At 45.4% G+C, this 144,179-nt stretch overlaps 1 protein-coding gene across 1 annotated transcript; it reads right to left on the reverse strand.

The window, feature by feature from the left end:
• Positions 1–27,314: 27,314 nt before the first annotated feature.
• On the reverse strand, positions 27,315–111,372 carry SLC52A3 (solute carrier family 52 member 3). Its single transcript, XM_086932725.1, has 3 exons — positions 109,565–111,372; positions 46,162–46,285; positions 27,315–30,163 (listed from the first exon to the last, which is right to left on the reverse strand). The coding sequence occupies exons 1-3, from the start codon at positions 110,608–110,610 to the stop codon at positions 29,951–29,953; spliced, it is 1,383 nt and encodes a 460-aa protein (XP_086788851.1). The 5' UTR covers positions 110,611–111,372; the 3' UTR covers positions 27,315–29,950.
• Positions 111,373–144,179: the final 32,807 nt, after the last annotated feature.

The following is a 144,179-nucleotide window of genomic DNA, read 5'->3' on the forward strand; positions in this document are numbered from 1 at the left end:
ATAACCCAGTTAGTGCTGTCAAAGAAATCCGTTTCCTCCTTGATTAATGCCCCCTGTAAGAAAATGGGTTGTTTAAAGCGGGGGAGGTGAAACCCTATTCACACAACAGTCCCAATCCTTGCCAGGGTGAACACAAAATGACACCAAATGAACCTGTGCTAAACCCTTTGGTAGCTTTGCACTGAAGCAGTCAGGTTTAACTCAGAGGAAATGTGTAAAGTATTTATGCAGCACATAAACAGTAATAAAGTAAAAACACAACACAAGAAAAATCCCACTCTAATTTAGACAAATAGTGTAAAAGTGAATAAATAATTTGACATCAAAACGAGAAAAAAAATGATAAGTTGAACCAGAGATGTGCAACTTAAAAGATTTACGATTAAGTATAGCGCCTAAAAGCACAATGTGCCACTCGGGGTTTTCCAGTTGTGCGAGACCCAGTGAAAGTCACAAGTTCAAGCTGACCATGATGGAGTGAGGCCTGGATACAGGGACCAGTTAGTCTCAAAGAAAAAATTAACTTCTCAGATTCCAGTGCGAAGAGTTCAGTTTGCGGTGGAGGAAGCTGCACGGTGCATGTAGAGCATCGCAGATGATTGTCACTGTAACGCGAAGAACAGGCAGGGTGTTGTGATGGTCATTGCTGGAGATTCGCATTGACGGTCACATTGGGCTTACAATGCTGTACCTTGAACTGCAGATCTCACGTTGCTGGACGTCACTGGTGGTCGCTGTAACGCAAATAGTCAGGTTCATCAGAGTTTTGTGTTGGCGGTCGGCATGGGCTTCAGGATCCTGGTGTGAACTGGCTCGTTTGTGGTCACGTAGAACCCACAACTTCAGGATTTTGACTTTTCTTTGAGGAGGAGCTCAACTGATGCCACACAAGGGTCCAGTACCTAAGGGGTACTTCTTGGGGATCTGAAATTCGCTCCAGCAGAGGCCAGCAGGGCTCAGGCAGGTCCAGTTACAGGTCCAAGCTGGCCCACTGCAGCAGGTCAGCTGGGCTGTTGCAGGGAGTCCTCTGGAGTTTGTTGTGCTCCTGTAGCTCCTGAGTGGGAGGAAAAAGAGATGCCCACGTTAGAAGCAGCTCCTAAACTGACATTGAGAGTAACTCTCTTATAGCCAGGTCTCTATTGTACTGATGATTTGTGAGAGGAGGGAAGCCTGGTGATTTCCCTCTATATCTCCTTGTTGTGACTCCTGTAGCTCAGAACAGGTGTTCCGTCAGCTGACTCTTGGAGTCGTTTTAGCCTGGGATGAAGAGTGCAAGTTCAGGTTTCCTTCTCAGCAAGCAGGACAGGCTGCAAGCAGCAGGGCATCCTTCTTCTATAGTATACACAGGTCCAGGAGTGTACTCAAGAGTGGGTCTGAGGTTCCAATATCTATACCTGGTGCCCACTTTAAAGTGAGAGAAGCTTTTAGAGTTTCCTACAGATGTGTCTGGAATTTCCTGCCTCCCTGCCCTGGTCCCAAGTCTGATTTGGGCACTTTAGGCTAGTGTGAAGTCCTTTGCATGTGAGCTGAGACAGTGACTTTGAAGTGCAAAGTGTGTAAGGGGACAGCTCTGCCCCACCCTCATTAAGTCAGAGATGTCCCATCCTACCAACACCCAGACTTTATTTTCTGATACTGTCAGGGAGGAATACACAAAGGCCACTGCCAACTACGCCTAGTCATGTGACCTGAGATAAGGCTGCAGACACGAAATGGTTAGGATAAGAAAATGTTAACTTTCTAAAAGTTGCATTTTCAGAATTGTGACTTAAAATCTGACTTTATCATTAAAAGAAGATTTTAAATCACAACTCCGCAGACACCAAATTAGACTTTCCTACCTGCTCCCAATCAGAATTTAGCATTTATTAAATGTAATAACGTAACCCAATGTTATCCTATGGGAAAAGCAGGCCTCACAGTAGTGATAAACAGATTTGTGAGTTTTGCAGTACCAGAACATGTAAAACTTAAAAGTGCATGTCCAACTTTTAAATTACAATGCACCCTGTCCTATGGACTATTTAGGGCCTACTTTAGGGGTGACTTGTATGTAATAAAAGGGTGGTTCAGGCTTAGCAAAGGGATTAATTTTTTGCCAAGTCAAATTGGCAGTTTAAAACTGCACACACAGGCTTAAATGGCAGACCTGAGACATGTTTTAAAGGGATACTTAAGTGGGTGGCACGATCAGTTCTGCAGGCCCACTAGTAGCATTTAATTTACAAGCCCTGGGTACATGTAATGGCGCTTTAGCAGGGACTAACAAGTAAATTAAATGTGCCAATTGATTGTAAGCCAATTTAACCACAAGCACTCCCTAAAAATCCAGAAAACAGGAGGGTGAAGGCAAAACGTTAGGGCATGACCCTGCAGAAAGGGTCAAATCCAGCACAATTCCCATCTGGCCAAAAGCAAGGGTAGGCTAATGAATACCTTGATGGACTTCCCTGCTTAGGTGATAGAACATAGACAAAGGCCCTGTTATGTCAGTCCTACTCTCTTCTGAACTTAGTTGGCTCCTTCTGTCTACACTCTCCTGAGCTACTGCCCTGACCATTGGGGACCCCTTCTTCTCACTTGTGGACACCATCTGTGCAGCACCTGAACTTAATCTGCTCACAGATACATCCCAGTAGGCAGACAGTACCAGCAAAGTGATGTGGCCCATGCCACCGCTTGGATCAGAGTTCTGTCTCCAACCCAAGAAAAACTCTGCCCATATGGACAGTAATCAACAGAGACAACCAACAGCTGTCAGTGTCAAGAGCCAGGCCCCAGGCCATCCACTGCGAGATGGAAGCTCAAAGTGGAGACCTTGGGCAGGCCCCACTTCCAGCCTTGGGGCTGGCAAGGAGTTTCCTAGGGGCTCCTGAGGATTCTCTGAACTCTGAGGATTCTCAGAGTGGGTGGTAACAGCCCTGGGTGTTAGGCACCCTTCTTCCACCTGCATTCACAGCAGTGCTGGGGTGGTAACCTGAGACTGGCCCTTCAGAGCAGTGTCTGTACCCTGAGGCTGAATATGTGGCAGGGGTGGTCCTTCCTTCCCTAGCCCCTCCATCTGACCTTCCACACCCTTAGCTTGGAAGTAGTACCAAAGAAAACTGAGCTGTCAGGGCTCCCACCGCTTCTACCTCACTAGACACTGATGGTATGTAGCACCCAGAATATGACCATAGGGCATCTGGGGGCTACCCACCCCTATGGAACTCCCACCAGTGGGTAGTCTTTTGGTACAGATCAAGTGCACTCATTTGTGCCTCAACAGAAACAATCAAATCACCAGGGTTGGAAATGGGGCACCCTGGGCCACTGCCCACAAGAGTTGAGACTTGCTGCAAGGAAAAAAAGTTGTTTTTAGCAGCTTTCATCCTTTAGTGAAGCTGTGCAGAGTTCACGCTTTGCAACTTTAAACATGCGTAATATTTGCTGGTAGAGTTTTAACAGTGGTGGCTCCTCCGCTAGGGCGGAGGAGCATCGCCCCACTGCCAGGAAGCAGCAAAAGAAAGGAAACAATAAAATGACAATAACGGAATGCTATTATCATTTATTTTGTCCTCCTGCTGCAGCAGCATGTGGGAGGGGGCAGGGCGGGCTGCAGAGCAGGGGAGGAGTGGAAGAACGCGCCTGTGTGCAATGACTGTTTTGTCGGCCCTCTCAGGCCCCCAATAAATATTCTTGTGCGCTTCCCTATTCTCCATGCAGGCTGCATTACAGCCTGAAGGGAGAACATGCCCACCCCTCCAACCCCTGGCTGAGCACTGTATCAAGGCGCTCAGACCAATCACAACGCTGCATTGCATGTTGTGATTGGCTTCGGGGTAGGAGCCTGGCTGCCTGCTTCCTGTTCCAACCTGGAGTCAGACACAGGTGAGCAGGAGAGAAGACGGCGGCGGCGACAAGGTAAATGTTATTTATTTTTAATTTTTAATGCAGCCCCGCCGTTCCACCCCCCCACCCCCTGTGCACCAACCCTCCACCTGCAAGCCGTGCCCGCCGCCCCTGAGTTTAAACACTGCACAGACCTACCACTCACTCCCTACGTAATGTGAGGTCACAGCGTTCATCACAGCACTTACTCTGAGATGACAGCTCAGTGACTGCTTGCTTTTATCCTCTTTGTGTCCCCAACATGTTATTTTGCTCTGTACCTACACTTGCTCCTTTGCTAGTTTTATTATGCTTCACTGTCCCTCGCGCAACATTTGTTCAATGAATTCAAACTTGTAGCCTGTACTTCCTGCCTGCTAGTCCTCTTCGAGCGTCTGCACTCTTTAGTGGCCCTGCCCTGCTCCTCCTGGAGAAGAGGTGGGAGCAGGGTCGGCTCTAGGGGGGTGCTGACTTTGTGTGGGGGCTCTGTACATTATGGTTTTAAAAGCACCTGCTGCTCTTTGCCTCCAGCAATTTTCAGAAAACAATAAAAATGTCAAAATAACTCCAGTGATTAATGTTCTTCCTGGAGAGAGTGAGAGAGATGGAATTTTGTCTAGTGGAAGTTTTTACTCATGTAAGGTAGTGCAGAGGGTTAATATGCCATAGATAGGTCAGTGGGTTACTACTTTTGTCAGGGAGATCCTTTAATAAAAATACTTTTAAATTAAAATCCTAATGTAGAGCAGTGAGCAAATAACTGTTATCAAAAAGCTGCATGAAAACTGCAAGGTATAGACTGGAGCGCTATGATTTTTCCCGAGTTTTCATTATCCTAATGTTGCAAAATAGGTTTATTAGGGTATAAATCAATTCTTATTATTAAAGAGAACCCCCCGCCATGGTGTAAGGTTTAATATTCTAAGTTTGTGCTTCTCCAGACCATGTGCTCCTAAACTATACTGCCTACTAGTATGGATGACATGTGACTCCTGGGAAACATCCTTTACAACGCAACTTTTACCACGCAGTGCTTTTACATCGCAACTTTTACAACGCAAACCATTACAACGCATTGCGCTGGGGGGCGCTCTAGGATAGGGAATAGATTTAATTTACTATCCAACACCTTCCCTACTATCCACGGGGACTGGAGTTGGAATAGTAAATTAAACTATTCACTATCCAGCACCCCTCAACACTATGTGTTGTAAAGGCATGCGTTGTAAAACTTGCGATGTAAAAGCATGCTTGGTAAAAGCATGCGTTGTGATGTCATACATCCGTGACTCCTACACTTTGTAGTTCTCTGTCTTAAGTAACATTTCCTAAACGCTGATTTGCACATGTATGATTGATTGTCTGTGTAATCTGAGTGATATAAAGTGCTCCGACACTCTACACTGGTTTGAGTGGCGCTATAAAAAGTATTAAATGCATCTGAGAGAGAGTGGTTATGGAGACTTGAGGGGCACTGTGAAAGGATGGTAGTGAAGGAATCTGTGGCAGAGGTGGTCATTGGGGGCACCAATAAACATTGTTGCACTGGGAACCACCAGCACTAAAGCCAGCCCTGTGTGGGAGAACCAACAAATTAGTGGGGAGAGCTGAGCCAGAGTATAGCCAATGGTCTGGCTCGGATCTTACAGCCTGTGCACGAGCCGAGCCCTGAAAATTTTTGCTATGTAAATCATAGACCAAATATCATGTAAACTATGACAAAGTCTCTTCAAAATTCAAAAAAAGTTTTTTTCTTTGGCATGTAGAATCTTTAACATTATTAAGACAAATTATAGCACTGCACTAAGAAGTACGTTATTAAAAAAGATAGTTTTTATACATGAACTATTAGTGAATTGAGGGGCAAGAAAATTGTCATGTACCCTGTGCGTGGCCCAGATTATTATAATACAACATTATTGGCTATTAGATCCAGCACAATAGGGTTTTTAAATAATTGGTATTCTAAACTCACATATTTAAAAGTGCTTTCATATGCAATAATGAAGAAAAAAGAGTTTCGGTAAAATGAAATATTTGCCTAAGATCACATAATTGTAGGCGGGGAAGCAGCGATTTATCCAGGTTTTCTGGTTTCACTTCAGCAAGTACGTATTTGTCTTTCCTTATGTTAAGACTTTGTTATTACCTCTTTGTGCACTTTTTATATACTTCTAACTCCACCTATAGGTACTGGCGCACTTTACATGAACACCAGTTACCTTACACAAAGAGACATTAATTTTAAAAAAAATTTTAGGCTGTGAAAGTAAGTGATTTGCCAGAATCACAGGATGTTGAGCCTGCCAGCATCAAATTTGATTCACCAGCATGCATGCCGAAAGACCTGATTCATGTGGGAGACTATCGATTTTATTTTGGCTGTCTCCCGTCTAAAATGACCTTTCCTTCAATAGAAATCAATGGGGGAAATACATTCTCCCGAATATTTTTTTTAATCTCCCACTTTCCTCTTCTAACATGTTGGCATGTATGCACCAGTTCCACAGAGGGCAGCTCTGGCTATTATGCCACATCCTCTCTCCTCTCTGAGGTCAACCTCTGTTGCGAAAAAATAAGTCTCATTCCTCAACAAGCATTGACAAAAACAACAGGTTTTAGCCATGGAGTATACCAGCATGGCTGCTGTTCAGCATTGCTAAAATTAAGCGTCATAAAGGAGAGTGGCATGGAGTGGAGTGTCATAAAGTAGAATGTTGTGGAGTAGCGTGGCGTGCTACGGAGTAGGTATGGAGTTGAGTCGGTGAGACCAGGGATGCAGTGTGAAGCGGGGCAGTGCTCCATGTTCTCCACGAGCGGTGTCCACAGGTCAAGGTGCAGGCAGTTGAGTAGGTGACGGTGTCGCCGTTGATACCAGGGTAGCGGTGTGAAGTGAGGTAGTGCGTAGTGTGGTGCCAACAGGTCACGTGCAAGCAGCGGCTTGGTGGTGGCGTCGGATGGCGTCGTCGGTGAGACCAGGGTTGTGGTGTGAAGTGCGGCGGTGTCTTCAGGCCACGAAGCTTGCAGCGCATCATTGACAGCGTTGGGTTACCTTTTCCTTCTGTGGCAGCTGAAACCTCCAGTTCAAAAAGCCGGTACCCAGAAGATGTCGAAGTCTTTGATTTCCCTGAGACTTCCAACAGGAGGCAAGCTTTAAATCCAACCTTGGGAGATACATAGTATGCAGAAAGAAAAATCCAGTCCTTTCCCTGCCCAAGTCAGAAGCAGCAACTGCAGACCAACCCAACAAAGCAACTACAGCACAATCCATTCAGGTGCAAGCAACAGCTCCTCCTACTACTCTAAATGCAGCCAGGTCTATTCAGCCTGGCTAGGAGTCATCCAAAAAAACACAGGACACACCTCAACCTCCCCCCGGTGTCTGTCTAGTGTGAATGCACATCCCCAGCTCCCATCACCCCACACCCAGATGGTGAATACACAAATGGCAGAGGCACACAGGATGGCTATGCAAGAAAATGCCCATCTTCTAAAAGGCGAGAATAGGAAACAGGGGGGGACCCTACTCACAAGGAACCAGGGTAATCAAATTAGCAACAGAAACAATGGTTCCTGTGGAATAATCCAACAATCTATACTAGTGTAAGTACACAGAAGTCCAATAAAAAAGGGTTAGAATGATGTCAAAAGGAGAAGAGAACACATACACCTTGGTTTCTATTTGTAACAATCGTTTTCTTTATATTTTGACAAAAATACGCAAATGTATACAGAAAGTAATCAAACAATAGTGCAGAGTGTCCCCAGTGAAATTGGAACCTAAAACATTAGTGACATATTTGTGACATATGTGCTTGGTTTCCAAAGCTTCATAAATTCGGCCATATAAAGTTATATACAGTATGGACCGCATCTATTTACAATGATAAGCGCTGGTTAATGGTTCTCTTTAGTTATCTGTTGACGACGTTTCGACCCTTTGTGCATTGTAGGGTCTCTTCAGGACCTAATAATGTAGGGACTTCTGAAAAAGTGATTGCGCAGCCGAGTGATGGATGTATGCCACATGTAAGTGAGAAGGAAAAAGGAAGGATACTCACATGGGACCCAGCAGGGTACCCATTGTGAGGGTAGGGGTGGGTTGGCAAAACGAAGAGTAGCACAGCACGATGAATCAGTTAATGCTGGATGAAAATGTATGCTGGGCGCATGACAATATGTGCGGTCCTGTTCAATCGAAAATGTTAGTTTAAACACAGGGGGTGCAGACGCTCCGACCTGTTATATCTCAATGCCGCTAGGCATCAGTCTAGAGCTGCGTGTGTCTGTCTACCAGGGACGGATGTGATCCGTCCCTGGTAGACGGACACATGTAGCTCTACCGTTTGTGCGCAGCATCGATACGCGCAGCTGATTTCTACCATCCATAAAGTATAGGAAATCGCACTCCCTAAGACTGATTCACTGAATCCTTGGCGGCATTGAGATATCACAGGTTGGAGCATCCGCAACCCCGCGTTTAAACTAACATTTTCGATTGAACAGGACTGCACGCATTGCAGAGTGGAATAGAGTTCGGTGGCGTAGAGTAGATTGGGGCTTTGCGGGGGTGGCCGACCGGAGGGAGGCTCGCCCCCCCGGGAAATTTGGGGCCCTGGGAGGAAGGGTGGGGGGAAGGATTTAGACGGGGACAGGAAGGGCGTTTGGGCTGGTTGGGCTAGCTGGTGGGATTTGGGCTCTTTTTGGGCTAGGGCCGATAAGAGCGGCCATTTTGGGTCACTGTGCACCATTTCGTGGGACAGTGACCCAGCAGCCGGGGGGCATTTTGATCGTTGTGGTAGTTTTAGTCGTGGGCATTTTAGCAGGTGTCTGGGCTGGTGGCGTCGGGTTTTCCTACGGAAATTGTTGCATGCAGCGTGAGTTTATAGGACTGGTGTGCGCAGGTTCGGGTGGTGGAGAGGAGAAACTTGAGGCGGCAGTGCGGACGGCGGAAGAGACGGTACCTTTTCACATGGTGGCGGAGGCGATGGCAGATCCCCGTGTGCGCGAGGCTCTACGCCTCTTGGGGGAAGCTGGACGAACGGATCTGCTGAGGGGCGATGTGAGGGTAAGGCCACCGCGGCGCGCTGCTGATGGCGCGGCGGTAGCGGCTTGCGAGCCGTCGTGTTCACGGGTGAGGAGGGAGGAGGGGGCGGGGGCGTGGGGAGGAGCGGCGCGCAGAGGAGCGGAGCGCGGTGGTGGCCAGCGGGCGGCTGGGGCGCCGAGGCGGGGTGGGGAGTCAAGAAAGAAGCGTGGCGGCCGGAGGAAGGCGCCGCTTCAGTTTGTAGACGGAGCAGGGGAGCTGGGGGGGGCGGGCGGAGCCGGGGAGGCGAGCAGGAAGCCGGCGGGAGGTGCAGCGAAGGGGAAGGGGCAGAAAGAGGACAAGAGGGTTGGGGGGGGCTTCAGAATAAGAGACGGAGTGCCAGGCTGGTGGGGGGGGTGATGGGGGACACATACAAGGAGAGCAGGAAGGGGGGAGGGGATGCCGCGGGAGCACCTGTAGGCCAGGAGGCGGAGAGGGGAGGGGGGAGGGTGGGGGCGGCCTGGGGCGTGGAGGGGGAGGGGGAAGCAGGGGGCTGGAGGGAGGAGCGGGGGGTTCACCACTGCTGATTGAGGAATCGGAGGAGGGTGAGGGGGCAGGGGGGGAGGTTGAGAGTGGGCAGGACTGGGGGTCATCGTCGGAGGAGGACATGGTGGGGCCGAGTAGGCCGGTATCGCCGCGGGGAGGGAGGGGGGTGCGGAGCGGGGAGGGGGTCTGGCGGGGGTGAGTGGGGGGCGGGGCAGTGGAGAGGAGGTCCCAGGGGGTTTCGGGGTGGAGGGGGTTTGGGGGAGGGGAAGGGGGAGGGGGCGTTTTGGTGAGTGGGGTCATGGGGAGGAGGGGGGATAGGGGGGTAGCGGGGGTGCGGGGCTTGTGGGGGTGCGGGGGTAGGCGCGTGGGGCGGCCCGGGAGTTGCGGGGGCAGGGGGTGGGGAGAGGGGGGTGGGGGGGAGACCGGCGTGGCGGGGAGGTCATTCGGCGGCATGGGGGAGAGGTGCGCCAGGAATGTGGGGGGGTGAAGGGGTGATTTTGCCTCAGCATGCTGGACTTCCCTGCTTTTTTCTTGGCAGGAGCAGTTGGCGAGGGGCTCGGGTGAGCAGCATGCGGCTCCACCCCGACGAGAGGATGGGCCGGCTGTGCCTAGTACAGGCGGTCGCGCTCCAACGAGTGACCATATGCGTGCTGACAGCGGATGGCAGGGACATAGGTCTCCAACGCCCCCCTCCCGATGGGTCGATCCGGCCGCCGGGGGACGGGGATGGAGCAGCAATTTGGCAGGCTACTCTGACTACCAAGCGGAGGATAGGAGAAGGGGGAGTGTGGATTTAGGGACACTGATGACGGAGTGCAGGGACAAGGCAGGTTTGAGTAGGGTGCAGGCAGGAGAGGTTTTGGTGGCGGGAGGTGGAGAGATAGAGTCGGAGGAGGAGGGGGAGCTTCGGGAGGGGGAGAGGGAGGGGGAGGCGAGTAATGTTGTTGGCAGTGTTTACAGGTACGCCCCCGGCAGACGGTACCGCGAGTGACGGCCCCCCCAGCGGACCTGGTTAGGCGGCAGGATCTGGTGAGGACGCCAGCCTTGACGCCAGGTAAGACCGGTGCAAGATTGGGGAGTGGCTTGGGCGGGCCTCATGGAGGCCAGGCGGCTGGGGGGGTGGATGGCGGATGCCAGGTGTCAGTGGGGACGGATGCTGGGGGAGGGGAGGAGGTGAGATTGGTGAAGGGCAGGGACGTGATGGATGCCGGGGTGTGTACGGAGGCAGCGGGTGACGCGGCGTCGGTGAGTACGGAGACGGGTGAGGCGGCAGCGTCCGGCGGGTCGGCGGCATCCAGCGCCGGGGCGAAAGAGAGCTGTGAGGTGCCGGTCAGGAAGCTGCCGTACATGGGGGTGGCGAAGCCACTGGGGGGCGCATTTGTCACTGGCGACTAGGGAGAAGATTTGGAAGGGGGAGTATGTGGAGATTTTGAAGTTACTCCACAGGGAGTTGATGGCCAAAGAGGGGTCGAAGGAGGAGGAGCAGGAGTTAGCTAGGCGGCCTAAGGTGCCGGTTACCATTGAGAATTGGTCGGCGGCTTTCCTGATATATGCCAGTGTGTACTGTGAGAAGTTCCCCGACAGGGCGGTCGCGCTGTTCAAGTACATGGACGTGGTGCGGCGGGCGCAAGTGACGTACGGAGGTAAAGCTTGGTCGCATTACGACGAAGAGTTTCGGGCGCGCATGGCATCGGATCCGGAGGCAAAGTGGGGGGAGTTGGATGCGGACCTGTACCAACAGACGATGAGTGGGGCAAAATTTGGCCGCACCATCTACACGACCAGTGGGTTGCCGCTGGCGCCGCCCCCTTTTCGGCCCGCCCCACCCGTGGAGGGGTGGGGTCGGGGGGAGCCGGGAGCATTCACAGCGTCGGGGCCTGCTGGGACTTTAACAGAGGTTCCTGTCTCCGGCAGGTGTGCCGTTTCCGGCACGAATGCTCCACGTGCGGGAAACGCCAACCGGAGGCGCGCTGCTGGGGGCTTGGGGGAGGCCCCGCACAGGGCCAGTATCCAGCTCCCGTGCCCAGTAGGGGGAGGAGAGGAGGCAGGAGGGGGGGGAGTACCCTGGGAAAAGGCTCGTACACCGGTTAGGCTGGACCGACTGGAACCTCTTTTGGAGGCTTATCCGCGGGCGGACGATGCGGCCGTGCTGCGTCGGGGTTTCAGGGAGGGTTTCTGGTTGGGCTACGAGGGTCCGCGGATCGCTCGATGGGCAGAGAACCTGAAGTCCGTGAACGCGCACAGGGGTATCGTCCGGGAGAAGCTCTTTAAGGAGGTGAAGGAAGGGAAGATGGTGGGGCCTTTTGAGGAGGCGCCATTGCCGGATTTGATCATTTCACCAATTGGAGTGGTCCCGAAAAAGAGCCGGGTCAATTCCGGCTGATTCAGCATCACTCATGGCCGGAGGGCACGTCGGTGAACGACTTTATCTCAGCGGAGTAGGCATCAGTGTCGTACTCGTCCGTGGACGTCACAAGGAGGTTGGTGACGACGGCAGGTCGGGGGGCACTCATGGCGAAATGTGATGTAAAATCGGCGTTTCGGTTGCTGCCGGTACATCCGGCGGATCATCAGTTGCTGGGGATTCAGCTTGACGGGCTCATTTTTGTCGATAGAGCGCTTCCCATGACGTGCTCCGTGTCGTATGCTTTGTTTGAGAGATTCAGCTCCTTCTTGCAGTGGGTTTTTTCCTGGCGCACAGGCTCTGAGGCGATAACGCATTACCTGGACGACTTCTTCCTGGTGGGTCGGCCCAGTTCGACGGACTGCCAGCAGCGACTGGACAGTTTTACGGACCTGATGGGTTACCTGGGGGTTCCTTTGGCGCCAGAGAAGACGCAAGGGCCCAGCACGGTGCTGTCGTTCCTCGGGATAGAGCTCGACTCAGCGGCCATGTAAGCACGCCTACCGTAGGAAAAGCGGGCGGTGATGATGGACTTGGTGAAGGGCATGTTGGCCAGGCGAAAGGTGACGGTGCGAGAGGTGCAGTTGTTGCTGGGGCATTTGAACTTTGCGTGCCGCGTGGTGCGGGCGGGGCGGACTTTTTGTCGGCGGCTGGGGTTGGCCTTGTCCGGGTTGACGCTGCCCCATCATCATGTGCTCCTATCGGCGGGCTCGAGAGAGGATCTGAGCATGTGGCTGGCTTTTTTGGAGCGTTTTAATGGTGTGCCCATGGTGCCCCCGGAAGACTGGGAGTGGGACGTGACGATGTCGTCGGACGCGGCCGGAGTCAGAGGTTTTGGACTCTACTGGGCAGGCAAGTGGTCCGCGGAGCAATGGCCGGAGCAGTGGCAGGCGGGGGGCAGGAGCATTGCGTTCTTGGAGCTGTTCCCGTTGGTAGTGGCTGTGACAGTGTGGGCGCAGGAGTTGGCGCACAAGCGTGTGTTGTTCAAGGTGGACAATATGTCGGTGGTGCAGGAGGTGAACCGGCAGTCCGCGAGGGAGCCCCAAGTGCTGAAGTTGATGCGCGTTTTCGTCTTGAGGTGTTTGAAACGCGATATTTTGTTCCAGGCTCAACATGTACCAGGAGTGGACAATGACATTGCTGATGCTTTGTCTCGTTTACAGTCGCGGAGGTTCCATGGGCTAGCCACGGAGGCAGCAGCGGACAAGACAGAGGTGCCGGAGGAGCTGTGGTTGGTGGAAGAGCGCGGGTCGTTCAGTTGGTGAGGTCGTCCCTGGCAGCGTCCACGTGGAAGAGTTATGAGCAGGCCTGGCTGGAAATTCTGCGTTTTGGAGCGGTAAGGCAGCGGGGCAAGTGGCGTCGGGAGGAGCAGGTGGTGCGATTCATGCTGGGGTTAATGGACAAAGGACTGGCGAGAGTGACGATCGCGGGAAAACTGGTAGGGGTGGCTTTCATGGGCAAGCTTCGGCGGGAGAATTGGGGGGGGCGTCTTCTGGAAGGTTGGGAGAGGGAGAAAGGTGCTCGGGCCCGGAGGAGACGGCCGATTACGGAGGCGATGTTGGAAGGTTTGGTGGGCCGTTTACCGGTCGTGTGCAGGGATCAGGCGGAGACGGTGCTGTTTTCCACATTTCTGTCATGGATGTTTTTTGGAGCCTTTTGGGTGTCGGAGTTGGTGGGTTTGAAAGGACGTCCGGGTTTGACATGGGGGGAGGTGGAGTTGCGCGGCCGGGAGGTTGCGGTGGGGCTTCGACGGTCCAAGACAGATCAGCGTGGGAGGGGTACTTGGGTGTTGTTGGGTCCTAGGGGATCGGAGGCGGTGTGTCCGGCGGAATGGGGGAGAAGGCTGGCGGACAGAGGAGTGCAGGATGGTGCGGAGGTCTTTGGCAGGAGAGGGGTGGGCCAGGTGACAGCTGCGCAGTTGCTGTGGATCCTGCGGCACGCCCTACGGTCTATGGGTGAGGACCCGAAAGAATTCGGAACGCATTCCTTTCGCATCGGGGCGGCGACGGAGGCGGCGCGGAAGGGCTGGGGGAAGGAGGAGATTAAGAAGCTGGGACGCTGGAAATGTCAGGATGTGGGGGTAGTTGTGGAGTAGACTTGAAGTTTGGGCTCGCTGCTTACATATGTATCTTTGCAGGTGCGGTGGCGGGGCCTACAGCGGCAGCGATGAACATATACTTGGTGGGCTATTCTTTTGTAAAGAGAGCGGAGATGGCAGAGTGGGAGAAATACAGGAACCTCAATCTGGAATTGGATGAGCAGTTGTTTAGGTGTCATTGGAGGGGGAAAGGGGGCATGCGTTGGCACGAGTTGGTGCCGGTTTTGAACAATGTTGTGTGGGGGGGGGGGGGGGGGGTCTGTCCGGATGTGGTAGTCATCCACCTGGGTGAAAACAATTTAGTGCAGTGTGAGGGACTGGCACTGGTGAAACAAATGAGGAGGGATTTGCTGGAGATCAAGAGGCAGTGGGCGGGGTGTTATGTCATCTGGTCGGAATCATACCCAGGAGGTGTTGGAGGGGGGCGGAGAGACCAGAGGCTATTGACAGGACTCGGAGGAAGATTAACAGGGAGATGCGGGCCTTTTGTGAGAAGGAAGGAGTGGGTAGAATGGGGCACCCGGAACTGAGGTATGGGGCGGTCTACTTTTTCATGGAGGAATGAGTACATTTGTCGAGATATGGGATGGAGCTCTATATTGTGCAGCTGAAGGAGGCGGTAGACCGGGGGATAGGGGTGCACAGGTATCCAAAGGTGCAGGGGTCCTAGGGGGGGGTCGAAAGCCGTATGGGGCTTTCGAGTGGCGCTTTTTCCTAGTTAAACGGGGTGGGGGTAGTATAGGAGGAAGGAGTTTTACTGGCAGAGGGGGAGGGAGTGTACATATGGCAGGTGTTTAAACAGTTGAGGCAGGCGTTTGGGTAATTGGTACTGATGTTTATGTTGTTGGCGGGGAACTGTTTAGGGGTGGGGGGTTTGGTCAGGTATATGTATAGTTAGTTAGGCCTAGTTTTGTACGGCAAAGGCCAAGAATGTGGTATATTTTCAGGATGCACCTGTTTCCCAATAAAGCGGCCTTTATCACACCTTACATCTGTTTCCGGTCGGTTCTTCCCCTCCCCATCTCCTGATGGGCCCCAATGGGGCTTTGCGGGGGTGGCCGACCGGAGGGAGGCTCGCCCCCCCCGGGGAATTTGGGGCCCCGGGAGGAAGGGTGGGGGGGAAGGATTTAGACGGGGCCAGGAAGGGCTTTTGGGCTGGTTGGGCTAGCTGGTGGGATTTGGGCTCTTTTTGGGCTAGGGCCGATAAGAGCGGCCATTTTGGGTCACTGTGCACCATTTCGTGGGACAGTGACCCAGCAGCCAGGGGGCATTTTGATCGTTGTCCCGCCCGCCCTCCCTTTAGGACAGGTTTGTTGGGGGAGTAGAGGGGAGTATGTCCGGGGTCTTGACCGTTCTGGGTTGGGAAAAAGGGGTTTTGTTGGAAGCAGGTGCTTTCTGGGTTAGATTTGGCTGGATGTGTTGTCGCTAGGAGCAGGTGCTGGAAAGTTATGTAGGATGGCGCTTTTTCCTAGTTAAACGGGGGGTAGGATAGGAGGAAGGAGTTTTACTGGCAGAGGGGGAGGGAGTGTACATATGGCAGGTATTTAAACAGTTGAGGCAGGCGTTTGGGTAATTGGTACTGATGTTTATGTTGTTGGCGGGGAACTGTTTAGGGGGGGGTGGGGGGTTTGGTCAGGTATATGTATAGTTAGTTAGGCCTAGTTTTGTACGGCAAAGGCCAAGGATGTGGTATATTTTCAGGATGCACCTGTTTCCCAATAAAGCGGCCTTTATCACACCTTACATCTGTTTCCGGTCGGTTCTTCCCCTCCCCGTCTCCCGATGGGCCCCAATGTTTCAGAGTACAGTGAAGTGGTGCAGGGTAGAGTGTAGTGGTGCAGGAGAGAATGCAGAGGTGTAGAGTAGAGTGGCATACAGCGCAGTGGCTGAGAGTGCAGCGGCATGGAGTGAAATGGTGCAGAATAGATTAGAGTGGCATAGAGTGCATTGGCATAGAGTTCAGTGGTGCAGAGTAGAGAGTTCTGTAGTGAGCAGTGCAGTACAGCAGAGCGGTGCAGAGTAGAACAGAGTGGAAAAGAGTTCAGAGACGTAGAGTGCAATGGTGTAGAGTAGAAGGTTGTAAAGTAGAGTGTTACAGAGTAAGGTATAGAAGTGTACACTACAGTGGCGTAAAATGTATTGTTTTAAGTTAAATGGTGTAGAGTGCAGTGGCGTAGAGTGCAGTGGTGAAAAGTGGAGTGATGCTGAGTAGATTGCAGTGGCGTAGACTGGAATAGTGCTGAGCGGAATAGATCATCATAGAGTGCACTGGCTTAGAGTAGACTGTTTCAGAGTAGAGTGAAGTGGCATAGAGTGCAGTGGCATAGAGTAGAGTGCCGTAGAGTGCAGTGTTGTAGAGTGCAGTGGTGCAGAGTAGATTAGAGTGGATTGGAGTAGAGTGCAGTGTTGCAGAGTAGATTAGAGTGGCTTAGAGTGGATTGGAGTAGAGTGCAGTGGCGTAGAGCAGAGCAACGCAGTGTAGAGTTGCATACACTGTTTTGTCGTAGAGTGCAATAGAGTGTCATGGAGCAGAGTGGTGCAGAGTAGAGTGTGGTGTTTCAGAGCAGAGTGGACTAAAATTCAGTGGCGGAGAGTGCGCTGTTGCAGAGTAGGATGGCATGGCATAAAGTGGAGTGATGCTGAGTAGATTGCAGTGGCGTAGACTGGAATAGCGCAGAGTGGAATGGAGTAGCGTAGAGTGCACTGGCTTAGATTAAATTGTTTCAGAATAGAGTAAAGTGGGGTAGAGTGCAGTGGCATAGAGTAGAGTGCTGTGTCATAGAGTGCAGTGGTGCAGAGCAGATTAGAGTGGATTGGAGTAGAGTGCAGTGGCGTAGAGTGGAGCGATGTAGTGTAGAGTGCCTTACACTGTAGTGGCGTACACTGTTTTGTCGTAGAGTGTAATTGAGTGGCGTGGAGCAGAGTGGTGCAGTGGTGCATAGCAGAGTGGCATAAAGTTCAGTGGCAGAGTAGAGTGGCATGGCATAGAGTGGAGTGGTGCAGAGCAGAGCGGTGCAGGGTAGATTGCTGTGGCGTAGGGTGGAGTGAATGCAGAGTGGAGTGGCGTAGAGTGGAGTGCCGTACAGTGACAGGGCTTTGGCATAGAGTTACTGAAAGGGAGCACTGGGAAGGATATAGTACATAAGGTATGGGCAGCGGAAGTGACGAAATCGAGCTGGATAACCTAATACAAATAAAGCCAGCAAAAAGAAAGCCTGAACATGTGAGTTACAAACCACAAAGCAATGGGCATATATTGCCTTCCCAGGGAAGCTTTCGAATGTCTTTAAGTTGGCCAATGCTGGTTGACCCCAAATTAAGCACTGCCTCTGTCCCTGCAGCTCACCCACCTTGCCTCTTCCTCCTTCCCCCATCCTTTGTGGGGCTCCCTCCCGAAGCCCCTCCCACCCCGCCTCCTGGCCTGCCTTTGCCTGCTGCTGATGGCTGTGCTGTGTGCGTCAGTCAGGCCTCCTCAGCGTCCTCCTGTTTAATTAAGTTCTCACACGGGCCGAGGGTGGGTGGGAACAATATTTTATCTCTTTCCTCATCGGAAATGCGGAGCCCAGCAGCTGCTCGCGGCCGAGGGGGCTCCCGGGGGGCTGGAAAGGCTGCTTATCGGGCAAGGCCATGTGAGAACCTCCGCATCAGAATACACAACCTCCCTCTCCCCTGACGAGTAACGGGGCAAAGGTGCCAAGGCGGCCGCTTCATGTAATGATAACAAATCACAGGCAGTGACTCTGGGAAAGGCCGCGCGCCCCGGGTCGCAAACACCGTGTGAAGCCAGAGCTTAATCTGTAAACAAATGAGTCGGAGGGACCGGGGATTACCTCGGAGCTCGCCACGGGGGTGTTAGAGTCGATTTTTTTTGCACTCTTATATAGCACGAACTAGACATGGAGGTATTGGAGCGCTTTACCTCAGCACCAGTTACTTCAAACAAGGTCACATTTGATTATTGTAGGCGTGGGGAGATTAAGTGATTTGGCTAGAATCAGAGAATGTTGGGGAACTGTGACTCGAACCTGGTTCCCCAGATCCAAACGCTGCAGCTCTGGCCATAACGCCACATCCTCTCACATCTTACAGATATTGCCTATGATTTGTTCCACCGCTTGTCTCTTTCTTCCTCCATCCTACCTACCCGTCTCTTTATTATACTCTTGCAGGTACTTTTCCATGCCTGCTTTCTCAATTTGTTACATTTTTATAATTTCCTTTAATTTCTATTTTATCTTTTGTGTCTTTGTTTTCTCTAGCTGTGGATCAAAGTCCAGTGATGAAAAATGCACACTGCTATTTAAAACAAGCATTGGCATAGCCAACAGGTCTCTCTTTTGGGACCTTATAAGTATTTAGTTATGCAGCACAATATCCTCGGTGCAACATCAACTGCTGCATGGCTAAACACTTATAAGGTCCCAAAGGCAAGACCTATTGGCTATGCCAATGCTTGTTGAATGATAGGGTCTGTGGAAGACTGGAGCTGTTCTGAAGTACCAGTATTTGTGCAGTTTATAATCAATTAGTTGCCCTGCTGCAATTGCATGATAACAATGTAGTTGTGAGAGTCCTGGGCAGCACAAATCTCACCATCTCCTTACGGTGGAACTAAAATCAGAACTACATACGCTGATGTTACAAACTATGAATACTGGCATGCATTTTAGTGACCACAGCACAGAGACCGCCCTCATCGCCACCACTGACATCAGGATCCTGATGGACAAAGGAGAAACAGCCGCCCTCATCCTCCTGGACCTATCAGCAGCCTTCGACACAGTCTGCCACCGCACCCTATCAGCACGCCTCCATGACGCCGGAATCCAAGAGAAGGTCCTGGCCTGGACCACATCCTTCCTCTCCGGCAGAACCCAGAGCGTCCGCCTGCCACCCTTCCGCTCGAAATCCACCAAGATCATCTGCGGCGTCCCACAGGAATCCTCCCTCAGCCCGACGCTGTTCAATATCTACATTGCACCGCTCTCCCACGTTGCTCGACAACATAACCTCAACATCATCTCCTATGCTGACGACACCCAGCTGATCATATCCCTCACCGAAGACCCCCACACTCCCAAAGCCAACCTCCACAGAGGAATGAAGGACGTAGCCGACTGGATGAAGGACAGCAGACTGAAGCTGAACTCAGACAAGACGGAGGTCCTCATTCTCGGACCCACCCCATCAGCCTGGGACGACTCTTGGTGGCCCACATCGCTAGGCACAGGACCCGTAACCCACAGACCACGCACGCAACCTGGGGGTCATCCTTGGCTCCACCCTCTCCATGACCAGGCAAGTCAACACCGTCTCCGCATCCTGCTTCAACACACTCTGCATGCTCCTTAGGATCTTCAAATGGATCCCTCCCGACACGAGAAAAACCATCACCCAGGCACTCATCACCAGCAGACTCGACTACGGGAACGCCCTCTACTAAGGAACAACAACCAAGCACCTGAGACGACTTCAACAAATCCAGAACGCCTCAGCACGACTGATCCTCGACGTCCCCCGACGCAGCTACATCACACCCCATCTGAGAGGCCTGCACTGGCTCCCCGTCAACAACAGGATCACCTTAAAACTCTTCATCCACGCACACAAAGCCCTACACAACATCGGACCCACATACCTCAAAACCGTCTCAGCTTCCACACCCCCACCCGAAACCTGCGCTCAGCCAACTTCGCCCTCGCCACAGTTCCTCGTATCCGGAAAACCACTGCCGCCGGCAGATCCTTCTCCTACCTCGCCGCCAAGACCTGAATCTCTCTCCCCACCAGCCTACGACAGACTCAGGACCTGCTGGCCTTTAGGAGACTCCTCAAGACCTGGCTCTTCGATGAGTAGCAGCACCCCCTCCCCCCCCCAGCGCCTTAAGACCCTCACGGGTATGTAGCGCGCTTTATAAATATAGTGATTGATTGATTGATTGAACAGATAAACACAGAACTCCTTCTAGAGCTCAGTCCTAGGGGTGAAGTGTTCTGGTACTCACAGTCAGAAAAGGGAAATCTATATATGCCCCCAAACAATATGAAAAACAATCTCTGTAAGGCGTTTGAGTTATTTCAATAGAATACGTTTAATCGAGCAGTGAGTAAGAAAGATTTTCATTCAATAAGCATTTTCTAAACCATTTCATTAAAGGTGGGAGAGGCCAAATGTTTGCAGGATGATCACAAAGAGATGTTTATTATGAGAACATCTTCGAATCCAAATAAATTGCACCTGTTGTTTCGCCAATAAAACAAACTCTAATTTGTGGAGATGTTCTTCATCTAGCCGAGTATTCTATTTTAGAGAATACTGCCATTATGACCAGTGCATATTCAGTTAGGTAAACAGTGGGATTGTTTTGGCGAAAAGGGGTCATGTCTGCCTGTATCAATCCATAGACAGAAAGTGGATGGTAAATCAGTGCCGTGGACCGAAAATGGACAGTAGATTAGTGCACTCGCCGGTACTATCAACAGGTTCCCCCAGCTGGATTTAACGAAGGCGCTTGCAAGAAATTGTCTCTGGCCTGATGTTGATTTGAGGCTGAATGGATTCCTCTAATGAGAAGTAGCATTTTTGTCTTGAAAGTGCAATGTGTATTGGGTGGTAACAAACAGGGGGAGTAGTCATACATTTTATACTAACATAACAGAATTGCAAACAGACTGCCCTGGGACAGAAGCTCTTAAATGTAAAATTGTCCATGGCACAGTCAAGCTAATTATACAACATTAAGAATGTTCCTTTCTTTACTTTTGCAGCAATCACGGCACCGGCGCTTTAACTTTAACCATGTTAAAAGTAAAGCGCGGGTGCCGCGATTATAGCTAAAGTGAAGAAATAGATGTTTTTTCTATTTCTTTACTTTTGCAGCAATAGCACCACCGGCGCTTTACTCATGGATAAAGGTAAAGCGCCTGTGTCGCGATTGCTTCAAAGTAAAGATAGAGAAAAAAACATCTATTTCTTTACTTTTGCTACAATCGCGGCACCAGCGCTTTACCTTTAACCATGTTAAAAGTAAAGCGCGGGTGCACGATTATAGAAAAAGTAAAGAATTAGTTTTTTTTTCTATTTCTTTACTTTTGCAGTAATCGCGGCATCAGCGCTTTACTCATGGTTAAAGGTAAAGCGCTGGTGCCGCAATTGCTGCAAAAGTAAAGGAATATAAATAAACATCTATTTCTTAACTTTTGCTACAATCGCGGCACCGGCGCTTTACCTTTAACCATGTTAAAAGTAAAGCGTGGGTGCCGCGATTATAGCAAAAGTAAAGAAAAACGTCTGTGGTGGGGGGCATTGAAGTGAGGCGCGCGCTTGGCCAAGCGAGAGGAAAGCCATATGGCGCCTTTGCTCCTGCCTGTGTGCGTAACCGCACACTGTATGCCACACAAAGCTGTGGTCGGACTTTTGAAACTCCAATCCTAAATGTCTCACAGAGGAGCGCATGTGCTGGTCCAGGCGAGACCTAAAAATGTGCTGATGCCCTCCACCTGCATCCATCGGTAATAAAGCATCGTGAGTAACTGTGTCAGGAGAGCTATCTCATTCTACACAAAAGACAATTGAGACAGAACTCTTGCCAAAGTAAACACCATCGTTACCATAGTCCCTAGTCTGGCTCTTGTTCAATATTGAGCGCAAAAGTAGTTCATAAACCCAGTGCTTAATTTGAGCCATGGTTTCCGATGCTCCGGCACTTAGTTGGTTTACGGTGCTGGGGACCAGCACTTAATCGTCAACACTGCACTTATGAAAGTCTTCCACGTGGTGGTGGTGCTGCTCATCTAATTTAGAGATGATCAGAACACCTGTTGTTTATGAATACAATGTACAATAAAAATCACTACTAACTGTCTCACCCAGCCCTTCCTTTAACTTTGGGGACCTGGAATGATCTGAATTGTCGCACTTGCAGGTGAGAGAGATGGTTAGCAGTTGCTTTGGCATCAATGACAAGGGCGATGGGTGGTACAAGCTGCAGTGGCCTCCTGGTACGAGCCCTGGCACTTATTATTTTACAAATTAAGCACTGGATAAACCGTACTCTTCTTCATCACGTTATATCACAATGAAAAGGTGGCCAGTAACCCTAATTCAGTCAGTAACAGGAGCAGGTGGAGTCACTGGGTGATCTGTCAGGGAAAGATCAGGAATTACAGGGGAAAGTTGGGGCCAGAATTTCAGATTCTCTTGGTAATCCTGCATTTCTAGGGAAATCCTCAAGGTCCCATTTGCAATCCTGTGTAACTTTGCCTCAGGAGTGGTCTATCCCAAGTATCAGGCCCTCAAAGTACTTTATTGGCTCAATAAGGTGGTCAAGTGTTGCCAAAATAAACATGTACTATATGTGAAATTTTACAGCCTTCCCAGCAGTGGTACTCTCCGTTTCTGCATGCTTACACATGTCTGCTTTGCCGGCAAACTTCTAATACATACCCTATTGCTCTAAGTGTTTGCCATTCCTGTCAAACTTATAAAAGCGACCAACCTGGTCCCTTCTGTACATGCCCAGATACCCAGGCGAAGCATGATCTGCAGGTTTTTATGGACATGCAGGTGGGAGCAGGGCCGGACTGGGAACCCAAAACAGCCCTGGCAATTTTGTTGGACCGCCCCCTGGGGGGGGCAAGTGTGAATCACTTCTGCTTTTGTAACTGGCGGCAAATATTGAGACACTGCTGCAAAACCGGCCCCCAGTAACAAAACCGGCCCCCACCATGGCAAAACCGTCTCCCAGCCTCCCGGGCAAATGCCCGGTGCCTACTTATGCCAGTCGGGCCCTGGGCGGGAGGAAGAGATTGACCAACTGGGACAAGCAAACATAAGGCTTGGTTCTGACTCAAAGATCTTGCATACATTTAAAAAAAAGTTGTCATCTTTGTTAAGATGACAAAGTTTAAAAACAATTGTAGGTAGATAGCTAGGGGATCTGCGTGACAAGGGGAAATACTCACACTGTCACTCAAGGATGGCATGTGTACCAACCCTGCTTGGTTGCCAATCACCAACCATTGCCAGCTGGCAGAAGTCCAGTCTTGAGGGGCAGGATGCTGAGTGGGCGGGGATCGGCAGGTGTTCCACTGTTGACTGGCAGCCATCGCTCCAGTTTCCCGCTGCTACTGAGGGCGAACAGCAACCCTGACCTCCTCCTGCTGAGTAGTCTATTCCCTGCCACCTGAAGTCTCATGCCTTCTAGGTCTGTACCCCCAGATCAAGGAATCGCAGTCCGGCAAAGCTAAACTTAGCCTTGGGTAAAGTCTAGAAGCTAAGCCTCCTTTATGAAGGCATACGTTTCTCCAGCTTCCACTACCAATGACGTGGCGGGCAACGTTTCAACTTCACACATCTTTAAAAAGGACTCCGAGCAATGAAGATTACAAGTAAGTTCTTAAGCATTAACTCTTTGACCATGTTATTCATCCATTTCCTTACACGTGTGGTGTAGCACCACAGACGTAACAATGGCACAGACCCACCCAAAGAAAACAGGAAAAGCAAAACCTTTATCAACAAGTGTAACTCTGTATTTTAAGAGAGGACAGAAATGTTGCGCTTACATGTAGAGGAATATAAGAAACAACTGTAGAGTTTATGAGAAACAAGGTAGCTTGAAAGACCTGGATGCTACTCTAGACAATCTGAGGGTACGCACCTTTTGTTCCTCAACCAAGTGGTCACCATCTCTCGGATTGGTGGAAGTTCAACCTGGGCAAGCATCTTGGCCATGTTGATTTTTCACAGATCTATGCATGCTGTCTAGATGCCACAAAAGTGACAACAAAACCAATAGAAAGAAGTAGCAGTACTGGCTAGATCTAAGTCAATGACGTCTCTAATAAAATCAACTTGGTGAAGTAGGAAGCCTTAGCAGAGGAAAAATGAAGGATCAACTTATGTGGATCAACTTGCATGACACAATCTTTACCTTAGAAGGGAATACAGTAGACTTGATCATTTTCTTCACCCTTTTTAGGTCTACGACAAGTCTCGTCCCTCCGGATACCTTCATAACCGCAAGCAAGATTTCATAAAAGCCACTGGACGTGTTCACTTCTGGGCCCCAGGATATCAGCTTTCTTGGTTAGAAACTGCTGAATCTGCAGCTAAAGGAGCTGCATCTTTTCTCTGTTCTTTCCCCATGTGCTATAATGGAAACCGATTCTGGAAGGAAGCAGGAAAACTCCAAGCAGTACCTTTTCGGTACCACTTCCGGGATGATCTCATCAGCTGGTTGATTTCTGATCCGGGTCACCGCTATCTAGGAGAGGAAGCTACAAAAGATTTCCCTGATGACGGAGCCAATGCCTTAGTGCCAGGACTCCCAGGACCTTGCTGTTTAAAAGGAAGGCGGAACCCCTCGTGCAGAGGAGGACATCAATGATTCGATGACTTTGGCTAGCTCTAAGCAGGAGTACGTTCCTGAATCTCACACTCTCTTCGGATAATGTCATCAAGCTGGCCAAGAAGCTTCTGCATCCTCAAAGGAATTCCTTACCACCTGATTCGCCTGTACTGTGTGTATCCTCCATTCAAGCAGCCACATGTGCCTTCTTGCTATGACTAATGCTTCAGGAGGAAGGAAAGAAGTCCTTTTTCTGCTTCTGCCACACTGGTCCTCAGTACTCTGATATTGCAGGGGTAGGAAGTCATGGGTTGGACGGGACGCGCTACCCAATGCTCTACTTTATTGGAAACTGTTCAATAAAGAGCTATTCTTCTTGTGAGCCAGGATCCACACCACAAATAGCAGCAGGGACATGTCCTCTAAAACCCACAATGTGTGGGTTAGCTGTAAACGGCAGACCTCCCACCATGGCTCCGCCCTGGAGATACGGATGTGCTAAGATTAAACATCCTAAGTGGTATGAGGAATATCGAACAAATTAGGATGTTTCCAACGTCCAATAGGGATCCACCTGTGAGGCAAACAAACAAGAGGGGCTAGCACTAGGGGATGCTCAAGATGAACCCCAAACTTTGGCAAAGCCAATAGTTATAGCTGAAAGTGCTTCCCATGCGGCTAGTCATCCACCCATCTACACATCTTGTCACTCATCATCCAGACACTCAGTCACTCATTTTTGCACCCATCCATCCAAAATATTGGCTCCTTCTTGCATTCACCCACACATTTTATACCCACATCCCCCTATCCACAATAGCACATGCATACACACAAACGTTTCAGTCAATGAAGAGGAATTTTCAGTGATAGCCAAGCCTATTGACTTTGTCAATGCTTTTTTAAAATTCATTGTGGTTCATATATTTTAGCTTTTTGTTTATTCATCAAGCACTGTTGCTGCCAGAAGGCAAAAAAAAAATGCCCATGCATGTATTTGCACAGTTGCTTTGTTGAACCTGTCCTGCATTTGTAATAAAACTAGTCCGACCGCCGCACTGACGGGATCCTTGATCCTGTTGGATCCAGCAGTCTTTCCCCCCGCCAGCCGAGATCCAACCGCCTGCATCCTTATGTGGCGGTCAGATCCAATGGGCTGGATGGCAGTGGGACGGCCACCAACAGCCTCACGGTGGTGGTCCTCTCGCCATCGTAATCAGGCCCTGTGTTTCCAGCCTCAGTGAAAATTGCAAGGCCCACAAAAAAAACACAGACATGTCTTGTGTCCTTCTGGGGTTGTGGCTTTTATAAACCGCTGAACCTTCAAGGGGCACTGCAGTGAGGAATAGACAAATTACCAGCGGATTCAGACCTGAAATTACCATTTCACCCAGTAATTCTCAGGGTTTCATTCGGAACACCTGGAAACTTTACTCCTGGCATTAACCGCATCGCTGCGGCGGTTATTTTTCCGCTGTGCGGCAATTTACAAAAAGCAGCGTTACATGACGAGCTCAGCTCGTCATCCGCACACGACCACCGTGGCTGATGACGAGCTGAGCTCGTCATCAGCAGCGAAGGGGTTAACAACCCCTGGCTCGGGGCGCAGCTACACGAGGGGTGCTTGAGATGTGACACCCTCCCAAATGATTGCATTCTTAGCTTGGTCGTTGAGTTTGGGGACCCTGAATTGGGTCTGCTATGTCAGTGTTAGTTTTTCTCATTGACCTGATTTCACGAACGCGATTTTAACACGTTAATTTTTGGACGAGGAACTTAAATATGTATAGTGACTGGTTTACTAAAAAAGTAGCAAACCTTTACCCAAAGAAGTATTCCTTGAGTAGATGCAAATCTACTACTTTTTCTAGGTCATACATATTGGCAGTAGTGGGCTTGGTCAGCTGTGCCAGTCTTTGGTTGCCAGTATTATTACTGGCAATCAAACACTCAACAGGTGTTGGAATGAGACCTTGCAAATAGTCTAACCACTGGCAATTGCTCAGGGTAGCATTGCAGACCATCGTTTCTCTCCCACTTTCCACTTTAGACCGACGGTCTGATTGAACTCAGACAAGACGGAAGTCCTCATCCTGGGACCATCACCCTCCGCCTGGGACGAGTCCTGGTGGCCCCCAGCCCTGGGCACCGCCCCCAAGCCTACAGACCACGCGCGCAACCTGGGCTTCATCCTGGACTCCTCCCTCTCGATGACCAGACAAGTCAACGCTGTCTCCTCTTCATGCTTTCACACCCTCCGCATGCTCCGCAAGATCTTCCGATGGATCCCGACCGAAACCAGGAAGACAGTCACCCAGGCCCTCGTCACCAGCCAACTGGACTACGGAAACACCCTCTACGCCGGAACCACAGCCAAGCTACAGAAAAGACTCCAACGCATCCAGAACGCCTCCGCCCGACTCCTCCTGGACATCCCCCGACGCAACCACATCTCCTGCCACCTGAGAGACCTGCACTGGCTCCCCGTCAGCAAGAGGATCACGTTCAGGCTCCTCACCCACGCACACAAGTCTCTCCACGACCTGGGCCCCAAGTACCTCAACGACCGCCTGACCTCCTACACTCCCACCCGCCAGCTACGATCGACCAACCACGCCCTCGCCGCCATTCCACGCATCTGAAGAGCCACCGCCGGAGGCAGATCCTTCTCCTACCTGGCGGATAAAGACATGGAACTCCCTCCCCATCCACCTTCGACTGACCCAGGACCACCTCTCCTTCAGGAAGCAACTGAAGACCTGGCTATTCGAGCAGTAGCGAACCCCTTCCCCAAGCACCTTGAGACCCTTCCGGGTGAGTAGCGCGCTATACAAATGTCATGATTGATTGATTGATTGATTGATTTAGGGTTTGTCAGATGGAGTAAATGCAGACAGAATGGCAGCCACCACCCGGCCCCATCGCATCCATCTACATTGGCAGAAACTGCTGTCATGGAGGTTGCTGTCAATGTAGGAAAAGTTTGAAGGGCGACCCTGTCAAACATGAAAGCTGGCTGTCAAACCTTTTCAAAGTTTTTTTTTATTTTTCAAAAACAAACACCTAGGCAGAAGGGACCCCCACAACCTTAGTTAAATTTCAGCAGGTCAAACCTGCCAAAATTGAACAGGGGAAAAGCATTCAATATTTACAGTTTCATGCAGAGTTTGGTACGCTAAACACCCAAATGTGTATGTTAATCCCCACCAACTTGCAAGTAGGTGCTATTTTTCTCACCTGGTACATAACATACCCTGTGATATCGTTATTTATCACATGCGATAAATAACACCAAAACTCAATTCAGGCCTTAAGTGTCAGTCATCCCCCACTTTTGTGTGGCACTTTCCTACCGTAGGGCTGACTGTTAGTTTTCTTAACCTCTTCGATGCTGATGACGAGCTCCGCTCCGCTCAGCTCCGCTCGTCATCAGCCACGGTGGTCGTGTGCGGATGACGAGCTGAGCTCGTCATCTAACGCAGCTTTTCGAAAAAAGCAGCGCAGCGGAAAAATAACCACCGCAGCGATGCGGTTAATGACTGAAAGTGAAGAACACATCATTTACTTTTCTGCGTTGATTAAAGTGAACCTGAGCATCACCAAGTGTATGTACTGAGACTGGGCATTATTGCATACTAGTATGAATAAGATTTCATTGAGACCCTTGCGTGGGGGACTTTAAATAGGGGTGCTACTCTCAGTTTGGAAAACTTTGTTCTTTACAAATGTCCATTAAGTTTTCCAACTTGCCTTAGGCAAAGTTTTGGTCGCTACATCCCTGCTGCTAGATTGCCCAAGGAAGAAGAGTCGGCCATACAGCTGGCTTGCGGTGATTGTGTGTGTGTGCGTGTGTATGTGTGTGTAAGGGTGGTGACTTGCTGCCACTCCAGTGTCCTTAGCCCTGAGCAGCAGTGGATAACATAATTATGCTCTGCAGAAGCCCACTGGTAATACCCTGCTGCCCATCATAAACCACCAACACAAATTCACCCTGGCAAAAGATGTGTGAAACTGGCAGCTCTTTGATTTTAATCACAGTTGAATCAGCCTCACACCAGCATGGTGACAGCACAAGGTCTGTTTAGAATAATTGCTTGCTGTACATTCAGTTCTAGTGGATTTGCTTAGGCACATATATTATCTTTTTTCTACAGAGAAATATTGCTTCTGGGTGCTGTAAGAAAATCTTAAGTGAGTAAATATTTCTTCAGGTACCTGTCAGAACCCAATATAAATCCTATGACTTTTAGCCAATAGTTTTGGCATCTGTCCTTTGAAATGACCCAAGACTGCCATGTTGTTACCAAAAGGTTCATGAGGGAGAATCCTTCTTCGCAACCACACCTCATGGAGATAGTCTGGATCACTGGCTAAACCTGTTCTCTTGGTGAGGTGAGGGCTGGCATGGACATTTTCACCAAGGTTGCTCTCCAGTTCAAGCTCCGTCCTGCAATGGAATTTATGAAATGGCCGCCTTGTACTTGGAAAAGGCCTTCGTACAATAACAACCAGCTGTGCACAAAGGTGCTCGAGCGGAATCAAGTGCCAAAGAGCTTCTCTGTCCAGGCTTCAAGCCCTAGAATAATGTTGCCAGAGGCGACACGGCCTTTACAACGTGGGCTGAGCCACGAGTGCCATATTCCCGCAAGCGGAACCACGCTTGCCGTAACCACGCATATGCCTTAACCTCATGCATGAGTGGTTAAGATAATGCGCGGTCTAGATGCTAGGATCGCAGGCACCGGAAGAAGAAAGATAAGGAGAGGGCGCCGTCTGATAAGTGGGGCTGGGTTTGGGCGGGTGGGAGTTAGTTTTTAAGGGTTGGGGTAGTTTTTAGGGCTCAGGGTTGGGGGGTCATTTTTAGGGCTCAGGGGTGGTTTTCAGGGCTCGGGGTAGTTTTTTGGACTCATGGGGTCAGATAGTGTTTAGGGCTCAGGGGGGTCCGGGTAGGGTTTAGGGTTCAGGGAGGGCTTGGGTAGTTTTTAGGGCTCAGGGGGGTCAGGGTAGTGTTTAGGGCTCAGGGGGGTCGGGTAGTGTTTAGGGCTCAGGGTAGTTTTAAAGTATGATGGGTCGGGTAGTTATTAGATCTCTGGGCGGGGGGCTGGGGTGTGATCTTTACTGCACATCCATTTACCAGCCATGCTTTTATCACGAAATTGCATCGTAAAGGCATGTGTGGTAAAGCGATGCGTTATTCAGATGCATTCGTTATTCGGGCAGCATCGTAGAGGCACGCATGGCTTAGCCATGCGTGCCTCTGTCATGCAACCTCCCAGAGATGTGAGGCTCCGGCTTAACCAGGCTTTGGGCCTCAGACAAAAAAAATGTAAACAACACTTTTGAGTTAGGTATGATTAGTCGCCCGGTGCCCGGCCACACTGGCCAACATGAGGTAGAATGATGTCTTGAAACCCTCGGGTCAAAGACGCTAATAACTGCACAATTATAGGTAGTAGCTGTTTTCACGACTTAAGGACTCATTCATTAGGTGTGCATCTAATGCCACAGAGTACATTCTTTCTTTTGACCATCCCCATTGGCTGCATTTTCAGACTTGAAAATCATCACCTTCTACTAACACATTCACTTTTGGCCCAATTCCATCCATTGCTCAGTCAAGTAGTCGCTTGGACTGCACCCGTCCGGTCCATCCCATGGTCACTCTGGGCAGTTGAGGCTGCAGAGGTCTGCAGACCGGAAGAAGCTGTACACATTAATGAGCGGGAACATGACAAGAGCCCCAATCATGGAGCCCAGCTGCACCACTGCTCCGCACCACACGAGGGCGCTGTGACTGTGACTCCGTAGGATCATGCCAGTCATCACCTTCACATAGCTGAGGAATCCAGTGAAAAGGACCCAGGACAGCACCTGCAACAAGAGAATGACATAGGCCTCAGTCACTGTACATCAGGATGATACCCAAAGGGGACAATCAGTAGCAGACTTAAGGTGTAAGAACCCATGGAAAACATTAATAGTGAGCCCAAGATGTGGGTGAGGTTTAAGGCATGGCAGAGAATTGAGGCAGCCCTTGGGTGGGCGCAGTTTTGGGTGTTCTTTGATGCCACAAGTGTTAGTTTACTTTATTAATGTTCACTTTTTGAGTGCAATTGTGTGTTTACATGTTTGAACCATTTGAGCCTCCATATAAGACACACTTTTTGAAAAACTATATTGTATTGTAGCATTTCTATGGGGGTTTGGTACACCGGAGTCCTTTCCAGGTATTTAGTAAGAAGTTACTCCATTAGTTTTGCATGGTTGCAAGCAGGTTTTGGTTAAAGCATCAACTGTGAGTGGTGGGTTTTGCTCTTGTACATGAAGCACGTGGTACAGCATCGTGCATTGAATAACCTGCAAAGGGAGTGTAATTGTATTTATATAGCGTTTACTACTCCAGACAAGACATTGAAGCGCTTTTTTTGTGAGTAGCATGCTACTCAGGAACCCAAAAAGGATTTGTGGTGAATTTGTATAAGGAAATGTGAAATTAGTTTTAGAAGTGGACATGTGAGTCTGTTAGTTGCATTGAAAAGGATAGTGGAGGGATAGAAGTGGGAAGGGATAGTTTTGCAAGCTGTGAGTAGAGAGAAGAATGACTTGATTCTGAGAGTCACTTGAACCATGATTCTAGGAAAAGTCATATCTTAACTTCTCTTCTCAATTCCAGGTAGTCCTCCAGAATGTCTTGGTGGTTCCTATTCTCTTTGACAGCATTTGTCATAGCCTACAGGTTGGTACAGAGAACGACGTCCCACCAACGCGGGTACCAATCTCATTTGAGTCTAACTTTACACTAGTAGCAATGATGGGCTTTTTCAAGACCTGATAAACATAAAGCTATGACCAGAGGCTAGGATTAGGTTATTAGTCAATCGTACGCAACAGTTGAATAAGTTGTGCAGATGCCAGAAAACTGCCCACAGCTTCTTCCCAGAAGAAAGACCTTAACTGCCCACACGTTCTTCCCAGAAGAACAACCTTTTAAATTCCAGTAGCATAGGAGTGATGCTGACAGGAAACGAAGGCAGGAGAGAAAATGGGTGGCATCAGGAATCTGGGAACTTCATGACGAAGCCGCCTCCTTCGCTTGTTCTGAAGCCTTTATACCCCTATCACCGGTCACACTTTGACTGCACACAAGGTAAGTGAAATCCCTACAATCACTTCTACTGGCGGTTCATATATTGCTTCACATCAAGAAGACACCTTTCCAGTCATAGGCTTTCCTTTACAAGCCAGGGTATTTAGGGATTGTAGTCTTTGCTTGTGTTGTCTGTTTCAATTGAACTAACTGCATTAACCACACCTGTGAAGGTGAAGGAATCACTGTGATTCAATTTGAGGCTCTCTTTAGATCCCCCTGGAAATTTTGCCAGGTGCTGTAGGGATACAATTCAGTGGTCGATTGAAGGAGGTTTATATGTGAACGCGCTGGATAATTTTGAGCAAGTTAATTCGAGACAGAACTACCTCTAACAAAACTGTAGATATGGGAAACACACAGTTTAAATGATTGGGAGTTCCTGTACACCTATTAGTTTTTCATGGAACTGCACTGCAAAGCTTGAAACACCCGGATGATTTTCCTTATGCTCTATTAGATTACAGTTGTAGTTTTTTCCCTGAAGAAGCAGAGCGGGTATTCCGCGACACACGTGTTGGTAACTTCAGTGCTTTTAGGGCATCTCAAGTGAAGAGAATTGGCAATTAGTGCTTTACCATCAGGCAATGCAAAAAGAACAATTGATGGACAGAATTCAGAACAATGTCATACATTAACACCAGTACAGAGATCTGGGCCTAAATCCATCGTTCTTTGCTCACCATGCCATTCCAGTTTGGACCCAGCCATATGCAAATCAGTCTTGACCCTGTGCCCAATGGAAACAGTCCAGCCCAAACTGCCAGGCCAGGTCCTCCCTGGACTGGAATCAAGCATCCTAGGACCGGTTTCAGGCTTTCAGCCCTCATCAGCCAGGATAGTTTGACTCCAGTGGCATGGAGAGCACGGGACTCACATCTGAGCATACCCGTCCCACTCATGGTGACCAATGCAAAAAGAACAATTGATGGACAAAATGCAGAACAATGTCATACATTCACCCCGGTACAGAGATCTGGGCCTAAATCCATCGTTTTTTTGCTCGCCATGCCATTCCAGTTTGGACACAGCCATATGCAAATCAGTCTTGACCCTGCGCCCAATGGGAACAGTCTAGCCCTAACTGCCAGGCCAGGTCCTCCCTGGACTGGAAACAAGCATCCTAGGACCGGTTTCGGGCTTTCAGCCCTCATCTGCCAGGATAGCTGGACTTCGGGATAATAAGACTTGTTTTTTTAAACATATTTGCTGTCAACCACAGGCTTTGAAGCCACATTTTAATTGCAATATTCTTTTACTGTAGTGAACCCCTGTCAAAGGGCTTACTAATAACCAGAAATACATTGAGTATAACATGACTTGCTATCGAGGAAGTTTTTGTGTGTTTTTGCGTGTCCAGAAAAAGGCTTGGATGTGCCTATCTGGATCATGAGAAGCAGTAAAATTCATAAGTCCAGCGGCCACTTAAAATGCTCAAATCATTTCCTATTCTTCCGCCGACCTCTTAACGCTCCGCCATGCTGTGCCCCTATTGCCTCGTGCAGCCAGGGCAGCCCAGGATTGTGGTATTTTGGTCTCCCCGGACTCTTCTGTCCTTGCGACTCCCCCCCTATGCCCCGAGCCCGTACCGTCTCATCACTCTATACCAACGCTAGGGACTTCTCCCCTGACCGTGCTGTATCTCAATACCCGGTCTATGGTGAAACATCAGCTTGAAATTTTTCAGCTACTAGATGAAAGAGCTGTGGATATTCTACTCTTATCCGAAACTTGGCTGACTGATGACTCAGTCCCCGATATTCTTGCTGCCATTCCTACCGGCTATTATATTTTGCAATCTAATCGCCCAGCTGGGCAAGCCGGAGGTGGGGTAGCAGCTATCATCCGTACACAGTACACCTTTACCACCTTGGCTTGTGCTGCGATCCCCAAAACAGAAAGCCTCGTTATTAAATTTATCTCCATTAAGTCTTCTTTCATCTGTGTCCTCGTGTACAGACCCCCTGATTACATGCCTTCCTTTCCCCAACAGTTCGGTGACCTAATTTCCCAACTTATCATCAACAACGCTAAGGTTATCATCATTGGTGATTTTAATTATTGGCCCTCTGACCCTCGGGAAAGTCGCTTATCGGAGAAATTTTCGGACCTCCTTTTAAGCATGAATTGTCGTCAATTTATCAGAACACCCACTCACTGTAAGGGTCACATCCTGGACCAGGTCTGGACGGCAAACCTCGAAATCTTGCCCCCCATAGTGACTCCTTGTTCCTGGTCAGATCATTATTTCATTTCCTTTTCTTTTAACTTATCTACCCCCTGTCGTCGTCCCCCCCACGACCAATGTTTTAGCCCGGAATTGGAAGAAAGCCAATCTGACGGACCTTCACTCCATATTGGCATCTACAGCACCTTTGCCCTCTGGTTCAGTGACTCGTCAGGCCTCTACTCTCGAACAATGGCTGTTGTCTGCATGTAACTCTGTTGCCCCTCTGAAAACCATAAAATCCATGCGCCCTCATGACGCCCAGTGGTGGTTCACAGATCAACTAAAACTAGATAAACTTGCTCTTCGCCAGGCCGAGCGACGATGGCGACGCAACTACAATCCACAACTCAAACTTAAATTTGTGAACCGTTTAAAAGCCTACAAATCTTCCATCCTTTCGGCCAAGACAACTTACTTCTCTCACAAAATTATGGAGTCTGCCTCTAAGGCAAAGGACATATTCTCCATAGTGAATGAGCTCTCTCTTCCAGACCGGGTCACTTCCCCACCCCTACCCACTCAGGCTCTGTTTGATTCATTAAATACTTATTTTTTGGACAAAATTATCACTATTAAAAACAATATCCCCCTGCCCCCATCCTCTTCTCCTCTTCCCTTACCCCCCAATAATCCCCATCATCTGGATGTCTTCCCCCCTATCTCTATCATTGAGTTCCATAGGTTACTGCACAAAGTTAGTTCCAGCTCCCCCAATGACTGTTGCCCTCCCCAGATCCTCAAAGAAATCTTCTTCGCCTGCCCTGACCCTGCTTTGGCACTACTCAACAACTCGCTGTCTACTGGAGTGGTTCAGGACTCCTTTAAACAGGCAGTTGTGATACCAATCCTAAAAAAATCCAACGCTGACCCTACGGTCCTAAGTAATTACAGGCCCATCTCCATTCTCCCCTACCTAGGAAAGAAATTTGGGAGATCTACGTCACGCGCTGTCTAAGTGCCTTTATCGAGAGCTCGTCCTTTTTTAGATCCCCAACAGGCCGGTTTCCGTCCTCTTCATTCTACTGAGGCGGTCATCGTGGCTGTTATGGACACTTTAAGAACAGGTGCCGACAATAACATCTCTCAAGCCCTTGTCCTGTTGGATTTGTCGGCGGCTTTTGACACGGTCGATCATACTATACTGATCGACCGTGTCAACAATGCCGGCTTCCAGGGCGTAGCCCTCGACTGGGTCAGATCTTTCCTGGACAAGCGATCCCAGGCCGTACACTTGTCTACTTTTTCTGCTTCTTATTCTCCCCTCTCCTGCGGAGTCCCTCAGGGCTCCGCCCTATCCCCTTTGCTTTTCAATCTGTATATGCAGCCCCTAATAGTCTCCCTTCGCAAATCCTCTGCCACAATTTTCAACTATGCGGATGATTTGCAGTTAATATTCCCCATTGACACTTCCCTTTCCTCCCGTATCAGTTTTCAAACCACCATGCTAGACATCTCAGAATGGATGTCTCGCAGCCAGCTCAAATTAAACCCCACAAAGACTGAGCTTGTGCTGGTGGGTGGATCCGCCAACCCATGGAATGACAGCTTTAGGCCCCTATCACTTGGGATCCCCCTTGTCCTGTCAACTCTGTGAAGAGCCTTGGTGTAGTCATCTCTGGTGACCTATCTATGAGGCCTCAGATTAGTGCTGTAACATCATCCTGCTTCTTCCACCTGCGTAGGATACGCAAAATCAGTAGATTCCTCACCAGAGATGCACTCATCCTTGTCATCTTGGCTCTTGTAATGTCCAGAATTGACTTTGCTAACACTCTGTACGCAGGAATTCCCGCCTACCACCTTCACAGGCTGCAGCTGGTGCAAAACCAGGCTGCTCGCTTAGTATACCATCAGCCTAAGCATCAGCACGTCTCGCCGCTATTGCGAAGCCTGCATTGGCTCCCGGTGGCCAAACGCTGCACTTTCAAACTTGGCTGTACGATATTCAAAGCCCTTTCCAACCTTGCGCCCGCCTTCATTTCTTCTAGCTTGAAGCGATACACACCCACGAGAGACCTTCGCTCTACCTCCCATAACCTTCTGCTTATCCCTAAAATTAAACGTAAAAAACATGGCGGCCTCTGCTTCTCTTTTTTGGCCCCCAAATTTTGGAACCCCCTTCCGCCCTCTTTCCGTCATTGCCCTACCTACGACTGCTTCCGTAGGACATTGAAGACGTTTCTTTTTCAGTTAGCATTTGAGTAAACCCCTGCCCTTGCCCTCCGCATTTGTTATGAGCGCCATGAAACCGTTCCGGTGAACGTGCGCGGTATAAAATATTTTAACATAACATAACGTGTGAATGAAACGAAGAAAATAAATGAAACAGAACAAACATGTTGAAGTACCTTGATTAATTTTCGTCAAAAATGTGAAAATTGTAGATACAAAAGTGGGCTAACCCCAATTTAAAGCTGTGCACCTGGTTTAAAAGTGATACTTCGCTCTTTCTGCTCATGATGTTTAACTCAGGGTAGATCACGCAACTCAGGGAGCATGCTAAAAAGAGCAAGTTTAAAATGTTTATGGGAAAATGAAGGAATAAATGGAAGAACGAAGGTGTGCACTGCAATCATTGTGATAGCGGTCTTTTCAACAGAACCAGGAGAAGCACTAATAGTGATTACGGAAGCAGCCGGCGAGTTTGGTTCAATCTCAGGCTATAAATTAAATGTCAATAAGACTCAAGTCCTTCTTAATCATAAACCTCTTGCCCCTGTGCAGGGAGTCTGTTCAGTTGCTACTTATTTGGGGGTCAGGATATCAGCACAGGTAGATAGAATATTTTCTTTAAATTCTGAAGCTTTGTTAAAAGAGACAACTTAGGGGCCCATTAGGATGACAAAGTCCGCCTGCCATCCCATCGTATAGAGTGACCGCCTGCCATAAGGGCGGGGGTCCCATGCCTGCAATTAGGATGCGCCTGCCACAGTGAAGGGCGCATCCAGCATTCCTGACATTGTGGCGGGCGGTGCACTCAGCACCGCCTGCCACAATGCCAGGAAGGCATGCTGTGCACTTCCATGCACAACATGGCAGGCACTGCGCGGTGCCTGCCATGTTGTGCATGGAGCTGCTGGGGGGTTCCATAGGTACCCCCATGTGCACCCCCCACCCACCCGGAGTTCCTGGGGGCCCGCAACAGGCCCCCGAAGCAGACTCCGCATGCCTTTCCATGGCGGCAATGCCGCCACGGAAAGGCATTGGAAAATGCCCATTCTAATATGGCTGGCGGTGTCAGACACCGCCACCATACAGAACCCTTTTCTGCCCGGTCGCAAGGCGAACGGGGCGGAAAAGCGGCGGACGGTCTTTCCATCCGCCACGGACCCCCTGCCATAATATGGCGGGGGCATTCCTGCACGGATGGTGGGCGGATCGCCCCCACCAGGTCGGCGGTGGCTACCGCCGGCCTGGCAGAGGTGATCCGCCCGCCATCCTAATGGACCCCTAAGTCTTTAAAAAAATGGCATAAGTTGCCTGTCAGTATTATTGGCAAAATTAACACTATCAAAATTAAGATTTTGCTTAAGTTTCTTTATTTTGTACGCTCTATTCCGTTACGCGTTCCAAACTCATTTTGTAAGCAATTAGATGGAGCACTAGGCAGTTTTATATGGGGATATAAGAAAGCAAGACGAGCGACAGATAGGTCGAAACTCCCTTTCAGTCAAGGGGGTCTAGAGTCCCTGATTTTAAAACATACTTTTGGCCAGACAGTTTTATTCATCTCCGTAGTCTCATCAATCCTGCTAGCACCATTTTCTGTCATGAGTTTATATTGGAGAGGAGAGCAATATGTTTCTGTATAGAATCAACGACCCAAACTATTTTAAAAGGGTAAAATTCAAGACTATACGGGACGGTATACTCATTTGGCGTGCTATCCTGCTTAGTGGTAACATCTCTCCTTATCATGATAAGTTTCCGTTATGGAATAATCCAGGATTGCCGGAGATATTCCATAATGATGTGGGTAAAAAATGGGCTAGATGTGGAGTCACATGTTTAGGGGATCTGTATGGGTATACACCTGTTACAACGCATTCGTTACAACGCACTACCGTTACAACGCGACTTTTACAACGCATACCATTACAACGCATTGCGCTGGGGGGCGCTCTAGGATAGGGAATAAGTATAATTTACTATCCAACACCTTCCCTAGGGTCCACGGGGACTGGAGTTAGAATAGTAAATTATACTTACCACTATCCAGCACCTCAAAGCGCTATGCGTTGTAATGGTATGCGTTGTAATGGTCGCGTTGTAACGGTAGGTAGTTGTAATAGTATGCGGAGTAACATGGTACATCCATCTGTATGACTACAGAGGTTTTGTCTCATTTGATAGACTGCAGATTAAGCATAAATTGCCAGACCATATGCTGTTTAAATACTATCAGATCCGGGATTATTTTTTAAGAGATCTAAACCTGATAAACATAACCGGCTCTGAGATATGGGATTTTATGTATGAGTAGAGTCTAAATCTTTGATTAGTGGGGTGTAAAAATGGCTAAGTAGCTACAGATCAAACGACTGTGAGAGATTAGCCGATCGTTGGGGTAAGGTTTTGGGGATTACGATAGTGGCTATTACTATATCACAAGCTTTCAGTACCATAGACAAGGCTGTGCACTCTACTAATCTGCTTCTGCAGCAACACCGTACGATATGTCTCTTATACTATACTCCAGAAAGAATAGCTAAATGGTCACCTGATAATAATACAATTAGGGATCGGACAAAATGCCTGAGATGTAATTTACATGCGGCTGACATTAAACATATGTTTATAACATGCCCAGAACTGACAACATTCTGGCAGAAGGTTGGGAATGTTCTGCTTCAGAAGTTAGGGATAGAAACACCTCTGTTGATTATTGAAATCATGATGGGAAATTGTTTTGTGAGTTCTAAATACAACAGTCTGCTTGCTATTTTACTAGTTTCTGCAAGATTAACTATAGCTAGGGTGTGGATCTCACCAAAACCCCCATCTGTCATGGATTGGTGGCTGCTAGTAAGGCAAATATATGATATGGAACACGTGCTGGCTAAGACAAGAGGCACTTGTTCTATAGCTAAATGTACTACAAACTGGGGATCTTTGTTTTAGGTGGCATAAGTAGTATGATTTAGTGGTGGTTTAGACTGGCTTGACTATTCTCTCTGGCTTATGTATAAGTTTATTAATTAATCCTCCTTTTTACTCTTGTGTCATTTTTTTGTAATCTGCTTTTTTTAATTAAGTGTGTAATAATTATGTTTTCTGTGATGTCAGTATATACTCAATACTGTATATCTGATTTGCTTTGTGTTTATTACCCTCTAGTTGCCAAATATTTTTTTTTAAAGGTAACCTCAGTGCTTCTAATTGGCTCCATTAGCATTCAACTATATATATTTGTCACATTATTGCTGGATTGGATGTGATGTACCTAATTGTATCGATGGATAGAATGATATTCTCCTTCAGAAAGCAACTAAAAACCTGGCTATTCGATAAGTAATGTACCCACCCTCCCTCAAGCGCCTTGAGACCCTCTGGAATCTGGCTATTCGATAAGTAATGTACCCACCCTCCCTCAAGCGCCTTGAGACCCTCTGGGTGAGTAGTGCACTATACAAATCCCTGAACTTTAACTTGAATGTAACCGAAGCATACTGAATAAAATTGATGGATGAAATACAATTTAACCATACTGATGTTTTGAGTGTTTATATTACGATTTCAACTCCCCACTACCCTCATTGAATTTGGTTTCAGTTCTGTCAGCTGGATAAACTTACATCAGTGGGTGAATGCGCTGGACCATTTCTCCGTTTATACAGTTCCTAATTCTGGGATACAATTTATATTGGAAAAGGTGTGCCACTCTGGTGCCTTTTGACTGCAGGCCCGCTCTGTATTTAAAAAAAAACAGATAAAGTGGGACTTGGCTACGTCTAGAGTATTTGTCTTTCACCTTATGCTATTGGCTGTTTGCATAGGAGGCTATTTTACCTCTCAAAAGTGCACAATATATTCACAGGTAAAAAAAAAATTCTCCTAGATACAAATTGTTATTTGGTTTTTAAATGGAGTGGGTTTAAAAAATATATTTTAGTCAGGACTCAAAGTGAAGACAGAAGTATAGGCTTAGTCAGGGCTTGCTCCCTCGGATGGTGAGGAAGGAGAGGTTCCACTCTAAGACTTTTCCATGGATGCTGGCATTGTGGAGTCTTGTGTAGAGGGTGTGGTGGGAGACTGTGTCGAAAGCGGCAGAGAGGTCCAGGAGCAAGAGGGCTGCGGTTTCTCCTCGGTCGAGGTGATTGCGTATGTCGTCTGTTGAGGTGAGTCGTGCAGTCTCGCTCCTGTGTTTGCTTCTGAAGCCTGATTGGAAGGTGTCCAAGATTTGGTTTATTTCGACGAATTTGGTGTGTTGGGTGCCGATGGCCTTCTCGATGACTTTGGGTGGGGAGTAGGAGCAGAGAGATGGGTCTGTAATTCTTGAGGCTAGTCGGTTCGGCAGAGGGTTTTTACAGCAGGGGGTTAATCTCTGCATTTTTCTAGTCTTCTGGGAAGATGATGGATTCGGAGAGCAGTTGATGGTGTGGCAGAGTTCATGGGCGATGGTGGTGCTGGGTCGGTTGCATATGTGGTGGAGGCATGGGTCTAAGGGGGGCCCAGAGTGGATGGTCTTCATGACCCATAAGGTGTTGTTGGTTATGAGGGTCGTCCAGTTGAGCAGGGTCAGCCGGGATCTGGAGCATGTGGGCGTGGTGGGCGGGTCCAGCATTGCAAATCTGTTGTAGATGCCTGTGATCTTGCGGTGGAAGAAGGTGACAAGATTATCTCTCAGAGGGCTTGGGATGGGGGACGTCAGTGGCATCCGCGGTGGGTTTGGCAAATTCTTTTATCACAGAGAATAGTTCTTTGCTGTTGTGTACGTTAGCTTTGATATGTTCTTGTATGGCAGTTTTCTTTGTGGCTCTGATGAGGTTGTGGTGTGTGGTGAGGACAGTTTTGAAGGCTGCTTAGTCTGCCAGGGTCTTGCTGCTATTCCATCTTCTCTCAAGTCGTCTGTAGGTGTGCCTGGACTCTTGGACGGTGAGAGAGAACCAGCTGGCTTTCTCAGCAGGCTGTTTGCCGGAGGAATTCCTGATGGGAGCCAGTGTGTTAGCGCAGTCGAAGACCCATAGGTGGAGGTTGCGTGCGGATGTGTTGGTGTTCGTTGAGGTCGGCTGTGGTGTCTTGTGGAGGGTGTTGCGTTATCGAGTTGGTCACAAACAAAGAAACATTTTTTAACAATTCAAGGGTGGGAGAAAATTATGCAAGAAATAGTATACGTACATTGCTATAAAGACCAAATTGATAGTCAAAATGTATTTTAATTTAAATATATTTCTTTGTGGCACAGCTACCAGAATTTCATTTAAATTTGCTCAAGGTTTGTCTCTGAAAAGCAAAGTAGCCAACTATGACATAATCAATTTTCAAGGGTAGGGATTGACTCTTCTCTCCAGAGGAGGAAGGTTTGCAGAACACAGAGGGAAAAATAGCTCTGGGCTCTAGCTGATGGCATTTCATAGTCCATAACTCTGCTCTTGTTCCAGACTTTTGAAGCAGAGGTTCCTCTCGGAGTACCAGGCGCCTACACTCTCTGGGGCATCATGGAGTGGGAAAGCCTAGAAGGAAGACGCAAGCATTTGAAGTGGGATGGGATGACCAGGCTGTTAATGGGTGGGGTTGTAATTTAGGCAATAAGTCTACATCTCTGAGTAAGGGCTCTATCACACAGATACTCCTCAGCAAAGTGTGCTGGATCTGTGTGTGTGTGGCCACAGCACTGGAAGCGGAAATCCTTTTTTTTTAGGCCTGAAGCCCTCACCCATCCAGAGGTGGCATGCTTCATCCTCAGGCCTTCCTCACGCTGGCATGAGGAAAAGCTGCCATTGTGCTCTACCACTCTCCTCAGAGACGAGCTCTCAAGAATATGAATAGGAGTAGATGACTTTAGGGCAGGAATTCTAGGGATCACACATGGGGTGGCTCCTCCTTGAAGGCACAGGAGTGTCGCCCCACTAATCGAATTGCTCCAGTTATGGAAAAATAAAATTGGTTATAAAGTTAATTTATTACCATTCTATTTTTCAAAATCCCATCGCGAACTGAGTGTTAGGCGGAGCGGACAGGGTTTTTTGGTTTCGAAAGCAGTGATGTGTAGGGCACTTTAGGTTTAAAGTGCGCATGTCTTTTGGCCAGACGTCTTGAAACGGCCAGCCAGACATGCGCAGTTTAAACCTCTCTAACCCAGCTGTCTAGGACAGCTGGGTTAGAGACCGCGTAGGGCTCCAGTGTCCACGGGAGCGCTGAAGGAGGCAGATCTTTACAATCCTGGCGCTTCTTTCATGCTGCATGAAAGCTGCACCAGGATTGGTTACTGCAGTTTCCTGGTCCCATGTTGGAGCTTGCCTGCCTGCCTGGAGTAGACCCGATCGAGGAGGATGTCGTGCCAGGATTAAATGTAAGTGTAATTCTTTTTAAAATGTATTTATAACTTTTATTTTTTCCCTCCTGCCTCACCACCCTCCTTATATGCTAGCTGCCACTGAGGTTGCCTACTGCGTAGTACACAGAATGCCAGACCAAAAGAGTCCCCTCTTGTGAGGAAGCTCTTGCCTAGCCACAAAATAGATGTGTGTCCTGTATCCTGTATCTTTTTGTACTAGTTCCAGAACTATGGGGCAGATATAAACAACACTGGTCTCAAAATGCTGGTTGCACATTGCAAGCAGTATTTTTGCGACCAGTGTGGAATTTTTAGGTTGGTTCACAAAATTTCAAATCTAGCTGTTGCTTTAGTAATCGGTTTTGAAGAAAACACAAAAAAACAAACATGGAAAATCAGCTAACAACTTATGGCCACATGTACAAAGGTAACTATTTGTGATTACCAAAAAGCAATTATTTACAATCTGCTATTTGGTAATCGCAAACACCAATGTACAAATGTGTCTTTGACATATTTTTTGATTCCCATAGGGTCGCAAATAGACCTACCCCATGAATATTTATGAGGTAGGTCTCGGTTTGCGACCCATTGGGAATCGCTAAAATCACAGGGATGGTGGCCTGCTGGGGTCAGCAGACCACCATGTCTGTGATTTTTTTTTAAATAAAGCAATCTTTTAAAAAATATTGCTTGTGTAGCCCATTTTCCTTAAAGGAAATTTGGATATGATTTTTTTTTAAACTGTTTTTTTTCCCATTTTGTAAGAGCAGGCAGTGGTCCATGGGACTACTGCCTGCTATGGACCACTCCCTGCTCTTAAATTTTTTTTTACAAACATTCACAAAGGGGAATTTGTACATGTGTTACCACCTATGGGGATGGGTGGCAAAATGCAAATGTTTTGCAACCGCATTTCGGTCGCAAACATTTACACATACCTCTGCGATTTGGTATTAGAAAGGGACGCCCTAAACATGCCCCCTCCTATTACCGAATCGCAAACCCAGTTTTTGATTCGGTAATGGGTTACTGAATCGCAAATAGGGTTTTGTACATAAAAAATAGCCTTTTTGCGTTTGCAAATAGGCCGATTCTGAGAAGCCACCCATTAACAAAAAGCCTTTGTACACGAGGCCCAGAGTGCTATAAGGTCAATGTCTTCGCCCAGTCAACTTGACTTCTAAGTTTTCATTTGTGCATAGATTTCTTATGGAGAGGCATGACCCGATGCTGCTGTCTAGTGGCCCATTTTAATAACGGACTATTTTCTTGATACTGAATGTGCTATTATTCGCAGGGAGGTTTTACTCCAAAACGACTCCTCTCAATCCGGGGTATTGAACAAGTTTTATAAGTAACCCATTTGTTTCCAGACAGACCAAGCGATATTTTAATACTGCCCATTTGTTTCCAGAGAGATCAAGTGATATTTAACCCTCACACACACCGACCATCCACATTTTTTCTGCAGCATTTTCCAACATTTTGTATTTGTGCTTATTATATTTTTCTTTATTTTTCTAACTTGGTGTGGACCTCCCAGATACCAAAGGTGGCCCAAGGGTTAACTCTCATGAATCTGTTACTTCGGTGCAGCTGATTGGGTTTTGTGAAAGTTCAGTCAGAGCTTGCACTAAGGGCCTTTCTTCCAGAGCATGACCGACCACTTCCCTACTGCTGAGGACGTGTGGCACATAAGAGCCACGACGAAATCGTAGCTCAGATGACCAGAACCAGCATGTTGCCTGTCAGTTGGTGATTGCTATATTCAGGTGTTTAACTGAGATCAATGCGGTAAAACATTTGCCCTTGCGGTGTTAACATGTGTCACAGTGACAAAAAAGTGAAGCCATATGGCCTCAAAAGGCTAAAATATTGAAAGATAAGTTCATATAGAGAAAGTATAGATTTACTATTCCTAACTCCATATCTGTGTACCATGAAGATCCATATATCGCCAAGGTACATATATGTGGCGTTAGGTATAGAAAATCTATACTTACCTTTCGATATTTTGGATTTTACATTTTGTCCTCAATAATTGTATACCTTGATATTCTAGTTTTGATACTTAGAGGCATACATACCCCTTACATCCTGCACTTCATACTGTAAAGATAGGCAAATGTGCATGGGCAGGTCCTAGTATCAGCTCTGTAGATATGTGGCTAAGACCGGCCTCCGGCCTGACATGAACCTTGTTCAACTGTCCTAAGTCACCCCAGGTACATTTTCTCTATTGATCAGAACGTCTTGGCAATCAAGGAAATAAGCCAGCACCTTAAGATTTAAGGCCACATGTATCAAAAATCAATTTTGCATTCCCTAAATAGCGAATTTTAGGTAATCGCTATTTAAGGAATGCAAATGGTATGTAAGTAAATAGTGATTACCTAATAGCAATTCCTACAGAGTCGCAATCGCAATTAAGTAATCGCTATTAGGGAAAATCACAAATTAGGAAATGCAAAACTAAGGGTGCCCGGGCCCTAAGGCCTCCCTGAAGCACCCCCCAAAAATGTGCACATGTAAGGCTCACACATGCCCACACATGCTACATGGCACTTTAACCCCTTCCACACTCATGACGAGCTGGGCTCGTCATGGTGTAGCCTCCTCGTACACTGATGACGAGCCCAGCTCGTCATAAAACAATGAAAAATAGCAATTCCCAGCACAGGAGGGGAATTGCCTTAGCAGCCATGGAGTTAAAAAAGGAATTTTATGTGCATTTTCAAATATCACACATGGTTACCACCGACTTTGAGTCAATGGTAATAGCATTTCCTAAATGCACAGTTTGCATTTTAGAAACTGCTTGGTAAATGTGCTAAGAGAATCGCAAATTGCAATTCCCTATTTGTAGTCGCAGTTTTAGGTAATTGGAAGAAATTGCAACTACATAAAATGCTCTGCCAAAGCCTTTCATACATCTTGAAAGGCTATTTAGCATTCTCAAACGGCCTACATTTTTTATCGTGCCACAAATAATTATTGGCACATATATTCATTTGGACAGATCCGATCCCTGTTTGATTCTCTTTTACATCAGTGGCTTTATGAAATCCCCTTCTCAATCTACCGCTAAGTCTCTAGGTGCCACAAGAATCTAATCACTCAGGACTTTACTAAGGTCTTAGCTGAATAGCATGGTAGGACCCAGAAAGCAAGAAATGTTTAAGAATTACCTTGCTGCCATTGTCTTCAATTTCAATTCTATTTAAAAGGACACTTTAAAATCCTGGTTTCCTGTCTGGAAAATGTAGTGAAAGGCAAGTTTAGAACATTTGTTGGTTTTCCATATGCTACAATCAGAAAAAAATCAGTCTTTATGAACTTGAAATGAAATACAGGATATTATGTGGTAAAAGCAGCAACTCCTCGTTACTTTCAATTGCGCAAGTTTAACTCTGTATCCTTGCAGCAGAGAGGAATTTATTCTCTATAAAATCACTATAGTGTATATCTCGCTCAAGAATTAATTAGAAGACCACATAACCTTTTGGTCTTTACAATCGAAGTGACACCTTCCTTAGAATTAGTAAAAGCTTTCTTCATTGATACAGCAAGGGATGTTTGAGAGGAAATAATTTATGAGAATATACCTGTGCCACATAACCACGTAAGGTAAAATACATTTTTTAAGAGCGCAGGTTCAGAACTATTGTTTTAACTGAAGACAGCATGCACACCAGGATACATTCCTTCTCTTTATTCATTAATAATTTTCCATTGTGTATTTAAGCAATGTGTATGTCTTCATTACTTTGTTAAATTTTGTAAATGTTCTTGTATTCATAATTCCCTAATTTGTGATCGATGTGTTTCGGTATATACTCTTACCTTGTTTCAGGATGAACATTTAAATTGAATTCTAGAAAAGAAAACAATAACTCATTCATTTGTGTGTGTGGTGAGGTTAGCTGCAGAAGAAGTAGAGAGTGAAGGCAAAGAAGCAGCCCTTGTGGGATTAGTTGGAATTAAATACTTACAATAAGAGCAACACCCCACTGCGAATGCTGCAGAAACGGACAAGGACTCATAACAGCGGTCGCCATGTTATAGGCTCCAAAAGCTGTGCCAGCCAGAGACAGGGCACCCAGCAGTGGGAGAGACCTGCAGAGAATAAAAGACACCAGAGGTGATCTGTAATGTGAGAGAGAGGGAACTGCAAGGAGCAATGAGTAGAAGACAACACCGAATAGATAAGGATCTACAGTAAGCAGATGATGAGAAAAAAGAGACCTTTCATTGTAGAAGAGAACAAGAAGGGGCAACAGAGATCCAGAGCATGAAAGAAATGACCAGTGATCTGATGAGATTATCCAGAGTAAAGAGAAACACTTGTTTACCCTCCTCCAGTCACTTGCACCACAATAATTAAGGACATAATTTAGAGCTGGGCGGCAAAGAGCCATCCATCAAAACTCATCAGATGTTCTGTATGGTCAGCACTTGGGACCCCACCTCATTTATAGGTGGTGGAAGCGTAGCAGTTCCAGTGGCCGTGCAAGCAGGGCCATTTTAACAGCAAAGTAGTGCACTGGGCCCTGTCTACACAACCACTCACAGGAATAAAAATGTTTAATGGAAAACTAGTGTTAAATTCTGCATGGGGCCCCTATGCTCGTGGGGCCCCTGGGCAACTGCCCTGTGTGCTCATGCGTTAAGACGGCACTGGTGGCCGAGTTACAGCAATGGCAAAGCCACAGCAGACGTTGCTGACCAAAAAAATTCCACCCACCACACAGTCTCTGTTTAGGGGAGGCCTTCCAACACTACGTCACACATTTTCTTTACTGTTCTCGGCTGACAGGAATAGCATGGCAGTACTATTCAAGAAAAAAGAAATAATGTTCCTCACGGTCTTGTTCAAAACACTTGGCACGTCAGGGACATTGAAATGCATTATCCAAAAGGAAAGTCACACTTAAGAGGTCTGTCTTTGGGAAACCAAAACAAATAGCTGGTGGTAAGCCACCATTACATGCCGAACCTGCCACTATAATTTGTTTTTCACCTGAAACTGATGCCATCTTCCCAACTCTGGGTTTGGCGAGTAGCATGCTGTGGCTGGGCCGGTGGAGGCAGTATCTCTTTCTGTCCCAGAAATTTGGCAGGCCACTCACCAAATTTTAAGATACTACCATACCTGCTAACTTGAAGAACAATCTCATAGTGTGAGGAGGGGGTGGAGCCCTGAAGGGGGCGGGGGCCACATGCCGAGAAGTACCTAAAAGATACTTTAAACCCCACCCTGCCCCCAAGCTCCCTCCTCCCTAAACCACCCCCCCAAAAAAAACCCGCTTGCTGAGGCTGGTGCCGATGTCCTGAAGTCGGCAGTTCAAAACCTCGCACCTATTTACAGTGGTTTTCAGCTCAGTTTCCAACCATCCTGTGATATCAGCTACCCACCAGGTGACTGTGTGATGGGAGCTGATATTGTGTGCCACACAGTGGCACTGTGTGAGTTGGCAGGTATGCACCACGGTAAGAAGTACATGAAACCTGTGTACAGATTAATGAAGTAGAATTTGTACCTGAAACACATGGATTTTCTTGAGTTCAAAATATTTTATTGACATTTTTTAGATATGATCAACTAAAAAGACTATACAAAAAATATTATCATTTGGTAAAGAAATACCTATATAACAAAGTATTGATCAATCATCAAAAATAAAAAGTACAATAGGTAATTAGATAATATATGTACATGTGGAACAAAAAGGAGGGAATGGAAGGGAAGGCAGGAGGGGATAAATATAACAATTAATCATCATACATATATAGAGCTACTATAGTATACAATAGGACTAAACTTTTTGGATTAAAAATCAGAATTAAAGTAATAAATACAACTTTAAGAGGATAAATATACATCCACTGGTGACCAAAAAGACTGATAAGAAATTGAGTTATGAGTAATCCCATTCATGGATAATTGAGCACCTCTTCTGGTAAAAATAACCCACGGCCACCAAGCATGAACAGATAATATAGATGCATCTTTCCAACAAAAAGTAATGGATTTTAATGCTGCTGAGATTAGGAAATTGAAAAGTTTGCCTTCTAAATCATGTAAATTTAGTGAAATAATAGTGGATTTACATATTACTAATTGATAAGAGACTTCAATGTGGAGGTTGAAAATCTTTTTTATAACGTCCCAGACTTCAGACCAAAATTTAAGAACTAAAGGGCAATCAAAAAGCATATGTTGCAATGTACCTGTATGTAATTTACAATGCCAACAGTCTGCAGAGGGAAGAAGTTTTGCCTTAAATAAACGTGATGGTGTCCATAAACGATTGTATAGGATATAAGAATTGGTTTGGTATATTAAAACAGGCAGCCAACCAGATATACTATTAAGCCAAATATCCTTCCACGTATCAATAGATAAAGAAAGTGGAAGCTCACTATTCCAAAAATGTGAAATCATTTCTAAATTGCTACCTAGAGTAACAGATAATTTTTTATATAGAATAGAAACCCCATGAGAAAAAATAGAGAGTGTTCGAATGTAAATTGGTAAATCAGCTTTAACAGCAGAAGGGATATCATTGGGAAAGGACTCTAAGATTGAATTAAAAAATATTGGTACTTAATTAAGTCAAATTTACATAAACCAAATTTTGCTTGCAACGATTCAAAAGAAATAAAGGTATTATTGAAATAAACATCTTTAAGATAGAAAATACCAGCTTTAATCCATGAAAGCCAGAAACTAATATTTCTATTCAATTTGATAACGCTTCTATACCAAAGAGATACTTCATCAGTATTATTCATGGGAACAAGAAACATTAAATCAAGATCATTAAATAACATTTTAGTGTATTTAATAATAACTGATTTTTGGAAAATGAGGCGTTATTAGACATAGACACCAAAGTAGGTAAAGGAAATGGATATACTATTGACCTCTCAATAAATAACCACGCAGGAGGATTATTTAAAGAAGAGTGATTAAACCATAATGAACTTTGTGTTAAAATAAAAGCTTTATGATAAAGGAAAAAATCTGGGACCCCAAAACCAGCATTACACTTAGGTACTTTTAATTTTTTATAACTAATACGAGGAGATGTGTTGTCCGATAAAAACTTTGACAAAAATGCATCAATATCTTTATAAAACTTTAAAGGAAATTGTGTAGGGATCATGGCGAGAGTATAAAAGATTTTGGGAGCAATACTAATTTTTATGGAATCCATTCTGCCCCACCATGTAAGATGTAATGACGCCCATTTAGACGTTTTGTTTTTAATATAATTTAGAATAAAATCACAGTTTAAATTTATTGTTGATTTGATAGATGAAGAAAATAAGATTCCAAGATATTGTAACTTTTTTTTTGCCAAATAATTTCACGCATGGGAAGCATATCAGGAGTGCAATAGACATTTAAGGGAAAAATTCTGTTTTGTTGGTATTTAAAGTGTAACCGGAAACTTTGGAATAATTCTGTATAATATCCATTAAAGATGGGAATGAAGCTAAAGGATCACTTACAAATAAAAGCACATCATCCGCATAAGCAAGGGTTTTTACAATAACATCCTTAATATTGCTCACTTTAATATTATCACAATTTCTTATAGAAATAAGAAAAGGTTCAATGCCAATGAAAAATAACAGAGGAGAAAGAGGACATCCTTGTCTTGTACCTCTAAAAAGCGAAAATGGATTTGATACTTGGCCATTAATAAATGAACGGGCAGTAGGGGCAAAATATAAAGCTGAAATCGTGCGTATAAAAGTATCTCCAAAATTAAATGATGATAATGTAGAAAATAAAAATTGCCAATGGATTTTATCAAATGCCTTCTCAGCATCTAAAGCTAAAATTCCAGAGGGCAAGGAAAGGGTAGAACTTTGTTCAATAATATGCAATAGAGTTCTTGTATTATTAGCAGAATATCTATTCTTCATAAACCCAGATTGGTCAGGATGTATAATAGAATCTAATATTGGGGCTAGTCTAGAAGCAAATGTTTTAGCATATAACTTGCAATCTTGATTAATTAAAGATATAGGACGATAATTAGACACAAGAGTGGGATCTTTATCTGGTTTCGGGAATACTATAATTAAAGCTTCTGTAAATGATCCAGAGGTAGTACCTGTGGAGCCAAAAAACGTAAATAGTTCGTATAAAAAAGGTAATAGGTGTGACTGAAATTCTTTGTAAAATTCCGCTGGAATCCCATCAGGACCATGAGATTTATTCTTTTTAAGGGATTTTATAGCTGATAGCATTTAATCTTTTGTAATAGGAGCATCTCAAACCAATTTCATCTGTTTATGAAATCTTGGGCAACTTACATGAAATTAAGAAGGAATCAATTAAAGAATCATCCTGAAAATCGGGCTTATTATATAATATAGAATAGAAATTCAAAAATTCATTAACAATGTCATTGTGAGAAAGAGCAATGCTACCATTTGGACTATGAATGGAATTGATTTGAGTTTTATCTTTTTTATACGCAAATATTTAGCTAATAGTTTTTCAGATCTATTGGCATTAAAGCTAAATCTGGCCTTAGCATTCGAAATTTGGACCCCAGCTCTTTTACTAAGGATGGAATTAAATTAATAGCGTAATTTTTGTAACTTAAATTTATATTGAGGATTGCTGGATGTAATAAAAAGTCGCTCAAATGAAGCAATCTGTGTCTATAGGAGTTAAGACTTTGCGTGAAAGGTTTTATTTTCATGGGCCATAATAGATATAGTAACGCCCCTTAATATAAGCTTTGAAAGCATCCCATCTAGTAATCATAGATGTAGAACCTTCAGGGTTGAGTATAAAATATTCTTGAATGGCCGATAACAGTTTAGGCTTATTATATTAATTTAAAATTATACCAGAGTTCATTCTCCATCTACATTGTTTAATAAAATTTGAGTTCACATTCAAAACCAAAGAAATCATAGCATGATCTGATATATCAATGGTACCAATAGTAGGAGTAGTTCTTGAACTGATGAGTTGCCTAGAAACCAAGAAGCAATCAACTCTTGAATGTGAATTGCAAGGATTTGAGAAAAACGTAAAACTTTTTTCCCGTAGGAAAATGTAACCTCCAAATATCAGCTAACCTAGTGGCTTGAATAAATGATTTGAAAGGAAAATAAACTTTGGAATGGTGAAACTCAGTCATAGATAATCTATCCAATAAAGGGTCAGAAATAATATTGAAATCTCCTCCAACAATCAAAGGGGCATTACCGATCTTCAGAACCTCTTTAGTAAGATTAGTCCAAAAAACTGGGTCATCTGCTGTAGGACCATAAACATTTAAAAAAAATAGAAATCTATCATGAACTTTAATTTTACGTATCTACCATCCTTATCAGAAGTTTTACTTAAAATTTGACAACGAAATGTTTTTGAAAATAAAATGGCGACACCATTTTTCTTACCATTCGCAGGAGAAGAGACAATAGCATCTTCCCATTTCTTCTTCATATAATCTAAAATGTTATCATCTATATGAGTCTCTTGTATAAAACAAACATCCGCTTTGCTTTGAGGTAATCAAGAATTTTGGTACGTTTAACTGGATGGCGCAAACCTTTAACATTTAATGAAACTACTTTAATATTGTGTAAATTAGCCATAACAGAGGAAAGGAGAAAAGAAATCAAGAAGAAGAAAGTAAAGGTAGATCAAGAGAATGAGAAAAAGGTAGCTCCAAAGAAGAAAAATGGAAAGGATAAATGTGAAATGTAAAATGCGCACACGCTTTACAAGCATGACCGGAACCGCTGGAGCCCTTTCTAAAGAAAATTCAGAATTGAGTCAGAAAATACATAACTGGTAAAAGTCATGTAGCAGACTCATTGGTATCCATTGAGTGCTGCAACTGCTGATCCAAAAAATGTGTCAAATCTTCTGGATGATGAAAAGATTAGGAGATGTTATCCTTCCAAATGTGCATTGTCGACTGATCAAAGAGACCATATTTGTAGCCTAGACTCCGCAATTGAGATCGAATAGCAGTGAATTCTTTGCGAATGGAAACAGTTTCCTTGGCAAAGTCTTGATGAATTAATATTTTGTTTCCATTTACCATCAATGAAGGTATTTCTCTAACTGCTTTTCTGATTAGAACTAAATGGTGGTGTCGAAGAACTTTAAAAATCATTTGTCGTGGTTTGGTGTGCATAGGGTTTCTGTGAGAGGGAATCCTATCAATCTCAAATTTTTCAGAAAATGTAATTTGTAAAAGACCAGGCAATAACTTCCCCAAATATAATCTGCAGTTATTTCCCTCAACATCCTCAGGAAAATTAAATATGCGTAAATTATATTGTCTGTTCCAATTTTCAAAGTCCAATAATGTTGAACTCATAGGTGACATTTTTGCCACAAGTGGGTAAAAAGTGTCAAGTTTGACCTTATTATCCTGTATTTTAATGGAGTTATCCGAAATTTTCATTGGCAGGCTAGCCATTTCTTTACGCACATTTTTAATTTCAGAAGCAATAGCATCTGTATTGACTCGAAGAGCCTACATTTTCTCCAATATTAAAGATAATGAGGGTTCATACGTCTCCACTACTTTAGATTTAGCAGGAGGAGAAGAAACTTGTTGTCTTCTTTTATTATTAATAGCACTTTTATTTTCCATTTTGAAGTGAAAAGAGACAAGATTATAATTGCAGCAGTAAAGTATTGTAGAAAAAAAAGCAAAAGCTGTGGAAAGAGCCCAAAAAGATGACTGGTGCAGCAGCTAAAATGGGCTGGGGGAGTGGCTAGGCCCAAGCCAGGCCCTTTGCCCTTTACCCTTGACTGAATGCCTGGCTGTACCTGAGAGCTGTGCTGGAAGCAGGAACAAAGGGACGAAAAAAGCCACTTCCACTGCGCAGAAAGCTTAGCAAACGCTCCACAGGTGAGGATATTGGTGTAGAACTGCAACAACCTCCTTGAGCAATATTTTCTGACAGAAAATTGTCGTTAAATGATTACAAATGGGCTGAAAACACGCGGAGACTCTCATGCGGCGGCCATCTTGAATCGGGCGCTCGCGTGTCTAATCAAACACATGGATTTTCAAATAAGCCAGAAGTATTCATTTGGAAAAGGTAGAAGGAAAACTAAGGAATGAAAAACTCACCCCACAAGTTAATCTCAATCACCAGTCAAACCAATAAGCCTTTAAAGATCTCAGAATGAATGGCCTATTAGGACAGTTTTAGGCAAACACATGAGTTTCTAACAAATTAGTATTGTGACTAGGCTCGGCTGAAATTTAAATTACCCCAGGATAATTTGAATAATTTCAGGAATTTCGTGCTATGCTCGTTATGCAAAAGTTCTGAAATTAGACCAGAACGATGCATTGCCTAATAACACTTCTGTTTGTGGTAACATGATTGCATGAGAACAATGCAAACAGCCAGAACACGAGCGGCTATTGTTTGCACCAATTGTGTTTTTCTTGCTACTTTTTCAAGTGTGTAATGTTTCCTTGTATGAAATATTTTTGTCTAAAATAAAGCGCTGACAGATTTGCATTTCACGTAATTACATGTAATTTTCTAGAAATTACACATAATTACACAAAAACAAATTATGCATATTTCACACACCCCTAAGTATGACCCCCATAGTAATACTGCACATGGTACTAGGAGGGCCACTTTTAATCAGAGTCTAAGAAACTGTACCGAGGGGATAGAACCTGCACGCAAAGTGGTAGCCGAGGAAGGTGTAGCAACTTCCATTGACGAGACTGGAGTGAATTTGCAATTATGAGAAGCAGAAGAAAGGATAGCTTGTAGTGGCAGGTGGTTGTGGTCAAGCAGCAGAGATGCATAGAGTGCTGTCAAGCATAGAAAGTAGAATATTTAGGCCAGGTGTGGGAAGGTGACTATGCAGGAAAATATAGGAGCAGGGTTGTTTCTGGCCGAACGGACTTCCGAGGTCTGCAGTGTGAGGAGGGGCTGCTGTGGCAATGGGTTAAAAACCTACATATGGGGCATTGCACCCAATTTTCCGCTGTAGCACCCCCTCTCATCGGGTTGTCACCTGCCAGCACCATCCTGCTTGCAGCATCACGGCCAGAGGTCCTCTTTGTTTTTTCCTTTTTTTGGGATGATGGGAGACTATTTGTTCTGGTTTCCTCAGGGTAAGATGGGATTTGTAGGTTTGCTAAAGAGATGATATTGCTTTAGTGTACAGATGGGTAGTGATGGATACACATTGGGCCCTAATTAGAAAGAAAAATTCACCTCTCCCGTACTATTTCTGATCGCCCCAAATCCAAACCTGAACTTGCATGGGAAAAGGATCTAGCACAGGATTTTTCCTTTCCTATTTGGGAATCCATCTGGTCTAAGATTCACACCGTTTCTCGTTCAGCTAGCACCACTCAGAATCTTTACTTCTTCTATAATAGACTTTTTGTTACCCCAAATGACCTTTTTAAGTTTAAAGCCCTAGATTCTAGCCATTGTTGGTCATGTTCTCATCCTGATGGTACCTTGTTTCATATGTTTTTTCAATGTCCCTTGGTTGTATCCCTCTGGCAACATATATGGTGCAAGTTGAATGAGATTCTAAATTCTAATCATACCTTTGATATTGTTCACATTTTTTAGGTGGTTCCTCCCTTATTTGGAGTGTTTCACGCAATGTTCGTAATTTTATAGATTTGTTTATAGCCATTTCTTTGCAGATTATTACCTCAAACTGGAAAGATACTTCAAAGATCTCTTCTACTGCATGGTGGAATTTATTATGTCATCATCACAGACTTGATCGTGCACATGCTACGTCCACTTGTCTTTCAATTAAAAGAGATTTGTTATGGTTGCCCCTAACCGATTTTCTATCCAGACGTATACCCTGACATGCCTTACCTTTCTTTTATCTTTCTTTCCTTCTTTCTAATTTCCTGCTTTCTATTCTCCTTTTTTTCTACCTTTCTTTCACTCCTTTTTTTTCCTTTTCTTTTTCCTCTCCTTCTCTCCTTTCCCAATCCCATAGAATAATCAAAAAAAGCATTTTTCCTCAGTATATCCATTATATTTCCCCTTTTGGGATTCTTGTTTTTATATTTCGCATTCATATTGTATTATTCCATTCTTCCTTTTTTTCTCTATATTATTGATTGTGTTTCTGTACTGATGTTTTACTTGGCTTATCTGATTCAATAAAGCTTTCTAAACTCAAAAAAAGAAAAGAAAATGTTGTTGTAAACAAATGTTTCCCATCAAATTTACCTTTTTCATGCCTGCCAGGAATTTACAAAGTTTTTCCCAGCATGCATGACCCCAATCACGTATATCAGGAAATCTCTGCCACTATTACAGAGATCTCTTCAGCTGTAAATTTCAGTCAAGTGGTGGGAAAGTGAGTATTCCATGGTGTGATTCGCATTGGTAGTTTCAGAATTCTCACAAACTCATATGGTTGTGGGCATTCCCAAATTCTGGTTCATTCACTTTCCACCCTGAAAGAGTGGAAATGTACTCCCGCACAGGACTTCTGTGAATCCCTTTCCAGGTTGGGAAGGAGAATAGATCAAAAGGGCTTTCTCCAAGAGATGAGTATTACCCTCCCATAGAATAAGATAAATAAAAAAGCATTTGCAATGTAATAGATCTCGCATTTACGAGACTTTGAGCTATTGAAACTGTAAACGTCAATAGCTTAAATTCCCGCAAATGCGAGAACTATTGAATATCAAATATTGTTAGTGTCCAAGTGTCCGACGCCATGCTTGCACTTAATAGAGGCCTTTTCTTTAGACGAGCAATATTTGCAATTTAATAGATCTGGGGCACTTGGAAACAACCCACAAAAAAATATTTGTAAAGCAATAGGTGTCTCATTTGCAAGAGTTTAAGCAGGGGCGGTTCATCCATTAGGGTGCTGGGGCATTGCTCCTACGCCCGCAGCTCCCTCGGCGTAAACTCTCAGTTTACTTAAGTTCAAAGATGCCGAGGGAGAACTGACAATCATGTCAGTCAGCATGACGTTGGGCAGCCAAACGCCTTCAGAGTCTGAATGGGGTGGTTGGTCCTGCATCATGTTCACTGACATGCATTGTCAGACCAGGGGAAGCAGGCAGCAGTACAAGTGCACATGAGTGGGGAAGGTCGGCAAATTTTTCAGCCATGCATAGTCATGCTCACTAGTGTCTGCTCTAGTTGGCGCATGCCCATTAGCAGAGCGAGGGATGAGCAAAGGCTCAAACCTCGGTCTCCTAATGGGCTGGCGGGCGGAGAGTAACCGTGCCCTGAGTCAATCCTGGCGCTGCTCCAGCGCCAGTATTGGCTGTGGAGGGCGGGGTTGCCACTCCAGTGAAGGCACCAAGGGCCCAGAAGATGCTGCATGGACCGGCGGTCAGGTGAGTTTTCTTGAGTGAGGGTGAGTGAGGGTGAGTGAGGGTGAGTGAGTGAGGGTGAGTGAGGGTGAGTGAGGGTGAGTGAGGGTGAGTGAGGGTGAGTGAGAGTGAGGGTGAGGGGTTGAGGGTGAGTGAGGGTGGGTGAGGGTGAATGAGGGTGAGTGAGGGTGAGGGGTTGAGGGTGAGTGAGGGTGAGTGAGGGTGAGGGTGAGTGAGGGTGAGGGGTTGAGGGTGAGTGAGGGTGAGTGAGGGTGAGGGGTTGAGGGTGAGTGAGGGTGAGGGGTTGAGGGTGAGTGAGGGTGAGGGGGAGTGAGGAGTGAGAGTGAGGGTGAGTGAGGGGTTGAGGGTGAGGGGTTGAGGGTGAGTGAGGGTGAGGGGTTGAGGGTGAGTGAGGAGTTGAGGGTGAGTGAGGGTGAGGGTGAGTGAGGGTGAGGGTGGGTGAGGGTGAGGGTGAGTGAGGGTGAGGGTGAGGGTGAGTGAGGGTGAGTGAGTGTGAGGGTGAGTGAGGGTGAGTGAGGGAGTGAGGGTGAGTGAGGGGTTGAGGGTGAGTGAGGGTGAGGGGTTGAGGGTGAGTGAGTGTGAGTGAGGGTGAGGGAGTGAGGGTGAGTGAGGGGTTGAGGGTGAGTGAGGGTGAGGGGTTGAGGGTGAGTGAGGGTGAGGGTGAGTGAGGGTGAGGGTGAGTGAGGGTGAGTGAGGGTGAGGGTGAGTGAGGGTGAGGGTGAGTGAGGGTGAGTGAGGGTGAGGGTGAGTGAGGGTGAGTGAGGGTGAGGGTGAGTGAGGGTGAGGGTGAGTGAGGGTGAGTGAGGGTGAGTGAGGGTGAGGGTGAGTGAGGGTGAGTGAGGGTGAGGGGTTGATGTTGAGGGGTTGAGGGTGAGTGAGGGTGAGTGAGGGGTTGAGGGCGAGTGAGGGTGAGGGTGAGTTAGGGTGAGGGGTTGAGGGTGAGTGAGGGTGAGGGTGAGGGGTTGAGGGTGAGTGAGGATGAGTGAGGGTGAGTGAGGGGTTGAGGGTGAGGGGTTGAGGGTGAGGGGGTGAGGGTGAGTGAGGGTGAGGGTGAGTGAGGGTGAGTGAGGGTGAGTGAGTGAGGGTGAGTGAGGGTGAGTGAGGGTGAGTGAGTGAGGGTGAGTGAGGGTGAGTGAGGGTGAGGGTGAGGGGTTGAGGGTGAGTGAGGGTGAGTGAGGGTGAGTGAGGGTGAGGGAGTGAGGGTGAGTGAGGGGTTGAGGGTGAGTGAGGGTGAGGGGTTGAGGGTGAGTGAGGGTGAGTGAGGGTGAGTGAGGGTGAGTGAGGGTGAGGGTGAGTGAGGGTGAGTGAGGGTGAGGGGTTGATGTTGAGGGGTTGAGGGTGAGTGAGGGTGAGTGAGGGGTTGAGGGTGAGGGTGAGTGAGGGTGAGTGAGGGTGAGTGAGGGTGAGGGTGAGTGAGGGTGAGGGGTTGAGGGTGAGTGAGGGTGAGTGAGGGTGAGGGGTTGAGGGTGAGTGAGGGTGAGGGGTTGAGGGTGAGTGAGGGTGAGGGGGAGTGAGGAGTGAGAGTGAGGGTGAGTGAGGGGTTGAGGGTGAGGGGTTGAGGGTGAGTGAGGGTGAGGGTGAGGGGTTGAGGGTGAGTGAGGAGTTGAGGGTGAGTGAGGCTGAGTGAGGGTGAGGGGTTGAGGGTGAGTGAGGGTGAGTGAGGGTGAGTGAGGGTGAGTGAGGGTGAGTGAGGGTTCAAATCGGTATTTGGGGGTAGCTTTGAAATCAGTAGTCTTCGATCTGAACCGGGTGTGTTGGAATGTAAGGTGTCTGGCAGTGGATTAATGAGTCATGACCTGTATTTAAGACCATCCGCCTCGATATCAGGCGAGACGAGATTTACTCGTACAACCATGGGCTTCTGAGCAGAGCTTCGGGCATAGACACTTTGTTTTTAAAATAAATTAAACACTGCTCTTAGTCCCAAGTCAGACACTCTATCACTGACGCTTTGGGAGCTTACGGGATTATTGCCCCAGCTACCATGTCAGCGAGGGAACGAGAGAAGCACCGGGAAGCCAGCAGCTCCCAGTGCAGGATATGGGCTGCCACGGTATACAAAAAGAGAATGATAGTAGGAGACTCGTAAAGTGCAAAAGGCATATACGCGCACAGACAATTATATAAAATCGGTCCACCAATGGTGCCAAAGTAGGAGATTGCGAGGGCGTTAAAGATAAAAATGCAGCTGCGACGAGGGGTGTTACTTTGAGTAAAGGATCAGGCGGTGCAAAAAAAACATCCGGGCAGGGTAACCGAGTGCTCACAGCCGAGATGCAACGCACTTTGAGGGTCGGGAACAGAGTTTAAATATTTAGCGCTGGGCAGAAGCCAGATAAATAAGAAGATGGACTATAGAGTAGCTCCTCCTCTTAGATTAACTAACAAAATAAACAGAGGACAACAAGAAAAGAAACAAAGGGGGCATGATAAAATGGTGTAGAAAATTACATATGCAATGGTCGAGGCCAATACCCCATAACAAACCGGGGATGAAAACAAAAGGCATGAACAAAAATGCGACACGGCGGGAAGGGGAGGGGGCGGAGCGGTTAAAATAACAAACAAGACGGAGGGAAGAGAGGGGAGGGGGGAGGAGAAATGCGACACGGCGCAGATTGTACGAAAACTTGTATAAAATGGTGGCTTTAAGTTTAGTTGTGCTTGAATGTTACGGTAGGTGTATTGGGCACGCAGCTAACATCAGACACACAATTAAGGGGCATTTTAGCAAGGGAAAGGTGTCTTAGTAAATAACGAATTGCGTTTTTAAAGCATAGAGTAAAAAAATGCCTCTCCGTACTTACGTTGTTGACATGAAATTGCACGTCTCGGCCGGAGCAGGGGGCGGAGCAGGGAGAGCGGGCCATGGAATGTAATTGACACGGCCGGCCGGTCGTGAAACTGAAAGCATGGCCGGCCGGCCGTGAAAGCCTTTGATGCGGCAGGGGAAATGCGAGACGGCGGGAAGGGGAGGGGGCGGAGCGGGTAAACAAAGACGGACGTGCACGCGCTTTTAAGCTCAATGCGCATGCGCATTGAGCTTAAAAGTCACGGGCACTGCAAGGAATCGCCACGATTCCTTGCAGTGTGGATAAAGCGTGGATAAGTCCCAATACTCTCGCTTGCTCGATGCGCATGCGCATCGACAGGCGAGACCTAAAAATATATAATGTGATAATTTCTTTTTCTCTACTGTGTTGTGTTTACAAAGAAAAGCATTTACAGTTTTACAAACAGGCAAAATGAAATATTTGAAAATGTTCTTGAGTTTTTCTGTTTTAATTGCAAGTTTTCTAGCCTCTTTTGACTATCTGGATACACCCCTTTGTGGCTGGACTGGAGGGAATGGGTCTGGAAAAGACACATCAGTTAGACTTCTGGTTCTGTACATTGCTCTCTGTTGTGTTGGCACTGCACATTGTAGTGTGCTGGTTCTACTCATTGCTCTCGGCTGGATCCACACGTTGTGCTCTGCTGGCTCTGTATATTGCTCAATTTTGGCTCTGTAAATTCTCTACATTGGGACTCTGCAGATTTCTCCCATCTGGCTTTGGGCAGAACTCACTGTTGGCTCCGCACATTGCTGATCATTGGTTCTGTACGTTACTACTTTCGCCTTGGTGTATTGCTTTGTTGGCTTTATACATTGCATGGTGCTTGCTGTGTACATTGCTCAATGCTTGTGCTTTGCTTACTGTTAACGCTGTACAAACTTCTGTGTTGGTTCAGTGTCTTTCTGTGTTGGCCCTGCCCATTGCTCATTGTTGACTCTGTACATTGCTGCCCATTAGTTGCTCTTTACAGGTCTCTTTTTTGGCGCGAGGGAATGCATTTCAGCGATTTAGTTTCACTCTTATTTTTCATGTTTACTTAATCTTGCACTCCCCACAAGTTAGCTATTTTATAATGTTGTTTATCTGTATTTGTTTTGTCCATACTTTGAGGCTTGAGCCATGCCAGGTGTTTATAAGGGGCTTTGAGCATGCCATGCAGGCGCTAAGGCTAAAGCCAAACAAAGTGCCTGTCGGTGAGTTGGCCTCTCTGTTAGAGAACACAGAATAATGTTTGTGTATTCCATTTGCAACTGAAATTCTGTGGAAATGAGTGTGAACGGGGTACACTGATGTCAAAATATTTGCAAGGCAAAAGTAAGAGAAATGAAGGTGCTTATATTTGAGGGAGTGCAGTGCATGTTGGGGGCGGTGAAGTCACAGAGATGTGAGTGAGGAAGGGGATTCGGGGAAGAGTGAAAAGAGGATGCTGAAGAGGAAATAGAGGGGGTTGAAGATGTGCAGATGGACAAGATATGCAGAGAAAAAGAAGATACATATCTAACAGGAAGCACACATAATTGAAGGCCAAAACTCCTTCCACAGGCCTCAATGCTATTTAATTCACAGACTCACTATTTCAGAAGTTCAGAATGTAAACATTTACAATGTTAATTATTTATAAGAAATCATTGTTGTTACTCATTTATCTTAAACAACTAACACCCAGAGACATAGCCAATCATACGGACAGGCTTTAGGCGTATGTCATTTGCTGTGCCATTTATCTGGATAAAATTACATCTCAGAGAGAACTCAAAATACCAGTCTGATGACACACTATGGGAATCACAGAAATGTATTTGGCATGTTCCTTTATAGGGAGCACCCACTTTTTTCATCTCACTTAAAGACCTGTCTGCACATATTTCTATATGATGGGTTACAGCCAGCAGCTGTGGGTGCTTCCCAAAGTCTGGTTAGAGCATATTTTTCCAAAGTTAATGCTGCATGCAGTGCAAGACACTGGGCAAGCATACATTTTAAAGGGCTAAAGTAGTCATGTAGAACAATTTACATATTACAGTAACTGTTGGACAAATTAATACAAGAAGATACGGGCAGTTTTTAATGTGTTTAATACTTTAAGACTATACGTTCCCACTGCTTAAAAAGCCTTGCTTTATTGCTGCATTCATTTGCTTTAAAATGCACCATTTGCCAATCTTTTTAAAAATGTCTTTCTCAGGAGAGGGACTCTCCCTAGACCCCAGGTTTGTCCATTGAACTTGTTCACATCACTAACTTCTGTTTTCTATTGGAAAGGGTAGAGCAAAAGCAGGCTCGCTTAGTATCCTAGCCCTCTTCAGATGTCAGACTTGCTTGGCAACCCAGAAATTCTCTGAAATAATGTATGAGTTTTCTTTTATGTAGAAGAACTGAATTTTTAGTCCATTTATCCCAGAAATAAGGCTGAAAATAACACCAAAACAATGGCAATTTATTTTAAAAATATTCTTCATGGGGGAGACCCCCCCGAATCCCCCTTATTGCTGTCGGGCGTGCACGCTGCGCTCGCTGACATACGTTGTTTCATTCGGCATACGCCTCACCAGTTTCAAATTCCACCAGCCGCCACTGAGTTTAAGCTATTGTCTTTTACAATACCAATAGCTCAGACTTTTCTAAATGCGAGACCTATTCCATTTCAAAGAAGCAGCCACCATTGTACCGGGCTGCTTGTAAAGTGAAAGCTCGCATTGCAAGCTGAATGTAAGAAAAGCACGTTGTGCCTACAGAAGGAGAAACTCATTAAAGAAAATAGTGCTTACAGACTAAATAACACAGACGGTGTAACAACCGAAGTAAAAGGGCCAGTCATCAAGAGAGGTTACAAATGAAGATAAGGCGGTACTAAGGAGGGACTAACAAGCCAATTACCGAATCAGAAGCCAGCATTTACAAAGGACAAAGACACAAACCAATTAAAGATATGGGCGGAGAGTTTCAAGTGCATACTCTAATATAGCATGCCTCGCAGAGTAGCACATGCGCTGCCCAGGCACGGCCTAAAAAAGTACTGGTGAAAAGTAAATAAGGGGTTATAAAAAAGAGAGACCAGTGTACTCCAGGATCTTCTAAAATATTCATGCCACGCCAGTTCAATTGATCTTTAAAACTGGACAAGCAGTCCAATGACACCTTCAAATAAATATTAGCAGGTTTAGAGATACTCTTTTGTTCTGCATTATCCAAATGACACTTCTGCTATCCATGGCTCCACGCACACCTAAATTGGAGTAAATATAGTTGCGGTAATAGGCAGTTTGATAAAAATCCAGAGAGCGAGAAGGTGCATCAAAGTGGTTTATTGTGGATGGCTAATAGACTTCACATAGTTGTGTGCCTGATATTAATAAAACAACAACAAAGGTACGGCTTCGCTTAAGCTTTCGTGCAAATTAAAAGTTTAAAAGATAAAGAGGGAAGGCATGCAGTACAAGTAAAAACACTCTCTTGGGGTCTCCGTTGAAATGTATTGGTTTTTATAGCACCTATCGAGAAGAGGCCCATTGAACCCAACAGATGTTAAGAGAAACAAACAAAGCATCTGATTCCATAAGCTCTACAATTGAATCTGTGCAAATCACTCTGCTGTGGCTAGCAATGAGCATGTTTCAGAAGGAGCCTAGCGACATTTACCGCCTCTAATCTGGCTAGCAACAAAATCAAAACTGCCAATCCTAAAGCCTGCCGGGTCTAGGACCAATAGCCAATCACAGGATAGAAGAATCAACTGACCAAGCAATCAAATAATATGGTTTTCACCTCGGGGCACAGCTACTAATCAGAGTCCATTCTTTTGTTTTAACTAGACTTTTCGAACTTAGACCTTTAAAGTCTTGATTTGAGAGGGGTGGGTTTGATTTTCTACAGAAGGGCCGCTAGTTACCAGTGGGATGCAGACACAGCACCTGGACCCCCTGCATTCCTCTTCATGGTTTGCCCTGTGAAGTTGGGAGACCAGTACCTTTGAAACTCTGGGATAATAGAGCTGGGATCCGTACACGTTGGTGACATCGCTCCCTGGACGTTGGAACTTGGAAACAGGAAAACACAAGCATTTGCATTGCAATTGGTTGTTTGCAAAAGCGCCCCGTGCAGCGCTTTCACTTTAATGTCGTTGTGCCCCTTTCCCTAGACGCGGATCATCTAAAGAAAGGGGCGGGCAGCCATTACCCTGAAAGAGTCGCATGGGGCGCTTTTGCAAACAACGGTTAAGAATAGAAGGAAAAACAACATAGGGCCGCATGCGTTGCCACAAATAAGCCAAAGGCCTGGGGTCCAGGTAGGGGTCCTTCATTGAAGGCTCAGGGACCTATAGTACAACCTGCCACTTTCAAGTTCGACAGGGCGTCAGGGCAAGGGGCCAGTGGTAGCACTCCTATAGCTGTCTCTGTCACTACATCCACTCCTGTCCCTTTGGCTGTACTGGAACGATTTACGGGTGACTGTAATAAATATAGTGTGTTTATGAATCAATGTCACTTGCATTCTATGTGCCATCCCACAGCGTTTACGGATGATTCTGCCAAAGTAGCTTTTATTATCTCTTACTTAGTAGGTATGGTAGCTATGTGGGCTGTTCCGCTAGTGGCTAGCGATGATCCTGTGCTGTACAATTATTTTGTTTTTAAGGAGCAAATGCGTTGTCTGTTTGCAAATCATGCATTTATGCAAGCTAGCGATGCTGAATTATTGAAACTGAGACAGGATTTGTTGTCTTATGTCGCCTCATTTAATCGTCTGGTTTCGGAGACACAATTGCCCATTGCAAAAAGAACCTCTTTGTTCTATCAGGGGTTGAGCGAAGAGTTGAAGGACATTGTGTCTCAGGTGGTGGATCCTTCTGAGGATTGTTCGGCTTTAATTCACTCAGTGGTCAAATTGAATCACCGATTGTCTGAAAGACGTGGGGAGTTGAATTGGTTTCAGGCCTCCCGTGTTGTAAGTGTGAGAAGTGAAAATAAAGGGACCGTGGAGCTGAAACAAGGGATTGTGCCTATCGAGATAGGTGGAGTGAGGGGTCCATTGTCGAATGAGGAAAAGGGTAGACAACGAGCACAGAACCTATGTTTGTATTGTGGGAAAGGTGGACATTTTGCTTACGAATGTCCTGTGAAACCATCTAGTTTGCCCATAAGAAAAGCTGTAGCGTGTGTGGGTAGACAGGAAGGAGTAAGTCCCCTGGGAGACGGTGCTTTTAGTGAATCATATGTGATATCTGGTGCTGTACAGAAAGTTCCACGACATTTCACCATTTCTGTCTGTTTGATGTTGTCCAATAGTGGTAGATCAACGTTGTCTGTGTTGCTTGATTCTGGGACCACAGGGAATTTTATGGACATCCAACTCGCTGAGAGATTGAATGTTCCATGTGTGTACAAGGAACAACCGGTACCTGTAAGAGCCATAGACGGGACCGAGTTGTCCTCGGGTTCTATAACTTGTCAAACTGAACCCTTTTGTCTGTTATGTGATAATGGACATTCAGAGACTATAAGTTTTGATCTTATAGATGCTCCTTCATTTGGAATTGTTCTCGGTGTACCCTGACTGCTGTAGCATAACCCTAGGATTGATTGAGTAAGGTGAACAGTGACGTTAGACTCTGCTCACTGTTTACAATGTTGTTATCAGGTTGCCACGGACTGGGTGATGCCATTAACCTGTGCACTGGGTGACTGTGGAGAAAGTGGTGGTATTCCTGCTCCATATGTGGAGTTTGGTGAGATGTTTGATACAGTTTGTGCCAAAACTCTTCCACCTCACCGGTGTTTTGACTGCCGCATAGATTTGTTGCCGGGTGCTACATTGCCCTGTAGTCGCATTTATGCGTTGTCAGAACCAGAGGAACAACATTTGAGGGAGTATTTGGACGAGATGTTGGCGTCTGGCTTTATACTGATTCCTTCTTCGCGTGTGTCTTCGGCAATCTTTTTTATGCCTAAGAAGGAGGGCAGTCTTCGTGCTTGTGTGGACTCGAGAGCACTTAATAAAGTGACGATACAGAATAAATATCCCTCCCGTTAATTCCTGTGTTGCTCGATCAACTGAAACATGCTACTGTTTATAGTAAACTGGATTTGAGGGGCGCATACCATCTCATTCGTGTCCGTGAAGGGGATGAATGGAAGATCGCTTTTCATTCGAAGTTTGGTTTGTTTGAATATTGCCTTATGCCTTTTGGTTTGTGTAACGTCCCAGCTGCTTTTCAGTTTTTTATTAATGAAGTTCTGAGGGAGTATGTGGACGTGAGTGTGATAGTGTATATTGATGACATTTTAATCTTTTCTAAATCCATTGTTGATCATGAGATACATGTGTCACAGGTGCTGCAGAAATTAAGAGAATTCCAATTGTTTGTGAAACTGGAGCAATGTAAATTCCATACTTCTTAGGTGGAGTTTTTGGGGTTTCTTGTTTCTGCTGGTGGTGTTAAGATGGATCCTCGGAAGATAGAGGCCGTTGTTACCTGGCCCTCCCCTACCTGTGCAAAGGACGTACAGGTCCTAATTGGATTTGCTAACTTTTATCTGCAGTTGATTTCACATTTCTCGGATGTTGTAACGCCTATGACTGCTTTGTTGAGAAAGGGGGTGCCGTTTGCTTGGTCTAGTAGTGCACAAGCTGCTTTGGAGTTGCTGGTTGATAAATTCACCTCGGCCCCAGTCCTTATGCATCCAGATCCTGCGTTACCCATTTTTGTGGAGGCTGATGCTTCTTTTTGTGCTGTAGGTGGTGCTCTCTCACAGTGGGATCTAGAAACAGGTTTTATGCACCCTATTGCGTTCTTTTCTAAAACCTTGTTACCATGGGAACGCAATTACACAGTGGTAGAGAGGGAATTGTTGACCATTAAGTTGTCCTTTGAAGAATGGAGACATCATTTATGGGGGGGCTCGCCACCCCATTACGATTTATACAGATCATAAGAACTTGGAGTTCTTTCGCTCAGCCAGAGCATTAACCCCGAGACAAATGCGATGGGTATTATTCTTTAATGAATATGATTTCATCATCACATATAGGCCTGCGGCACAACAATTAAAATCAGATGAGCTGTCTCGTATACATGTGGATCAGATGGGGGATGCGCAGGGCCTTGAATTAAGACCTGTAATACCGGGGGAGAGAATTGATGGAAGACTGTTTGTACCACCCGAACTGAGGGAACAAGTTCTTACTTGGTGCCATTCCTCATCCTTAGTGGGTCATCCCGGAATGAATAAGACCAGAGAGTTTTGTTTACGCTCGTTCTGGTGGAAGACAGTGGGACAAGTGTTTGTAGCTTCTTGTCCTGTTTGTGCCATTAGTAAACTTACACACACACACAGCCTTCTGGGTTGTTGTATCCATTACCTGTCCTGCCAGCTTCGGGGCATACTATAAGTAAGGATTTTGTTACTGATCTTCCTCTTGAATCTGGTTATATAGCCATATTGGTGGTAGTGGATTTGTTTACTAAGGTGGCACACCTTGTACCTTTACCAAAGGTGCCTACAGCTCATGAGTTGGCCATAGTATTTGTGATTCATGTAGTGAAGTTACATGGGTTGCCCTCTGTCATTGTGTCCGATAGAGTTGCCCAGTTTGTATCCCATTTCTGGACCGAATTGTGCTCCTCTTTAAAGATGGAGTTGAGTCTGTCATCCGCTTTCCATCCTCAGACGGATGGTCAGACGGAATGTACTAATCAAACTATGGGGCATCTTCCGTGTTTATTGACCTCCTTCACATGAAGTTGGGTTATGGCACTCCCCTTGGCGGAATTCGCATATAATAACAGTGTGCATACAGCCTTATTTCTTTATTCTATGGGGTTCCATCCTAAAGCCATTCCAATACCACACACAGGATATGTACCTGCATTAGACACCTTAAGTCTCTCCTTGGTCCAGATTTGGGGGAAAGCACAAGAACAGTTACGGGTTACCAAGCTTAGTATGAAGAAGCAAGCTGATCGACACAGAGTTCCTGCTCCCTCTTATGCAGTAGGGGATCAGGTGTGGTTGGCAACAAAGAATTTGCGGTTGGGTGGTTCCCGGAAATTACAGCCTTGGTATGAGGGACCCTTTAGTATTCTTAGTATAGTGAACCCTGTTGCTATGAAATTGGAGTTGCCAGAGGATTATCGTATCCATCCTTTGTTCCACACGTCCCTATTGAAACCTTATACTTGGTCTACTCAGGCATTGCCGCCTCCCCCTCCTGTTTTAGTGGATGGGCAGGAAGAGTTCGAGGTTAATGCTATCCTGGATTCCAGACGTAGGAGAGGGAGGTTGTATTATCTTGTAGATTCGAAGGGATATTCCCCTCATTATCGTACCTGGGAACCAGTGGGTGATCTTCATGCTCCCCGGTTGGTACGTTTGTTTCATATTCGTCATCCTACTAAACCTCGTCCTGTGGGGAGGCCCTGGGGGGAGATACTGTTAGGGATTAGAGGGGTGCCTACCTGTTTTCCATTGCTTCATATCTTTTTCCTCATTTTTTGTGGATGCATGGTTGGGATTGCTGGCGCGCACGCCAAATTGGCGCCATCACTGGGGTATAAGACGGGCCATCAGCTGGAAGTCTTTGCTTGGTTTCGTTTCCCGGTCTCGTTACCCGGATGGACTTCGCCTTTGTTTCCTGTTCCCTGTACGTCGGATCGTCTTGTCACGTTTCCCCTTTGTGGAATTGCTGCTGCTCGCAGGATTGCGGGTTGTTCTAGTTTTGGAACAATGTTCTTTTTTCTTTGCTGGATTTAAATATCGGCCATCCAGTGTTGCGATTGCCTATAGTATTAGGTATCATTGTGTAGCGGGTACACAGCTGGTTGCCTGTCGCTTTCTCCTGGGCTACTCCGTTTACTTCCTGGATATTTTATGATCTATTAAGGCCGTTGTTTTGGACTTGTAACACTTTAGGGTTATTTTTCACAACCTGTTTGGGATATTGTATATGGACCTATTTTTCCTCCTTTTTGGGTTTGTTTTCTTAGTTACGAAGATGGGGGGTTTATGTCTGTTCCAGACTTTTTCCTCTTGTATTTAATCCCTGAGGATAAACACACTGGATATTGGGAGAACCTCATTTTGCTACAAGAAGATACAAGTTTTGGATTCAGCGTAATCCTTTACTGTTGAGCAACTTGTGCTCGTATTACGGGTCTTTTTCTGCGCTAGGCAGTGCCTGATCATGCATGCTCATGAGTGCTAGAAATTGGTGTTACACTGTCTTTTGTTTCCTCACAGGGTACTTGGGCCTTCTACCTACCAGTAGCAAACAGAGGGGATTGTTGTGCCCAAGAGTCGACCCCTTGTGTTCAGCCGCAGTGCGTCCATTGGGGCATAGGGACGTAGCCCCACTAAGCCTGGATGCACCTGACAAGAGCACCATAGTTACACACAAATTGAATTGAATTTTGATTATTGAAAAAACAATAAAGCGCCGCAGCGCAGCGCTTCAATCCGGGTTCCGGGACACACCCGATGGACTAAGTAGTGTGTGGGGGGTTGAACTTGCTGGCTGGGTCTGCTGAGTGACAGTCTGCAGACTGCAGTGTCTGCGCATGAGGAATTTAGGGCTGTAACTAGCCCGAGCATGCACGTTAGAGTGAAGTTCCCCTTAGAGACGCTGAGACGGACCAAAGGGGCCGGGGGTGCTGCTTTAACCGGGCCCCGTGGTTTGAAAGGTGCCAGGGCGAGGAGTCAGTGTGCCCCCCTACCCAATCCTGGCGCAGCATGCAGCGCCAGGATTGGCTGGTCCACGGCGCTGAAGGGCAGGCAATCCATTATTGGATGCCGCGCGTGGGTGGCACTGGCACACTGGCTCAGGCTCAGCCAACTGCATATCAATCATGGCCAATCACTGTGTGACTTCAGCATGTGAAGCCATTCGGGACGCGCGTGCGGCGCGCCGTGACGTTGTTGTTTGTTGCTGACTTGCTGTTGTCCTTAAGTTTCTAGTGGGGCGGGGGCTCTCGGTCTCTCGAGTCGTCACCACCACCACGTGCGTGCAGGAAGCAGTAGCAGACACGTCCGACACTTCAGTCACTCGAGTCAAGATTAGAATCGTCGAGATACAGTCACAGAAGTCACAGAGAACTTGAAGAATCGAATAGTAGGCGCAGTGCTGCTCGACTTTTCTATAAAAAGATGACTGTCTCTGACTGAGTATATGTGTAAAATGAATTTTAAAACATATGCTGCGCTTTTGCTGGCTGCCGCTGTTGTGTTGTAATGTTGTACAGTACAGTGCTTCTGTGCTTAGTGTTACACGCACGCACGCATGCACCCTGCTCTGTGTTCCTGTGAGTGTACTAATAATTATAATTTATAAAACAATATTCGATTGTGGGAGATGATGATCATCATCTATAGCACAAAATGTTCTGTCTCTGTGGCGCCTATGTGAACGCACAGTCAGCTGGGAAGCAGGTTTAATCTACACACCCTCGCAGCCAGGGCAATAAGTCCAGGTGTGGCATGATGCATTGCAAACACTCCATAATTCCATAACCTGGACTGTGTGTTATGTTTACCTCGCGCTCAAGGGAGCCTGCCACCACGGCCCGGGCCGGGGATAAGGCGGGAAGGAGGAAAACCCTCTTCCACAAAGCAGAGGCGCGACCCGACCGCTTTAAAGCTAAAAGTTCTCATATGTTGTTTCTTATTTCCTCCCCAAATTAGGCCTGTTCTGTTCCAGCTAAAGTCAATGGGCAATTACTGTACCAGTAATATAACTCTTGGGTTCGCCTACATTTTGACATATTTGTGAGGAGTGTTGTTTCCTTATTTAACTTGTTCACTAGTGGTGTTCTTAACATAGCGCTGCATTTGTGTGAAAATTCTATCAGAACAGTTACAGGTTTCTACTTTCTTTTCAGACAAGTGGTACAAAATGGCCGCCGGCCGCGGACCTCTCAATGCTTGCTGTAGTATATCGAATTTAGTGCAACATCATTAACTGGACGGGGATTACTCATATTTCATTCTTTTTTACAAATGCAGACTGGTGAACATCAAGGTTGATGGAGATGTTAATATATAGTTTATGTTTAGATTGGTGCATTTAATATATCGTTAGTAATCTTGATGTGGTAGTGACATGATATTGCCCCTTTTTTTACTTCCTGTCTGATTGCAATAAATATATATAATGTGAGTGATTGCCAAAGAATTGTTGTCGAGCTTCCATACTACCCTAATACAAGCGTTCCTTTGCCCCTGGCTGTTATTCGGTCTCTTTCCTTGGACCCGGGAGATGTGACAGGCTTTAACGCTGGTGAGAAGGGACGCAGCCCGAGCTGCTTAAGTTGTAGAGCCAAGACTGATCCCACGTGTAGGCGCCGTCTGTGCCAGCGCTCTCAAATTGGGCCTTATTTCTTGGCACTGGTGCAGCTCTGTGGCCTGGCTTGTTGTGTGCCCGTGCTTCCTTCATTAATCCTTCCTCGCTGCAGGTGTGAATTGAGGCCACCCAGGCTCCCTTTCATAGCGCCTCCCAACCCCCTCAAATTCTGGCTTTAAAGCCGAGTGTGGCAAATCCCAGACGAAAATATAATACAGACGACAACAACACGCACAGCAGAACGAGCTGCATATTAATGATAAAAAAAATGAAGAGGTGGGTGGGGGCAAATCACTACAACTGTCCTGGTAGGATGCTAATTCCGACCCCATCCACACATTCGGGCACCGCAGCTGGCCAAAGCTGGCAGTACAGACAGAATGGGGGCTATCAAAAGGAGGGGGCCACTCCGAACAGTGATGCACCAACTGTGGCTGAGCGTGTGCCAATAGATATGGCACTGACTGTCAGTAAGATTTATGGGAGCTTTATTCGTGCACACTGAGACTGAGAGTGGAAAGGTTGACACAGTTCTGCAGCTTTATTTAATGTCTCCGACAAACCAGTTCCACTCCGAGTGTGTCTGCACAAGAGTGCAAATGCTTGATAATCTCGCGATAGCAGGTGACGTTTATTTAATGGCAATTAATTAGTGTATCATTTAAAGAAGACAAAAATAAAGCTTAATAAATGTTATCTAATTCACAGCTTAATTCCTTCACAGGCTTTGAGAATACTTTGTCACGTGCTGAAATATTTTTCAAAGAAGCAAAGCCCTTTGCATCTCAGACCAAAAGACTGGCTTCTAAAGGCATTTAATAATACTCATCCTTTTTGAAATATATATTTGTGGAGTTTTGTGTAATACTAGCAGACTCACAGGATGTTGAGCGTTCTGCCGAGTGCACATTCTCTTTAGCTCTGTGGTTATACTGAATAAGCAGCTACCTATGTTATGCCATCTATTAATGTAATAACTGCACTTTCAAAATTGCTTTATTAACCTTCCTGCTTTCTCAAATTCGCTTGAAAATGCACGATTTTTCTTCTCTTCTTTCAAAATTTTCTCGGGGGTAACCCCCCCAAACCCCCCTTATAGAGTTCGGGCTCGCTCGCTGCGCTCGCTCGCTACGCTCACACGCTACGGTGCAGTATACAAATCAGTTTTCGCCCCAACACATTCAAATGTCAATTGGCGCTACTGCTTGTGTTTCCCTCTCTTACCCCCACCTTCGCCCTGTGTTCCTGGCAGCTATTTTTTATTGTCTATATACCGGTTGTAGCTGCCAGGACAGGGGTAGCGGACTGGGCATATCTTCGCTCCTGCAGTGTTGGCTGGTATCTGGTGGTAACAGGACAACACATAACAGGGGGTGTCGCCATGGGAGGTTACAAATGAAGACAAGGCGGTACTACCAAGCCTATTAACGAATCAGAAGCTAGGACAAGGACAATGACACAAGTCAATGAAAAATATGGGCAAGGAGTGGGTGGAGCTTCACCTCCATACTCCGAATACAGCATGCCTTGCAGAGCAATGCATGCGCCGCCCAGGCTCAAACGAAAAAGGCACATAAATAAGGGATTCTATTCCTCCTTTGTGGACATCTCTATTATAGAACAATCACTTGACCTTCCCAGAATTATGCATGCTAACCTGTACCTGGCATAACTTTCCTGGCGTAATCCTGGGAATGACGTAGAATTCCAAAAGTAGAAATTGCAGTCAGGAGATTTTCATACGCATGTACTTTTTTTTTTTTTGTGAATGGGGCTTTTAGCCATGTGTGAATATGTGCAGTAGGACCTTTGTGTTCCAAGGCAAACTCCTTACACCGGTAGGTAATCAGTTGTGGTATGTCTGGGAGTGGTCAATAGAGTTTATGAGACAGTGCGTTCAGTTAACGGTTGCATACTGAAGAATGAAGACGTACGTTACAGAGCTTTGTGTGTGGCGTGGTCCTTTACTTGCTCCAGACCTGGGGAGGACGCTACAGGGCCGATGATTGGGATGATCCCAGGATATTCTAAATTTCTCACCAGAAGCAATCAGGTTTAATTTTACAGAATTTTTGTGACTCGTTTTATGCTCCACAAGGTAGACCTCTGGCTACCGCCAAAGTGGGGCTTGGTCTATAGGTTTGTTCCTAAGATCCAAAACAGATCCTGGAGCGCGATTTCAATGACAGACTTTTGTATGCACGGAAAAAATGTTGTACAAATTAAAGTGGTATGCCATGATCCAGAGGCGAGCGGTGATGCTGGTGTTGTATTGTAGTATGCTCCTGTGAGGAAAAGGAGGACTTCACAGCTGGCTCTGAATAAATAAATGTTAAAGCAGAGATTGAAGTTGGGGGGGGGGGGGCGATATTTTAAATCTTTATTAACTTGATCAAAACAGTTCCCATAGTTTTTAGTTGAAAAACAACCTGAGAGAAGGGAGAGGCAGCTTTAGAAGAAACAAGTCGTACCTCCAATTTGCCTGCTACAAGAAAGAAATGTAAATATGTGCAATTGGTTCTTCAGCAAATCATTGACCGTCAGGTAACACATACAAACATCTGAAGTGATCGATTAACTAACCAAGCTGTCCTACGAGGAAAATGTATTTTTCCCAGAAATACATTTAAGTTGCATTTGTTTTTCATTATGGTGTGTGTATTATATTATATATGCATTTACCCTTAAGTGACCGGCGATCAAAAATGTTATAGAATATTTTGTTCTATTTAACCGCATCGCTGCTGCGGTGATTTTTCCCCTACGCGTCTTTTTTCGAAAAGCCGCGTTAGATGACGAGCTCAGCTCGTCATCCGCACACGCCCCCCGTGGCTGATGATGAGCTGAGCTCCTCATCAGCATCGAAGGGGTTAACCATGTCTCTGACCGCCCCCAATACTTGCTGACTCCGCCCCATTGTACAAAGCTTCACAGTTCCCATACCTACCAACTTGTGAATTTCTTTCCCAGAGTGGATAGGGGTGTGGCCACGAAGGGACAGGGCTTAGTGCCAAGCACAGCCTGAGGCACTTCTAAATTCACAACCCCTCCCACGACAAGCGGCACCCCTCACACGACACCCCCACTTCCCTTCCTCCCTCCCACACCAACAATGAAAATAACCTTTCGAGGCTGCTGCCTATGTCCTGGGGAGGTTTCACACTTCATAAGGGACATCGGCTGAGCAAAACCTCCAAACAATTAGCTAGAAACCCACTCTCTGCAAGGGTTTCCTGCTAATTTTCTGTCCACTGTGTGATATTGGTTCCTCAGTGGGAGACCCTATGAAAGGAGCCAATATCATATGATACACGCGGCACCATGTGGGTTAGGGGGTCTACCGTCTACATGCTTTTCTTTACCCACTTAAAAAATCATGTTTTCTTAATGTCACAAGTTTTATGTGTATTTGTTTTGCTCCCTAGGGTAAATAAATAAGAACTGAGATGTTTTATACACTAAACACATTTTTCTTAGGTTGTTTCTATTGAGGTGACACATCATAGCTAGCCAGTTCCTGGGTCCCCTGGAAAGGGGGGACAGGTAGAGGGGAGCAGGAAATTGTCATCCCCAGCATCCCTGATCTGCCATCAGCAGGTCGGTGATTGGGCATATGGAGGTGGCAGTTTAGTACTGGTGCTGCATCTGCAGGGATGACTTTGCAACACAGTGGCGTAGCAAGGGGGGGGGGGCTGTCTGACCCAGGCGGCACAAGTTTTGGGGGTGGCAGCCTCCTCACTTACCTGTAGCCAGGCGGGGTGGCAAACACAGGATTTGTTCACCAGCAAACCACCACCCACCCCCTCCCCCCCCACTTTTACAACTGCAGCAGGGCGGCAAAGGCTGTGACCGCCACTGTTGCAATGGATACTTTCATGGGTGAAAGCAGCCATCTTAGCAGCCATCTTGTAACTATAGAAGAAATATGCCATGTATTTCGGTGGGCGAGTCAAGTGGGGACTGAGCCTTGCTTGGACTAAAGGGCTATGGTTCAGCAGGGTTGGATTGGGATTAAAAATCAGCCCGGGCATGCTAAAAAAAAGTGGCCACATTTGCATATTGCCTTTCCACAAAACACTGCTTCAGCGTATTTTTATCAAAAAAGGAGGAGGTGGAGGTTGGTGGGTGTTGGACTTGGCCCTTAAGGCAGGTTCACCCCTAATCTTTTTGCTTTAGATCTGTGATCTGTGTGGATGATTTTCTGGTCTGTGCGCACTTTTTCTCTGTGTCCCAGAGTAAAGTGCGTGCATGTAGTTAGGCTGGCCTGCTCTCCCATAGGGATGCATGGGGAATGTCTGTGTCCCTAGTAGTTCCTGATGCGTGGGGAGTGCATGCTCGAATTTGGTATGTGCGAGCTCGGGAGAATGAATGCTTTGCAATGGTGCATGTGGCATGTGTGTGTCATGTGTAGAAATGCCATTCTAGGACTTGGCATATTAATGTAAAATATGCCTGCAGTGTGATTGGCTGGAGCTGGCTGGTGAGCCTGGCTCCAGGAAGGCTGGATGGGTCTGCCCGGTGGTGAGTGTGAGATTAGCATGTTGATGGCTTGGGAGGAGTGCACCTGGTCCCTGATGGGCCTGGACTTTCCCCACACAATTCTGGCTCCACCCCCTGTAGTGCGACTGATGTCCCTAGCCCTGCCAGTGCATAGAGAGGGTGGTTGAGGTAAACAGAGTACTTCAAAACCAGCTGCGACTGGTTTTACCCCACCCTGCACCCTGAGACAAAGGGATTTTACTGTATAAGAAGGGGCTGTGTCCCCATACAATTTGTCTTTGGTTCTCTTCCAGGATCCTGCCAGAGGGGGCTGTTGCTGCTGCTGGGGCCAAGAGGACAGCCACTTGGACTGTCTCCCTGCCTGGAGACCCAGTGTGCTGGCTCTGGCCCTGCCTTGCCCCCCTGCCTGCCTCCAGACCCTGCTGGAGCTTTTGCTGTGCCTGGAAGCGCCTTGATTTGATTTATAGCGCTAGGAGCGCTTTACTTGTGGCCCAGCGCTCAACAGCGCTTCGCTTTTCCTTCTAGCGCTGGAGGGCGCTTTTTCTTGACCTTCGGCGCTGGGAGCGCTTTATTTAAAGCCGGTGCCCACCCGGCATTGCCCCGAGATCACCGCCGCAGCCCAGGAGCACTGAAAGCCGTTGCCGGGCCGCTGCCTACCGCGACCCAGAAGTCCCGCCTCCTGACCTCCAGGGCCGCGCTGCCATTGGCGGCCCCAGAGGAAGTCAGGCGGATTATAGCGGGACGGCGCCAGGCCAAAGAAGCAGGAAGCGGCTGGCGCGTCTTCCCGAGGCTCCCGATTGAGAGAAGAGCCCCGGAGTGGCAGAAGAGCCGAGAGACCGCGGCGGAGCCCCGCCCGCGGCCCCAGCAGAGCCGCCGAGGAGCCGTCCCGCCAGCAGAACAGCCGGTGAGTGTACTCGAGAGGAGGGGAGGGGCGCGGGACACATTGTCGGTGTCCGCCCCCCCTCCAGAAGTGCGATCTAGTGCGCGGTACGGCTGTGAAGCCCGAGGGCTTCAGGGGGCACTTCCTTCCTTTGCGAGCCCCGAGAGGCTCGTTGGGCATTTACCTCTGTTCCTGAGTCCCCCGTGAGGGACTCCAACGACCGCCCTGATCATATTTAGAGCCCCGAGGCTCTGGGGGCCTTTTCATTATTTTGAGAGCGCTGAATCTCTAAAAGTGCACATTTGTTTTAAGAGCCCAGAGAGGCTCATTGCCCGCAGTTGTCCACGAGCCCAGAGAGGCTCAGCAGTGCCACAGTGGTGGTTCTTGAGCCCACCTGGCTCCAACGTTTGCCCAGTTCTGATTTACAACTGTCCAGCACTTAGTGGACAGTTGCTATGTTTAGGCTTGTGTTTGTGCCGCCTGCACAGACCCCCTGACATTGAGACTCAGGGCATTCAGCCCCTTTCGAGGCCAGTTGGCCTGAGGGACAAGTTCGAGTGTTGTGCTACATGCACCCTGCGCATTGTAAGTTACTTGCTAATGTGATTCTTGCGCAAAAGTTCTAACCTGCACCTCTGAATGTGTTTTAATGCCTCATGTGCAATTGTTGATGTCCCACTTTATGTTTATCCCCTTTTGCTGACCTGCATAGAGGATTGTTGATGTCCCATTTTATGTTTAGGTTTCCTTCCCTTTGCTAAGAGTGACATGCTTAGGTGATGGTATTCCTTCCTTAGGTCCCGATGATAAGGTCCTAGTTCCCTGCGTGATTTTCCTACAGTGTTTTAGGGTTGCGTAGGAGGTATTTACTCTTAACCGGTGATTACTGGTTGTGTGCTACATGTACTATTTTGGTGCTAATCATTATATGTTTATGTGCTAAGTGTATACCTACAAGTATTATTTCTAACAAGTGCCTACCCCTGACAGTGGTCCATGTGGCCTTGTCCTGTACATAATCCCTTGTAAATTCTGCCCGTGCCTCTGGCACATTGTAAAGTTTGTGTGTTATCTAATGTGTTTTTATTATTATACAAAGGCTATTTTTTATATATCCTGGTGTGGAGTTTCCTTTGTGGTGGGTGTTGTTGCTGGGGTGCGTGCGCAAATACTTAACTCATACCGCCTCCAAGTTTAGCCTTGCTGCTCGCGCCACGTTACCTAGAGGGTGAGCAGGGGTTATCTTGGCGTGTAACTCCCTTGCCCTGACCTTAGGAGTGGTGGTCTCTGGCTGACGGTGGCGTGAGCCCTGGCCAGCCAGGGATCCCGTTTCTAACAGTGGGGTTAAAAAAAATGCACAAATTAGTTTACACTGGTGAAACACACCTGAAAACAAGTAAGGCCACTTTTGCACAGGCCCCCTGACCCCACTCAATATGCATATATTAATGGGCCGGCCCAGCGAGAGAAAGAGAGTGACACCTCTGTGTTGATAAAAAGGAGGTAATGGACGCTCATCTAACTCCAGAAAGGTCACTCAGGCACCAACTGGGCCGCTGGCTCCATCGAACAACACAGAAACTGCCCAAATCAGCTCCCCAGGCTGCTAAAAAAAGCTGCCCACAGCTGGAATTCAAATACCGGCCCCTCGGACATTGCCAGAGTGCCCGAGTTACCAATCCGACGCTGTGGTTCAGCCCTTATTTGCGATGTGACTAACAAACCATTTTCAGAGTCCAGCTCAGCCTCCCTGGCACTGCTATAGCCAAAAAGAGCATTTATGAAATTTGAAAAGATGCTTTTGTGCTTGAACTATATACACTCTAATTATATTTTAAATATATATGACAGTATGCATGCAGTAAGACTGGGCGCAATTTTGTTTGGCATAATTGCCACTTGGAATGGCCAAGATTGAGCTTTTACACCCACATCGCATTATCAAGATTTCATTCAGTTAAAAATCCAATTGCGGGAGTACAGGAACAATGCAAACAAACCAAACATCTGTCAGACTGTTGTTTGCGTCAAAACAGATGCGAGTATATAGTCAGTGCTACAAAAATACTGCAAATTACCAGATCAGCATTTTGCATAATAGCACGTCATTTTGTGTATTTTTTTTACATTTCCTATCGTTTCACGAAGGAAATTCTGCACATTTCACTAAAGCTTAAAATACCGTCCTTAGCCGAGCTGCAGTGTTGCAGGTGTTGCTACTGATATAGTGAATTAGCACCTATATCTGCACTAACTGCCATTAGTAGAAATAGCGCCCTTCAGTTTCTATTGCAGATCAAAGACTGATTTTCTTTTGCGATGGTGTGTGGGCTGTGGGTGAGTATTTCAATTGTAATGAGTTATGAGGTATTTGTGCTGGACGAGGCGCGAGGACTGTACCACATTACTTGCAAATCTCCTCAGTTCGGTGTTCAGGGAAGAAAGTGTTGTTGTAAGTCTTAATAGCTAATTAATTCCGTTTTCAGGATGTGTTGTGGTTTTGTAGTAATCTCAGGAAACTGGATTAAATATTAAACTTGAGTTTTATTGAAGTAATTCTACACAGCTCATCATCTGCAGGTCCCATCTGTCCACCATCCGTTGACTCACAGCATTGAATCATAACATTCCACAAAGGACTGGAAGCAATGACATCATAAATACAGTGACAGCTGTGTGACAGCTGTAGGCAAGTATCTGATTAAAGTTAGAATATAACAGGTTGTATGTCAAAATATCAAATGTAAAAATACCGACCCACTACCGTATCCACTACTCGATATCGACTTTCTCAATATTGTCAAGGCTAGCGCACAAAGCGGAATATAGATATTCTATACTAATTTCACATCTACCTACCTGGATGATATTGTGATAGTCCATGTGCTGCAGGTTGCAGTTCGATATTTAAAAGTCAGTCCTGTGGTGCCACTTTCTTGTGAGCCTATATATACCCAAAAATATGGCTAGTTGGGTTATTTCTAGAGAGCTGTCTAATGTATTTTGGTGGAGGTTTGTGATTTGTTGAGAGCTTGGTGAGCTTGAAAGCAATTTAGGGGTGCCTTGGTTTTTCCATTGAAGTATTATTTATTGACCACAGGGCTCTACACTCAGTCCAATCTTGTCTATATTAAATCATTGATCTTGCTTATTAAAACTTATAAGATTACAGTTATCAACTATGCAGATGATGCTCAACTGATTTGATCACTTAATAACAATCAATGTGACTCAATTTGCAACTTTCAGCTTTCCATAAGGGACATCTCAAATTGGATGAGAGTAAATTCGCTAAAGTTAAATGGAGGGAAAACAGAGCTTCTTTGTTGTTCCTCTGGTATGGTTCTGGTTCCTTTGCCTTCTAATTTCTAGGCTTATTCTACAAGACTCCTTGGGGTGCCTCGGAGAAGGTTAGGAACCTTGGAGTAATTTTGGACGGAGATCTTTTACTCGAAAAGCACGTCAATGGAGTAGTACTGGTCTGCTTTGCTCTTCTTTGGAGCCTTAGAAAACTTTTTCCAATGTTACCTGCACAAGCGAAATCTCGAATTGCCAGGTGTGTTGTGCTTAGTAGGCTGGACAATTGTAATGCTATTTTTTGGGTGCTCCAAATCATCCGATTAAGGAAATGGATAGGGTTCAGGTTGCTACAGTCAAAGTGACGTTAAATAGATCATGGAATTCTTCCGCCTTCAGTGCTCTTAGGGATCTTCACTGGTTATCAATTGAACATAGGAACCTCTTAAAAATAATCACTTTGCATTGTATTCAAAGCCCTACAAAATAAGGGCCCAAAGCCGTTGCAGGCCAGGCTGAAGGAATGGGCTCCAGGAAGGTCGCTAAATTCAGCTACAGCTAATCTTGTTCAAGGACACAGATTAATGGGGGTAAGCTTTTTCTATTAAAGCTGCGCAGATATGGAATAATTTACCACCGCAACTACAATCTCAGACCGATTTGCTTACGTTTAGGGAAGCCCTTAAAACCTGGCTTTTCCCAGAACAATAGTGATCAGTAAGACAGCTGGATGGCCGCTATCGCTCGCATTGAGAAACCTTTCATTCGTGTTGAGGTTGCTGCAGTTCGAGTAGAACATCTAATCGAGCGGCAGAAAGAAGCAGCGCCCTCTTGCACTGCGCATCGTGCCATTCTCCCTGATTTTCCAGTATGGGACAAACACCCACTGCTAAAACTCAGCGCAAACGGCGTTACCTAACGCTCTCTGCTGCTTGCAGAACTCTGTGTAGTGCGGCAGATTTGTTTGGTCACTTCTGCGTACTCCGCCTAGGACTAGTGCATAGATGGAAAATGCCTATTGTCTTGTTTTATTCTGTTTTAAACTTCTTAGGCTGTAGTGTGGTGGCGTATTGGCTGCAAATGCATTGAGATCCACCAAGGATGGTGAGCTGTCTGCAAGATAAGCTGGGGGTGCTAGCAGCTAGCTTTGAAGACAATGCGGGCCGGCGAGCGGAGCCAATGGAGTTCCATCAAAAAAGGAATGCTGCTTCTTCCTTACCCTTAACATTGTCATTAAGGTGAACAGTGCAGACACATTTTCACCACATAAAAGGGCCTATTACGATGGAGGATTTTCCGCATCCTCCGGGCCGGCGGAAGCCACCGCCGGCCCGGAGGATGCGGAAAATCCTCTGCGGACCCACCAAAGACCCACCGCCACATTAGGATGGCTGGTGGGTCCTGGTTTCCGTCCGCAGCTTTTCCGCTGCGGTTGGCTTACAACCGCGGCGGAAAAGCTCTAATATGATGACGGTGTCTCTTAGACACCGTCAGCCAGATTAGGATGGGCTGTGAAACATGCTTTTCCGCGGCGGCTTTTCCACCGTGGAAAAGCATGTGTAACTTCAATGCGGGGGCCCGTTGCGGGCCCCCTGGGTGAAGGGGGTGCACATGGGGGGTACCTATGGTACCCCCTGCATTTGTATGCAGAAATCGGCAGGCACCGCACGGTGCCTGCCGCTTTCTGCATTCAAATGCAATGTATGCATTTTTACCACTGCGGCGGATGCAGCTTATCGCCGCACCCGCCGCAATGGTAAAAATAGAGGATGTGACCGCCAGGGTGGCGGTCACATCCTAATTGCACAGGAGGGAAATCCGCAGGCCATGCGGAGGTTCCCTCCTACTCTATGGTGGCGGACGGACTCAGGTCCGTCCGCCATCATAATCGGCCCCTTAGTTTGCTTGAGTCTCTTTTTGTCCACATCTGTGACTACATCATACTAACTTAGATGGATTCATCCTGTGCTCCTGAAAGAGAAATAAACACAGATGTTAAACTAGAGAGAAGAAGAGATATTGTCCAGAAACGGAGCTGTCGGCTGCATAATCAGCACAAGCATTTGCAATGCAATAGGTCTCGCATTGGCGAGAGTTTAAGGTATTAGCATTGTAAAATGACAATTCATTTTATTTATGTGTTTCTTTTTACAACAGATAAATAAAAAGCATTGTCATTTACAATGCCAATAGGTTAAACCCTCACTAATGTGAAACCTATTGCATTTCTTGATGCTGCAGTGGAAGAGAGGGAGCAAACGGGGAGAAGGAGTCAGCTGCAGTGACTCGTGCTGATTAACAGAAAGGCGCGGCTCGCTGAAGTCTATTTTTTTAATACTGTAATACTGTAAAAATAGACTTCGGCAAGCCGCGATGAAGAAAAGAAATGCGCAGCTTGCCGGAGTCTATTTTTTCAATATTGTGAGATTGTGGTAAGTAGCGCAGCACCCCACAAGGGTCTCAAAGGCCTGGTCAAGAACAAACTCAAGGCAGGCGAAAGCGAGCCAGTTCGTAGGGACCTACTCTAGATGAACCGTCTCATGTTCAGGGAAGTTTTCCTTCTGGGAATTAGGCCATTACGGTCTTCATGAATAAGCTCAGGAAAGGCGGGGAGTTGCCTATCTGCAAAATGTTTATTCAGTAATGCATATTCTATATTTAGTATTGAAAGAGGTTGGTAGAAAGATCAGTTTAATACGTCCTGCCCAGGATTAAGGATTGGGTTGACTAACTCTTCATTAGTCATGGTTGGAAGATGGCCAAGTGTCTTCAGGGATCTGTATCATTTAAGCAATTTAGGTATAAGCAGCTAATTATAGGTGGAGTAAAATTCGATGGGTGGGACATTAAAGTCAGGTGTCTTGCTCCTAGCAAGAGCGTGATTCTCGCTTGACATATTTACTGCATGAAGATGGGCGTGTCAACTGTTCAGAAGTATCTAAGGCACTTGGGGGAAAGCTATGTCCCCAAAACAGCCTTCTATGTTCTCTGTAATATGATCAATGGTGCTAGACTGTAGTTTAGCATAGTAAGATCTGAAAGTTCAATTTATCGCTTCTCGCACATGAACCTCTTCCCTTGCTTGGTCTCTGATGGATAATACGGATGTTTGCGGCCGTGGTGGCCTAGAGAGCCATGGCAGGAACTGCCCTGCTTTATTTCTATATTATTGGGTTTTTTATGCATAGGCTGCATAATCAAGAAATCTAAGCCCTGTACTAATTCAGCGTACTCCTGCAGGCTTGAGCAGGGATTCAGCCTGTTCCTTGTCTAGAAGGGAATCTTCAACCTTTTTCATATGTGACCTAATCATCCTGGGAGCACCTGTGGTGGTGTTGATACATGGGTTTTACCCCACAACTTTAAAAAAACCTCCCACTCCAGTCGGGGTGAGGAAGTAGTATTCTTATTTAAACGCAGCCGTGGCCCATGCCGGTAAGAGCAGTGGGTCCGGGTGGGAGGGGATTTCGACACACAACGACGAGGGAAGATTAATTATTTAATTTTCCCTCATCAGAATCTTTAGAAAATACCCTCACCCGCCCCACGGCTCTTACCTGTACGGGCTGCGGCTGTTTACACGACCCTAGCTGAGTATTACTTACCTCCGCAATTCCCTAGCAGCGGAGACTCCAAGCCATGTTGGCTGTATTTTACCGGATGGTATTGAGTCCTCCTCCCCAGTTTAAGCCCATTTCCAAGGGAATGTCGTCTGATAATGTTTTTCTTATGTATGTTGCAAAGTATATTGATGGTTGTGGATAATCAGAGCACCCTACTCAGTCTAACATAAGATTCAACTTGTGTGAGGGCAATAGAAGGAGTATTCTGGCATCCCTTCATTCCTACACTGAATGGAGACGGCCAGTGCCCACTCACGGAACCATATCTCAAGTGCTGTGGCATTGCGGGTCGCAGGCATACTCATCAAGAGGGGTATGAGTGATCGAGGTCCAAATCTAGCATACTATTAAAATCCCCACCCAGGACCACTGCAAGTCCACCTAGTCAGCTAGCTTCCATGTTTGGTCTGCCAGGAAGGTAGGATGGACGACTTTAGGTGAGTATATGCTATCCAGCACTATGGGATGCCCAGCCTGCCAACCACTGAGCAGGACATACTGCCCACTTGGATTCAGGAATATTTCTTCTAAGAAGAACGGCATTTCTGGTGCTGCGCCTCCGGCAGTGAGTTGTGTCGTTAAACTGTCCCCTCCACTTGGGTTTTAATTTAGTGCCCTCCCCGTCCATCAATTGCGTCACCTGCAGGAACACATTTTATGCACCACGACAGCGTCGTCGAGCCAGTACCTTGTATCTTTTCTGAACCAAACCCAACCCTTGTGTGTTCCATGTTGTTTATAGGTATTTACTCATTATGCAATATAATGTGGTGGGGTTTTGGATGAGGTAACCATAACCAGTCGCCTTGTGTAATAAGCAACATTCCATCTAACATAGCACACCTCAGAGTTGATTGTGATTGGACAATCTTAGGTAGCAAAAAACATTAGAAACTAGAAACGCCCGGTTCAAACTAATCAATGACTATGTCCTACATAGGGCGTGTTTGACTCCAGCAGGCATCAATACATTTTTCAATATGGCTGGGGTGACCTGTCCGAGACGTGGGGAGGTGGGCACGGAGATCATGCGTATGATATGGACCTGCCCCCGGCTAACTGCGTACTGGGAGGAGGTAACAACAGTGGGTGATGACATCATATCAAGGGAGGTCCCCTGTTCTGTAGGTCATTGCTTGCTGCACTGGTTCCCACACACCTCCAAGACTAAGGTCACAAGTAGAATTCAGGACTTTGACTATATATTGGTGAAAAAAGAAATAACCAGGCACTGGAAGGCCCCGGGTGGGTCCCAGGGTCAAAGCATGGCGCAGGGAGCCTGGAAGGTAGGCTGGCTATGTGGGTGGGGGGAAGCTGCGAGAAGCTAGGCAGGTCCTAGGCTCGCTAGACACAGCCTATGCTTGGGAAACAATGCTGGATTGCCTAAAGGACCCAGAATACCCATTACAAATGGCAACACCAGGGGAATACCTACCAATGCCCCTCCTTAAACATCATAGATGTGTGCAACAGCTGCTTTTAGGGTATTACAAGTATTACCGACACCACCATGGTATGAGCACTTTGATTATTCCTGTGACTGGATTGTATTAATGGGATGATATTGCTTTTAAATTCTCAATTGCTGTTTGTGTTACTTCGGGGAGGGTGGGGAGTTTGATTACTGTTTTTTTAGGACAACTGAATAGTTTTGATTCACTGTAAGGCAATGATGATGCGCACGTGGTTGTGTAGTCTGCGGATGTGATAAACCTCAATACAATCTGTTATAAAAAAAAAAAACTTTCAGTTCACCCCCGATTCGGTGGAAAAGGCCACTTTGACCAATAACAATTGGACACAATAACTAGAACTGTTTGCAAACTGATAGTGTGATAAATATAATGTAGACGTAGCGAAGCCTGGGAGCGGCTACATGCCTAATATCAGTTCCGAAGCCTCATCTGATCTATTGGTACATGGGCTGCGTGGGGCTCTTCACTCAGGCCTTCTCTGCTTCTGGAGTTAGCTCTTGTCTGTGGTTCTGGTTATCCATCACTGGCTCAAACTCCACCCCCTGTGCTCTGGTATTGTTCCATCCAGGTGTCATCTGGATCTGTAAACAAATAAGGCCTGGTTTAGATCTTGGCAGATGGGATACTCTGTCACAAACATGATGGATATCCCCTCTGCCGTATTCCAAGTGCCATAGGATATAATGCCCTTGTAAAAAAATTTGTGACATAGTATTCCATCCGCAAAGATCTAAATCAGGCCCAAAGTCTGTTGATCTGCAATTATAATCATCAGGGGGGCCCCTGAGCGATAGCGTTTTTGATAATTCTGCATCTTTGTGGAAGTGGGTTTGAATGGTGCGCCTGGAGGGGATTTTAAGGCCAGGAATGATGTGCTCACTCATTCATAAACATTGGCGACGAGTCTTGTGAGCACATCTTGTTTGCTTCTCTCTCTTTCTCCCTCTAACTTCTTCTCTCTCATCTGTCTCTTTTTCTCCACATTGCACTGCTCTCTTATACCTATGCTTCTCTCCAGGGCACGAGTCCTAAAAAGAGAAGTGGGGGGACGCCGTCACCGGAAGTGACGTCACCACAGCAAATGACGTCACGAAAGGTGTGCTCCGATCTCGTCCCAGAGAGGCCAACGAGTGAAGTCCAGCTGTTTAGCAGGGGGACGGAGTCCTCCCGGTAAAATAAGTGGGGGGACGCCATCCACCCGCGTGGTACCCCGACTCGAGCCCTGCTTCTCTCCTCCCACACCGTGCTTCTGTCTCTCGCCTGTGTGCTTCTGTGGTGTTCTACCTCTCGTGCTTCGCCCCCAGCACTCTATATGCTCATATTCCCCGTCCTCCCCCATGTTCTCCTCTTCTACCACATCCCCACGCAATCTTTTTTTTTTTCCACTTGGCCCATTTGCACTACAAGATCTTTAATTTACCAATCCAAAAGACATCTGCCATCTTGGAACGGTGAATAAAAAAAGCAAATGGCACCTGTCCCATTCAGCTGGCGCATGTCAGTGGAATGATGCGACTGACATTGCACCTTTTTTTTATTGCACAGTACCACAAGAAACTATTTGCAAAGCCAATATATCCGAAAGGTAGGGCCGATTGGCTTTGCAATGCCTGTTTTAATAAATGAAAGAGGTGGAAAACCTTTTAGCCTGCATTATATTAACCAGAGAAACACTCCTCTTTATTCATAAACTTTTAAATCTATAGATTCTGTGTTTACTCTATAAAATCACAAATGGTTGCAATATATGATTTGGGCATTAAATTAGATAAAATAACCTCAAGGTATAGATTACTTAGAACCTGCTTGATTAGCTTCAAGCAAACGTTGGTCAATTCTTTATGTGAACCCTACAGTCTGTGCATTGGTCTACCCCATACCTCAAGAATTTAAAAAGGGTTGCAGCTCCCCTTTCCCCCCTAAATTCACTTTCTATGAAGTCGCCAAATATGCTAATAAGAATTTTGAGATCTTTGTAAATGAATTATATTTTGAGTGGTTTGAAAGTGTTGCAATTATAGTGTGGGGGTGATTTTAGCGACTATGCCACTGGGGGTGAGTTGTCTGTTGTGATGAAGTGCATAACGTGTAGTAATCTTGAGGCTACTAGCATGTGAGCGGCATTATTGTGAGTGGTGGTGGTGTGTAGTGTGCTTGTCAACTTGTAGGAGCGAGGGAGCTGCAACAGTACAACTGCAATGTAATAGTGTTGTGTGGTGCGAATTGTTGCACAGCACACAGGAATGGGTCCCATGGCCTTCTTGTTGGTGGCTGAAGTGTGAGTGGGCCCCTGCCAGTGACAGGTTAGGAGGCCCTGTGACATTTTAGTTCAGTTCTGTTGTATTATGTGAGAAACAAAGTTAGTGGGCCTAGTGCCGGTGGTACCTGCAAGTGGAGTGAGCCTTGGCCAGCTGAAGGGGTGGAAAGCTAATGGCTGTATAGTTTTTCTGTTGTGTTGCTTTATGTGTTCAGGCCTGGCCCCTGGTGGATGAAAGGTGTCTAGGGCTTGTCAAGTTGCAGGGTTTTGGGGTCCTGTAACCGTTCTGTTGTCAGATGTTATTGTGTTTCCAATAAATTGCAAACAATGGTTCTCGAAGGACTCATTTAAAAAACATGCATTCACATTATGTTTGGCAACATAATTGCTGATGTAATTTGTGCAGTGAAAAAAACCATACTGGATACAAGTAGTCCTGGACAGACATGACTAAGCTGCCATGATGAGACTATCTACAGTCACTGACAGTCCTCCCTTCATTTTTTGTGACTTATCAGCCCTTCTATAATGTATAGGATTTGTGTTGAGAACTCAGACCCATTTTGCCCCATTATTCCCATCTGGTTGCAGACACAAGTACTCAGGTGTACTCCGACTACTTTTTTACCTTGCGGGTTATTTTCTTGTTTTGTCTTAATGATAACATATGACTGACTAAGGGCCTTATTACGAGTTTGACAGTCTTGTGGACCACCATATCGGCGGTGGCAGTCCAAGCACGATGAGCTGGGCGGTCATGGGCTGCTGGCAGGGGCATACTCGGTTCTATGATAGTCGGACAGCCAAACTCGTAATAAGGCCCTTAGTGTTGTCAAAACTCGAGCAAGCAGACTGTGTTCTCTGTCTCACTTTGAGAGACTATGCTGTGGACTCATTCCCTTGAAACCAGGATTCCTATTGGGGGAACCGTCCTTTACAATGCAGTTGTATCCAAGCAGTGCGTTTACCACGTAGCCCTCACAACGCAAATCTTTAACCCCTTGGACGCTCATGACGGGCTCAGCTCGTCATGAGGTACACCTCCATACACTCATGACGAGCTGAGCTCGTCATGAAACAATGGGAATCATGAAATAACAGCACAGGAGGAAAATAACACTAGCATCGATGGTGTTAAACACATGGTAAGTATAGTTAAGGTAAGTATGTATGTGTGTGTGTGCGTGTATATATATATATATATATATATATATATATATATATATATCTCCAAACAAGACCCTTTCAGGCATAGAGTGACGCATAAATTATGCAAAAAAGAAGAAGAGAACTCTGGGTAGTTCTCAGTTTAGGTGGAAAGCAGCTCCTGTTAGAGCACTCTCAACACCAGCGACACTCTAGATATGCTCGCCTCAAATGTCTGCTTTTCTGTCAAAGTTTTTAAGCATAGGATTAGCACAGTGCTATCCACGCCGAGATAGAAATGGACGAAGTCTTTTGCCATTCCTACTGCAAAGTTTTTAAGCATAGACTAGCTCAGTGCTGTCCTTGCCGAGCTGTACAATGATAAAAGCCATTTATCACTCCAGGCACAGTATTACAGCATTGATTTGGCAAAATACCAACCAAGCCAACCTGAAATGAATAAAAGCAACCCCTGGCACAGTGTTTCGCTCTAATTAGAGCTCTTCAGAGAGGTAGAGCTTTGTCCAGACACAAGGGAGCACCCAGTATAAGTCCAAACAAAACCCTTTCAGGCATAGAGTGATGCATAAATTATGCAAAAAAGAAGAAGAGAACTCTGGGTAGTTCTCAGTTTAGGTGGAAAGCAGCACCTGTTAGAGCACTCTCAACACCAGCGACACTCTAGATCTGCTCGCCTCAAATGTCTGCTTTTCTATCAAAGTTTTTAAGCATAGGATTAGCACAGTGCTATCTATATATATATGGGTCAGGGGTGGGTTTTGGTACAGGGTGATAAGGGCTAAATATGGGTTGTTTTGGGGTTTAAGGGTGTGTAAGTGTATTGGGCTGTAAGGGTGTTTTTAGGGTTAAGGGGTTGGTAGGGGTATAGGGTGGTAAGGGTATTTTAGGGCTAATGGGTAGGTAAGGGCATATGGTAGTAAGGGAGTTTTTAGGGGTTATGGGTGGGTAGTGGTATATGGTGGTAAGGGTATTGTTAGAGCTTGGGGTGGGTAGGGTCATCGGGTGGTAAGGGTATTTTTAGAGTTATGGGGAGGTTAAGGGTATTGGGTTGTAAGGGTGTTTAGGCGTATAGGGTGGTAAGAGTATTTTAGGGTTTAGGGGGTAGGTAAGGAGATTGGGGTAATAAGGTCTTTTTTTTAGGTATTAGGGGTGAATGCGGGGGATAGGGTTATAAGGGTATTTTTAGGGTTTTAGGGGTGGGTAGGGCATGGGGTGGAATGGGTATTTTTAGGGTTTATGGGTGGGTAAGTGAACTGGGTTGTGATGTGTTTTTAGGGTTTAGGAGTGGCTATGGGTATTTGGTGATATGGGTATTTTTAGGGGTTGATGTGGGAAGGGGCATAGGGTGATACAAGTATTGTTTAGGGCTTAGGAGTGGGTAAGTGCACAGGGTGGTAAGGGTAACTACTAAAGGGAGGTTTGGGGATGTCCCCCCAATAAAAATGTGCATTTATTTATAAAAAAGTGAGGGATTTTTTAGAGTCTCCTCCAAACACTGAAAATTATTATTGCACACACATATATATGTCCCACAGCAAGACGCACTATATATATATATATAAAAATATAATATACAATGAATTTGTAGGCTCCGACACAACATGATTTAATGTATGATCAAACACTTGCTAAGCTAAAACAAGTAACAACATGATGAATTTTGTATAAATCAATAAATTCAAATGATGATGCTTAAAAGGGCAAGGTAATATATGGGAAAAGTTTTTAATTCTGATGAATGGTATAAAATATTTTACAATATGGCCACTACGGAAATCGCATCAATGACTAGATCAAGCTGTCTTCTGTGTTTAGAGTGCGCTTCAATTATTCCAATCATTATCTGGTGTTGGACAGTTGAGCATATATATATTTCACTTTCCTGCGTGGTAAAGGCATATGCATGGCAAAGGAGTCGGGAGTGTATTCAAATATAAAGAGCAGGTCCTGCGCCCGTCAGGTCCCGCACCATCCCCACTAGGTGGAAGCGCTTCGAGTCCGAAGAACTGCAGGGAAGCAGTTATTTGGATATATGTGTGGTAAAGGCATGCATTGTAATGTCATACCTATTCGATTCCAAGTAATCTGTTTTGTTCATTTACACACCACCGGTCACCTCTACTATTTTCGCACTGTGTGGTCACTTTGAAGCGCTGATCACCACACTCGTCATCCTTTTCAGAAATATGGCTGGCTTTTCTTACTGCATTTCTTGCGTTGGTAATCATGTTACCAAAAATTATGTGAATGTTTGATTTAAAATTAGTCTTTAGAAAACCATGGTTTTCAAAATACTCGTTGACTATGGTCCTTTTAAGGTGTATTGGGTTGCCTATGTGTCCAGTACCAGTGTTGTGTTACCAGGCAGTTGAGTGCACTGCTGTGCTAGGCAGTTGCAGATTTGTGGTTACTGCAATCCCAGTCTTCTGCAATTCATTTCTATTGTTCTTTGTATGCACGTTTGAACAGTCAGTCATGGACTGACGGTCCCTCTGCAGTCACTGATCTGTCTACCTAATTGTAAACATCTGCATTATAAACAAGCATTGGCATAGCCATTAAGTGTCGCCTTTTGGTCCTTATAAGTGTGTAGCCATGCAGCACATTATCCTGGGTGCTTTGTCGAAAGGTATTGACTAGCTATACAATTGTTACGCACGGTTTGTTTTACAATGTGGTTGTGTGTCAGGGTGTGCTATTCTAGTGTGTGTGGCCTATGCCTAAATGCACTGAGAGCACCCTTTGAATAATGCATTGTTTACAGTCCATGTCTGGCTGCACTGCACTCATGATACACTCTTTACAGAGTGTGTTTTGCGTATGTGGTGAGCACATGATACCAATTGTGTAGGAGTAGTTATCCCTGCGGCTACACCAAGCTGAAAATGTATATCATAATCACGAAAACAGAGATACATATTGTCTTTGTCAGTGCCCAACCTCTCAGTGGAAACGTAAACATAGTGAAAGATGTAGTTTGTAATGTGGTGAAATGTTTACAGTCACATTTTCTGGAGTGGGGGGAAGTATCTTGCAAAAGTGACACAAGGAAGTAGTGAGTTGTGTCTGTGAGAGCAACGATGGGGGAGCCGGAGGAATATTCCCTGTTCATGTGCTTTTAGATGGAGTTGAGTCAAGTGTGAGCTGCGACGTGTTCACAACTGCAACAAATAATAAGTGCATACAGTAGAACAAATACAATGATAATGTAGCCACTTCAGAGGCTGCAAAGTGATGGATTTTCTAGACCAGACTAACTTTCTGGTCTGAATTTAAGTTATTATAGAACAAGGGTGTTCAGCGCTTGCAAGCGGCTGGAAGGCAGGATATTTCCGGTTTACAAAATAATCGCATACAAAGTACTTTGTTAACGCCTTCGATGCTGGTGACGGAACCGTTCCGTCATTCACGGTTGAGCTGTGCTGATGACGGAATGGTTCCGTCACAACCGCACCCTGTTCATAAATAAGCAGCACAGCAGGAAAATTCCTGTAGCAGCGATGTGGTTAAAGGACTATTAAAAACGTGTTATTGCACACCATGCCAACTCAATAGCCCTCGCTTTAATGATCTACAATAAAAGAACACTTTACATGATACCTCCATGATCACAAGACTAGAAGGCTGCATTCACATTTATTTGCTTATCGGCATACCACTAATACTCCATTGACTGACCGTTTTGAAGAGCTAGAGAGGGAAACAGTCTGTTAGAAGGGTGGGAAGGGAGAAGAATACATGCCAACATGCAGAATGTTTAAAATACAAGATATCGTGCAAGCGAGCAAGTGGTTTAATGTCGGTTCCTTGGTTGTAGCGCTGTACAATGTAACACACAAATCCACCTAACACGATTAACCCTGCCCAGCAAGTGTTTCTCCGCTTAGATATTTTAAGACGCTCCTTAAGAAATATTAGATGTATTTGAAATATGGACCTCACGGTAAATGTCTTTAGCATGCCAAATGAATGCTAAAGCGGAAACACACATCATTTTCTCACAAAATTTGGAGAAAAAAATATATATAACTTACATAGTTTATACATTAATTCAGGTCAAGGGATGCTTTAGAGCCATGGTATTATGTAATAATCACGGCACCCCGAACAATCCACCTCCAATTTCCATTATCCGGCATTGACGTCTTGTTGATGCTTTTTATTTATTAAAACCTTTTTATAGCATACAAACAAAGCAATCTGAACCTTTTGTCAAGGCACAGGCCCTCAACTGCATGAAACTCCACTTAATTAACTGATCACAACCAGCCGAGAAAGGAAGCAAACAAACATGTGTCGCATATAAGCTTCTCAAAGTAAGCCGCAACCCTGGAAGTACTTACCAGTTGTACTCCTGAAGCAGGGCTGTTGACTTTACCGCACTGAGGGCCAGATGTAGGTCGCCCAATACCGGTCGATAGCAGCCGAAATTACCGAATTTTGGCCATTACCGACCGGTCTTAGGCTACTGAGATGTAGGTGGCCTAAATTGCAAATTCGGTAAATTAGCGATTCGGTATTTTAAGGAATCGGTAAATTACTGATTCCTTAAAATACCGAATTAGTAAATTAGCGAATTTGCAATGTAGGAAGCACTAAAATGAGTGCTTTTCCAATTTTAGGATTCGTTATTTACCACTAACTAAAAGTTGGTGGTAAATAACGAATACCTTTGAAAATGCAAATCTGTGCACTTTCAACTGTGCCATGTGGCAGACATACATTTGTGCCACATCTGCGCACAAGCATTCAGGGGTGCAACAGGGTGTCAAAGTGACACCCTGGCACCCTTGAATGTTTCTGCCATTTTGCTGAATCGGTATTTACCGATTCAGTAATTGCCATTCATTCCTATGGGCCTCCAGGCCTATAGGAATGAAGGGCAAATACCGAATTGGTAAATACCGATTCGGTAAATACCGAATCTTACCGAATTGGTAATTTTTACCGAAAATGTATCTACATCTCATTTCCTATTCTTAAATACTGAATCGTTAAAATTCGGTATTCCTCTCGCCATACCTATTTGCCTTGGCAATGGAGCCGCTGGCGGCCTGGGTCCGTATGGACGCACAACTTAGCGGCTTGGAGTGGGAACGGGGTCCATCTGATAGGATAGCCCTCTATGCGGACGACGTCCTGTTCTTCCTCACTAACCTAAATAGGTCAGGACCTCGTATTCTTGAAATAATGCAAATCTTCGGTGAGACCTCGGGCCTATACCTTAAACCCCGTAAATCGACGCTGTGGGTGCTGGGGAACCGAGCCGAGTGGGCGACTGGGCTTCACCGCTACAAGTGGAGGTTGGAGGTATCAAATATCTGGGAGTGTTTCTCTCTGAGGTCCCCACTGTCTCCTGGGAGCGAAATGTAGTACCGCTATGGGATAGGGTCCGAACTGACATGAAGACTTGGTCCCATATGCCTCTCACTATATACGGCAGGTCTGCCATTTTTAAAATGGTAGCGCTCCCCCGATTACTCTATCAACTGCAGAATCATCCATACCATATATCTCCCCAGTGGTTCCGTCAAGTGAATTCAGCATTGGGCCAGTTCCTTTGGGAGGGGGGTGTGGTGCGGGTGGCGCTGCGGACGTGTTTTCGCTCAACGTACAGTGGGGTCTTGCATCCGCGGATGTCCTGTCGTATTACCAGGCCTCTCATTCCCTGGTTTTAAATGACTGGTGGTACGGGGATAGGGGCGACCCAGCATATGCCCTGGAACGCTATCTGATGGGGAACCAATCAATCAATCACGTCATTTGTATAGCGCACTACTCACCCAGGAGGGTCTCAAGGCGCTGGGGGAGGGGAAAGTTACTGCTCGAACAGCCAGGTCTTGAGCTGCTTCCTGAAGGCGAGATGGTCTTGGGTTCGCCGGAGGTGGGTGTGGAGGGAGTTCCACGTCTTGGCTGCCATGTAGGAGAAGGATCTTCCTCCGGCGGTGGCTCTGCGGATGCGTGGTACGGTGGCGAGTGAGTGGCCGGTCGATCGTAGCTGACGGGTGGGCGTGTAGAAGGTCATGCGGTCGTTGAGGTACTTGGGGCCCAGGTCGTGGAGAGCCTTGTGTGCGTGGGTGAGGAGTCTGAACATGATTCTCTTGCTGACGGGGAGCCAGTGCAGATCTCTCAGGTGTCCGGTGATGTGGCTGTGTCGGGGGATGTCGAGGATGAGTCGGGCGGAGGCGTTCTGGATGCGTGTAAGTCTTTTTTGAAGTTTGGCTGTGGTTCCGGCGTAGAGGGTGTTCCCGTAGTCAAGTCGGCTGGTGACAAGTGCCTGGGTGACGGTCTTCCTGGTTTCCGTGGGGATCCATCTGAAGATCTTGCGGAGCATGCGCAGGGTGTTGAAGCACGAGGATGAGACGGCGTTGACTTGTCTGGTCATTGACAGGGAGGAGTCCAGGATGAAGCCCAGGTTGCGTGCGTGGTCCGTCGGTTTGGGAGCGGTGCCCAGGGCCGGGGGCCACCAGGAGTCATCCCAGGCGGAGGGTGATGATCCCAGGATGAGGACTTCCGTCTTCTCCGAGTTCAGTTTAAGGCGGCTGTTCCTCATCCAGTCGGCAACGTTTTTCATTCCTTCGTGTAGGTTGGCTCTTTACACCAGATATTATACACGGCACACCTTTGCAGGAGGCTCCCGCTGGCAACTCAGCAGGTATTCCAGATTTGGAGACAGACATTGCGTCGTATGGGATGGTGGGGCAGACTGACTGCGGAGACCCCGCTGTGGCAGAATGGATGCCTCTGGAGTCCCTTCGGGGATTCGGGGGTTGGGACGCCATCAGGATCTCGAGATTAGGGGATGTCATGTCGGGTACTACGCTTAAATCCTTTCAGGACCTCCGAGTGGAATACGGTATGCCCAGGACCCAATTTTTCAAATATTTGCAATTTCGCCACGCCATTACACCGAGTCTAGTGGGATTGGACTCTCTCCCAGAGTTTAGTCCCGTGGAGGCCAAAGTTTTCATGGGGGACTTGGGGGACAAAAAGATATCACGCATATACCAGACTCGCACCACACATTGTTCCTCAACACTACAGAAGCTTAGGGAGTCGTGGGAAGGGTATGTTGAGGCACTGGAGGAGGAGGATTGGCGGGAGGCATTGGAGGCTCGAGGTGCGGCAATAGCAATGAGATTAAGGCTTATTCAATTTCAAAATCTCCACAGAATTTATTATACTAGGGAGTGGCTGTGGAAGGCAGGTCTTATCGCAAGCCCGAACTGCCTGTGATGTGGTGGGGAAGTGGGGACACTGCTACACACGGTGTGGGACTGCACCTCACTGGCTAGATTCTGGGGAGGAGTGTGGGGTTGTCTGGCAGAGGTTCTGGGGTGGGAAATCCCACGAACAGCACGACTGGGCCTCCTACATGTGATGGAAGGGGTGGGAGGAAATAGGTACAAGAGGCACCTGTTGATCTTAGGCTTGACCCTCGCTAAAAGTGATATAGCAAAAGCATGGAAAGATCCCCGAGCTCCCTCCGTTACGGTGTGGAAGAGGGGGTTGGACTACTGCATGGGTTTGGAGCAGCCAATCTTCGCTGCCTGCGAAAACATTATCGGATTTGGAAGAGGTGGGCCGACTACAGGGGCTTGTGGCTGGACCCTCCGGTAGAGCGTGGGGCTACAGTGGGGAATGTGTGCTGAGCTACAATTATGGATCTATGGATGATACTGATATGAGCCACCAAATATTGACCAAAAGGGACAGGGTTGTGTGACTATGGGGGAGGGTTCCAGGGAAGGGGGTGTTGGGGGGGACTTTCACTGTTTTCAGTTAGATATTGTTGTCGTATAAAATGATATACAGATTGCTGTGAACATGACGCTTTGTATTGCTGGCCGGCTGCTTCCGACATGTGGGGGGGGGTCGCAATATATGTGCAATCTGTCAAATATAATTTGTTTAAAAAAATAAATAAATAAATCGGTATTTAAGAATAGGTAAATTGGGATTACCTACATCTGGCCCTGAAAGTGTTATTTCTCTGTCACTGTGTAAGAGCATGCTATCCTATGCCCACCTGAGCACACACTGGGTTGTATAGGTTACAGAACCAGTGTAGATGGCACTGCTGATGCTTTGACTGCAAGTATGTCTAACGAAGACCGATCTACCACGGTCTTAAGTACATGTAACCGCCTTCATCCTATTACATTGTAGTTTCTGTTGTCGGTTCTCAATTAGAACCCACACACTGGTTCTATATACAAGTTTTATCGAAGATATTTCTTCTATAATTTAAAGTGCTCCATTGTCTCTTGGAACTAGGTTTGCTGTATATTGTTTGAATCTTAAAAATAAATAGAAAGTATGGTGAGGGGAGACGTTCCTAGGGCTGCAAGAAAGGGTATTGTTATAGCTGCTGAGCCCCAGAAGCCCACATCACTTGACAACATTTCTGAGCACTTTTGTAGTAGAAAGAGGGTACTTTGTATTTACCTGCTAACTTACATTAGAAATAGTAAAATCTAGCAGTGGTAATGAGGCACAGCTGATAAATAATTTATTTGGCAATTAATCATGCAAGTCTCTTTCCTTAAAGAAGGAAAGGGTGCGTACATGTTTGCTGGGGGGATGGAAGGCATACATGCAATATTCTAGATTAGGATGGAACTAGATCACCTCCGTTTCAGAAAATTACTGAAAACGCACATTTTCCCTTGATCCCCATCCTCCCCCTTTCTACCTGGCTCATCACTCTCTTGACTGTCTCGGTTCAGCGCTGGGATGCTTACGGGTTACTATGCGCTCTACAAAACCCTAATAATATTAATAATAGACGGAAGGACGGTGATGAAAGGTTTACTTCCTTCACTGCCTCTGTGCCAGGGTGATGAAGAAGGAAAGCGAAGTTCAACCCTTCGCCACCTCTCTTACTCTTTGTTGCTCTGACGCTGATGGACTCCGCAATGGCACGCATGTCAGGCTGTTGATGTGGAAGAAATGCTGTGGTCCTCTGTTCTCGGGCTGTAGCATCGGGAAAGAGAGACTCTGCCTGGTGCACAGAACTGTCCACAGCAAACATCAAAGACGCCAATGACAGGAGAAGAAAACCAAAAATACAGAATCCGAGTAGAGTACCTGGCAAAATCCCCCTTGTGTTCCTCTGATCAAGTGTTTTCCCCCTCTGGTCTTCACAAAGACAGAGGCAGGCACAAAATAGCTTTCTTTTCCCACCAGGGAGCGTGACTGACACCTCATTGAGATATGATCACTTGCAGGCAAGCCTCTACTCCTGCTATTGGGCCCGGGTGGCACAGGAAAGAAAACAAAGATCTTTTTGCAGTCTCCAAAGAAACAAGCAGCGGGGCGGAAGGTGCGAGAAGGATGGCGGCAACAACAGGGCAAGGAGGGGGTGGGAGCCAAGATGCAATAAAATACAGTCGTCAAAGCTGAACTCGCAACCACAGTGTAATGCGAGCAGGAAAGAAAGAAAAAAGTCCCCCAAATGAATAGATAAACAACGGAAGCATAAAGATACAGCACTTGGGCCCTGCTGAGGGACAAAGAGGAACAATTGATCACTAGTAAGCAGTTTTTAAAGGACACGGAAAGAAACAAATGAAAAGCAGTGGGCGGGCTGTAAGCCTACAAAGAAGTATATTCAAAGTAAATACAACAGGTCTTGCAGCTCGACCTAAAAAACACCAAAGGAAGTTAAATGTTAGATATTAAATCAGCAGTTATGCAAGGGCTATTACCACATCTTAGCCCTATTCAAGTCAAGTCAAACAAGCTTTATTTGATTTAAAAGTAAATCATAAAAGCGAATCAATAAATTACAACATTAAAAACACAATCCATTACAGAGCAATAAAAGCATAAAAATAGTTTAACAGCCTCAATCAATCCTATAAACCATAAAAATATGGCATATATATGCCTAAACATAATCAGATATTAAAACTAGTAGTTGCATATAATTCCTACCCATCAATACCTGTACCGCTTCATAATTAAAATAGCTCCTCTAATACAGCTTAAAAACGCTGAGCAAACATTAGAAGAGTGCACAGAGAGCAAATAACTAAAACCATTTATATAAGAGCATGGACAAAGTGGTCTCAACGGTGGGAACAAAAAGGTAGCTCTTACATTCTTATACAAAGGGCAAAACATAACAAATGTAAGGTTTCGTCATATTTTTACATGGGCACATGACAAGGTTATCAGACCAACTGCATTGTTGCGGAAAAGCTACTAAAAAGTGCACCAAAGAGAGACGAAATCTGGTCAAACAAAATATGTGTTGCTGATTCCTAGTAAAAGTAAAGTAAAATTGAGGTTGGTTTGTTACTAAACCCAGATTCAGGTGAGCCATAGAACGCTGCTGACTCAAAACGTGTGTATGCTATGCACTAACCCTAACTGCAATTATCAGTTCTAATAATAGATTTTAGCCCTATTCACCAACAAAACGCAGGAATGTCAAACAGCAATAAAACACAAAGCATCCAAGTTTCCTGCAGTACATGCAAATTGTAAATGTGGCTAACAAGTACCCCTGAACAGTAAATTGTTAAATTCCTAGGACAGGGAAAACTGAATGAAGCAAGCAACAATTCCTAGGCAATCTCATATAGTCAAGGAAACAAGCATGTTAGGGAGAATAATGAAACAAAAGAGTGTATAAAAAACATTCACTTTAATGATTTGTTAAAAACTATTTTGTTAAAAATTGTGTATACAACACAATACATAATATATATCAGACATTATAATCACAACATTTAATTAGACCAAGAAAAGACAAATAAATGAAATAAAATAGTGGCAATATCTATAAATTCTATCGACTCGCGTTTCGGCGTACTCGACGCCTTCTTCAGGAATAGCCACAAAATTACTTTAGTATTCTGTAGTTCAACCAGAGTTCAGAGTAAATATATGGAGTTTTGATTCCTATTTAATCAACTTTAAAGTTATTTAGCTTCCTTTACAACGATATTCCTCTAAGATAGTCGAGGTGTAAAATAGAGTATTGATATAGGAAAACTTCTCTCTAGAAATTAAAAGAGGCCACTTGGAACTATTTGCCTTATAGTATGATACACATCAGGATAGGATGTTCACACGAAGATAGTCTCCCTGAATGATTATCAGGGGCTGAGATTATTAAGGCGATATTCCAATACTTTCAGCCTTCTCAAGTTAAAAGGTGACGATAAACTAATCTGAAGTAGCTTCTATTCGCATACTGTTACGGGGCAGAAGATGGCCACCGGCGTCTGACATCACGGGGGAGAAGGAGTACATGCAAATTGTGCCTTCTCAATAAAACATGACAAAAAATGTGTAATATTAGCATATCATTATGCTGTTCTTAGTCGTTTCTTTTACTATTTCAGTGCAGCTAGGCCATTCATATTATGTAGCACAGTATAAATGTAAACAAAACAAAACAAAAGAAATGTTGCATTCAGATTTCTAGTTATCAAAGATGTTCTATCAGGCTTTCTATTAATGTACATGGGTGTTTATGTGCATACATACATGTTTGTGTACATGAGTATATCGGCCAGTATTAAGCCTTCCGAATCCTTTGAAGGGCACCCCAGTTTTACATTCTTGCGTTATCAGCCCATTTGATAATTACAGTGCTGTTTTATGGCAACATCTACTGTAGCAAGCACTAATACCTCTGCTAACGGACTACATCCCGTTCCATAGATCACAGCTCTCCTCTCCCTCAAACCCAATAATACCTAGTCCCTTCCAGCCACTCTATTAATCTATTCAATCACGTGCATGATACCACAAAGCCCTAACAAACGTTATCATGTACTTCCATTTAATTTATGACACAAAAACGAAGTAAAAAGCATGAAATTGGTTCTCTGAATTCCTAATAAACCTAATACCTAAGTTTCCAATAAATTGAACATTAACCTTTGTTTCTCGGAGTAGTGCGCTACCCGACATAAAGCACTAAAAAGAGCAATTACAATACTATATATTTTTTTTTACAATAAAAACAAGTTGTCAAAGTGTTGCAGTGGGTTACCAGAAAAAGAAAAGTTTAAAAAGTACTGGAAAATATGAGTTGAAGTGCACTTTAGTAATACATATTAGAACATTGGAATGTTGGGAGCTCCATGAAGACAATGGAGTGCTCCCTGCTTCTACGGGCTGGTAAAGACCCGCAGAGCAAAACATTCCAATGTTTTACAAATGCCTCTTGGAGCTCGAACGGATTTAAATCCCCTCGAGCTTCAAGAGGCCTTTGTTTTATTTGTTAGAACATTCTGCCACTAGGCAGAATGTTCTATTAGCCTTATAGTCCTTCGTAGCAGGGCTATACCGGCTATTGAAGGTCCGCTCCCTTGTTAAAGTCCCTCACCTTCGGCTCGGGCCATTAACGCGGTAGCAGGCCTTTAATAGCCGGTATAGCCCGCTACGGCAGGCTATAAGGATATGAAATAGCACCATACAAATTATAACTTTTCCTTAATAATACATGAAGTTATGTCATGTTCTGTGGAGCGATAACAAGTTTATTCAAAAGCATCTTAAGTGATGTGCTGTGGCCTTATTGCACCAAGAGGAGCAGGTATCAAAGAGTGCCATATCACAGCAGGAACCTACAAATAAGGTCCTTTTGTAGAGTCTGGAGCCAATATAAAAAGTTTACCTCTAATACCAATAATCCTAGAACCATTTCTGTATCTTATCAGAAACTTGTTATTATGCTAACACCAATTACATCCGTTCTGATTTAGAGGTTGGTGGGTAGCCCACCATCCATCATAGCAGCAGGGGTACTAACATTTGCTGCCCTATGGATTACAGGCCACCGTACCTAGAGATTACCACTGGCCTGGAAGAGATCTCTGCCATGGCGGCTCCTCAAAGGCATTGAAAATGTACTGAGCAGCCACCACATTTCATGCTGGAAGTCTATACACTTTATTTTAATCAGAAACAAACTCCCAAACAGGAGTTGTTTTTTAAACAAAAAACTAATTGAAGTTTTCTCTCAGGGTAAGAGGGTACTTTTTTCTGTTCCGAACCACCAGGCTTTCCACAGTGGTCCCAAACAAAAAAAAGTACATCAGACCACCCACTCTAAATAGGACAGATGGTCTGATGTACTTACACTTAAGGCCCCCTGTCCGTCAGGCTGTCAGTGTAAGGTTTCCACCAGCAGAGCCGGTGCCATGGATGACACCACCATCAGAAACATGACAGTCTACGTGACTCTTAATAGAACTGATGGTCCATCAGTTTGGCAAATAGGCATGTATGCTATTTTGTTTTTCTTGAATGATTATGGATACATTTATGGTCAGTCCAGCTTGTAAGTGTTTCGTTGACTCATGTTAATGTGGTGTTGTGAAGACAGTATATAAATCTACATTTGTGTATGTGAATGTACATTCATTGATCTGAATTCTTTGGAGCAGATCAAAATTAATAGAGTCAAATGTACTTTCTTGGTTTAAATGTACATTGGTTAGAATGATTTTATCTTTGCTTGCCCGATTGTACACTCATTATAATAAATGTACATTTGATTAGGCAGCGTTCCTGTGTGCGAGGTAGCTAGTGAGGTGGCTTTCCTACCCGTGCCTATATGTAACACCCATTTCATGTTGATTGTATAATAATGAAACATACAGAACTGGTTTTGGTAATGGCTTTGTGGACTGCTTTGTTTTACTGTACCTTTTGTGCAGCAATTTCATGTCCCTAATAATGCGTGAAAGTATTTTCTGGGTCTTCAAGTAAGCATACACTCAGCTTGATATGCATGTCTGGTAAGCAGTACGGTTCATATTGCAGTCTATATTGAAAGTATTTTGGTGTTGTGTGTAAAGTTCAGTGGTGTGCTACAAAGCTGTAGCAATACTTTGCTGTGCTTAACCAAGGTACAAAAGCAAAAGGAACAAAGGATGGACGGAATGCTGAACAATGCAAACATTCACTCCCAGACACAAATATCTTGGTTTAATCCATTGTTCTTTTGCTCACCACGCCACCCACCCCAGTTTGGACCCAGCCATATGCAAATCAGTCTTGACCCGGCTCCCCAAGGGAACAGTCCAGTCCGAACTGCCAAGCCAGGTCCTCCCTGGACCCGAAACAAGCATCCTGGGACCGGTTTCGGGGTAACACCCCTCATCAGCCAGGCTAGCCTGAATCCAGTGGTGCAGTGAGCAGGGGACACACGTCTGGGCATACCGTTCCGACTTTAGGGCAACAAAAAAAAAGGAACAAATGATGGACAGAATGCTAAACAAATCAAACATTCATTCCAAGCCATGTGTTGCTACGGCACTAACCAAGGTACTAAGCAGAAAAGATGTTGGAAAGTAGAGCTGCTTTCGCATAGACTTACCCTACAATCCTACAATACGTACCATCATAATTGAGAGTGGTGTTGTTTTAGTGAGCTATCTCTGCAGTGCTTGGTGAGTGGGTGTGGGTTTGGAGCCAAGGCAAAGAAAGGGTGTGCCCCAAGCAAAGTCAACAGACATCATTGTTGCATGGTGCACCAAAGAGCAGCGATGCTCTGAACCAGCAAGATCAAGAAACTGCATTGATACTTGGGTTAATGGGATCCACCCCAGGTTGGAAATGGCATGACCCAATCAAGAGACCCTTCTTATATGATCTTATGGGGCCCACCATGAAGTGGGGACACAGCAACCCTAAGAATCAGGGGTCTGTTGGTTCCATCCAGGAGGGCAAGATGCCATGACCCAGGAAAAGCAAGAGTCACTACTTGTACCAGGGTATTTAGGGACCACCCAGAACTGAAATTTGGTTGTCACATGAAACAGAAGAGGATACATATCAGTCTTTCGTTGAATGAAGCATTAATTAATACGCTGGATTAAAGTTACCAAGGAGTGAACGTCAGTTTTGGGAGAGAAGTTTCCTTCATGTCTCTGAAAGGTATGCTGCCCTGTCCTTGTTGTTTTTCATGTAATAGTCTTTTTTGTTTTTCCCAGTAAGCCCAACATTCCACAGAGATCCCTGGGGCGCCTCCTTATTACATGGTTCCTAAACGCTAGAGCACTGTTTTGAGGTTGAAGAGGCAGACAAAGTACATCTTCTATGTGAGCATGACTATTTTCGCTTCTGTTGGGGCATTGTGGGACTGTCGTACTGCTGGTAGTCGCATCATGATTCCTACTCAAGGCAAATGTTCTGATTGTTAATTCAGAACTTGAACATGTTTTTGGACATCGTAAGATATTAAACATATGAATTAGTCTATTTTTTGACACAAAATCAAACACTACAAAAGAAATAAAACTAAACAGTTGTGTTCAGATATGATCAGATAACAGTGTTCCAATCCTCCATCCGTTGAGCCCATTCTGGAAACTGACTGGTAAATATAGTATGAACATAATAATAAGTACAAATTTGTGCTTAACCAGTGACCGTTTGCGAAACTTAATTTGGTGGTGTGGTGGCCACCCAAACATTCTACAAGCATTGTTTTCCAGAAAAGTGTATGATAGAATTTATACTGTTAGACGCAGAAACTAGGACCCGAAATTCCGCAACCTACTAAGTCTAATGGCTTAATATGTAATACAACAAAGCAACATTTGTTATTCATTCTTCAAAAATCCCTTGAGGAAAACCCTCTGTTAGAAATGGGATTTCTGGCTAGCTGAGACTTGCGCCAAAGCGAATCAGAAACTACCACTCAAGTCAGGATAAAGGAGTTACACTTCTAAAATAACCCCTGCTCGCCCCCTTGGTATTCTGGCATGAGCAGTCAGGCTTATCTTAGAGGCAGTGTGTAAAGCATTTGCACATAACCAACAGTAATATAGTGTACGCACTACAAAAGGACACCACACCAGTTTAGAAAAATATCCAATTTTTCTATCCTTAAGACAAGACCAAATATGATAAAAATCTACAATACTATACTTCAAAATCTTCACTTATCAAAGTATGCTTTTAAAAATAGTTCCTTAATGTCAATAGCTCCGTCCAGGGCTATCACAGGGTTGTGAACAGCAAATCCAAAAACAGTTCTGGCTGACCGCGGAGTCGCAGGCCAACTACGTTGTTGGGAAGACCGGCAAACAGTACCTTTCAGAGATGCAGGGCGATGGGGCCCTTGAAGTCACTCGCATTGCAGGTCGAGCTCCTTTCTGATGAGATCCGGAGCGCTGGCGCCAACAGGCGTCGGGTACTACGGTGTGAAGCGCAGCGGTGCGGCGTGCGGTGCCCCCAGATCGCGTGCGAGCAGCGGCTCGGTGGCGGCTTCAGATGGCATTGTCGGTGAGACCAGGGTCGGGTGCGAGATTGAGGCGGTGCTCGTCACGGTGCTAGCAGATCAAGGTGCAAGCAGCGGCGTTGTCGTGGCTGAAGCGCTGTCTTCGGCTGACGAACTGGAGTCGATGGCGCCAGCGTCGGTAGGCCAAGGCTGCGGTGTGGGATGAGGGCGGTGCGTTGTGTGGCTTACGAGCGGCTCGGTGGCGTTGTCGTCGGTGAGACCAGGGTCGCGGTGTGGCATTGCGGCGGTGACCTCTAAGGTGCCAAAGCTTCGGCGTTAAGCAAGGCGGTGCAGAGAGCAGTGCCCACAGGTCGCGGTACGAGCAGCAGCTTGGTGATGGCATCAGCAGGTGTGGTCGGTGGGACCAGGGTCGCGGTGCAGCGTTGCCCTCTGCGGTGCCTTCAGGACACAGATTCAGCAGGGTTGTAGTAGACCTCTTTGAGGGGCGTTCTTCGGGTTGCAGCACAAAACACACAGCCCCCAGTGCTGCAGGTTGAAGAACCTAAAGTCTTTGCTGTTCCTGAGACTTCGTGAACAGAGGGCAAGTTCTACCTCAAACCCTTGGAAAGTCTCATCAATTCGGTTGCAGAAAGTCCGGTGTGGGTTGAGGGCGGTGCGTCGTGTGACTTACGAGCGTGCCCCCCAACCACTGTGCAGGCAGTGGCGTCGATTTCGGCAGGAAGTTGCGGCGTCAGGAAGGCCACGGCGTCGCCGTGTAGCGAGGCGGTGCAGAATGCGGTGCCCACAGGTCGTGGTGCGAGCAGCGGCTCAGTGGAGTCGTCGTCGGTGAGACCAGGGTCGCGGTGTGGCATTGCGGCGGTGCCCTCTGCGGTGCCAAAGCTTTGGCGTGAAGCAAGGAGGTGCCGAGAGCAGTGCCCACAGGTCACGGTACGAGCAGCGGCTCGGTGATGGCATCAGCAGGCATCGTCGGTGGGACCAGGGTCACGGTGCGGCGGTGCCCTCTCCGGTGCCTTCAGGACACAGGTTCAGCAGGGTCGTCGTAGACGTCACTGAGGGGCGTTCTTCGGGTTGCAGCACAAAACACACCACCCCCAAGTGCTGCGGGTTGAAGAACCTGAAGTCTTTGCTGTTCCTGAGACTTCGTGAACAGGGGGCAAGCTCTACCTCAAGCCCTTGGAGAGTCTCACCAATTCAGTTGCAGAAAGTCCAGCCCAGGCCTTTCACTGCCCAAGACAGAAGCAGCCACTGCAGGTCAGCCCAGCAAAGCAGTCATTCCTTTCACAGCTTCTCCGGCGCTTCATCTTGGCAGTCTTCTAGTTCCAGATGAGTTCTAAAGTTCAGGGGTCTGGGACCCAGCATCTGTATTCAAAAATCTTTTGATTTTTCCGGCAGAGGGTGTCTGTGTCCAGCCAGAACCAGTTGGACCATCTCTGGCGTGAATTCCTGGCAGGAGGTGGAGACGGCTTTGTCAGAGGCAGACCAGGCCCTTTGAGTTGCAAGGAGATTCCCTCCCTCTTCCCACATCGTAACCCAGGTCTGTTTAGCCCTTTCCTGACCTATCGAGACTATGATGAGCCACCCCGCTCCCCAGCCATCTGTCGTCCTAAAAACCAGACAGGCAATCCGCATTCCAGCAGAGGCACACGGGATGACTGAGCAAAATAATACTCACTTTCTAAAAGTGGCCTTTATGAACTCAGAATGAAAAGGGCACCCTTGCTAAAGGCTGCGTCTTTAGACGCTGAGTTCAGGCATACCAAACTTCATTCACTTATACCTTTTTCGGGCTACATACGTGGGTGGCACAATCAGTGCTTCAGGACCACGAGCAGTGGTGGACTCACAAGCCCCGGCACTCCAGTCCCCGTTACTGGGGGCTGACTAGTGAGTTGCACATCCAATCATAAAACAATTTACCACAGGGGGCACCCGGGCTTTACCACTGATCAGCACTGCGAAAAGCACACAGAAACGTTATACCAGCAAAAACAGAGTCAAAACCGGGAGGGCAGAAAGCAAAAACTCGGGGGAAACACACCAAAAGATGCCAAGTCTAACACCCTCCCACTCCTAGAGTTGTTAAATCTTGTTATTCTAAGCTCACCCTTACTGCCCAGTGCACTTAAAATGCATTATTGCCTACATATAACTGAGAAGAATGACACATCATATCAGGTATTGTACCACAATGTTGAAGGCAACCCAAACCCTACAGGTAACTTTAATTCAGCTATGAAGATGGCATTACCCCATTATTCTAAGTATCAGCTCCCCCCAAGATCTGGGTCTAGTTGCGCACATGCACTGTGGGGGGGCAAGAGTGTGGTATCTCAGTGTGTTTTGCACAGTGCATGTGAGTGTGCCTCCCTGCTCAGTGTGTGGAATACATGGGATGTGTCCAGTTTTCTGGGGCTGTGACCGATCTAGATCAGACAACTGGAGGAGTCAGGCGAGCAAGGCAGATCAGGGAAGGCCTGCTGTTCTTGGTGGGTGTACTTAATGGATTAGGTGACCAGGTAAGTCCATTCCTCCAAGGACAAAGTGCTCCTTTTCTGAGTATTCATTTAATAACCAGTTGCATTCTAGGAGTAGAAATCCTGGCTCTTTAGTTGCTCAGTGGCGGCTGCTAGCTGGGGGTATCGGTGAGCAGCGCGGGGGAGAGGGGAGAATAAAAATATAAATGCTTACCTGAAGGCTGACATCCGCCATCTCTACAGACGATGCTCACACAGTCTCCCAGAATCCCCTGCACCAATCCAGACTACTCTCATGCTAGGATAACCCAGTATAAGAGAAGCATAGGGATTGGGTGGAGCAGGCTGGTTCCATGCTCCAGGAGAGACTGGGAGCCTGTGTTCCTGAGCCCTGCCTTATTAACTGCTTTACTATCATTTTATTTTTCATGCGTTTGCTGGTTCCTGCAGTGGGGCGACGCTCCTTACCATAATGGCGGGGCTGTTGCTCCAACTGAGCTAGTACATCTGAAAAAAATAATGTGGTTAAAAACAGGCCTCGGATTGTATTATTGTGTCTTTGGTGACATTAAGTCATTAGCCAACAGAAGCCTAGTCTTAATTCCACCTCATGACCTTTTCTTCCACCACCACACACTCCCAATATATTTAGCTCACGTCCTGTTGTTGGTTCTTTTTCATCACTTCTTTATCCCTTTGCTACTGTTTTCCTGCCTTTCTCTTCTTTGTTCTTTCCCTATTTTCTGCCAGTCTCTCTCTTGCTCTCTGACAAAGTCTGAAGACGAAAACTATACCTCATCCCCAAGAAATGAATGTCGATGAACCACCACATGGAACCACCGACAGAAATGAAGTACTCACCACCTCACTGTACACTCCCCCTCTCCCACCCTCCCTGGGTAATTTTCAGTTACAGAGTAACTATATTAGAGTCTCAGCCCACCTCACATGTCCTAGCGCTACCATTAGAGGGTGTTCCCTCATTTGCATGGGGGCATGGCCCCATGCAAATGAAGTAATTCCTTTGCCTCTGCGCCCATGTCGTATTGTAAATTGAATAATAATGGTTCTGTCGGTAAAACAGTACTCTGTCCATAGTCAGGATACAAAGATAGCCGTATTTTTATCAAAACAATTAAGTACACTGACCACAAGATAAAAAGGAAAGCGAAGTTTTACTCAAACACTTTCATATTTTGAATTTAAAACACAAAAAACTACAGATGCTGTCCCTAAAATACACTTAAAACATAATTGACACATAAGCTTTGTGCAAAACTTGATACACAATTAAAACAACAAGTAAACTTGTAAATTCATATACTCATTGACGAAGACAACTACATATACAATAATCTGATAGGCGCAACAATTTGAACTTGGTTCCTAGGAGATTTTGACTAGTTGGTTCAAATAAGGAAGGATTGCGTCGACGTTTCGACCCTGGGGAACGATGCAATGTTTTAGCGCATCATGAGCGGGTCTTCATCAGGACTGTATACATGTAGGACAGCTTCTTGTGGACCTTGCTCCACTTGGAGTCCTGGTCTGTTTCTCAAAACTACTGCCGGTCAGCCGACTCAGACAGCGTAGATCTTCCTCATACCTCTGCAATGATTATTTATACAGGAGGCAGAGTGAAGCGATTATTTCTTGATTTACTTTCAGTACAAGCCGTTCGTGTCTCTAAACCTTCCGATTGCATGTCGTATTGTAGGCACGGGCACAGAGGCAAAGAAGCTGTTAGGAGGTGCACTGACAGTGCACCACATAAATGGTAGTGCACTGTCAGTGTGTCACCTGATGGCAGCCCTCTGGAGGCGGGAAAGGGAGTCCTATGGACCCCCCCAGACATCCGCTTGCAGGCGGTTGCAGTCACTCACTGCACACGCCTGCAAGGGGATCTCTAATTCCCCTTAAAAGTGCAGGTGGGTTGCTGCCTGTACAGAGAAATATGAAGGGGCAGCTTCAAAGCAGCTCCGTATTCACTTGAATGCCCTGACCTCAGGGTAACAGGGGTTCGCAGCTGCCCTGGGGGCAGCGTTTTCCATCTAATATGGCACACTCTCCTTGTTAGCACGAAGCACACCTTTTGAAAGGTTCACCCAGCACTAACAAGGAAAATGTGCCGCATTCTGTAATGCGGCCCTAAGACTACAAGTCCCAGAATTCAAAGAAAAAACCCTTGCATTGGACAAGCACATCATGCATGGATCTGGGAATCTGGGCAGGTATGCCTAGCATTTCCTCTGATTCTCCCTTTCCTCCTTTCTGTGGGCTCACCTCCATCACTGTACACTTCTCACTCTCCTGCACTGTGCCTCCAGTCCCAGATGCTCTTACCGTACATTTGGGATTTACATCACTACATTACAAACCCATGAATAGTGTCCTCTGCCTCATGTCTCGGACTCACGTTGGTGAATGTGAAATCTACCAAGATGACCAGCTCCCTCCAGGTCAATACAGATATTATTCCCAATCCTGGACTTTTGTGTGATAGCCTAATGCATTCTGGGTGGTGGTGTCTTGTTTTTCTTCCAATTAACTAATTGAGCTCCTACCGTAAATAACACAAATGTATGTGAAAAGTTCAGGATTAGAACCAGTGTTTGTAATGACCTGGAGTGAGGTGGTCACCCTATGTGCAGCCAGTTTCCATGCTGTAGCTGCACCCATGCCCCTCAGAGAGCCCATCAAGCATGTTGCCACCATCCCTCCCTGGTGTCTGTCTTGACTGTTCAAGGAGTTCTGAAATAGAACACTTTCCACACTTGGGAGCCAGCTGTTTATAGACTAGAAATGAAGGTGACTGCTGGAGAAGCCCAGAAAAAGAGAGGGAGTCACTTACAAACTTGATGCAGAGGATGCTCTGTGTTCAGGGTCACAGTGCCCTCTATGAGACTGCACTAACCCCTCATGTTCCGACACAACCAAACTCTCCTCCGTGAAGCATGAGGCACACCTACCTGGTGGGTAAGAACATGGCGATGATGCAGGCCAGTGGATTGGCCATGCAGCCCAAGGTTGCCGAGAGGTGGTAAGCCATGCCACCATATGGCATGCAAGAGTACGTCTGAACGGATGGCAAGACCCCATTGGTGAGGGAGTTCACCCAGGCAACCAGGAAGTAAATAAACACCAAGTGGGCGCAGGTGTAGCTGGCTTTTTCCGGTTCAGTGTTGGGTCTTTCATCCAGGATTATCTCCTGTGGACCTTCTACTGAGGGGGTCCTTTCACCTCCAGAGGGTTCTGGTCCGTTGGTTGTTTGGGAAGCATCTTCAAATTTGCTCAGGGAAGCAGATCCTGTGAGTAGGTTCTCCCTGGACAAAGCCTGCTGTGCTCCAGAAATGCGCGTTAGGAAGAAGAACGCGACCAAGCAGAAGACCATCATCGCAGTTAGGAGAAAGAAGAAGACATTGGTCGGAAAGTTGGCCGGCAGATATTTTGTCTGGATCTCGTACTCCACATCTGAGGTGTTCCCCAAGGTGCTGTTAAGAGACAAGGACACATTCACACAACTGTGCATGCCCACACCTTGAGCCAGGGCTAGCAGGCCTGGGATGAAGCCACTAAGACCCTCGCCTACGTAATACGTGGTCAGATAATTTGGCGGAAGTTGCATCATGAAGGGCAGGAACGTGACCGATGAGGTGCAGTCCACCAGGGACAGCAGGAAGGTGATGGAAAAGAAGGCGGTGCTGTGAAGGACCCCTCCCACCACGGAGGTGTACCTCCAGAGGAACCCCAAGAGGAGGCAGGCGACAACTCCGATGGCCACAATGGTGTAAATGGCGGCCACTTCGTTGACCTTCCTTGGCAGGAACTTGTGCATCAGGGTCACGAAGAGCGGCCCAACGTTGGCCAACTGGATGATGATGATGAGGTAAGAGGGTAGATACCAGCCTTCCGGGAGCTCATTCACGATGAGGGGGAGCTCCACCCATAGTCCATTGATGGCCACCCAGGCGCCGATGCCGAACAAGCAGGCCGGAAGGTGGACAAGGAAAGCCATGTTTCACGGATGGACGCCGATGTGCGGGTAAGTGTGAAGCCCTGGATAGAAGAACACTCCGCACTTTTGGGGACTTATATTCACACTTGATGAACTCTAATGACAAAGTGAGGCTGTTGTGCAGTCACACACACTTACTTAGGGCACTTTTCACACAATTTTAAGTGGCCCAAGATCGAAGTCAAAGGATGCTGTAGCATGTGGCAACGTTGCATCCGTTGTCCTTGAGGCAGCAGACCGTGGAAGGCACTTCTCTGCAGCCCCCTGTGCCTTCCTAGGGGGCTAGGGCGTGAGTAAGTTCATGTTCATTTCAAGTTTCCTCAGCAGAAAAGGTAAGACGGCTGTTTGTTGTTGAATTCTCATCCTGTGGAGACTGCAACACAGGGTAAGTGTCCCGTTGACGCTGCACCTTGCAGATTTGGGGAGAGTCGGGGGGCTGCGACGCTTGACTGCTTCTCGTGGTCTTCAGTCATGCCCCATAATACGAAATAATTCGATATATCCGGTCTGTGCGCATCCAACAGGCGAACGAGTTGCCGTCCTGGCTGCTGAAAGTGCGGTATGACGCAGCCTGTAGACTGGTAAGGACCCAGAGTCCCCCTCTCTGGCGAGGACGCCCCGCTGTGCCCTGTACCCGACGAATGAGGTGGGTGCGTCAGGGGACGTCCTGCTTTGTAAGCCTCGGGAAGCTGCCTCCCTCGCCTGAACTTTGGCTGCAGACCTGTCGGCGCGCGCCACGCCCCCCGCATCTTATCGTCAGCCGGGTTCAGAGGCGGCGCCACCTGCAAGGGAGAGCAGGAAGGCGCGAGAGTCAGTCTGCACGTGCGTTAAGCCAGTGCGTGCAGCTCCAGCATTGCACCGTCAGCTACTCACGACGGGGCAATGTCTGGAACAGAGCACGACAAAGGAACACAGGCCTGTGAGCAGGGACACGTGGGAGTCATCAAGGGCGTAGGCAGTGAGAGCAGTGCTACTGCTACCTTTGTACCAGGGACACTGGCATTATGAAGCAATGCTCCAAAATGTTTGGCGCCTTTGACTAAATTATGTGGCAAGAAAATACAAATTATACAGCTTTTACTTGACTGTTTTTTATTTTCGCATTTAAACACACTGAGAACATGACTTGCCTCACGTGTAGCAGTTTAACGCACGAATGCAGCAGTCAGCACCTGAGGCTGCAAAAGAGCTGCCATGGTGGCACTTGTTTAGAAATGTTTTATGGATCTTTTGAATAATGCAGCTGATGGTGGATTGTGTGGCAAGTATGGTAAAGCCAATGACAGTGGCCCTGCTGTTCACCATCACCGGGAGCAAGAGGGAGAACAGGCGCACATGGGATCCATGAGGGACACAGAGATTGAGGCAGTATTGGAGCTGGTTGGCTGAGACAAACCCCAGCCAGGCAGAACTTACCACTCCAGTCAGGGGCGGGTGATTACACACACTGTATTACCTGCTTTCACCCTTGGGTATCTTGGCACTGAGCTGTGAGGCTCACCACAGAGGCACTGTGTAAAGCGTTGGCACAGCACACACTCACGATAAATAACGTAAGGCCACAAAGCAGGCTTCACACGTAATGTATGTAAGTAACGTTTATATTCAAGACACACTTATAATCTGTATAACATTAGCATTGGGTCCGTCTGAGCAGGGAAACAACCTTTACAACGCAACTTTTACAACGCACTACCATTACAACGAAACTTTTACAACGCAACATCCATTGCAACGCATGCCATTACAACGCAACCATTACAACGCATGACACTACAACGCATACCACTACAACGCATGTCATTACAACGCAGACATTACAACGCATACCATTACAACGCATAGCATACAACACATAGTACCCTTACACTATCCAACACTTACCCTACTGTTGCACCCCCTGGAGTTAGAATAGTAATTTTTACCCCTACACTATCCAACACATACCCTACTGTTGCACCCCCCTGGAGTTAGAATAGTAATTTTTACCCCGACACTATCCAACACTTACCCTACTGTTGCACCCCCTGGAGTTAGAATAGTAATTTTTACCCCTACACTATCCAACACTTACCCTACTGTTGCACCCCCCTGGAGTAAGAATAGTAATTTTTACCCCTACACTATCCAACACTTACCCTACTGTTGCACCCCCTGGAGTTAGAATAGTAATTTTTACCCCTACACTATCCAACACTTACCCTACTGTTGCACCCCCCTGGAGTTAGAATAGTAATTTTTACCCCTACACTATCCAGCACTTACCCTACTGTTGCACCCCCTGGAGTTAGAATAGTAATTTTTTTCCCCTACACTATCCAACACTTACCCTACTGTTGCACCCCCCTGGAGTTAGAATAGTAATTTTTACCCCTACACTATCCAACACTTACCCTAATGTTGCACCCCCCTGGAGTTAGAATAGTAATTTTTACCTCTACACTATCCAATACTTACCTTACATGCAATGTAATGTTATGCATTGTAATGGTATGCGTTGTAAAGGTAGTATGCGTTGTAATGGAATGCGTTGTAAAGGTAGTTTTAAAAAATTTGTTGTAATGGCATGCGTTGTAATAGAATGCGTTGTAAAGGTATGCGTTGTAAAAGTATGCGTTGTAACGTCATACATCCGTCTGAGCATAAATCACACTGGAAATTATTTCTAGCAGTACTAGGCCCAGCTGGATTCAGAAATAAATCAGTAATATGCACACATGGGCACAATTCAATCCTACACCACCCCCCAACACCCTCATGTGGTGCAATGAGTTGAACACCCTCAGGCCCACCACACAATGACTATAAGTCAACAGCACACAGTTTGACAGGGCTCCCCGGGCCACAACGATATCAGAAATATGTACATATACCAAACGATACCACTTTTTAGCAACTTAGCGAGATGAGGCAGCGTGGTTAAGACTAATGTCAAACATAAGACTTTATTCACTTAAAATCAACGTACTAGGCAAACCGCTGACCAGTGTCGTGAATCACAGGTGGTTTACCTACGGTCACTTCCACACACACACATACTCACTCTGCACCACTAGGCTGTGCAACAGTAATCAGTCAGTTCCGTACGGAACAGACTCGCACACATATGCACCCAACACCGTAATACTATGCCACTAAAACCCAGCAGGTCAATTAGTAACATGCTGCGGACCCCATAACCCTAAAATTCCCTCCACCCTCCACATTACCCCGGCTATCCTACACCCCCTCCCCCCGATTAAAGACACCCCATCCTCCCCCCAGGCACTAGGTTGCATGCAACCGAAGTAGTCAGTGTCCCCGGGAAGCAGGTGGGAGGTAGGCAGCAAAGCCAATTAGAAAGCAGCAGGAATTTGGCAGCCACTCAAGAAGTTCACCCACAGTATGCAGTGCAGGGACGGGTTGGGGGCAATAGTCGGTCACAACAAAGGAGTCCACAAGGGCCTTCCAGCTCCAGCCCAGTTCCGCAAAACACAAGGGGGTCACGCAGTATCTCAACCTGCTTCCGATTGAACTTGGAAACGCTTATCCAGCCCAGGCAATCACTCTTACCATATATTACAGTGAACAGGTTGACTAGAGGTAAAGACATACAGCTCCTCAAGGGTAAAGAGGTCTCCGGAGTTAGGATGAAGGTATACTGCCTCCCTCACCAAAAACAGGGGAGATGAGCTGAGGATAGGTAACCAGACAGTATGGACCTTTGACGAAAGTTCACCTACAAGGCCGCCCTCTCAAGCTCCTGTGGGAACAGCTGTCCCACTCACTGGGGGTAATTCCCAACAATGGCAAGTATTGAAAAACGTGTGCATTCTAATTGCATGCCTACAGAAACTACTACTAAAAAAACACATGTTAGACACATCAATAGGGGAGTGACCTCTTTACTAACCAACATGACGAAAACCCAGGACCTCATATAGGCCAGTAGAACAGGGCTGAACATGTTGGTGTCATAGGGTCATAGGACCATAACATCCTTACACCCTCATAGTATTTTAATTTTACCTTCCCACCCACCCCACCAATAAAAGATTCCTTTGATGTGGGTGAGAAATGTTATTTAAGGTTACGCCCCCTTAGGAAAACGTCTTCATAAGAGCTCACTGAAACATGGTCGAATCCACCCTGACCTTTAGGAGTCAGGGTGAACCCGATGATGAAACATGCCACTACTGGAGTGGGGAGGGTTATATGAAGAAAAGGGTTTCCTTTCCCTATAGATTTGGCGTATCCCCAAGGTGTATTATTGATCCTACACTATGCTTCGAGGAGATGTTTATCGCTTCTTTGTGCGGCAATCACTCTTACCACCCAGGCCCTAGCCAGGTTATACTACCAGGCACCACAATATCATTGGGGATGGCCAGGTTAGGAGAGACCAGCGGGTCTACCGCGCTGGAGGGCCAGAGGGGGAACAATCATGGAATAAAGCAGAGGAGGGGAGTGCCTTTCGAAAGGCGGAGGCACCCCATCAGGTATAGATCGATCAGTGTCGTACCCAGGCAATATGGGCACGATGTCTGGTTCACAATGATACGGGTCGCACCAGACCGTCTTGGTCACACAACATAGAGTTGAAAGCAGTACCTCCCTCAATAGGAGGCACAAGTGTCCAGTGCACTTTGATATTGGTCACACTAAGCAATACAGGCACATCCTTTTGTGCACAATGATATGAGTCACACCAGGCCGGTCCAGTCGCAAGCACAATGAAGAGTTGCAAATTCCATACCTCCCTGGAAATGAGGCGCAAGTCCGGTGCACTTGATAGGGCACCGTACTCCAGGTGTTATAAGTAGATTGTGGGCGTCACTCGTAGGAGATCTTTGATGTCCCTGCGATCTCCGGGAGAACAGGGGGCTTGCACAACAAGCCATTGGAGAGCACATTACAGGGTGCCACACTGCAGCAGGTAGTTGGCCCAGGCCAGCCACTATTCACGAAGGGCATGCGGTCCCCTTCAATGACAGTAATCCTCTTTGTGCACAACAGAGTCCTCTGGCAATGTGCACCACATAGACCAAGATCTTCAGCCCTATGCACCCACAATTGTATCTCATCCCTTGCTGAATTGCGGCGCCAGTGTTTCTTTGACGTTGGGGTATTCAAATGGTCTCCCTTTGAACCACAGATGTGTCCCCTACATTTCAGTCCTGTCTGCCATTGGGCCATGAAATGCAGATCCTAATCTTTAGTGGGGCCATGATCAGGCTCCCATAGACCAAGTGTCAAAACCTCTTACTCCAATCTCTCCAGTCGACCCGCAAGTGGCAGAGGTCTGTCTTTCCAGTTGCATGACCAGTGCTTTATGACCGTTGTTAGGGAATGCCCAGATGTGCTCCCCCAACCACCAGTATGGAATGGAGCCAGACACAAAGGCACACAACATAATGCTAGAGCATTGAAATGCCCATCTTCTAGTACTAGCATTTCTACGTGAATTATGACAAAGCCACCTTTATCATTGGAACAGGGTTATCACTGCAAATCCAATGATAGGAAACATGTTAAGGGTGCACCATAGCAATGCATTGTTGCAACGCAATGTACCAGTTTGCCATGGCAGGATGGACATGTAGTCAGAGGCACCATCAGTGCCAGTGTGCCCACCAGCTCACAATGGCAAGCTCGACACAGGTTGGGCACACTCTCGGGGCCACGCGCACACCAGTCTGGGCTGGCAGGTGGCCCAAGTATTTCAGAATACCATCAGTGCAAAACGCACCCCAGTCTGCAGTGGCAGACTGTATGCTGGTATTTGGAAATACCAGCGTTGTAACATTCCCCCCCAGTCTGCAATGGTAGACTGGGAACATAATGTGGAAATACCAACAGTGCAAAAGTGCACCCCTAGCCTGCAATGGCAAGCTGGCCCGTGTTTAGAAACACTAGTGGGGCAACACACACACCAGCCTACAATGGCAGGCTGGCCTCGCTTGTAGAACCCACCATTGATACTAATGGTCAAATCAGATAAGCACCACTTCCTAACGTGTGTAGGACGGGTGCGCACGCACCTTCCAATTGCATCTGCAGTGGGGAAGCACCCCAGTCACTACGGCCACCACAGAACCCGGGAGAAAAAAGCAAGAAGTCTGGGGAAATGCTACTTGAAGGGTTCAGGCCTAACAGGCAGTGTTACCTAAACATCATAAGGTCATCACATATAGAATGAAAAGGGTTACCCGGTAACTAGTGAGAATGGGGTCACCTGCAAGCCCTAAGATGCATAATGAATAAGCAAAATGTTACATGGAAACCATTAGAGGTAAACAGTCTCAAAAAGGTCCCATGGAATTCATCCTCATCTCTCAGTTGAGGCCAGAAAGACCTTACCCTACCACAAAACTCCTAACTTCTTCAAGGAGTTCTAGTTCACATAGTTCTAGACATGCACTTTCTCATTTTCACCTCTACCCCACTTATTGAAGCTGGAACAGATTTTAGAGGGAGGGTGCTGGCCACTTATGTCACATCGCTAAAGGCATGGGAGATATTCTGCAGGCTGTCTTTGATAACACAACAAGTAGGGCCAGAAGGAAAACATCTGCACGACCCCGTCATTGCTCATTCTCAATCTAAACGCTTTCAAGGTTTATGAGGGCACCCCTTTTTCCCAAAAACCAGCAAGGTAGAACCTTTCTTCCCCTGGTCAGAGCTCCATGTGCCCACACAGAAGTGTGGCTAGGATATTGGGCAAACTATCCAATGTGGTCACTCCAAACCAGGTCTGGGGCAGCTCCTCCTCCCATTGGGTTTGGAGCCAAGGTGACTGGGAAGACCAAAGGGAGACAGGTCTAGGTTTGAGCTACATCTACCACTGACAGGGTAGGCATCATTTGATCAATAGTGTACTTGGGCCATTAAATTAGTGGCAGCAAAGATCTGCCTCTTCATGCCAAAATACAGACTATCATGGCTTGGGAGCGTCCCAAGACACAAACTCAGGTGCCTTCTTAGGCCTCACTTGGTGCTAAACAAGATTGGTAAGGGATATGGCCCCATTGTTGCCCCCTTAACTGAGCTGGCTTCCAAGAAGCAGCCCAAAAAGGTGATCAGGATAGATCTGTGCTAGAAAGTTTTTGACACCCTGAATGAGGCCATGTGTGTGCCACCAGTGCTCAAGGTATCCAACTTCTCCAAGGAAATACTAGTTCAGATGGATGTTTCAGAACATGCCATTGCGGCTGTCTTGTCACAGTTAAATGATAGGTTAATGAGGGCTTGAACCACCCTGTAGTCTTCAGCAGCAGAAGGCTACATCAAAGGAACAGAGGTGAAATGCAATTGAGAGGGAAGCATACCTCGCCTACTTTTCTAATAGTTCATTTTCAATCTCATGGTGATTAATTTTTCTTCTCTTGATGCTTGACGTTTCTATTCATAGATGTCAATTAGCTGAACCCAGGGTCGCAACTGTAACCCCTAGGCAACCCATTGCGATCCGTGGCGCCCTGCTTGCGATCCCTTACTCCAACCGACCTTTATCTGGATACTGGTAAGTTTACTGGCCTCATCATAATAATATACATTACGCTGGCTTCTTTGCATAAATAAAATGGTTGTATGGGTTTGCCTCTGACTTAGACTGCAGAAGGTTCACCATCATGAATACTGATGCACCGTGGAGTGCACTTGTAGTATGCGCTTACTGGTGCGCATGTGTCTGCATAGGCGTGGTGGTCGTCGCGTCGGACCATCTTCACCTCGGTGCACACTTAATATTGCTGTCAGTGAGGAGTAGGGCCTGCCGCAGTCATCCTATGCCCTGCATCCCTGCATTTATAATTTGTGCCCTATTAGAGCTCTTACAGTGGGAACCCTGATGTGGCATAAGTGTCCCTTCCTGACAGCAGTGTCCACGCACCCAGCCCCAGAGGTTGGGCCCACACTGATAATGAGTACACAGATAACCCGTCTCTGCTTCACAGTAAGGTTGAACCACATTCTTAATGTTTTTCAGTATCCTGCTGTCAGAAATTCCCATAAAGTCAAGCTCTCAGTCAATACAGAGCTGTTTCTAAATGGCGTCAATTTAATGTTTACAATATTTACAGGGACAGGTCTAATTTTGCACATTACACATCTCAAATTGCATGAACAGGCCTGGATTTTTCTTACCATTCAATAAAATAAATTATGTGTTCTTACTGTCCCATTAGCACATTTATACCCTTCAAAAATAAATGGGGAGATCGGTGTAGGGCATACTCACCAGAACTTTGAGATGTTTGCAGAAGTGTACAGGAGGAAAGTGGGGGACAATGCACTAATGGGCCTGATGGGACAGCTTATTGAGGCCAGGTGAACACCACAGTCCAAGAGCAAGAGTCAAAATGCACAATTCCTTAATTTTTGAGTACGCACTAGCATGCTGCTATTAAAAGGACTTTTCAAGCATACACAAAAAAGCAGAACCTTTCGCCTAAATCCTTGTCAGCCCTAGTTCGGAATCCGAGATCATGCTGTACACAGTGCCTGAGCAAACCAAAACAAGTGCCAGTACTGAACACTATTTCCCACTTACTAAATTACTGGTACCAATGCAAGTCTGTCACAGGTTCCAAGAAAAATCTATTTCAGCAAAACTTTTTGTTTTGAATCTGTGACCTATTTTTCAATAAATATATACACATACAAATATATGATCAATGAAACAGATACAGCAAAAACAAAAAAACATTACTTCACAATATCACAATGCGTTAGGTCGTGCGTTTCGAACCCTTTTGAGTAGCATGGTTCTCCTCAGGACCAACACAATTAAAAAAGAAAGAGAGACACAAACTCTTATTACTCTGATCAAGAAATACACAACAACGGCAACATGCCCGCACCCCACCGGTGCAAAAATTGCTTACCTTACTCATCAGTGAGAGACTATTCTACTTGTTAGTCAATCCTTAGTGTGTCTGAAAATCAAGACAATCAAAAGAAACTCCTAAGGCTAAATAATGAACCTACCATCCGTCAGATCTACGTCAAAGTAAGTAAGCCAACAATTGGCTAGAAGAAGTGCTTACATTGCGGTATAGTCCATGCTCCTTGCAGCTTCGGCGTGAATGTTGAGGAAAATTCAATGTAGATTTCGATGAGATCCATCAATCTAAGGGGCAAGCAGGTTAAATTTCTATTACCAAGACCGTTAAAAATCAGCCATGTAGAGACCAATCCAATTATGAATATCACTAGGCATACCAGTTCGGTTTCCAATATGTGGCATCCAGTTGTAAAAAGGGCACCTCAAAAACTTCCCAGACTAATAGCATAAATCTGAATCAATAAAGGAGGAGAATACGATCAAAAGAGCATCCAAAGGAGAGTGCTATCGCGTGCTAACACGATAAACCCGCCCGATTCAGTCCCTTCATACGTGATAACTATCAGCCGTTCACCTAAGTCTTAAAAAGTAGCGTTACACGCACTGCTGCACTGAATTAATAACCAGCACATCTCGGCTCTACCCTGGCTGACAATAAAGTTAATTGCAAAAAACGGGAACATCCCGTGAGGGACTCACTGGTCTGGGTCCCGAGGTAGGTGCCGACCCTTATTATACTAGCACCCAATAGCCGCTCGGTCAAGCCTTAGTCGAAAGGTTGCCTAAATTGAAGCATTCGCCAAAACACTTGAAAAAAGCTTGAGAAAAGCGCTTCATGAACACTGACCTCGTAAAAGTAAGGGAGTCAACTCTTCATTCGGGTTATGGAATCCAAGCTGAACTCGCCCGCAGTGACACATCCCTCCAAGTATTGTGGGTGGGGTTGCATCATGGGAAAGGATGTTTTTATCCCTTCACATAAAAATTTATAGACAAGCCATAAATCTTATATGCTCGGAAGTGTGAGCGTCCAAATGCTACGGTGTTGCCATTCTTGAAACTGTATATCAGTAGCAAAGAGGTTTTTCAGCATACAAACTTAAAGTGAAGGAAAGGCTCTACGAAATTACCAGATTTAATTAAGTACCGGTTTTATTAGCCGCGCTTCGGGGTGCCGCAAAGGGTTATGGGACAAGTAGGCGTCCTCACAATAGGTATATATCATCTATCTCAGTTTGTATAACATAGTAGCGCACTTAAGTAGACCGTAAGCCATCACTCCTGTGGGCAGCAGTGTTACCAATGCGGATCCATAGTGTCCAAAGCCATATGTATTGTACTGAAACAGTCAGTCAAAGGCTGGCCACAGGGAATTCATACCCGTAAATCTCATTGTTGTTTACAAAGAACAGAACGTATTGTGGTTCTGTGACTCTGTGACTTTGAGGGTCTGTGGTTCGTAGATTCTGAACCCGTTCAATGAAGGTCGTCGGATATAGACGATTTTGGTATCAGCGGACCGCAAATGACGAGTGTGGTGTGTATGAGTGTTTTCGTCAAAACCGATCGATGAGAACACTACGTATTCAGGGATTTCGTTTGAACCCTCGGGTTCCATTTTGTGTGCGGCAGCCATTTTGTGTGGTTGCCCTCACATAGGCCGATGACTATGAACGAACGAGTCTTTGGGACACGTACACCTTAGCTGACTTTCGTGTGACCTGGCCGAACTGACTCCCTTGCCCGAGGCTGACCTCGTTGAGCCAGTTCCTTGTTAAGCAGCTGGTTACATAAAGATCAAAGAGCAGGACATTGCTGAGTTTATGATACACGCACACACCCTTCTATCTTGCTTCTCATCTATTTCTGTTCCTTCCTTTATGGCTTAATCACTGATTTGGGTTGAGGTCTTTATGATGGGTTTGTCTGGCCTGATTGAACAGGAATATTGGAATTTGCTTGGTCATTTCTGGTGGGCTGGACAACAGAAAGTGGGATTGTCGCCATGTGATATGTTTGAAATGTCATGTTTCCATTGGCCAGTTTGTATGTAATTGATGCTAGTCAGGAATGTGATTTTTGGCATAAAAGACGATACTCCGCTCCTTGAATTTGTGCAGTCTCTAGCGAACCACCCGTGTTGTGCTTCGTAGACCTCTGTTCCTGGTTGCAGCCAATAAATTTGGTCTTTGACGTCATCAAGAAGTGTCCCGTGTCTCTGTATGCCAAGACAGGTGAACTCGAAGACATCGGGCGTTTTCCCCTGGCGCCGCTGGGTTCTAAAACCCGGTTCTTCAGTATCACCTTAACAGCCGGGTGCATATGTCTACTCTGTGGACTGATGCCCAACAAAACGACATGGACAGCCCTCTAAAAAGGGGGCTACTTGGTCCAGCAATTCATACAGTGCATGCTTTAAGCAGAGGTCACAATTGGAGCGGCAGGGAAGACTTATGCCAAAGATAGTACAATAATGACACGGCTAAGGCATGTGCCCGTAAAACTAAGTTCACACTACCATGTAGATTTACAGTTTAAAAATTTCAGAGATCTCATTAAGCCCATTCACTGCTGTATTGAATTTCAGAATAAGCATCAATTCGCGTTGAGACAGACGTAAATCACTGTCACCTCCCCTTGGATCAGCTTCAATCTTAGATATCACGGTCCGTTTAAGGTCACCTAAAACGTGTTGCTTAGCCTTCCAATGGTTGGCTAGCGGGCGTTTTCGACATTTCTCTTAATCCTTGATTTGTGCTGCGTAACTCTATGGCGGATTTCCTGGCTTGTTTTTCCCACATACAATTTAGGGCATGGGCAGAAGATTCCATATACCACGTATTTAGGTTTACAATTGGTGAATGTTTCATGTTTCCAATGGACACCCTCATGGGAAAACACTGATCCTTCCAACGTTTGATCACAACAGGTACAAGACTCACATTTATGATGACCAATCACTGGTGCCAGTCCGACATAACCTCTCAGTGTGGACTTAGGTGGTTTAGGTAAAGCAGCCCGAATGATGTGATTCGCAATGCTTTTCTCCTTTTTGAATGCGAAAAGCGGAGCCTGTGCCAAGGCTATATCAAGATCTTTCATAAATGCCAATTTTGATTGTACACAGTGCCTGAGACATGACATCCCTTTATGCAGTGCTTACTTAGTTCCCGCTAGCAGGGTTTTAAGAGGCTATCAAATTGGTCCCTTTATGTCCTATTTTCTTGTCCAATTATCATATCCTTAACTTTTACAGGCAAAAACACTGTTTGATTTATCAACAGTGACTGTACCAACCTTTAAGGTAGTTAATGACAGATATGCAGTCTCCGTTCCCTTTTCACGTTTTACTTCACCTTGCATTCTCTACACATATTTGCTTTTTCAGGCTGCCATGTTTCTGTAGGTTTGTTCATGTAACATATCCCTTTTTCTAAAGTGCACACTGTGTACTGAGTGAGTTGTCTATAGGTATCTGGGTGAGAGCTACAGATCAAAGGATAAAGACAGTGCAAGTTTGTCACAATGCTTGCCAGTGGATCTAAAGATACTACATGCACATCCAATCCTTGGCAACTCTACAGAGGGCAGAGAGCTATGATCACATATGTGCCAACTAGAAATGTGGGCAAGTGCCTAAAGAAGATACACAGCTGTATAAACATGGACAGTGCCAAAGGAAAAGAAAATGTCTTGCCTACAGGTGAATGAGTCGGTTCTGTGCAAGGGGGATGGTGAAGTGGAACAGAAGAAAGTAAGTATCTATAGGAAAAGCAAGAGGAAAGATGCTGCTGAAGAGTAGTGAGATGATGTATGAGGTATGCAGATGCAGGATTTCAAAAATATGTGGGGCGAAAAAGGTTGCAAATGTCTAACAGAGTGATAGACTGCAGTACAAAGTGGTGTAGAAGTTAGAACGGAAATGACTGAGACATTCCCAAGATCATTACCTCCTCCAAAGACCATAATAATGCTTAATTCAAAGTGTCATATTTTCAGAAGTGAAACATTATCAAGCCTAAATATTCACAACAAAATCCCTGTTGTTACTATTTTTTATACTTCTTAAAGCATTGGCAAAGTCGATAGTCCTGGCTTGGTTTAGGCATTGGTCCATTGTTGCCTTATGTGTATGGATGCAATGACAGAAAACTCTAAGACCTTCGCCTCCTTGGATCTGCACTGACAGATTGAGTGCCTTAGGACGTCCAGCGTCCACACGCTGGTGAACCCTACAAAGCTGGATCCTCACCCAGCCTTCCTTAAAACACATCTAAACTGGCAAAAGAGTACCAGGTGAATGAAAGCTACTGAACTTAGCATTTGTGACCTGTGAGAAGGAAATGTGGTGGTTGGAACCCCTTTAGCTTGAAATCCAGGTAGAGAAAGATCTTCAAGAACATTTAAAAAGCTGAAGAGGAGGTTTACAGACACAATATTGTGGTAAAAAATATCATTGACAAACATATTGTGTCAAAAAATATGTCAAAAATATGGTTTACCACAATATTGTGATACTATACTTATAATGGTGAGTACAACAAAAATCATAAGAAAAATATAATTGACACTAGTATCATTAAAAAAAAGACAAACATATATATATATGTTTAATATAAATAGAGTTTTAAAGTTGTACATGTTAATTATGTTTATATATACATTTAATATAAAGTAAATTAAATATATTCCACTGTTATTTCATACTATATATCAATATACTTATATAAACACATAAACACACCTAAGAGTTAGCATGTTATTGCAAGCAGTATTGTATACATTGTTGTCGAATATTTGTAGAAAGCATATTATGTTGTTATAGCGAATGCTGTACAATTTTTTCTTTGGTACCAGATCTGGAACTTGCAGCAAAGAATGTTATCACTGGTGGCAAGTAGTGATCAGATAAGATACAAGTATGTAATTTAAGTTGTTTGTAAATGCTGTAAAACATGGAAATTAATAAAAACTAATGAAGAAATTTATTTTAAAAATTATAAAAACAAATAAACACATATATTTGCTTGTGTGTGTGTATATATATCTATATATAACTCATGTAACATAATTACTAAAACTATTTATTTTACATTACATTAATGTTTTCATATTTTAAATGTATTACTATGAAAATGTGCATATATCTCTCTCTGTCTCTATCTCTCTCTCTCTCTCTCTCTCTCTCTCTCTCTCTATATATATATATATATATATATATATATATATATATATATATATATATATATATATATATATATATATATATGGAGGAGTAATTAATAGGAGAAGGAACTCGCCTCCTAACAACACTCACCTGGCACTGAAGAAGGCAGTTTTTGCCGAAATGCATTTGCCGAGTGTATTCAAATAAAGTTACCTCCGACCTGATTCCCCGCTGTGGCTTCTCTCTTTTCAAAGAAGGAGGTGATTTGCATTACTACAACGCGGTTGCCTGTTCCGTGTTTCAGAAGCTCCCGCATTTTCAAGAGGCTCCAACTTCTTTTTTTGGAGCGATGAAATGTACTGTTCCCACTCCAAACAATGCAACATTAGGGAAAGTGTTGAACTGCAGAGAGGTTAATTTGAATATTCCTATTGTGGTCTAAGCAAGAGTATGGAAAATACTTCACATTAAGCACACATATCTGAGACAACTCATGAATGTAGAACAAATATTAAACTTTTAATAAAAATATATTAATTAACAGAAAACATATATATGTGTATTAAAAAAACTAAAAACAATAAAGCAAGTTACATAATTACTACTCGATAATTTTCTTTATCAACTAATAAACAATTGCTATTCAATTATTAATTAACTTCCCACCCTATGCCCCTACAAACCTAGAGCAGCCCGCACCTAAAATATAGCTAAAAAATTACTTTTCCATAACTCTTAAACAAATTAAATAATCGATTGTCAAATAACAATTAATTGTTATTTAATCATTACGTACTTTACATCCCAACCTAGACCCCTACAAACCTAGCATCCAGCAACTAAAAACAAGCATATGCAATGCGTAGTGCGAGAGTTTAAACTATTGTCATTTACAACGGCAATAGCTTAAACTCTTGTAAATGCGAGACCTATTTCACTTCAAAGTAGCAGCCTCCATTGTCCGGGAATGTTTGAAAGTGAAAGCACTTATGTTGCGCTGAATGTAAGAAAATCACGTCGTACCTACAGTAGGAGAAACGCATTCAACAAAATAATGCTTACAGACTAAATAAGACATACCATGTCGCAACAGAAGTAAAGGGCCAGTCGCCATGGGAGGTTACAAATGCAGACAAGGCGGTACCAAGGAGGGACTAACAAGCCTATTAAAGAATCAGAAGCCAGCATTTGCAAAGGACAATGACACAAGCCAATAAAAAAAATTGGTGGAGAGTGGGTGGTAAATCAAGTACATACTCCAGTACAGCATGTCTCACAGAGCAGTGCATGCACTGCCCAGGCTCAAACTAAAAATGAAAACAAATAAGTAATCTATAATTTACATATTTAATAGTCTGTAAATAATTAATTTACAAATTATAATTGATAGTTATATTTAATTTTTAAGTAATCAACTTCCCACCCTATACCCCTATAAACCTAAAACTAAATCAGTATTCTATATTTTACATAATTAAAAATCAATTGAAAAATTAACAATCAATAATAACTTGCTGACTAATTATTGCTTAATTAACTTCTCACCCTACACCCATTCGAACCTAGCAACCCTCAACTAAAATATAAGTAAAATAAATAGGTATTTAATAAGTATTCAATAAATGACATGATTAAACATCTATTCAACATTTAACAATTAATTAATTGTTAATTAATTATTACTTAATTAACTTCCAACACTATACTGCTACAAACCTAACAGCAGCAAATAAGATATAATGAAAATTAATCTCCATTACATAAATTTCATAATAAATAGCAATCATATGATTAAATCACATTAATTAAATCATTCTAAATTAATTATTAGCTTCCCACCCAATCCCCCCCAAACCCAACAACCCGCTACTACACTATAAATAACTCTTAAAAATTTCAAAACATTCCCCAGTCACTTAGAATTACTTAGGCTGAAGCAGGAAGCACACAGGCTTCCACCCCTAAGCCAATGGAAATGCTGAAATGCAGCGTTGTGATTAGTCTGAGCACCTCGAGGGAATGGGAACCAGGGCATGTTCCTCACCAGGCTGTGTAATGCAGCCTGGTGAGGAACATGCACATTGCGCATGATTGTTTGGCCGACCCAAGAGGGAAAACACTCATGCAAACCACTCCTCCCCCTGTGACCCCAGCCCCGCCCTGACCTAGCCACATAGTGAAAAATAAATGATAATAACAGGGTTATTATCATTTTATTTTTCCATTCTCCTACTCTCAGAGCAGTGGGGCAATGCTCCTCCGCCTTAGTAGGGGAGCCGCCCCTGTATAAATAATAGTAACACATAAAATTAATATATCACCTTAAACACATTGCAATAATTAAAAACAAGCATTTGCAATGCAATAGGTCTCGCATTATGAAAGTTTGTGCTATTGGTCTTGTAAATGACAATTTTTTTATTTATGTGTTGGTTTTGAAAATAGCTAAATTAATAGCTTTGTCATTTACAATGCTAATAGTTATAACTTTCGCAAATGTGACACCTATAGCATTTGTAATGCAACATGTTTTGTATTTACGTGACTTAGATGTATTGATATTACAAATAACAATGGCTTTTAATTTTAAAAAATATTTAATACTTAAATAAAAGTGATTGTAATTTATAATGGCAATAGCTTAAACTTTTGTAAATAACTTTTGTGAAGATTATGTTCTGTGTATTTTATTGTGATGAAAATCCAAGAACAGAAGTGAAATATTAACATCTTTTTGTGACATTTGTAATAAAGCTTGAAACATTGAGAGAACATATTTGAACCAGTTGTTGTTGAATGGTTGCACAGATTGATGCTGTGATGGCGCAGAGTGATGTTGTGGTGGCGCTGAGTGATGCTGTGGTGGTGCTGAGTGATGCTGGGGTGGTGCTGAGTGGTGCTGTGGTGGTGCTGAGTGGTGCTGTGGTGGTGCTGAGGGATGCTGTGGTGGTGCTGAGTTGTGCTGTGGTGGTGCTGAGTGGTGCTGTGGTGATGATGAGTGGTGCTGTGGTGGTGCTGAGTGGTGCTGTGGTGGTGCCGAGTGATGCTGTGGTGGTGCTGAGTGGTGCTGTGGTGGGGCTGAGTGATGCTGTGGTGGTGCTGAGTGATGCTGTGGTGGTGCTGAGTGGTGCTGTGGTGGTGCTGAGTGATAATGTGGTGGTGCTGATTGATAATGTGGTGGTGCTGAGTGATGCTGGGGGAGCGCTGAGTGATGATGTGGTGAGGCTGAGTGGTGCTGTGGTGGTGCTGAGTGATGCTGTTGTGGTTCTGAGTGATGCTGGTGTGGCGCTGAGTGATGCTGGGGTGGTGCTGAGTGGTGCTGTGGTGGTGCTGAGTGGTGCTGTGGTGGTGCTGAGTGGTGCTGTGGTGTTGCTGAGTGATAATGTGGTGGTGCTGAGTGATAATGTGGTGGTGCTGAGTGGTGCTGTGGTGGTGCTGAGTGGTGCTGTGGTGGTTGGTGAAACTGAAAGAAATACCGCTATAACACGACTTTATTTACATCGAGGAGAACAGGCAGAAAACAGTGTTTTTGGTTCCAGCTCTTTCATTGGACTGATTGTCTTTCTATTTCTTCACAAATATATTGAGGTAACTAGAAGCAGAATAAATCGTTTTCAACTTTGCGTCAAGAGGTGGGGGGGCTTTAAGAGTACCTGAGGAAGGCGGTGGGGTACACACCTCCTCGAGCGGTCAGGGTGGCTCAGCGAACTGAAGACTCACCGCTCACAAACGTGGTGCCTTAGGAGTCAAGAGTTTGAATCCTCCCTACAACCCAGATTCATCCTTCCGATGCCGTTAAATCTAAAGCGCTCAGAAACGGTAGAGGTGCTGCATTTTGGCGCTATATCTAACCTGAGTGTTGCCCTCTCGCTAGCTGAGGTACACTTCTTGTCTGTGTAATGTGCTACTTGCCCGGTCATTATTGCGCGCAGTGCGAGGAGAAGCGCGAGCTTAAGGGGGTCTGTGGTGCATTAGAGCTCAGCCTGCCAGGGTCTGCCTCCCATTACTGTGCTCTTTCCCTGGGATGGTCCCCATTTACACCGGTGTGAGCCGTGTGATATACTGACAAGAGACACAAAGTGCCGGGACAATAAAAGTGCGTGGGTACGGCACTGTTTCTTTACTGAACACACTTTCAATCCCTGTTTGTTTTCGGATGGCGTCCTCCAGAGAGGAGGGGGCGCGTATCCCTTTGAAGGGGGCAGAGTTAAGTGCCTATGACAGCGCTGCTCCCGGTAAGGTCCGTCTGCCAGTGATGGCAGTGCACGACGGATGGTGCCCCCCTTAAGTGCACTCACTGCACGTGGGTGCCACAGACCCATAAAACGACTGCAGGGCTCCCGGCTGAAGCAGCAACCTCCCAGCCTGAGCTAAGCTGTCCTGAAGTGCAGCGCACGCGGGTTTGTGAAATTCTTTCACGCACTTCAGAACGTTTTGTGCAAGGTCACTGAACTGCGTGCTACTTCCTACCGCACGGTGTAAGAAAAAGAGAAGTGTGCGCTATCATTATGCCGAGGTATAGTAAGGGTTAATTAATAGACCACATTTCTTTGATGTATTCCTTACCCATCTATAAGGCACACACACGTTTTACAAGTCTGTGTTCTCCAGTTTAGCTGTGTAGAAGTAACAACATCAATTTAAAAAAGTTTATAAATCCTCGAAATTTAAAACGTTAAGGGCTAAGGTGTAGGTATGATGTTACTTGTAGAATCATATATCTGGATGCAATGGACGGGAGAGAAGAGGTCGGTGTAGCATAGGGAAGAGATGAGCTAAGAGCTAGGAAAAAAAAGGAAGAACTCATAAAAGCGGGGAAATAAAAAGCAGCCGGGAAATGCTTGGCATTGCGGGGGCCGCATTCCTCTGAAGTGTGAAGCAGGGGGCGGGGGAGCGGATCCCTTTCAAGTGAAGCTCGCGGCCGTGAAAGTGAAAGCAACAGATGGCTGTGGGAGGGAGGCTGATGGCTTTGATGTGGACGCGCTTTCCGCTTCAGTAAGCCACACGAACTGTCCGAAATCCGCTGGTTTCAGAGCTTGGTTTGCCCTCAATACTCTCGTCCTATTATCCCTTGCGGGATTAATAGGACGAGACCTAACAATATTTTTAATCACTAATAGTGAAGACGATATTAAAAACACCAATATTATTTAAAACAAGATTAGTTACCTCAATAAACAATTTTCATGGCAACGTTATTTGTGCTCCCACTGAGGTTCAGAAGGCATTAGAAGTACTATTGTGGTTGTTCGGGCATCAAAAGAAGTTTGGGAACGTTTTTAACACTTGTGCGCCGGACCTTGAAGAGGACTGCCAGCAAGAAGTATCAGACTGCCAGTTCCACCACGTTGATTTACATTTCCGGTTTGTCCTGCAAGGAGAAAACGTTTTTTTCTGAGAAAAAACAAAAAAGGATTTTTTTAAATTAGGACTTAGAAACTTTTTTAAACTTTCCTAATTCCAGGCCCTAGTGGGACTAATGTTATTGATATATCTGACCTGTGTTAAGTCGCGATTGTGCCTCGGTTATGGTCTACCATGACCACTGACTGCGATTGGCGCTTTGTGCATTTTAGCCCTATTTTCACTTCCATTTTTAAAAACTCATATCTCTGGTTTTAATTATTGGGTTTTCTTGTTTTGATGTCATTTTGTTCATTACATTTTACTCTATTTATTGTATGGGCTTTTTATTGTGTTTTCAACTTTTTAACTCTTTTGGTACTTTTAAATGCTTGACACATTTACTCTAAGATAAGCTTGTCTGATCTGTGCCATAGCTACCAAAGGCTGAGCTCAGGTTTACATCACTGAAGCCTCTGATCGGACTCAACAAGTTTTTACTATATTATTTCTAATAATTCACTATTTCACAAGTATGATGACATTTGCGCTCATTCACTACGAGGCACTGAGTTGCTGGTATACTCTGTAAGGGCATTTGTAGAGGTGTCTCAGTGGAAGTAGCGCACTTTGACTAACTAATCCAAATATTCATACCAGCTTATTCAGAGTATTGGCTTGAAAGGGAAAATTCTGAACTGCTTATTGAAATGTTTGAGGGTCCCAGAATGTTGCAGTGACACTACTGCCCTCCTTTGGCAATACTGGTATTGCAAATGTGGAAGCTGATACCTTGGCAGATAGTCATAAAATAGGTGTGTATGTCTCAGATAAAAAGAGAATGCACCCATTCCATTCCAGACCCACCACTCCAGCAGCCCAGTTCATGTCTGGGAGAAAATAGCAGTCTCAGCATCCAAAAAAGTACCTGTGTCCTGTTGGTTACTTCTTAAACATGGGCCCAGGGATGCAATAACATTAGATGTGCAGTTCTTGAGTTGTGGGATGTTCTAGCACTCTGGTTCACACTCTCTTTCCTTCTTCCCTTTCACTCCCAGCTTCTCTGTCCCAAGTGTTCAGCCCTTTCTCAGTTGTCTGCCAAATTTTCCTTCGTGTCTTCTTTTCTTTTTTCAGTCACTCATATCTCTCTCCCCTTCTGTCTTTCTCACTTTGTCACAGATTGGTGTTTCATTCTGTTTCTTGCTCCTTCCTGTTTCTCCTATGTGTGCCTTTTATAGGGACAGAAGTCGGAGGCAACTTGCTGTACACTGATAACTGCAATTAGTTAATACAATTGTATAATGTAGTCTCCGAGTTGTCTGGCCTTTCGACATTGATAACAGATGCTTATTAATATTACCCAAGTTAATCTTATTCATTGTATTAACCAAAGGATAATGAAAGTCTGGGTGGAGTCACACAGATCTCAACAATGAATGAATTCTCTTCGGCTATCTTATACGGTCCTGATAATGTATATATATATGTATATATATGGGGGCACTTTTTCAAAAATACTCTAACAATTTGTGTTTTGCCTTACCAATCTTACCATATTCATATTTAGTGTATCATACAGTAGACTTAAAGACTATATACTCTGGTCATATGGACTACTATAGACCACTCTCGCTTACCAACACTGATGCAAAAATCCTGGCCAAAATCTTGTGAATCATTTGCTCCTGACTTGATCCTCCTTGACCGGGCAGGCTTCATCCCTGATAGGTCAATACCTCACTACCTTAGGACACTCTTTGCCTTACTGCTTCAACAAACCCTGACAAAGAGCTAATGGCAGCATTTTTATACACCACAAAGGCTTTCGATTCTTTAGCATGGTTCTCCCTATTCGACATATTAACTCGTCTAGGATTACCAGCAAGTTTTTTAAAATTAAAGTACAAATATTGCACACAAACCCCACAACAAGAATTTGCCTTAACAGTTTGCTCTCTGACCCATTTCCCATAGGGAGGGCCGAATTTACCCTCAATTTTATGCCTTGGGTTCAGAGTCTTTGGCATGAGCTATCAGGCAATTGCACAGACACAGAGGCCTTGCCTTTAGACCAAAAAATATCATTGTATCAATTTACGCCAGTGACGTTACACTCTATTTGTGCAATTCACCCCACAATCTTGACCCGGTCATGGGGGAATTTAATCTATCGAAAGCATTGTCAGGTATAACAATCAACTGGAATAAGTAGTCAACCATTTCCCTCTAACACAGGCCAAGTGGACCCATGAGCTGGCCTTCCCACAGGCATGGTCTGCAAACTCTGTCAAATATTTAGGTATATGAATTAATAAGACTACAGTAATTATGAAGATTCATGGTATTGCCATTGGGAAAGTAGGAAACCAAATACAAATATTTTAAACTCCTGATATCCCTAACGGGCAGGATTGCGGTGATCAAAATGATCATACTTCCCAAATTACTATGCCTCCTTTACAATATTCTGATACCGTTAACTCAGCAGATATAGAGGGTGTCACTGTACTTGATATGTTCACGTATTTCCAACTTCGGGCTCTAAGTAAGGACCGATATCCAACTTTCCCCCCCGACGCTGTTATTTCGCAGTCCCTAACATTATTGTTGACCATGCAATCACCCAAATGCTTGGTCCCTAGACTGCACTTGATGATGCAGACAGAAGCCCTGGTGGTGGTACCTAAAACTACAGCAAAATGTGAGGGTGGTCTGAAGGATCAGACCTCAAGCAAATGCTGGTTACATTGCTGTACCTTACCACCTACGCCTCAAACATTTCATATACATCAACCAGACATACCACACACTGTAAAAACGGTTTAATAATAAACTGAGGGATAATTCCATCTGTGTGAGATGCAAAGTCCAGGACGCCAACTTCATAAACTTAGGGGGTCATTAGGATGGCGGGCGGACCTAGTCCGCCCGCCATCCTATCGGTGATTGGGACCACCCGCCATAACGGCGGAGGTCCTGTGGGGGGCATTAGGATGCGGCCGTCACTGTGGCGGGCGCATCCTGCATTTTTAGCATTGTGGCGGGTGGTGCTCTCAGCACCGCCCGCCACAATGCTAAAAATGCATGTATGCATTTGCATACACAAAGCGGCATGCACCGCGCGGTGCCTGCCGCTTTGTTTATGCAAATGCAGGGGGGTACCAGAGGTAACCCCCCGATGTGCACCCCGCCACCTTTCTTCACTTGGGGGGCCCCCAAAGTGAAGACCGATGCCACCACGGAAAGGCATCTATAGAAGCCCATGTTAATATGGATTGCGGTGTCTGATAGACACCGTCACCATATTAAACCCGTCCGCCGCGGTCCCCCCGCCATCCTAATATGGCGGGGGGTCATTTGGGTAAGGATGGCGGGCGGATTGTCCCCGCCAGGCCGGCGGTGGCTACCGCCAGCCTGGCGGGGGCAATCCGCCCACCATCCTAATGACCCCCTTAGCCTCTTGTGTATAGATACCGGTGCAAGGTATTGCAAGTTCTCTCCAACTAAATTGGTACAATGATTATGCGGTCCCCAAGAATAGCATTCCTAGGTTGTACAAGGGAGATACTTTGGATTATGCAACCACTCTCGTCAGTGGCACTGTTAATGGCCAGAAGATGAGTGATTATTGTGCGGAGTAAAGACGTTACTCCTGTGGTAAAAAAAAACTGCTTAAATTATCTAATCTATTCAGTGGTGGCTGGTAACATTTGAAAGTGGTAGTGCATTAAAGTTGGTTATGACTTATGTCGCAAGCATGCTAAATAGACGAACGTCTGTTCAAGTTCTCCCCTTGAGAATTTTTTTTAAAAAGATTGACAAACGGTGCATTTTAAAGCAAACTTTAATAAAGAATTTAGTGTGACAGATAGAAGGTGTATAAAACAACCTTCAATGTGTAGTCTCAAAACATTTAAACACATTAAAAACTGCTCCATATCTTACTGCATTAATATGTTCGACAGATACTGCAATTGCAAATTGTACAGTGCAAGAACTTAAAGTGTGTGCTTTACCACTGTCTTCCGATCTATGCAGCATCGACTTTGGAAGAAAATGCTCTAACGGGCTTCATGAAGCACACACAACTATTTGCTGCAATCAGTCATGTAGAAATTTGTGCAGACAGGTCTTTAAGTGGGATGAAAAAGTAGGGTTCTCTAAAAGAGAACATGTAAAATAAATGTATGGTATTCCTATAGTGTGACACCAGGCAGTTATTTTGGTTTCTGTCTGAGCTGTTACTGCATCCAGATGTATAACACAACAGTTGACTTACATATAAAACTGCCAGAACTATTAACTTTGTTAGCTGTTTAAGATGAATGACAATCATTTGTCGTAAATAATTAACATTGAAAAATGTTTAATTCAGAAATTGTGAGACCGTGAAGCAAATGATATTGATGCCTTTGGAAGGAGTGTTAGTCTTCAGCTATGTGCACTTTATTTTAGACATGTATGCCCTTTTTCTCTCCACATCTTATCCATCTGTACATCCTCATCCGCATCTCTGTTCTCTTCAGCATCCTCTTTTCACTCATCCCTCGAATGCAGTTCCTCACATTTTCCTCACTTTTCCACCTCAAACATACACTGCCCTCACTCACATGTAAGTACTTTATTTTGTTTTCCTTTTGCCTTGTACATATTTTGACAATTGGGTACCCACATTTACACAGAATTTCAATTTCAACTGGAATACATCACCATTGCTCTATGTGCTCTGCCGGGAGGCCAACCTGCTTACAGGCACTATCAGTAGCTCGCACTGCCTTCAGCCTCAGCACCAGAGCTCTTAATCGCGGTCCCTCAGCACAAAAAAAAAAGATTGCACTATACAAGAGTTATAAGATGCACCGAAAAAACACAGAAACACATGATGGAAATAGCTAACACCCTCAGGAAGTGCAAGATTAAGCAAAATATGAAACTAAAGAAGAACTAAATCACTGACATGCATTACCTTAACATTTTTAACATTCATTGTTCGGAAATCAATCCATGTTTTTGGCAATAATGTTAATGGCATGAAAATAGGGTCCGTTTTAATGTCATATGACCGAGCCAGATCCGCGGAATATTGCACCAAAACACCAAGCGTGTAACTGCCTTTCAAATCCAAACATGTCCACAGTGGGGATAAAACATTCTAAAGCCATTACACCGAACAATCTAACTAAAAAAGGACCTTAATAGCAGGAATTATGCTCCATATTCTAGCCACGCATACTCATAACATTTCATGTTTTTAACAGTTTTCTCTTATTCCACAATCACTACAAGCACATATTTCTCCCTTCCCACTTGACTCAGCTATTTGGATCAGCTTTGCAAGGGAACAAAAGACCTGCTGGTCTTTTGGATCAACTTTGCCAGAAAATAAAAAACACATCAGATCCACTTCTAAAGGGGCCAGTGACCTACAGTCACGGGCTTGAGTGTTACAGTCGGGGATGTCAGCGTGACCAAGTGTCTCAGCACAATATGCCTAATACAAGTTTACAACACTTACCAATACAGAGGACAACAAGGCACCAAGGGGCACATGCATCAAAGGAAATTGCATTCGCAAATGGTGTGAATCGCAAAATTCGGCCGTTTGCGAATGCAATTCCCATTTTTGGGATGCATTAACATTTTTGTAATTTTCGCAATTTAAGAAATCGCTAAATTGCAATTTCTTAAATTGCAATTGCATTTAAGGAATCTCAAATTGAGATTCCTTAAATGCAATGCATCAAACTCTAACAATTTGCGAATTCGCAAATAAGGGGAGCATATTACCATGAAGTTGACTTTCATGGTAATTTGCGAAAACTTTGAAAAATGCACTAAAGTGCATTTTTCAAAGTTCCATTTTACACACACACATGCCCTTGGGGCATGTGAGTGTGCAAAATGTGCTTCTAAGCAGATTTCAGGGGTGCAACAGGGTGTCCTTTGGACATCCCTGCACCCTTGTAATTGCATTCTTAATTTGCGAATTTCTAATGGCGAATTGCAAATTAAGAATGTCTTTCCATTCATTCCTATGTGCCTCTAGGCCCATAGGAATGGATGTGGAGGTATTCCTTAATTGCGATTCTTAATTAGAGAATCGCAATTAAGGAATTTTAAGAAATCGCTATTTTTATAGCGATTTCTTGATGCATTGCAGTTTGCAATTCCTTAATTGCGATTCCTTATTTTTCGCAATTAAGGAATCGCAAAATGCAATATTGATGCATGTGCCCCTAAATCTCACATCGCCTAAACCCACTCCTGTGATGAATGGGAAGATGGGTGGATATATGCCTATGAATGATGGATGTCTGGCATCACGCAGGGATGCAGCTTGCAGTGCCCATAATTGTGAAGCTGACAGCATCCCTAGCCTACAGTGCAGAACACCATAGACTACCATAGCACAGAAGGGCTTTAGAGAGGTAAACCTTGCTGTGTGTCACATTGCAGAAAGTTGATTTACTGCCTGGCTTCCTGATCATTGTTCAGAGTAAGGAAGGGCAGCATCCCAGACTTAAATACATCAATTTGTTTAGAGATACCATTGTATATCTAAATAAAATCGACCCATTTAATATTTTTTGCAATAAACAAGCCCCAGAGATTTTTTTTTAATAAACTTTTTATTAAACAGTTGTGACAGTATAGTAAGGTACATAGCAAAGCCATATTACATTTGAAAGTGACATTGGCACCATAGTAATCAATTACGGTAGCACAAGTTGAGTACATTTTCTTAACAACCCTGGCTCAGATCAAGACTACCATCTACTCTTGCACCCCACAGTTTCTCCGTTGGGAAAACACATAAATGCCCTCTTGACGTATTCCACTTGTCCCATTTCTGATCCCATTTCTTGGGACAGCCTTGATGTTTAAATACCTCTTTCTCTGCAATCATTGCACTTTCCATATAATTTGCCCACCTCCGATACAAGCCCAGGGATTTAATGAAGAAACCAGCCTATTGCAACAAGCATTTAGAAATATATTATTCTACAATCCTACAGACACACCTACTTATAGACATATTGGGCCCGAGTCACAGAACTAACTTAAGACAAAATCCTAAACTTACTACTTTTGGTATTCACAGAAGTTAGGATTTTGTCTTAAGTTTGTCTTAAGACAGACTTAAGACAAAATCCTAACTTAAGTCTGTCTTAAGTCTGTCTTAAGACAAACTTAAGACAAAATCCTAACTTCTGTGAATACCAAAAGTAGTAAGTTTAGGATTTTGTCTTAAGTTAGTTCTGTGAATCGGGCCCATTGAGCCCTCTGCAATCATACCTCCTATTAATGATGGTCTCACCTTAGAAACCAGTGGAGGCATTTGTACAGTTACGGGAGGATTAGTAAAGTTGTATGCAATCTACACTATGCCTATTTACCAATATCAATTTATATGGTCTGAAGGTGAACCGTCTTCTTTAAACTTGACAAGGTTCCATAACATACACAGCAGATCCCATGGGTTGCCTAATAGTGTCTGGAACAAACATAATGGGGTCGATTCCGATTCGGGAAACAAATCCGTACGACGATTCAAATTTGTAGCCGTTTCCGTACGAATCGTAAAAATCCGTCCGAATCGCGTAGTACGATCCGCAGTAAAAAAATATGTCCGAATCTACGCGAACCGTACGAAAAGCAAGGGAAAATCTGTACGATACAGACCCTGAAAGTGAACCGTACGAATCGTAAACATGCCGTACATCCCGACAAGTACGATCCGGACCGGGGAATGAGTACGCGATTCATACGGTAAACGTCGCGTATGAGCAATTCGTACGGAGAGTCACACAATCACATAGGGTACAGTTCGTACACCCCATGATCGTAGGGGTACGGTTTGTACACCTACGATCATGGGGTACAGTTCGTACACCCCATGATCGTAGGGGTACGGTTCATACACCCCATGATCGTAGGGGTACAGTTCGTACACCTACGATCATGGGGTGTACAAACTGTACCCCTACTATCATGGGGTGTACGAACAGTACCGGGGGTCTGTTTTGCACACACTTCAAGTCGATTTCTGATTTTCTGAACATTTGAAGCTCTCGTAAAAAAGAGTCCTACGGAGTGTTGACTGGACGAATCGTACTTGCTGGGTCGTACTACATCGTACGCATGGGGACATTCAAGGATACAATTCGTACGGGAAAAATGCTCCGTACGGCTATTCGTACGGGATTTTACCGAATCCAAATCGGCCCCTTTATGTGACAAAGAGATTGTGCGGCTAACACTGTTTCTCTGCTGGTAATTAATGATGACCTGGGAGTCCTTCTATTCTGTAAGCTGTATTTTGTCTGTATTTCTTTTCTCTTGTGAAATAAAGAGAAATCAGATTTACATTTTTTTAATCCTTCGCTTTGCTGATGATGCAGTGATTTATCCGGTCACGCAAAATGCTGCATTTAGATTGCTGGCTAATTTTGTAAAAATCATACAAAGATATAGATCTCCTAATTAATTCCACCTAAACTAAGATAATGGTGCTCAAACGGTTGCTCCTCTGTGGTAAGCGCCGACGTTTTTGAGAGTGTACCAATGTTCAACTATTTGGGCATACATTTTAACTACAAATTAAAGTAGCATGACCCTATTGACAAGGGTGCACTCACTCTCAGATGAACAACTAATGCTATACTGCCTCTTCGAGATAAAATAGGCAGGCAATTGTTGGATGTAAACTACATATGTATGGACAGAAACAGTCACTGCAGCAATTATGGAGCCGAACTGTGGGGCAGCACTAGGGCCAAGCATTTGCAATCAATAGAAAAACAATTTTCTAAGGATGCTTCTAAAGCTTGGTCTTGGAACACAGCTACTCCTTTTGTATATGTAAACAGGTTTCTGACCTATATACAATATCATTACATTATGCTGTGTCATGTACTGGTTGCGTCTGAACAGAAACTGATACAGAGAGTATATCCAAGAACCTTAATTAAGGCATCCTCAATTGGCAAGGTTTCTAGCAACCTATGGGCATTAGATGTCAAAAGAACATTAATGGAGCTGGGTGTTCAAAGGTCCATGGAATGACCCTGCAACAATCTCCCCTGATGCTGCTATGCAAGTAAAAGAAGCATATTAGTCCCACAAGTATAAGATTATGGACAAAACTGCATACACATCACAACTGACTGCATGATACCTTCTAGCAAAACATCCTTATGGACTAGAGGGCTATTTTATCTGCATCTTATCATAGGCACATCACACTTTATATCTCATATTTAGATTTAGTAGTCTCCCAACTAGAAAATAGTTTTTAGAGTTCATTAACGATCCAGCAATTAGTGAGTATTGTGATTTTGAATATGGGGGTCATTGCACGATAATGCATAGTTGGAGGGTGGGTCAGAAAAAAGGCTTCAGAAGTTTACTTATGCTCTTCAAAATTTTGATTTAAAGCCTTGTAGCCGGCAGCCAAGGCTATACCGGTTGTTAAAGTCCCTGAACCCATAACGAGGTGAGGGCTTTTAACAACAGGTATAACCCTACTCAGAAGAGCCATAAGACTATTAGAAGATTCCACCCACTAAGGGTACAATGTTGTAAATTGAAAATGGAAAAACATGAAGACAAACATTGGAATGTTGGAGCTCCGCGGCTTATATCAGCCATTATGAACCCAGAGCTACTCCATTGTCTTCATTGGAGATCCCAACATTCCAATGTTTGTCTTTATGTTTCTCCCTTTTCAATTTAGAACATTGTACCCTTAGTGGGTACATTCAATGTTCTGATATAGCCTTATAGCCCTCCGTACCGGGCTATACCGGCCATTAAGGCCCGGGCCCTTAACAAGGGAGCTGGAATTACATTGCTGAGCTGGGCTATAAGGCTATTAGCACATTCCGCCACTAGAAGGCAGAATATTGTAACACATATAACAAAGCCCTCAGTGAACCCCAGCTTTAAACATTTGTTTTAAAAATAAAGCAAAAAATGAAACCCAACCCTAAAAACCTCTCTCCCATTCCCTTCGCCCTCCTCTTCTTTGGCTATGCTCACTCACCCAGGTTGCCATAGCCCTCCAGAACTCTGGCGTGGTCTGCGACCTTTGTTGGTGTCATCCATCAGCCCTCCGATCACATCTCAGCACTCTCTTCTCCTCGTCACTGGAGCCAGCTTGTTCTCGGTGTGGACGGCCTCAAAATAATCCCTGGGATGCTCTGTAGTCCAGTCTCCTGTGTCGCTCACACTCCTTTCCCAGCTGATGATCTTCCCTAGGACCCTCTTCCAGCTTCTCTGCATTTTCTCCCTGCTTTCTCCGCCGTCCGCTCCTTGCTGCAAGTGGCAGTCCATTGTCCTTTTTTTCTGACAACCTGCACTAACACCATAGCTGCCAGTTTTTCAGATTGCTTATGTGTGACATTTCCATAGTTTCAGTGCACTTATGGGTGACATTCAATGACCAATGTGTGACACTTAAGAGTGACACTTTCTCAGAAGTGAATCCAAGAATGATGTGAATGGAAATGGTTAAATATCAGACATGTTGAATAATGATGAGCTCCAACAATATTTTGAAATTGCTGCAAAACCCCTCAAATGGAAGGTTAACTCTGGCTCTATATTGAACACTAAGGTGCTTATTTACAAGCCAGTACATCACTATTTCCCATATTAAAAGTGACGCACCGGCGGCACAAGGGGCTTGTAAATATACCCCTAAATCTCTACACATTTTGCTTCAGCTTGAGTAATAATACAAGTTTAAAGCAAGGTGCATATTCACAGTGCTTTCAGTCGCATACTGGGACCTCGTAGCAGTAATACAGAAGTCAAAGTCCAGCACTGTACCAACTAGGACAAAGTTCAGTGATTGCAGCAACCAATTGAAGGTTTTGTAACATTAATGTAAAAGAATGCATTTCCCATCTGATATGTTGAATTTTCCAGGTCAGCGTTTTGTCGCTTGAACTGTGTGTTCTTTGGCCAGGCTGGGTAAAATGAGCACAGACTGTAACTGAAGGCATCCGTTGAAAGGTGTGTCTGAGCCAAGATCAGACTGGCCTATGGAGCAGTCGGGCAGTGCCCAAAGGCCTGGTCTGCCAGGTCATTGTTTGCGCTGTTTGTGTTCTTTTGGGGCTCTTTATGGGCCAGGTTTGAGGTCTGCCGGACCGGTTTTCACTGTTGATTTCCCTATTATTAAAACAAACAGTGCCTGCAGTAAGCTGAAATTCAAACAATCTTCAATTCCTTGCAAAACACGTACAAGTGGAAACCTGCCACAATTTGCAAGCATTGGTCTGTTCACCTTTTTAGCTAACTTATTCACTAATAGGGGCACTTTTATCACTTTTATTTTGGTGCCCAGCCTATTCTCTGGCCCAGTCCAACTCTGCTCTAAGCAGAGAGTAAAAAAGTTTCTAGTTTATGCAATAAGAATTTTAAAGTCTATCAAGTGTACGGGGGCTCCGATTATGCTTAACTATCTTTACTGCACATATTTGACAGCAGCCAATTGCAGTCAAGAAAACTTAAACTACATTTTCCATGAACAGTAACCACATCAACATCACAGGTTCCAATCACCATGCAGCCAGTCCTTTAAGAGTCGACACTACCATTTTGGATCCTCTATCTTTGCCAACGACCAGGGTCAGCGGACTCGATAATTCTCTCGCCTCGGTGCCCACTCTGATCAGCGATCACACTCGGCAACTCTGGGCATTAGCTTGCCTCATCTTCACTAACGGCCCCACCAGACCGCCGGGGATGCCTGGTCTCACCCTGGAGATACCCACTAAGGGACCATCTCTCAGGGAAGCCAGGAAGGGTTTCGCAGCGGTCGAAGCGCCTTGGGACCCTCCAGGTAAGTAGTGCGCTATATAAATGCCTATACATACATACATACATACATACATAACAGAAGAAACAACCTTTTGGAACAATAACCATACGGTTTTAAACCACGTCAAGTCTAAAAGTCCCACAGGAGTGCTAACCGATCTCCAATACTGATAACTTCAACTTCCATGTGATCCTTGGCAGAACAGGCCCTGCTGAGAGCAGATAACGCCATGTTGTGAAGGATAGGATCCATCCAGGGTCCATCATCGTCAACCCAAAATATACTCCGGGACCCACTTTGATTCTACATATGGAAGGCATAGGACCAGGGTGGAAAAGCGCAACATATTGTTTTTAGAAAAGTGGTCCTACCTGCTTAAATTTCTTTCACGAGAATGAATCCATCAGAACCAGAACATACTATATTTTTTCATTAATATGTAGCATGTTACGTTGCCATATTTTATTGATTTTTATTTTATTATACTTTTTATCATTACTTATAAAAAATCAATTATTTAGTATTTATTACAAAACAGATATGTATTCATGTCTTCAATATATACCCTGAATTGTAAATTTTTCAATCATAACATTTTACAAATTCATCTATAAATTGAAAATTTTCACACCTCAAAACATCACTCTTACATTCGACCTCCTATGTCACACTCTCCGCTAACATCCCATTCACACTACACTTCATACACTCATCATACATATATCCGGAAAAGCAGAAAAATGTCCAAAATACACCAGGAGGATCTCTATAATTCTCTCTACCTGCTGTAATGGCACCAGACTGGACACATTGAAAGTCAACGCCCGTTTTGGTGGTATTTGGAATTATGTGACCACCTTCTTCAGGACTGACTTGTGATTGGATATATGTACAAACCAACAGGAGGGCAAAAGGAGTAATTATCTCCTGTATTTCATCAAGAAGTGATACACTATCTCATGTATTGCAGGCGAAAAAATGATTCAGTCATTCCAGAGGCCTTCTTCATATAGCTGTCAAAAGAGTCCTTCACTAAAGGTTCCACTGTGGTATTATTCCAGCTGGAAGAAGTAGTTATCACTTGGTATTCTGCTCGCATGTACAGCACAAATGCATACTTCACTGTGGATAGCAATCCTCTCTTAGCTTTACACGATGTTCTCCACCATTATAGGCACGGGTTTTAAACACCCGTAGTTTCGATCGGGCACATTGGGTTTCAGGCTGTCCCCGACTTAGCTCCTCTAGCGGACTCCTATCTCTGCTTCCGTCCACCATCAGCCTCTCTTGTGAAAGAAATTTAGACAGGAAGGACCCCTTTTCCAAAAACCAAAATCATCAACCAGCAGGTGCCTGGAGTTATCCTGCTTCAGGGCCCCTTCTGCTCTATTACTGTAGATGAAGAAGAACAATCCATAAACTTTGCTCCCACAAAATATTTATACCGTATACCATAAAAGAGGGTGGGCAATCCTAACAATGCATTCACATTATGTATTCTTACAGTATGTACAATTACGATTACAAAACATATACATAATATGCCAGGGAGTGATAATTCTCGTCTTTGTGTCCTTAATACAATTTAAATTTTTTATTGTGTAAGCTAGAATTGTTTTTAATTCTATGTAAGAACCTGAGGCTCTGATTATGCTTGTATAAAGCCGTGCTACCACCCCTGACACAGCATCCACAATAGGCTTATAATAAAAGGTTTTGAAAGTGAATTCGGGGGACCAATCAACCGCTTTCATGATGTCATCCAGATGCGAACCCAAGGTGAATGACTTGGATGCCACCTCTCCCCTAGCTGAGTGAGCACCAAAATTGGAAGTATCTATACTTGCTCAATCAAAAGCCAGCTCATACATTTGGCTAAGGAGGCCGCTGCCACAAGTTTAAAGGGATTCTGTATAGCGATCAACAGTTGGCTCCGAGGGCCCAATCTATATTCGCTAGTACATGCTTTGTAAAATTTGAGGCACTGAACAACACACAATTTGCGTTATTCATAAAAGCTGGTTATGAGACAAACCTGGAATGTGACTTTCTTCAACTGGAAAGGGAAAAAGAAACACCTGGAGTAAAAACTCTACCAGAAAGATCAAGAGCTCGGACATCCAAAACTCTTTTGCATGAAATTAAGTAGAGTAACATAGTGAGTTTAACAAAAAGTTGTTTGCGAGAAATACATTTATTATCTAGCTAATTGTCTAGGAAATTGATTACCACATCTACATTCCATAACATTGAGTACCGTGGTTGCAGAGGTTTACACATTCAAATACCTTACATGAGTTTGCATACCACTAAATGCTCGCTGCCAGGCTTACCGTCAACCAGGAGATGACCCTCAGAAACTGCAGACCTGAAATTATCAATTGATCTGTACTCCAAACCAGAGGTCA

Source organism: Lissotriton vulgaris, chromosome 7 (assembly GCF_964263255.1).
Source record: "Lissotriton vulgaris chromosome 7, aLisVul1.2, whole genome shotgun sequence".
NCBI lineage: Eukaryota > Metazoa > Chordata > Amphibia > Caudata > Salamandridae > Lissotriton > Lissotriton vulgaris.

Coding starts and splice junctions, on each gene's coding strand:
- SLC52A3 (XM_086932725.1), bottom strand. CDS start 110,610: ATGGCTTTCCTTGTCCACCTTCCGGCCTGCTTGTTCGGCATCGGCGCC. Junction 46,286..109,564: donor GCCATGTTCTTACCCACCAG/GTAGGTGTGCCT, acceptor TATTCTCTGCAG/GTCTCTCCCACTGCTGGGTG. Junction 30,164..46,161: donor AGTGGGGTGTTGCTCTTATT/GTAAGTATTTAA, acceptor CTCTTGTTGCAG/GTGCTGTCCTGGGTCCTTTT.